The 144,179-nt window shown below is 36.5% G+C and overlaps 4 protein-coding genes and 1 non-coding gene across 12 annotated transcripts; 2 read left to right on the top strand and 3 right to left on the bottom strand.

Moving 5' to 3' along the window:
- Positions 1-50,111: 50,111 nt before the first annotated feature.
- Positions 50,112-53,512, top strand: LOC131159588 (F-box protein FBW2). Of its 3 annotated transcripts, none has more exons than XM_058114617.1 (3): positions 50,112-50,554; positions 51,438-51,757; positions 52,595-53,512. In XM_058114617.1, the coding sequence occupies exons 1-3, from the start codon at positions 50,438-50,440 to the stop codon at positions 53,244-53,246; spliced, it is 1,089 nt and encodes a 362-aa protein (XP_057970600.1). In that variant the 5' UTR covers positions 50,112-50,437; the 3' UTR covers positions 53,247-53,512. The 3 variants fall into 3 exon arrangements, with proteins under 3 accessions (XP_057970600.1, XP_057970601.1, XP_057970602.1); XM_058114618.1 differs by having other exon boundaries at positions 50,112-50,966; XM_058114619.1 differs by having other exon boundaries at positions 50,419-50,550.
- A 7,277-nt stretch (positions 53,513-60,789) lies between these two features.
- LOC131160089 (uncharacterized) lies at positions 60,790-61,825 on the top strand. Its single transcript, XM_058115417.1, has 3 exons — positions 60,790-60,873; positions 60,935-61,495; positions 61,553-61,825. The coding sequence occupies exons 1-3, from the start codon at positions 60,790-60,792 to the stop codon at positions 61,823-61,825; spliced, it is 918 nt and encodes a 305-aa protein (XP_057971400.1).
- A 2,454-nt stretch (positions 61,826-64,279) lies between these two features.
- LOC131161145 (small nucleolar RNA R71) lies at positions 64,280-64,387 on the bottom strand. Its single transcript, XR_009138302.1, has one exon. It is a non-coding gene; the product is annotated as a small nucleolar RNA R71 (small nucleolar RNA).
- Positions 64,388-75,017: 10,630 nt separating this feature from the next.
- On the bottom strand, positions 75,018-109,977 carry LOC131159587 (uncharacterized). 5 transcript variants are annotated; one of them, XR_009137828.1, is made up of 14 exons: positions 109,688-109,977; positions 108,108-108,173; positions 107,976-108,024; positions 107,095-107,240; positions 105,982-106,083; positions 105,325-105,399; positions 105,137-105,240; positions 104,890-104,971; positions 84,763-84,855; positions 82,171-82,235; positions 76,498-76,531; positions 75,460-75,568; positions 75,202-75,376; positions 75,018-75,047 (listed from the first exon to the last, which is right to left on the bottom strand). XR_009137828.1 is itself a non-coding variant. In XM_058114612.1 (13 exons), the coding sequence occupies exons 1-13, from the start codon at positions 109,817-109,819 to the stop codon at positions 75,261-75,263; spliced, it is 1,173 nt and encodes a 390-aa protein (XP_057970595.1). In that variant the 5' UTR covers positions 109,820-109,977; the 3' UTR covers positions 75,018-75,260. The 5 variants fall into 5 exon arrangements, 4 of the variants coding, with proteins under 4 accessions (XP_057970595.1, XP_057970598.1, XP_057970599.1 ...); XM_058114612.1 differs by having other exon boundaries at positions 75,018-75,376; XM_058114615.1 differs by lacking the exons at positions 75,018-75,047; positions 75,202-75,376; positions 75,460-75,568 and adding an exon at positions 76,669-76,728 and having other exon boundaries at positions 76,505-76,578.
- A 1,001-nt stretch (positions 109,978-110,978) lies between these two features.
- On the bottom strand, positions 110,979-134,800 carry LOC131159586 (uncharacterized). Of its 2 annotated transcripts, none has more exons than XM_058114610.1 (3): positions 133,899-134,800; positions 112,531-112,641; positions 110,979-111,439 (listed from the first exon to the last, which is right to left on the bottom strand). In XM_058114610.1, exons 1-3 carry the CDS (start codon positions 134,568-134,570, stop codon positions 111,245-111,247), a joined length of 978 nt encoding a protein of 325 aa, XP_057970593.1. In that variant the 5' UTR covers positions 134,571-134,800; the 3' UTR covers positions 110,979-111,244. The 2 variants fall into 2 exon arrangements, with proteins under 2 accessions (XP_057970593.1, XP_057970594.1); XM_058114611.1 differs by lacking the exon at positions 133,899-134,800 and adding an exon at positions 126,584-127,350.
- Between the last annotated feature and the right edge of the window lie 9,379 nt (positions 134,801-144,179).

The raw sequence follows: 144,179 nt of genomic DNA, 5'->3' as shown, positions 1-144,179 counted from the left end.
CGTACTCCATGTTTCCTTGCTGAGGAAATACGTCGCAGACCCCTCCCACGTAATTAGCTATGAGGAAATAGAACTTAGAGATACTCTTGCATATGAAGAAATATCAATGCAGATTTTAGATAGAAAATAACAGGAGTTGCGCACCAAGAAAATTCCACTAGTAAAAGTCCTATGGAGGAATCAAGTAGTGGAGGAGGCCTCGCGGGAGCTAAAGGAGGAAATATGACATAAATACGCACACCTGTTCAGTGGGGACCAGTATTAGGCAAAAAAAGAACTGGTAATAATTCAAGTAAAGTAAGTATACTTTGGTTTTATTTTTATACAAGGCAGAATAATGTATGTATAATTGTGTTTTGGTTTATAGGGTAAACTGATTTGTGGGAGAATTTTGGTTAGTTTTTGTAATCTCTCAAAACCATATATGTAACCACAGTATTCCTCTGCCATAAGTGAGGGTAATTAATAAAGAAGTAGCAAATTTTTCCTCAAAAAATTTCGAGGACGAAATTTTTAAAAGGAGGAGAGAATGTAGAGACTCATAAAATATAATAATAAAATAAAATGGGAAAATTGGAATTTTGGCTAGAGGAGGAGAAAATCGGCAACGATTTTCTAAAGGAGGAAGAAAACCGGCGATGATTTTGGGATTTAACCGCAGGACAGTAAATGGTAAATGGTAAATTTTGGGCTGGTTAATAGAAAATCGGTGACGGTTTTCTGAGAATAAGAGAAATCCGACGACGGTTTTTGTTAGCAGTGCTGAAGATATATAAGAACTAAGAGCTCATTTGAAAATTTAAAAATTTAAACACACACACACACACACACACTCTCTCTCTCTCTCTCTCTCTCTCTCTCTCTCTCTCTCTCTCTCTCTCTCTCTCTCCTCCCAAACCCTACGAACACTCTTCCTCGATTCCAGCTCCGTTAAAGCCCGAATTGACAATCGGGAACCACCATGGGGTTCCTAGAAAGATTCTTTACAACGTACGTGGAGCAGAATTTCGGTTTGGGGTTCTGGGGCACCATCCCAAAGTTGAGGTAAGGAGGTAATTTGAGTGTTTTTGGGTTGTTTATCTGAATTATTGGATGTATAGGCCTAGAAATGTGAATATGAATATAGTTTTGGGGTTGAACTAAGGAATTGGAATTCTGTGAAATACAGGGTTCTGGTGTAAAAGCTGTAGGCATGAGTTAGAGTTTCGGCGGGTATTTTCCCAGGAAATAAGGAAAAAATGATCATATTTGTCTGGTTGATATTCAGTAAATAAACTAGGAATATGCAGGTTCGGGAAAATGTGAATACGATAATTCTGGAAAATTGAGTTGATTGATTGGGGAATATATGTGTAATTTCAGGGCGTTGAAATTGCGAACGCTGCAAGTGGGAAACAGCAAAAATAATAAATAGTCCTCAAAAAGTCAAGTAAGGGAAATATGTTATGCTAGTTAAATTAGAAATTTCTCTAGTAAAGCATAGTATTTGATTATGAGTTACAGAGTATGATTTTTTAACAAATCAGAGTATGGAAATTATACGGTTTTACAAATTATATTCAATAAGTTTTATGTAATTGTGTGGCATGAGAAATACTAGAATATTTCAAAAGTTTATGCCGATATAGTTTTGTTTACAGAGTTATGGCTATATAGTATTTTACAAAATTATAGTTTACACGTTTATACAGAATTATGACATATAGTTTGCACATAACCATGAAATTCAAATTACAGGATCATGAATATACAGTATTTTGCAGAATTATGAATAAACAGTGTTTTACAATACCATGATTATACAGAGTTTTACAAAACCATGATTATACAAAGTTTTACTAAACCATGATATATACAGAGCTTAGAACCATGACATATAGAATTACAAATGATATAGATATATAGTTATTATCGCGTCATGGTTAATACAAAGAATTACAACATCATGGTAAATACAGTTGATATAAAATCATGGTAAAACAGATTGATATTATATAGAAATAGTATTATATAGTATTAGACCATGATGGAACAGAGCAGTTTACGGAGCACGGTACCATAGCTATATAGTATAGACAGTGCAACCATACATCTCAGATAAAGTATGGTGTTGAATACCGATTGTGCCACAAGTAGAATAGAGGGCCTAGCATTCGGACTAGGTGAAGCAGGCCTTTCGTGCTACAGACATATACATGAATACAGTTAGACTAGCACTGGTAGGCCAACTAGTATTTAGTCCCGCCTACGAGCCGCACAACCCTGTTATGAGGGTTTAAATCATGACATACGACCATCTAGGGAAGTTTTCAGAACTATATACATATATGATATACCCATAAAATAGAGATTATATATTATAGATAGAAGTATGTTTGAATAATTAACTCACAATTACTGTATTTTAAATGACATAGATGTGGATTATAATACAAATACTTTTACATAATATCTCATTTATAGTTTTAATAAAAGATTATGTTTTGCGTATAAACTTATATGCCACACACTGGTATAACATGTTTCTCCTTACTGAGAGGTGTCTCATCCCAGCATTATAAACATTTCAGGTAACACAAATAGACGTGCAGGGTTGGCTCAGAGATAGAGGAGATGATTGAGTCGACATAGTTATGGGGTGAGTCTTGGGCTGAGTTGTAGATCCCTCAGCATTTTGGGATTTTTGGGAAAAGTGTACATATATGTATATGGTGGATCTGTTGTACTCTGGTATTGTGTATTTTGGGTTATGGTTTGGATATTTATGTTTTTCCGCTGCATAGGTATTACATACAAAATGCACAGTTTACGACAACACCCACTCTGGGCCGTGATGATGATATGTATATGTATATAGGGTGTTAGGGTTATGAAATATAGCTTGACAGTGTAATATATATGTGGTTTGAATTTTTGGGTCGTTACAGGATTATCACTAGAGAATAACATGCGAACAATATTGTGCGAGGACAATGCAGTATGTATTGCATAAATCAAAGGTGGGTACATAAAAGGTGATAGAATTAAACATATTTCACCAAAGTTTTTTTACACTAATGAACTTCTGAAGAAAGGATAGTGACATTTGCAAAATTCGTTCAAGTAACAAGGCAGCAGATCTATTCACAAAAGCATTGCCAATTTTAATTTTTAAAAAACATATACATAACATTGGAATTTGTCAACTTAAAGACATTTCTTAATTGATTGTATATTTTAGATATTTTAGGGGAAGTTTGAATACTATACTCTTTTTCCTTCGTTAAGGTTTTGTCCCATAGGGTTTTCCTTAGTGAAGGTTTTAACGAGGCATATTCATAGTGTATAGTCATCTAAGGGGAAATGTTGTAAAACATGTATATTTATGTGGATGACTATCTAGATAATAGGATACAACCTTTGGTATGCCACATAATGGTTCATTATGTGGTTAACCTTTGGGATGTCAATGTATTTGCCTATATAAGGACATGTTTTACAACAAAATGATATAATAAGATGATAAGCAACATCTAGTTCATGAAGAACTAGATTGTTGAATTTCTATAGCTCCAAATTTTTTTTCCTCTTTTTATTTCATTTACAACAATTATAATATTTTTACTTAATAAAAATATTTAAATATTAATTAAAAATAATAGTTAATATAATTAATAATATATTATTATTTTTGTGCATTATAAATCATTAATTGTTATAAAATATAATTAAATTCTAGAATGAATACAAATAACCATCTATAAAATTAAATTAACATAAATTTATGTGCTAATCATATGTTATAAATATAAATTAATACAAGATTATTGTTAATTAATAAATAATATTATATTATTTTATTTAATAAAAAATTTAAATTATAGAATTAATATAATGATCATTTAAAATTTTAATTATACAACTTTTAGTATTTTTATTTTAAAAACATTTAAAAATTATGTATTAGTTATCATAATTCAATTCTAGATTGAACAAGAACTATTTATTTATTTAAATTAACATTAAATAAATTAAATTTTAAAGTTTAATTAATAATATTATTTTTATTATAATTTAATATGATAGTAATATGTTATAAATATACATTAATAACAAGATTATTATTAATTAAAAATAATAATTTTATATTATTATTTTATCACAAATATCTAAATTCTTGAAAAGCACTTCTACATAAGTGATTCCAAATGATCCTTAAAAAGGATTGACCTTGGAACCCTAAGTTTGATGAAAACATGATGATGATAATGGTGATAGATAGATGAAGAAAACAGTTGGTTTGAAAACGTTAGACTTGTATAACTGATTTAAAAAACCAATTTTTTAAGAAAAATGGCACCAAACTTATATTATCAGCTTTTGAAAACTGATGATGTGAAAATAATGAATGTAGAAAATGGAGTTCAAGTTTGAGAAATGCAATGAAATGCATGTGTAAGGACCGGGGAAATTAAATAATAAAAGAAATGGGAAAAAGAAGTTTCTAAGCCGGTTAAGGAGAAAACCGGCAATGGTTTTTTGAAGAAGGAAGAAAACCGGCGACGATTTTGGCTTTTCAGCGCGGAACAGTAACGGGTAAATGGTAAATCTGGGCTGGTTAAATAGAAAACCGGCAACGGTTTTCTAAGGGTCAAAGAAAACGGGTGACGATTTTCTCTGCAGTGCTGAATATATGAAAGTCTCGCCAGCCATTTCCTTTTATCAATTAAAATTCTCTCCTCTCCCTCATGCAAACCCACGACCCTCCAACCTTCCACCATCGATTCCAACTCTGTTAAGCCTCATTTCAACGATCAGGAACCACCACAGGATTCATAGGAAGATTCTCTGCATCTTAGGTAGAGCAAATTTTTAGTTTAGGGTTCCAGGGCACTATCTCAAAACTGAGGTAAGGGTATTAAATATTGGTTTAATGGTTAATATGAAGTATGTAGGGCCTAGGAAATGATAAATAGCGTTTTATTGAGATTTTGGTTAATAAATTCGGGTTTTGAATTAGGGTTCGGGTGAGTGCCGTAGGCATCATTTCGAGGTTTTCGTGGGCGTAATTTAGGAAATCAGGTAAGGGGAATTAATTATAGTAGGTTTTTATTAAATTTTAAACTGGTTAATTTGGTTATACAAAATATATATATTTAGGTATGATTTATTTGAATAGTTGGGCCTTTGAAAAATATTGACCTTTGATATAATTTTTATATATATATATATATATATATATATATATGAAAAAGAAATTGTGACAGGAATACAACATTCACAATTTAATTAGCTGATGTGAGTACAAAATAATGAAATATACTGTTGGATTGTGATCATTGGTTAGTCGTGAGTACAGTTATTGGTGAATAATGATCGTTTGAGAATATTGCTGCTTGAGATTACTGTGTGACAAATAATGTGATGTGTGTATATGGGTCATTTTGTGTAGATATTCGTGTGTATCACAATATAACATTAGCAGGCCTAAGGAGTTCGTTATATTGCCTAGATGTAATCATGATATACATTGGCAGATTTGAGGAGTTTGTATATTGTCATTATATATTGGGGTAGAGCATTGGCAGGCCTGAGGAGGTTGTCCTACTGATATACTATGGGTAGGTCATGAGGATTAGTATTGGTGGTTAGTGGTGCCTGTGTTGACCACGATATATTTTTGTGTGATGCTAGTCCCATGTGGATTAGTCCTATGTGGACCGTGTGTTCTAGTAATGTTAGTCCTGTGTGGACCAGTCATGTGTGGACCATGTAATCTGTGTAATGTTAGTCTTGTAAGGACTAGTCCTGTGTGAACCGTGTATTTTGTGAAGATGTTTGTCCCGTGTGGACCGTGTATCCTGTGAGAGTGTGAGTCCTGTGTGGACTGTGTATTTTGTATGAATGAGAGTTCTGTGTGGACAGTGTTATCCTGTGTGGATAGTTTGTATGAAATGTGGTATGATAAGATAAATGGTATGTTAATTTAATTATATGTATATTTATGGCAAGGTAGAACTTTCTTCCAAGAGCTTGGTGAGAAAGGCGAGTGCCCTGGTATTTATAGTCTGATACCGGAGCAAAGGAAAACTACTTGTATGGGCGGGTAACCTTCCCTATTCTTGGAGACTTTGCCTATATACATAGCCCGAGAGCTTGCTAAGTAAGGTGAGTGCCTTGATATTAGTATTAGAGCAGAGGAAAGCTACTTGTATGAATGGGTAATCTTCCCTATTCTCAGGTATTATTATTAAAAATATTTATGAATGCGTGTATGATATCAGATAACAATATTGTTGTTAATAATGCGTTTTCTCAGCTGCTATGGTTAGTGAAACATAAATGAATATATGTTCTATATTTATTTAAACTCTCTGCCACACACTGCTATGATTTGTTCTTCCTTACTTAGATGTGTCTCACCCTAGTGGATGATTATATTTTCACGTTCATCAGGAGATCGAGCTTAGGGCTCTGGCAGGGTAGCGTTTTGGTAATTTTGGGGAGTTTGTTAAAACAACTTATGTATAGTTTATGTTTTTAAATACTGGTATGTAATATAAACAAATGGTGGTAGTTGTTTATGGGATATATATATGTAGAATCTGGTATTTAATTTGAGGTTGATTATCTTATTTTCGTTGCATGATTGTGGTGTTTGGTATTAGAAACAGGTGATTGAAACACGTATCCTTCGGGCCCCACTTGGAGGGTTCGGGGCGTTACAGCATGAATTTTGGAAAATATTACGGTTTTATCATTGATCTTTTAAAATCAAGAAAAACATTGGAAAACACGACTATTTTTTGATTTTTTTGAAACATTTCTCAAAAAATAAAACTCTAACACTAAACAAATAAACTTGATTCGTTTAGTTTAATTCTGTTGGTCCGAACCATAATCCTTTTGAATCATACTCAAAAATTTAAAATGCCTGTCATGCCTAAAGATAAGGAGAAGAAAACATTATGTAGTAAAATTCTTCCCTTATAGCTCATCATACGTTAGAAACAAACTTTAGGACCAAGTGACAAAAGCTTATATTTTTTATATATGTAATAATTACAAAATAAAACACACTAAAAATCCACAAACAAACGTATATGCACTTATACCTAAATCCATACATACATGTGCTCATCACATAAAAGCATGCATGCATATATATCCCACAAACACACATATACATATAAACTCATATATAGACATATATACTAAATACATGCATGCGCGCACTCAAAAACACCCATATACATATATTATATACATGTATATACACACATACACATATAATACTATACACAAATATATATATATATATATATATATATTCATCTTAATGTACACAATATCTATATAGAAACATGCATATACATATAATATATATATATATACACACATATATACATACTAGTATACATATAATATATATATATATACACATATATATACATACTAGTATACATACATATATATATATATATATATATTTAACACTTCAAACATATATTAAATCGACAAATATATATTGTTGTGATAATGGTCGGATCGAATAATGAAGATGCACAGCAGAAATAAAAACAACAAGTGAATAAAAATACACAATCAGAATGACAACACAAAGATTTAACGTGATTCAGTAAAGCCTACATCCACGGAAGCAATGACACATAAATTTTTCACTAAGAAATCAAGATGTACACAATACACTTCTCAAAATGATCAACTCTCAACTCATATATGCCCAGAATAACATATATAAAAGTTTCTCGGAGGTTTCCCCCCGTTTGCCCAACCACCCAATATTCAAAATTCAAAAATTCTAAAAAACTACTCGCAACCTAGGCGTCCCTCGTCAACGAACACAGGGCTTCGTCGACTAGACCAAGAAGACACTTTGTTGATGAACACAGGGCTTTCGTCGACGAATCTAGAAATCTGAAATCACCTGCTCTCGGTAATTACTCGTCGACGAAATTTAGGGCCTTCGTTGGCGAGCCTTTGTTGTCTCCTCGTTGACGAATATAGCTCCTTGTCAACGAGTCTGCTGTGCTGCCTCCTTCATGTTTTTCCTTCTTCATTCTTTTCTTAAAGTATAAGAGTCACAAATAACATATATATAGACACGCACACTACATATATATAACATTCACATACACATATATAAAGATACCTATACATGACATTTATATACATGTGTACTGATATATATACTTATCTATATATTTACGTACATGTATATACTAAATAAGTAAGTACACATACTATATATATTTATATATATAGAAAAATTTAGAAATGATAGAATTTTACCTTAATTTGAAACATGACTAAAAATGTAAATCATACTTCATGTTGTGTCAATATAAGTCTAAAATATTTATATGCAATTTAATTAAATAAGAAAAATCAACATTTTAACTTATTCAAATTTCCCCCAAATCCTACTTTAAAATTTATGCAATTTAATCAAATAAGTTCAAGTTATTTTGGCAATGGTATGAATAATAGTGTAGAATTAAAAACAATCAGGAAAGGAATTTGTTTGTGCAAACGTTTGCATTATTTTAATGTGATTATTGAAAGTGACTCGCAAATTGTAGTTGATTGGTTTCGGAAAGGTAGATGTACTTTATGGTATCTTTGGGATTTTTGGGAGGAGCTCGTGGTGGAATTAGAAGGAGTGAACGTCATGGTGATGCATCAATATAGGGAAGGCAATAATGCGGCTGATTTTCTTGCTAAAGAAGGAGAAATGGGAAACAATGTAATCTATGAAGAAAAACACTTTCTACCACGTTATCTGAAAGGTATTCTTAGGATGGATAGGTGGGGTCTCGTTTCCGTTCGTCGTTAGTTCAATTCTAGAGTTTCGTTTGGTGTATTTTGATTTGATTTTGGCTGTGTTTATATATTTATTTTCTTTGTTAGTTATGTTTAGTTTTGTTGTCCTAATTTGGTTGATTGCTGGTGTTGTTTTCTTTGGGAGGGCTTTTTTGTAATCTCCTTTTTTGCTTATCTTGTAACCACGGTATTCCTCTGCCAAAAGTGAGGGTATATTAATAAATAATTGGACGTGTCGCTCTCTTTTAGTAAAAAAAACAAAAAACAAAAAAAAACAAAAAAAAAAAGAGGAAAACTATCAATTTAAACCCATGCCAAACTTACATAATACGAATAAGTAAATATAATAAAAAATAAGTAAATATAATAAGTGCTTTATGTGACAATAGTATATGTTTATGGATGGTTTATGGATTACAAGTATTGGGTTTCTATCTTATTAACTACATCAATAAAAGCATTTAATACAAAAACACATCTCGTCTTAAATGAAAAAAAAAACTACCATTAGTTTAAACTCACTCCAAACTTAATGCAAATAAATAAATATAATAAGTGCATCATGTGACAACATTAAAATTCAAATTATATATATATATATATATATATATATATATATATAAATGTCCGTCCAATCCTACATCGTCTCTATGAGTAGTTCCAAAACCAGTATAAGATGCTCTTAGCTCTCTCTCCTTAACACATAGGTTTTGAGGATGAGCTCTCTAACATGATATCAGAGTAGGGCCTTGGGCTGCTTAGCTCCTCCGTGGGTTGGACTTCTCCTCGTCTCATTTCCCCCCATGGGCTCTTGTCACCTCATTTCCCCGGTGGGCTCGAGGGGAAGTATTAATGTCCGTCCAGTCTCACATCGTCTCTGTGAGCAGTTCCAAAGTCAGTATAAAATCCTCTTAACTCTCTCTCTTTAACACCTAGGTTTTGAGGATGAGCTCTCTAACAATAAATATATATATATATATATATATATATGTGTGTGTGTGTGTGTGTGTGTGTGTGTGTGTGTGTGCGTGCGCGCGCGCGTGTGTGTGTGCGTGCGCGCGCGCGCGCGTGTGTGTGGTTTATGGATTACAGGTATTGAACTTATGTCTTATTAACTCCATCAATAGAAGCATTCAATACAAAAACACATCCCATCTTAAATGAAGATAAAAAAAAAAAACTACCATCAATTTAAACCCACCCCAAACTTAATACAAATAAATAAATATAATAAGTGCATCAAGTGACAACATTAAAATCCAAATTTAATATATATATATATATATATATATATATGTGTGTGTGTGTGTGTGTGTGTGTGTGTGTGTGTGTGTGTGTGTGTGTGTGGTTTATGGATTACAAGTATTGAGCTTATATCTTATTAACTCCATTAATAGAAGCATTCATACAAAAACACATCCCATCTTAAATGAAGAAAAAAAATAAAAATAAAACTCCCATCAATTTAAACTCATTCCAAACTTAATACAAATAAATAAATATAATAAGTGCACCATGTGACAACATTGAAATTCAACTTTAATATATATATATATATATAGATGGTTTATGGATGGCAAGTATTGAGCTTGTGTCTTTTTAACTCCATAAATAAAAGCATTTAATACAAAAACAAAAGAAAAAAAAAACGACCCATTTTTATGGATGGGCCAACTTGACCATAAGGCCATTGAACATTTTGCCTAGGGTTCCAAAAATTTTGGGGCCCCCAATTTTTTTTTAATGTTAACATTATTTATGATGTTATCTCTTCCCATACTCTTTTCTCTCACTGACGATTGACTTTCCCACTATTTCAAAAGTAAATAAAATTGTATTTTGAGAAGTAAAGTAAATGCAATTTAATTATTTCTTTTTCAAGTCCCAATGTCTCATGACAGTTTGACACAACTCTTGAAAGTTAAAATTGACTACATCTATTATGTCTTTAAATATTCTATTGACTATTACACTGTCCCTCCCTCGCACGGTCTCTGGCGCTTTCTCTCAGTACTCATTCTCGTCTCTAACTCTCTATTACTCTCGTCTCTTTCTCTCTGTCTCTCTCACTCATTGTGATATTTTCTTTGCACTTCAACATTTTCGATTCTCTGATTTTCTGTGATTTTGCATCTCAAAAAATTAGAAAAATTAATTTTAAATAAAAATAAAAATTAAACTAAGTATAAAGAGGTTCTAATTAAAACATTCGCCTAGGGCCCCATATTGTGAAGAGCCGAACCTGATGAGTTGAGGGCTACATTGGTATTTGGCTTGCAAAATCTGCATTGAACCCCAAACGACATCATTTTGATTCCAAATCCCATGATATGACGTTTTTTTTTACTCTACATTTTTTTTTTTCGTTTTTTTTTATTTACATAGGAACTCTAGCCATCAATGAGCCCTTCGGACCATCAAGTGCGAGACCAAACCTACGGATCAGCGTCTTCCGCCCCTAGGTCTTGTTGATTAGGGTAAAGTCCAGGACTCTACATATCTTTTTACATAGGCTGATTGATTTTACTTATTAATCTATTTAGGATAGGTAGATTAGGATAGGCAGCACGAAAACCTTGAAAGACATTTGATTAAGAATTAAAAAGGAATTTTTTTTGTGTGATCTGTTTTCTTTCTTTGATATTATTTGCTAACAAAATTATTTATAAGCAACTATGATGAGAATAAGCATGATTTTAAAAGTTGGATCAACCAATTAATTTGACTAACCTAATTGTATTGAATTGGGTCACTTTACCAATTCAAGCAAGGCAACAAAACAAAAATCATACGAATCAAATTACCTAACCAAACTTGGGGAATAATTCCATGACTACTAATTAATTACTCACCCCCTAATATCAATGATTTGACTACTAAAATATTAAATTATGTTTTATTTGTTTTATGATGTGTTAGTTATTAAAATTATATGAAAATTACATGTAACAAACATTTTGTTGTATTATAATAACTAGGTATTTTCAGCGATTTATTAGTAATTTTAATTTTTCTTATATTTTTTAAAAAAATTCAAAACAATAATTTTTTTCTTTGTTATAATGATGTCAATGGATTGATTTAAAGCATTTAGACTGGATAGATCAATTAATTTGAGAATCAATTAGGTCTTCGAGTCGCTTAGTTTGTTCTCAATATATTATATATGTTGACAATTTTTTTCAATTTAATTTATTAATTGGTTTCATTTTGAAAATATTATAACTAAAATTAATTTTTCTTTTCACATACACATAATGGTTAACAAGTGGTCAACTAATGGAAGGTTCATTTTTCCAATAAAATTAAACTTAAGAGGTTCTTTGATAGTTTTTGAAAACACAAGGGATGGAGCGTCATTATATACATCATTGGATTTTATCCTTAATTTTATTTATTAAAGTTATCATCTAAATCAATTTAATGATTGTGAGTTGGTGAGTAAAAATTAACATAAAGTGTCATGCCCTGAACCTGTCAGGTGGGGCTCAGGGTGTGATGAGACCAACCACCGTCTCTGATTCCATTCACGCAGCGGAAAATAATGAACAACCTTATATGAAATACCAGAGTACTATATACAACCCAAAAAATAGTATCCTTCCACATATATTACATAACCAAAAATTCTAAAACATAATTATACATATTTCAGTTCTTACTACCACTCATAAGTTACAAAAATTCTAAACCCTACCCCTGGAGCTTTCTAAGTTTGATCACCTGAAGGCCTTGAAAAGATAATAATTCGCCGGAGTGAGACACCCCTCAGTAAGAAAGAAATAAACTATAGCAGTGTGTGGTAGAAGAATTTATATATATATATATATATATATATATATATATATAGACACACACACACACAAAATAAACTCTTCAATTAATCAACAACTGGCAAGACATATACAAATTGCAGTCACACAAACAAAACCAATATTTATAGAGAAATTTCACAAGGATTGGAGAGTTTACACGCCCATACATGTAATGCCCCTTTCCTCTAATACCATTTGCAACCTTACCCTTTAATCTAGGTGCGGCTACAACTAATTCTTATTAAGGCACTCACCTAAGGTAAGCCCTCGGATAGAGAGTTTTACTTTGCCATAAATATTTATGCATTTAAGTTCACATACTAGTATACACACACATTCACATCAATCATCTCACATAGTCAACAAACATATACACCACAGTTCATTCACACAGGATACAATATAATCCATTGAACTCGGTACGTGGCCCACATAGGGCTACTGCGTACAATCCAGTACGTGGCCCACATAGGAAAGCTGCATACTACACTATAAGTGGCCCACGTAGGGCAGCTACTTATTTCACTGTACTTGACCCTTGTAGGGCAGCTACATACTTCACTTCACTATACGTGGCCCACGTAGGGCAGCTACATACTTTACTCTATGTGGCCCAAGTAGGGCAGCTACGTACTTCACTCTATGTGGCCCAAGTAGGGCAGCTACATACTTTATTGTACGTTTATGTTCACACACAGACAATATTCACCCAAACATGCAGTATTCACAACCAAATAGTATTCACAACTAGGCAACACTCACAACCAAAAGCACTGACAAGCAGACAATATTCACAACCGATCAGTATTTACAAGCAGACAGTATTCTCAACCAACAATATTCACAAGCAAACAATATTCTTAACCAGTTAATTATAAAGATTTATTCTCATGCCACACAGTTTTTACCAAATATATATATTATAACCAAAATCTTTATTTTCAATAACCTAAATCGTTTAGAAAATCATACTATAGATATACGACTTTTTATTCTCCGAGGTAACCAGTTCAAATAAAAATAAAGTCTGGTAGAATTTATTTCCCCTTACCTGTTCCTTGAAGCCCTGCCAAAAATGAACAGGATACGGAACCCTGTATTCCACAAATCCTAATTTAATCAATTCAACCCCAGAATATTTATCATTTAACATTTCCTAGGTCCACATACTCCCAATAATTAATTTAATATTAAAAAATATTCTACTTACCCTAATTTTGGAGTGGTGCCCAAAAACTCCAAATCAAGTTTCTGCTCCGACTAACTTGGTAAGAATCACGCCAAGAACCTCGTGGTGGTTCCCGATTGTTGAATTGGGCTAAATCTAGGCCAGAATCGAAGAGAGAACGTAGGAGAATCGAAACCCTAGAGAGAGAGAGTGAGAGAGGAGAGAGATTTTTGCGAAGAAATGATCCAAGGCTTATTTATAAATTGCCCTTCGTAGACAAATTTAAAAGGTTCGTCGACGCATCCAAGAAGGACACTCGTCAACGAGAACAATGGGTTTGTCGACAAAGCCTTGCTGTGATGCCCTCTTAAAATTTTCTTTTTTTTTTTAAATTTTTTTCCCTTTTTGTTTTATTTATTTTTATTTTATTTTTTGGATTCAGGTTATTACATTCTCCCCCCCCCCTTATAAAATTTTGTCCTCAAAAATTTTCTTTTCTACACCTCTAGTAGTGTTTATCCTAGCAAGGCAAGTGTGTAAACATGCGCTGGCTAGCTGCATGGCAGCAGATTATTCCCCCGACTCTGATATGGAGCTAGTGAGTTGCTCAACGGTCCCTGGTTTTGACCCAACGGCTCATGACAATCTCGAGTTATATGGACGTACTTGCCACACCGGTAACACATAGGACCCCTACCCTGGCATTCTCCCCAATGCCTTCGATTACATCTCGCACAGTATGAGGATGTTGAATTACCCCGATGACATTGATCACTCCTAAATGGCCTCTAACCCCTAGTATCTCTCTCTCCCTTCAATGAACCCTATTTGACATTAGCATGGGAGCTGGGAGACATGGGTTGCCTTCTCTGCTCTGACATCCCTACAGGCTCGACTTTGCAACGGTGACTTTATCCACCAGTTCTGAAAAGTTATGTATCTGTAAGCATGCCACATGCTTGAGGATTCTCTATTTCAAGACCCTATCAAACCACCTCACCTTTTGATATTCATCTAGGACCATGAAAGGAGCAAAGCGAGAAAGCTCCACGAACTTAGTAGCATACTGCTGCACAGTGAGATACCCCTGTGTCAAATTGAAGAATTCCTCCACCTTCATATTCCTAGTGGTGGCAAGAAAATACCGGTCGTAGAAGACTTCCTTGAAATGCCTCCATGTCATAACAATAGGTACTACCTGCTGCTCTTCCAACAGTTTCACTGCCAGCCACCACCGCTCGGCCTCTTCTATCAGTTTGAAAGTGGCAAAGAGAACCTTTTATTTCTTAGTGCAATCCAACACTGTCAGTATCTTCTCCATCTCTTACATCCAATTCTCAGCTATGATTACGTCGACACCTGCTGCAAAAGAAGATGGTTTCAAGCGAGTGAACTGATCGATTGAACAGGCTTGGTTCACAGGTGGGCAGCTCGATCCCTCGAGGTCCTGTCTCATCTCTTCCCTAACCTGTTGAGTTATACCTCACAGTAGTCAGGAGGTTTCAATCTCATATCCACTAGAAGCCCCCAACTCGTTCTGCCCTCCAGCATCCATGCCTTTACCTCTGCGATCCATCCTAAAGATAGGATAAAGGCAAGTTTGAAATCTCCATATCTTAATATAACTGGCACAGTTATAAAACAAAAACTAGATTAATATTCAAATCCTCAATTAAACATCCAACACCCGATTAACCATAATCATATTAAACTTCAAGTTCTAATTTCAAGTTTCAGTCTCCCTGCTTTGAAACATCACCGTCGATGGATTTACTGTGGTTTTCTAAAACTGTCGAATGATTTAGAAAATCATAGAAGTCCATCAAGAGATTTCCGCCTCCAAGCTATGAAACAATACTCAAATTCCTATTGATACCTTAATCTACCCATTTTTACCCTCATCTTAACTCGAACCTATACTCTAGTATTAATCCTCCTAAAGTCTGTAGAATCTATAACCTGAAGCTCTGATACCACTTTATCACACCCTGAACCCACTAGGTGGGGCCCGGGGTGTGATGAGACCAATCACCGTCTCTGATACCATTCACGCAACAAAAAATAATGAATAACCTCAAATAAAATACCATAGTACTATATACAACCCAAAAAAGAGTATCCATCCACATATATTACATAACCAGATATTCTAAAACATAATTATACATATTTCAATTCTTACTACCACTCACAAGTTACCAAAATTCTAAACCCTACCCCTGGAGCTTTCTAAGTTCGATCACCTGAAGGTCCTAAAAAGATAATAATTTGCCAGGGTGAGACACCTCTCAGCAAGGAAGAAATAAATTATAGCAGTGTGTGGAAGAAGAGTTTTAATATATATATATATATACACAAACACAAAATAAACTCATCAATTAATCAACAACTGGCAAGGCGCATACAAACTGTAGTCACACAAACAAAACCAATATTTATAGTGAAGTACCCAAGGATTGGGGAGTTTACACACCCATACATGTAAAGTCTCTTTGCTCTAATACCATTTGTAGCCTTACCCTTTAATCTGGGCGCTGCTACAACTGATATTTATTAGGGCACTCACCTAAGGTAAGCCCTCGGGTGGAAAGTTTTACTTTGGCATAAATATTTATGCATTTAAGTTCACATACTAGTATACACACACACGCACATTCACATCAATCATCTCAGATAGTCAACAAACATATACACCACAGTTTATTCACACAAGATATAATATAATCCATTGAATTCAGTACGTGGCCCACCTAGGGCAGCTGCATACCTTGCAGTACGTGGCCCACATAAAGTTACTGTGTACAACCCAATATGTGGCCCACATAGGACAACTACGTACTACACTATACGTGGCCCACGTAGGGCAGCTACTTATTTCACTGTACGTGGCCCACGTAGCGCAATTACGTACTTCACTGTAACCTAAAAATTGAAAGAGAAACAAAAAAAAGAGTAAGAGATCGGAGTGAGAGAATGAGAATAAAAGGCTGAGAAATAGAGTGATAAATAGAAGGGGGTGAGTACTAAAGAAATCCGAGAGAGACATAGACAAGGATTGAGGAGAGAGAGAGAGAGAGAGAGAACAGAAATGAGAGAAAAAGATATTTACCTTAGAGTGGCTCCGCTATAGGCGGCGACCATGGGGACTAAGGGGTTAAGCAGAGAAAAGGGAGAGGAAAGTGAAACAGAGAGAGAGAGAGAGAGAGAGAGAGTTTGAGAGAGAGGTAGAGAGAAGAGATAGGAATCGATAGAGTTTAGAGAAATGGGGGAAAAAGGAAAGAAATGAAAAGAAAAAAAGTCTATATATATATATATATATATATAGTTTAAAAAAAACAAGTTTGTGGTGGGACATGTGTCACCACTCAAATGGGTGACATGTGGCTTGACCACGCTCACCTATTTTGAATGATCATGTCCGCTTGTTTTGGATTACATCACCAGGCGACGTGGAGTGATCCTAGCCATCCGTTTTGTATTTTATCTCGATAGCTGTATCGCTGCCACATTAGCAATCTATGCCAATTTCCTCGAGCCAGTTGCCTAGTACCATGTGACGGGTGACGTTGTGCTGACATCACTTGCCACATGTCACGATTGATTTTCTAAAAAAAAATTCGCCTATTTTTTCTCATGTGTCACCATGGATGGCTGACACATGGCAGCCTTATGTATGTTCTTGCTTATTCTCTCCCCTTGAACCGAGTCAATCCAGTTTGACTCGGGTCAACTCAAAGCTAACCTATTGACATGGTCTAAATCGGTTGAATCAGTTTGATCCAGCTTAGCTTCCTTGAATCGCCCTTTTTTTTATTTATTAATAATTCATTTTTAATTCAAAAAAATTGGGAAAATAGAAAAAAAAATCAGAAAAACTAGAGAAAAAAATCAAGAAAAATAATAAAAAATTTGTGAGTCATTTTTTTACTCAAGGAACCAAGACTAAAAAATTAAAAAATTGAAAATCAAAAAAATAAAGGAAAATTGAAAAAAGTCTTTAAAAATCTTTAAAATTTGTAGAAAACTTTTGAAAAAAATAAAGAAAAATTTTGCAAGAAAAATTGGGCCATTTTTGCTCATTTTTAATAATTTTTCAGTGATTTCTCTTATGTGGTTTGCTTATTGTGTGCTCTGTTTGCTGCATGAGTACATGTTTTGTCCTTTTTTTTTTTTTTTTTTGCGTGCGTGTGTCTACATACTTGTGTTTGTGTATGCACAACCCCTATAAGGAATATTTAATTAATTGGGATTCTTTAGTCCTTGATTATCTCTTGAGGGGTGGAGATTCTAACAGAATAACTTTAAATCTTTCATTAATGACTCTATTAGAATCTCCAAATTATGGTGCACAACTTGCATGTAATTTTTCATGAATTGTGATATATATTAATTGCATGTTGATGGTTTGTTAAATGGTTTTATTCTCCTTGCCTATCTCAGTGTGCAATTGGATGAAAACCTTAAAAAATTTTCCTTCAAATCTCAATCTCAAAGGCTATATCTTTGCATGCCTTTGAGGTTTGAAGATAGGAGGTCTTTGTCTTATGTAAATCTTTCTAGCAATTAAAGGTTAGGTAAGAAGCACTTTTAAAATAAAGAGAGATTTTAAGTAAATAATTCTCGAAAGGATAACCAAGTGTTCTTAGCATGCTTTTAGGAGTCTGGAGGTGAGGATATTCTTTGGTCTTTGCAGGGCTATCCAATATTTAAAAGTCAAGTAAATAAATAAGTTGAAAAATTAAGATCTTGATTGGTCAATTTTGAAAGTAATCCTAAGTTAATCAGGTACCGCCCGCTGGATGAGTTTAAAGGGGTCCTAATACCTTCTTTTTGTATAACCTTACTCTCAAATCCAAACATAGTGATACAGACCATTGATTGCTAGCTTCCTTAGACTTAGGTGACCCATGAACTAGTGGTATGTTAAACAGATATTCTGACTGCACCTTAAATAAATAGGTTAGTGGTGACTCCGTTATTTTTTTTAAAGTAACCCATTTCTCAATCCCATATATTGCACTAAGCTTCATATCCCATTATCGAGTTCGTCACTCAATCGAAGTGATTTGGAGATTCGATCTTGCTCGTTTCCTTGAGTCAGCCCTCTGAGACGTTGCGACAATAAGGATTAGTTTTGAACTAATTTTTTTTAACTATTATATTTCTTTAATTAATTTTAAACAATAATTAAAAGATTTATAAAATTTTAAACCCCTAGCATGAATAATATCAAATCTTATACTTCCATAAATAATTTATCCCAGTTGGCCATTGGAATTGATTAAAATCATAAAGCACGCCCAAATAAGATATTTTAAGTTCTTATAAATCACCCCATTAACGATATGAATGATGATTTCAAACTATTATTACTCAGACATATTGATTAGATGCGATAAAAGAGGTCAATGTGATAGGATTTGGCTTATATCATTAGTGGGTTTGAGTTAAATGGGTTAGGTTCGAATATACCCATTTACAAATGGATCTATAAAATATAAACTCAAACTCACTTCATTAACTAATAGGTTATAAATGGATACATGTAAATAAATATATAATATTGTCATTTTAATTTTTTAATATTTCAACAAATAAGAGTTAAAAAGGTGTCTATTTTATTTATTTTCTCTCTCTCTCTCTCTCTCTCTCTCTCTCTCTCTCTCTCTCTCTCTCTCTCTCTCTCTCTCTCTTTCTCTTTAATATTTCAAAAAATGGGAGTTAAAATTTGAAAAATAGTGCTTACTTGGGCTATTTATTATTTTTCTCTTTGACATTTGTAATAAATATGAGTTAAAATTTAAAAAACACCACATATGGGTTAAACAAGTAACCGTTGGGTACCCAACCCAAACTGACTTAACCTGTTAAATAAATGGATTAGATTTGGGTTGACCTAATTATAAACAAGCCATTATAGCTTAAATCTTGTTAAAAGAGAAACTCTCAGTATTTCTTATTAACACTATACAAGGTTTTCTAGCTAAAGGAGGCAGGGTATACAAGGGTAACCTAGGAAATAGACAAGGGTACAAGGGACAAGGGTACGAGGGTAACTTAGGAAGTATGCTAACATCCCCCCTCAAACTCAAGGTGGTATTGAAGATGTCAACTAGAGTTTGCATACTAAAGCACGATGGCGACCCGGTGGATAAGCCTTTGTGAAGATATCAACCAATTGATCAGTTGAAGGAACTGACAGGAGGCGAAGTGTCCCTTCCTGAAGATGATGACGCACGAAATGACAATCGATCTCGATGTGTTTGGTGCGTTCATGAAAAACATTGTTGTGAGCGATCTGATCAACACTATGATTGTCATAGTAAAGCGAAGTGCGCGAAGGCTGAGGAACACCCATATCGTGGAGAAGCCAACGAAGCCAAAGAAGCTCAGAAGTTGTATCAGCAAGAGCCCGACACTCAGCCTCAGTACTAGAGCGAGCAACAACAGTCTGCTTTTTGCTTCGCTAAGAGATAAGAGAGTCACCAAGTAGAAGAAGAAAATCAGTGGTAGACCGACGATCAGTAGGGTCCCCTGCCCAATCAGCATCTCAATAAACCTGCAACGTCAGGGATGAGTGAGAGGAAAAGAAAAGCCCATGAAATAAGGTTCCCTTCACATATCGTAAGATGCGAAGAACAACTGCATAGTGAATGGAACGAGGAGCCGACATAAACTGGCTAACAAGGTGCACTGCATAGGCAATGTATGGTCTAGTGACAGTGAGATAAATCAAGCACCCAACAAGTTGTCGGTAACGAGTGGCATCAGGAAGAAGCTCCCCATCAATAGGACAAAGTTTGATGTTGGGCTCCAGCAGACTATCAGTGATCTTACAATCTGTGATACCGGCACATGTCAAAAGATCAGAAGCATATTTAGCTTGAGTCAAAGAGTAGCCATTAGAGGTAGGAGACACTTCTAAGCCGAGGAAGTAGTGAAGAGAACCGAGGTCTTTCATCTCAAACTACTGACACAAAAATTGCTTAAGCTCATGAATACTAGAAGTATCATCACCAGTAATGATCATATCATCAACATAAAGTAATAAAATAGTGATGCCAGTAGCTGTGTGACGGGTAAAAATGGCTGAATCATAAGGGCTAGAGGCAAAACCAAGCTATGCAATAGTGGAGCTGAACTTGGCAAACCAAGCACGAGGAGCTTGCTTAAGCCCATATAAAGCACAACGGAGACGACAAAACTTACCAGAAGGATAAGGATATCCCAGAGGGGGTTGCATATATACCTCCTCAGCCAAATCACCATGTAAGAAGGCACTCTTGACATACATCTGAAATAAAGGCCATTGGCGAGCAGAGGCAATAGCCAAAAGTGAATGAACAGAGGTAATACGAGCAACAGAGGCAAATGTCTCCTCATAATCAATGCCATATTCCTGAGTAAAGCCCTTTGCCACTAAACGAGCTTTATATCTTACTTTAAAACCGTCGGAGTTCGTTTTCCATTTATACACCCTTTTGTTCCCAACTACAGTCTTTCCCGGAGGCAGGTCAACCAGGTCCCAAGTATGAGTTTTGTGAAGGGCGTCAAGTTCTTCAGACATAGCTTGCTGCCAAACAGGAACAGAACAAGTTTCACGATAATCGCGAGGCTCGTGAAGGGAGTCAAGAGTAGAAAAACAGTGATAATCACTAAGATAGGTAGGAGGTGCCCTTACCCGACTAGAATGATGGACATCCAAATCAGAGGACTCAGGCGGAGTGGATGCGATAGCATGATACTCAGATGGGCCAGGTTCGGGAGAGGTAGACACGGAGTGATCACCTGATGAGCTGTCATGATCTGCACTAGAGGAAAAATCGGGAAAGAGATCGATGGCAAGGTCAGTGAAAATGGGAGAGTATGAGGGACAATTAAAAGAAAATGGAGAGATACTAGTGAACACTTTGTGTTCCAAAAGCTGAACATGTCGAGAGACTCGAAGACGCTTGGCTATGGGGTCGTAGCACTGATAACCCTTGTGTTCAATGCCATAACCAAGAAAGCAACAGAGACGAGAGCGAGGTTCAAGCTTTATATGTTCATGAGGTGGGAGCAAAACAAAGTAAGCACAACCAAATACTTTGAGAAAATAATAATCAGGTACCTTTCCATAGAGAGCCTCATATGGGGATTTATTAGAAAGAGTAGGGGTTGGAACCCGATTAATAGTGTAAACAGCGGTAAGAGCAACGTCTCCCCAAAAGGATTCTAAGAGGGATGCGGAGAAGAGTTGAGAGAGAATAGTGTCAAGGATGTGGCGATGCTTACGTTTAGCACGACCATTCTATTGGGAGGTGAATGGACAGGATCGATGGGATAAGGTGCCGGCCTCGTGAAGTTCTGCAATGAAAGGAGTAGAAGTATATTCTAGGCCATTGTTGGACCGAAAGACTTTAATGGTGCGATTAAACTGAGTTTTAATCATTTGCTTAAAGTCACGAAAAACAGTAAGTAACCCAGTGCGATCATGCAAAAGATAAATCCATGTAAACCGAGAGTAATCATCGATAAAAATAACAAAGTAACGAGACCCACCCTTAGTAGGGACAGGAGTAGGTCCCCAAATATCAGAATGAACCAAATCAAAAGGTGAAGAAGACAAAGAATTACTTTCATTAAAAGGTAAAGCTTTCTATTTCCTAAGTTGACAAGACATACAATCAAAAGGTTCAAACTTATCATTTCCCAAGCAACCACTAGAAGCTAAAGACTGAACACGAGATAATGAGGTATGACCGAGACGAGAATGCCAAACACAAGAAGATATTGCAACAGAAAGAGATGGGGGAGAATACGAATGAGGCAAATGTAGAGACGTGAGATCGAAAAGGCAACCAACTTTACGCCCGGTCCTAACAAGCTGGCCCGTCTTCGAATCCTGCACATCACAACCTTTGTGAGAAAAGGTTAAAATCAAACCACTTTCAACAAGTTGACCAACAGAAAGGAGATTGAGAGACAAGTTAGGCACACCATATGTGTTAGGGACAGAAAAAGCAGGAGTAGAAACATGACCAAGATTACTAACAGACATATGCAAACCATCAACAGTATAAATCAAGGGAACAGGTGTTAGAGATTGCTTATGCGTCACTAAAGAGGAATATTGCAACAGGAAGAATCAATAAACCAAGGTGTAGAGGTACCTGTGGAGACTGATAAGGCAGTAGAAGTGCGGGAGAGAACCTAGGTGATAATTGCCTCAAGGTCAGCTGCAGAAAGAGACGACAAAGGAGGTGCGAAAGATGGAGTAGAAACTAAGGAGCTGGTGGAGACAGCAGCAACATGCCTGGAAGAGGAAGATGCCTTAGCCTTGAGAGCATCCCTAGCATCCTTGGCCTTCTTCTTAGGACAATCATAAATACGGTGACCATCAGTGGCACTGGCCATTGAAACGTCGCGGCCTAGAAGAAGCAACAACCGCAGCAGGAGTAAAGGAGCTAGATGGAACAATAGCCAAAATCATATCGGTAGAATGAACCCGACGATTCTGTTGTCGTGTCTCCTCAGAAATGAGCTCTGCAAGAGCAACCTCAAGTGTAGGAAGAGGAGATTGATGTAACAAAGAAGCTCGAGTAGTCTTAAATTCATCCCGGATATGCATTATAAAGTATAGGAACTGACGACGATCCCGATATACCGCAAAAAGCCTAATTGACTGCTCATCAAAAAAAGCAGGGTCAGTATGAGAAAGCTGATCCCAAATGCCACTAACCTGAGCATGAAACTCGGCAATAGACTGTCCAGGTGCCTGATGCATCTGAGAAAGCCTAGTTTCCAACTGAAACTCGAGAGCAGCATCACTACCATAGTTGTATCGTTTGGCCAAAAAATCCCAAGCAAGTTTGGCATTACGAAACTTAGGAAGAAGACTCTGAATAGTACGAACTGAGGTATTAATAAATCTAGAAAGAATCTTACAGTGAGTACTTTCTCATTCATCAAGAGCCTCATCAAACTCCTCTGTGGATTGCGTGGTAGTTTTGGTAGGTTTAAGTTTGTTGCAATGACAAAACACCACAATCGCCGACCAATAATAAAAAACTGACATTTGTTGAGCCCACGCATTGTAGTTGGAACCATTCAAAACAATCTCGATAGGACGAGCAACATCAGTGAAAGACACCATTTAAAAAAAAAATGCAAGGACAATTTTGGAAAATTTGAAGCACAGTAAGAACTCAGCAGCTTTTTTTTTTTGGGTGTTTAGTAGTGTGCTTCTATTGGAGAGTAGGAATTAAAAAAAAATGATTGGAAATTGGAATCACAGTAAAGAGAGAAGGGGCGCTTCTCTGGTGTTAGGAGAGTTGCAGTGGAGCACAGTCGGCTGTGCGGAGGGACCACCAGAAGGCGCAGCAGTGGAACTGATGCTGTTGCTGCCAGAGGGACAAAGTCGATGAGACGACGCTGATAAGAAAGATCGTCGGAGAATCAAGAACGCCAGAGAATCAAGAAGGACACGAGACCAAGATGGCTGAGAACGGAGAGTGGCAGCAGCAGAGTCCACGAGACCACTACCACGACGAGTGCAGAGATGACGAACAGAGACGACACCGGAGAAATAGAGACGACGCCGAAGAAGGAGACGACGAACCAAGAGTCCACGAACAGAACACGACCACGATGAGTGCAGATACGACACTGGAGAAGGAGACACAAGACGGTGGAGAACTGAGACGACGCCGGAGAACACCGAGAGGGAGCCACGAACAGACCACGACGTGCATGAGAGAGTGGTGACAATAAGATAGCATCGAGAAGCTAAGGGAACACCGAGAGGGAGCCATAGGATTGACGAGGGGTGCCGAAAACCAGAAGGAGAGCAAGAGCGGACGGTGGCGGGGAAAAAAAAACAAAATTAAAGAACCCTAGGCTCTGATACCATGTTAAAAGAGAAACTCTCAGTATTTCTTATTAACACTGTACAAGGCTTTATAGCTAAAGGAGGCAAGGTATACAAGGGTAACTTAGGAAATAGACAAGGGTACAAGGGTAACTTAGGAAGTATACTAACAAATTTAAACTCAATTTAAATCAACAGGTTACAAACTATCTATGTTGTTGCTGTGATAACCCAAAAATATATATACGATTAAAGCATAATAATAATAATAAAATAATAAAAAATGGTCATTAAGTTAATATCAATACAGAAGTGCTTTTCCGTAGGATCCTTGATTCCATGTTTGATGCCTAAGAAAAACCATGTCTTAGCGAGTGCTCAGAGACCATTGTAGCTCAGTCGCTCCCGAGAGGTCGGCCTGGTCAAAATGGAATTTCATAGGATGAATAAGATAAATACTATTTGTATATGTAAATAAGTACATATACATAAAATAGTGTTTTGACAGACATAATTTTTAGAAATAAATGGTATAATAATAATAATAATAATATAAGTATCCTATGTGGGGCCCACAAGACAGTGTGGGGCCCACATAAGTTCCAAAGTCATGTGGGGTCCACATGAGTCTCGAAACTATGTAGGGCTCATAAAATTGTGTGAGAACTATTGGAGTTACGTAGGACCCACTAAGGTCTCGAAATTGTGTGGGGCCCATATGAGTTTTTGAAATTCGAACTTAATTCTTTTTCAAAAAAAAAAAATTAAAACATAACTTAAAAGTAATAATAATAATAATAATAATAATTTAAAAAAATAAAAAAATAATTAATTAATTAAGTAATTAATTAAAAAATAATTAAATGGGAGTGTCGGCAAGCACTCCCATTTCTCCCACATGACCTTCATCCCCATCCCATACCCAACCCATATCTAATCCATTCATACTCATTCCTTAATTTTAAAAAATTATAATTTCACCACTCTCCCTACACTTTTACAAATTTAATTTTCTTCCTCAAAATTTTCCTATAAATAGGAAGCTCTTAACATTCATTTTTCACAAAAATATTCTCAAAGGAAGAGAATGATTAATGAGTGAAAGAATTAGTGGTTGAGGGATAATTTTTACTATAATTAAAATTCTCACTCACCCACTCTTTCCGATCTCATTTTTTTTAAAGATATTCATTGTGATCGTAGCACAAGGTTAAGTAAAAAGTAAGTAAATTTGATTATGTTATATTTTTATTTAAAATTCATACCCGAGTTTATTTGTAAGTAAATTTCGATTATGTTAGTTAGTTTCATAAAATTCTCTTGAATTTATTTTTACGCATATTTAATTATACTAGTTTTATTTTTAATATACTTGCATTTATTTTTGAATTAAGAAAATATTCTAAACCCCTCGAGTATTTTACATCATTACTTTCTATTCAAGAAAATATTTTTAACACGAGAATTGTGCAGCATAAGTTTATTTATACGTTGCATATTTCACGAAAATATGAGTAAAGATTACATGAGTTGATTTTTTTTTTATGTTGCGTATTTCACGAAAATATGAGTAAAAATGAGATTTTCATGATATTATTTTAATTGTAGAAATTATATAATAAAAATATTTTTAAAACCCTTTATGACTCAAATGATACAGAAAATTACGAATGTTTGGTATCACAACTTAAGGTTTAAACGGATTAAAATGCACCCACACTATTTATAGAGTGATTTTATATGATAGTGGATTTCTTCTGAATGCACACCTGTGTCAGACCAGGGTTTAATAGGGAAAATTTCATTCAATAATGATGTACGTTGATTTAATTTGACCGGCCAACTAACTAAGTCCAGTCTTCGGACCACACAACCTAGTTATGGGGGTAAACATGACTTACGATTAATAGACCTAAGGGTGATTTTTTTACAGTATATGTATATACATATTTAATTACGCATACAGAACTATTGATGAATTGAAGGAAAAATATATGTTTATGTGAACGGGGGCATTTTTGTGCCTAGATAATGATTTAATAAAGAAAAAAATATATGCATGATTGAGTATTATAGATATAGTTTTAAAGGTTAAAAAGTTTAGTTTAACAGTTATAATATATGATTATAAAATTTTACTGCTATAAATGATAGTAAAAGTTTTATATAGAAATTTTTAAATTTTATATTTATTTTTAAAGCAGTTTTGAAGTTATAGTATTAAATATTATTTTTAGAAATTAAAATATTATAAAAGCTCATTTTGAGCACACACTAATAATAATCTTATTTACTTACTGAGCATCATCTCACCCCAATCATTATTTTACATTTTAGATCATTTTGAAGAGTGTACTAGAAACCTGGCGTAGTAAGTGCATGAGCGATAATAGAAAGAGTAGAGTAGAATAAAAAAAATTAGCATAATACAATTTAGAATATATTTGTATATTCAAGAATTTTAGAAATTTGCATTTTAATAGTTGAGACATATATTTGTAATAAAGCTCATTAGTACTCTAGTAATAAAAATAATTTAGATTTATTTGCGTTAGCTTAAAAATTTATATGTAGGAATCCACCTGGGTTTGAGTCTTTACAATTGGTATCAGAGAATAGGATATAAGTTCTACATACTCTAACATATAGATTTTACTAGAGTTTAGGCGTAAAACATGATTTGGGTAGGATTGGGTAGTTTAGAATATTTATTTTAGTTTGTTATATTATTATACGTTAATAATATATTTATGATTTTAAAATAACATTTTATCATTTAATAGATCCTAAAAATAGTAACATTTGAGAAAATGAGATTAACATGAAGGCTCTCAAGAATAGGTAACAATCTTATATTCACTAAAAAAAATGGTAATATTATTGAAGACACATTAATTAAGTTAAATATGTTATTTATATTTGTAGAAACACGTACCCATATTGATGACTCATAATTAATTGATAGACCATATGCAATAATAATTTAAATTTTTCATATATATAAATATAATAATATAATAATATCTGAGATTTATTTATTTTCGCTGTTATTATTTTCACTAAAAATATAAGAAGTAACACATTAGACCCTACTGGGTTTGAAGGTACTACACATACAAATAGATATGAACAAATGGTTTATTCTGAAATCTGAATTTATCCAAAATTTCTTTACATGTGCAAGTTGGATATGAATATATATTTTTACATTGCATATTTAGTTATCATCAAAACATTCAAGCTTAATTTAGGAATATATATTTTGACAAAATCTTTAATTTTAAATTTTGTATTTGTTTATAAGGAATTAAATACAATTTAAATGTTACTATATTATATTTAAATTCAAAAAAAAAAATATTTTAGCATGTGCAAGTTAAATATGAATATATATATATACACACACACATTGCATATTCAATTCCCATCAAGTATCCAAGTTTGATTTAGGAGTACAAATTTTGATGGAATCTTTAATTTTTATTTTGTATAAATTTATAAAAGTTAATACAACTTAAATTTTACTATATTATAAATTTTTTAAAAAAAAAACTAAAAATTTTCATTAATTAAAGCAATATAAAAATTAACTAATCTTCTTCAAATAACTAATCAATGTCAAATCATCGATCGATCAAATATACCCAACATATATTTGATCTAATAATAATAATACTAATAATATTAGAATATAAATATATATATATATATATATATATATATATAAGGGTACTCTCGCAGTAAAAAAAAAAAAAAAAAGCCTCACGGGTGGAAATCATCGGCTACAGCTCACTTACCCTCGAAGTAAGGCCACAACATAAGACCACTTGGGCATAGTGGGGATTTGAACCCGCAATCACATGGATGCACGGCCGGTTCCGTACCACTAGGCCACCCACCCAAGTGGTGACCTAAGGATGAGATTAATTATAGTTAAAAACAATAATAAAGATGTAGAAACATGAATAGAACCTTGAGTCCGCAAATTTTGCAATACGTGTCGTTCGCTCAATTTTCGCAGTACGCGTCACTCTCTTTTGATTTTCGCGACACATATCGCTCTTCCTCGATTTTTGAAAAATGCGTCACTCGAGGCACGCATCGCTCTCTCTCAATTTTCGTGACACACATCGTTCTCCCTCAAGTTTTGCAAAACACGTCGCTTGATATCGGTGACACACATCACTCTCTCTCGATTCTTGCGGCACGCATCACTCTCTCTCGATTTTTGAAAAACGTGTCGCTCGATATCTGTGACACGCGTCGCTCTCTCTTGATTCTTGCAGCATATGTCGCTCTCCTTTGATTTTTACAAAACGCATCGCTCGATATCCGTGACATACGTTGCTTTCTCTCATTCTCGCGGCACACATCGCTCTCCCTCGATTTTTGCAAAACGCGTTGCTCGATGTCCATGACACGCGTCGCTCTCTCTCGATACTTGTAGCACACGTTGCTCTCTCTCGATTTCCACACCATGTGGTCATTCCCCTAAAAAAAGGGTCTGCCGTCCTCGAACTCTAAGCATCACAACTTTCTACCATCTTGAAAAACCACATTTCGGTTTGCAGAGATTAGCTTTTCCCAATTTTTCTCTTGGTTGTCTCATTACTCGAAAATGTTGCCAAATCATCCAACTCCCCAAGTTGCTGAGAGCAGCACTAGATCACCAATCCAAAGATGGAAACCCAGTAAGACACAACTGGAGATTTTAGAGGAGGCCTTCCGCAGCAGTCAAGAGGAACTCCCTTCTGTGGAGCGGGCCATCTTGATTGTTGCACGACTCCAATGGTATGGTCCAATCGAGCCGAGAAATGTATGCTTTTGGTTTAAGAACTGTAGACGTAAGCGGGGATCAGTTGAAGAAGTCACTATTTCAATTATTGCCCCACCAATTATCCATCTTACCTCCTCCGCCACTACTGCCCCGAGCAGTGCCCCTACCATTTTTCCAACCACTTGTACCCTCATTCCTATCGACAATATTCCGTCTATGAAACTTACAACAAACATCACCCCAATGAGCCATACCCCTTACAATGGTAGCATAGCAGTCACAACACTAAGGGTTTGTGATAATGCTGGCCCACTCCACCATTGCCAAGAGATCCAAAACGCGTTGAGACTCATGTACGGGCCACCGATGGCTCATTATAAGCATTCCCACCCCACCAAAGGCCACAAGGGGAAGAGGGCAGCTCTTCCTCCTTTGCCGAAGAAACGGGCGTTCTCTCCCTTTTTTTGACTCAAGCCGACGATATTACAAGAGGTCAACTCCGCCAAGAAAGAACTCAGGCAGTTAGCAGTGACACCGCTAGCACTTTGATAGATGTTGACATTGAGCTAAGGCTCTAAAGACCAGATTTCGTTTTATTTTATTTTATATATATATATATATTTTATTTATAAGACATGTAAATTATATATATATATATATATATAAAATTATCATTTTTCACATTTTCTGAATTTCTTTTCCATTTCAACCCCTATTAGACCAACAATTCACACTTCAGCTCCCAAAATAAAATATTTCGCCAAATTGACCATCAATCTATTATAAGACTTAGTTAAATCGTTCATCAATTTACTCTTTCAAATAGCGCAACCAATTATACAGTACTCATTTTAAATTAGTAAATTTCGAGGACGAAATTTTTATAAAGAGGGGAGAATGTGATGACCTAAAAATATATATACGATTAAAGCATAATAATAATAATAATAATAATAATAATAATAATAATAATAATAATAAATGGTTATTAAGTTAATATCAATACAGAAGTGCTTTTTTGTAGGATCATTGATTCCATATTTGATGCCTAAGAAAGATCTTATCTTAGTGAGTACTCAAAGACCATTACGACTCAGTCGCTCCGTAGAGGTCGGCCTAATCAAAATGGAATTTCATAGGATAAACAATATAGATACTGTTTATACACGTAAATAAGTACATATACATAAAATAGTGTTTTGACAGACATAATTTTTAGAAATAAATAATAATAATAATAATAATAATAATAATAATAATAATAATAATAATAATAATAAAGGTATCCTATGTGGGGCCCACAAGACTGTGTGGGGCCTACATGAGTCTCGAAGTCATGTGGTGTCCACATGAGTCTTGAAGTTATGTAAAGCTCATAAAATCGTGTGAGGACTATTGGAGTTTACGTAAGACCCACTTAGGTCTCGAAGTTTTGTGGGGCCCACATGAGTTTTTGAAATTCAAACTTAATTCTTTAAAAAAAAAAAAAACTAAAACATAGCTTAAAAGTAATAACAATGATAATAATAATAATGATTTAAAAAAAATTAATTAATTAAGTAAGTAATTAATTAACAATTAATTAAATGGAAGTATCGGCAAACACTTTCATTTCTCCCACATGACTTTCATCCTCATCCCATACCTAGCCCATACCTAACTCATCCATGCTCATTCCTTAATTTTAAAAAATTATAATTTCACCAATCTCCCTATACTTTTACAAATTCAATTTTCTTTCCCACAATTTTCCTATAAATAGGAAGCTCTTAACATTCATTTTTCACAAAAAAAATTTCCAAAAGAAGAGAAGGATTAGTGAGTGAAAGAATTAGTGGTGGAGGGAGAATTTTTATTATAATTAAAATTCTCACTCACCCACTCTTTCCAATCTCATTTTTTTTAAAGATATTCGTTGTGATTGTAGCACAAGGTTAAGTAAGAAGTAAGTAAATTTGATTATGTTAAATTTTTATTTAAAATTCATATCTGAGTTTATTTGTAAGTAAATTTCGATTATGTTAGTTAGTTTCATAAAATTCTCTTGAGTTTATTTTTACGCGTATTTAATTATACTAGTTTTATCTTTAAAATACTTGCATTTATTTTTGAGTTAAGAAATATTCTAAACCCTTCGAGTATTTTACATCATTAATTTCTATTCAAGAAAATATTTTTAACACGAATATCATGTGGCATGAGTTTATTTATACATTGCATATTTTACGAAAATATGAATAAAGATTACATGAGTTGATTTTTTTTTTATGTTACGTATTTCACGAAAATATGAGTAAAAATGAGATTTTCATAATATTGTTTTAATTATAGAAATTATATAATAAAAATATTTTTAAAACCCCTTATAGCTCAAACAATACAGAAAATTACGAATGCTCAGTTCTGCAGCTTAAAATTTAAACAAATCAGAGTGCACCCACACTGTTTACAGAGTGGTTTTATATGATAGTGGATTTCTCCTGAGTGCACACCTGAGTCGGATCAGGGTTTAATAGGGAAAATCTCACTCAATAATGATGTACGTTGATTTAGTTTGACCAGCCAACTAGCTAAGTCTAATTTTCGGACCGCACAACTCAGTCATGGGGATAAACATGACTTATGATTAACAAATCTAAGGGTGATTTTTTTACAGTACGTGTATATACATATTTAATTACGTATACAGAACTATTAATGAATTGAATGAAAAGTATATGTTTATGTGAACGGGGGCATTTTTGTGCCTAAATAATGATTTAATAAGGAAAAATATATATGCATGATTGAGTATTATAATTATAGCTTTAAAGGTTAAAAAGTTCAGTTTAATAATTATAATATATGATTATAAAATTTTCCTACTATAGATGATAATAAAAGTTTTATATAGAAAATTTTAAATTTATATTTATTTTTAAAGCAGTTTTGAAGTTATAGTATTAAATATTATTTTTAGAAATTAAAATATTATGAAAACTCATTTTGGTCACACACTAATAATAATCTTATTTACTTCTGAGCATCGTCTCACCCCAATCATTAATTTACATTTCAGATCATTTTGAAGAGTGTACTAGAAATCTAGCGTAGTAAGTACATGGGTGGGAATTGAAAGAGTAGGGTAAAATAAAAAAAAATTAACATAATACAATTTAGAATATGTTTGCATATTTTAGAATTTTAGAAATTTACATTTTAATAGTTGAGACATATATTTGTAATAAAACTAATTAACACTCTGGTAATAAAAATAATTTAGATTTATTTACATCAGCTTAAAAATTTATATGTAGGAACTCACTCGGATTTGGGTCCTTACAGTTGCCCCTAATATTGACATTTATGACATGTATTTTGATCAAGATGCAAAAGGCAACTAAGAGTAAGTCTCACAAATTTATATGTTAGAATAGAAAAAAGGTCTAAGACACATCACCACGTTCACGACTTGACATGTCGATTTTCGACAGACCATCCAAAATTGTCTTTGAGCACAATTTATATCCCTAGCAGGAATGACATCAAGTCTTATGCTTCCATCAATTATTGATCCCATTTGGTTATTGATATTGGTTAAAATCATAAAGCACGTCCACATAAGAAATTTTTTAAGTGGTCATAGATCACTTTAATGACAAGAATGGTGATCTCACATTGTTATTGCGCTAATATATTGATTAAAGGCGACAAAACAGGTCAACTGGGCCGGAGTTGGCTTATATCAATAATGGATATGGGAGCTAAATGAGTTCGGTTTGGATTGACCCATTTTCAAATGGATGTATAAACTATAAATCCACATTCGCTTCATTAATTAATAGATTTTAAATGGATACACATTAATAAATATATAATATCATTATTTTTATTTTTTTAAATATTTCGACTATAAGAGTTAAAAAGGTGCCTATTCCTTTTTTTTCTCTCCCTCTCTCTCTTTAATATTTCAAAAAATACAAGTTAAATTTTTTTTTAAAATAGTACTTATTTGTGCTATTTATTATTTTTCTTTTTAATATTTCAATAAATATGAATTAAAACTTAAAAAATACCACCTATGGGTTAATTATGTAACCATTGGGTACCCAATCCAAACCGGCTTAACCTATTAAACAAATGGGTTAGATTTGGATTGATCTGATTATAAATACGTCAATATAGCTTAAATCTAAACTCAATTTAAACAGGCAGGTCACAAATTACCTGTGTTGCTGCGCATAATTAATATTGACATTTGGGGTATGTATTTTGACTAAGATACAAAAGGTAACTAAAAGTGGGTCCCACATATTTATATGTCGGAATTGAAGAAGTTCAAGACACATCACTCATATTGACGACTTCACGTGTCGGTTTTCGACCAAACCATCGTGAATTGTCTTTTGAGTGCAACTTTATATCTTTGGCTTGAATGCATCAAGTCTCATGCCTTCATCAATAATTGATCCCATTCGGCCATTGGGATTGGTTAAAATCATAAAGCACGCCCAAACGAGAAATTTTAAGCAGTCATAAATAACTTCGTTAACGACAAGAATGGTGATCTCAAATTATTATTGCTTTCACATATTAATTAGAGGCGACAAAAGATGTTTACAGGATCAAATTTGGCTTATATTATTAATTAATGAATTGTAGTTTGATAGACAAAAGGAAGAACAGGAGAAACAACAGCGAAGAAGAAGATAAACCAAAATAGTATTGTATTATTTTTCCATGCATGAACAGTCATCGCACACCTGTATATATACAAGGCAGCAAAGCAGAAATATTCCCCGGCAACAAACTAATAGAAAAAGAGAATAAAAAGGAATCAAAAAAATATTCTTTTGAAAACAGAAAATAATATTCTCAAGCAGGAGATTGTTGGGTATTGCTGATATGCCCTGGCGAGCCAAGTAGGTCTGGAAGAATAGCGAGGCTCGATCTGAGAGAAGCAAATCTGGAAGATGATAAAGGCTTTGCGAAAATATCAGCTAGTTGATCCTTACTTAAGAGAAATGAAACCTGAAGAGCTTTGGCCTGAATCCAATCACGGCCAAAGTGATAGTCAACATCCACATGTTTGGTGCGAGAATGCATCACAGGATTCATAGAGAGGTAAGCCGCACCCAAGTTATCACAATAGAGTATTGGAGGTAAGGATGAGAAAATACCCAATTCAGATAAGAGAGATTGTAACCACAGTAATTCACAAGTTCCATGAGCAAGAGCCTTGTATTCTGCCTCTATACTGGACCTAGTGATAGTAGATTACTTCTTGGAGCTCCATGATACTAAGTTGCGTCCATAAAATACACAATAACCACATGTGGACTTTATGTCGTCGGGACACCCTGCCTAGTCGGCATTGGAGTAGGCAGCTAGAGATGAGGGTGTAGAAGATTGCAGAAATAAGCCATAATGAAGAGTATGCTTTAAGTAGCGTAAAATGTGCTTAACACTCTATCAATGTGAAACACATGGAGCATGCATGTATTGACAAACACGATTGATAGAAAATGCGAGGTCTGGCCTGGTGAAGAGTACGTGTTGTAGACTCCCCACCACACTACGAGATAATGTGGAATTAGGTACATGAGTGGGGTCAAAAGCAGATAATTTTGTGGATGAAGACATAGGGGTGTTGACCGGCTTGCAGTTAAGCATGTTCGTATTTTTAAGAAAATATAAAATATATTTGCGTTGAGAAAGCATGAGACCAGCAGAGTTATGATGACATTCAAGACCTAGAAAATAATGTAAGTCCCCCAGATCCTTCAATGGAAAATCAGTGCTCAGAACAGAGATGAAGTGAGAAATCACACTCTAATTGCAGCTAGTAATCACAATATCATCAACACAGACTAGGAAGTACACAGTGAGTGGTTGATGACGATAAATAAATAAAGAGGCATCTGATTTTGAAATAGTAAACCCCAATTCCAGCAAACGAGAGCTGAGTCATGCATACCAGGCACGGGGAGCTTGTTTGAGACCATATAGAGCCTAATTGAGTTTACAGACATAGTGAGGGAATTGAGGATGTATGAACCCAGGTGATTGAGTCATAAAGACATGCTCATCAAGAGTACCATGTAAAAAGGCATTTTGAACGTCCAACTGATGAATCGGCCAACAAGAAGAAACAACGATTGAGAGAACCAACTTGATAGTAGTAGGCTTGACTACAGGACTAAATGTTTTAGTGTAATCAAAACCTACAAGATGACTGTAACCTTTAGCAACCAGGCGTGCCTTACGACGCTCGATGGAATCATTGGACAGATGCTCGGTCTTAAAGATCCATCGACATCCAACAAAATTCTAATTGGAGGAAGGAGGAACCAGCGACCAGGTATTGGTGGACATGAGTGCATCAAACTCTAGCTACATCGCTTGCCGCCATTCAGGAAACCGGGAGGCTTGAGTAACAGAGGTTGGCTCCTCTGGAACAACAACCAAAGAGGTATGGGCGCAAGGCGGAGGCCATAAAACGGTGCCATCAGTTTGGAGTTTAGGGCAAGACTTGTTGGCTTTGGCTCTGGTTTGGATAGGAAGGATCAAAGAGGAGGGGATTGGAGGGTAGGAAAGAGAAGGAGGTGGCGAAGAGGATGAAGAAGAAAGGGGATCGAGGGAGGCCCTAGAAACTGGAGTGGATAGGCTAGGGTGAGGAGAGGGGTTGGGTGTAGCAGAGGTAATTAGGGCCTGGGAGCCAAGAGGGGGGGAGCGGGTTGGAGGCCAAGTTGCAATAGAGGATATAGGTGGGCTGGGCCGAGAGAATGAGTAGGCAGAGGACAAAGGGTTAATGGGCCGAAGCAAAGAAGCAAGGGGAAAGAAAATGGTAGATGGATTGGGTTGGGTCGTGGATGGCGGAAAGTCACTTGAGCGGGAAGCAGAGAATGGGAAAATAGTTTCATCAAATAGAACATCCCGAGAGATGTACATGCAGGCAGTAGGAACATGAAAACACAGATCCCCGAGAGATGTACATGCAGGCAGTAGGAACATGAAAACACAGAAGAGCTATATCCAAGAAAGACACATGGAAGAGATCTGAAGGTCATTTTGTGATGATTATATGGCCTCAGATTAGGCCAGCATAGACAAAACTTTTAAAAACGTGTAGTCAAGTTTGTGATGAAATAATGCCTCAAATAGGGATTTGTTATGTAAGATGAGAGTGGGTAGGCGATTAATTTAAAAGACAAAAGTAACAAATGCATCAGACCAATAAGAGTGAGGTAGGGATGAATGAGCAAGAAGAGCAAGACCGATTTCCACAATGTGTCTATGTTTCCATTCAACTGAACCATTTTGTGAGTGAGCATAAGGACATGGAATGCGATGTGAAATGCCAAATGATTTTAACACAGTATTAAACATTCAAAATTCACCACCCCAATCAGATTGTAATGAACGAATTTTTGTATTAAAGAGGGTCTCTACATGGCGTTTTAAAAATAGAAAAGTTGAAACGACATCAGAATTACATTTTAACGAAAAAAATCCAAGTAAATCGGCTGTAGTCATCAACAAATGACACATAATAACGAAAACCACCACGAAAGAGTAACGGTGCAGGGCCCCAAACATTGGAGAAAATAAGAGAAAGAGGAGCAGGTGAGCGATGAGTCGATCGGCCACATGGAAGCTCATGTAGTTTGGCCTTGTGGCATGAAGGACATAAACCCAAGGATGACGAGGAAGTGGTAGGCAGAGACATTTGAGAGATTATTCGATGGACTAGTTGCATGGAAGGGTGGCCTAGCTAAGCATGCCATTGAGAGGGAGAGACACGCTCACCAACATGAGCTTGAGGTGAAGATGAGGGAAACACAAACATGCCATCCTTAGTAGGACCGCAAAGGAGAACTTTTTGGGTATGGGAATCCTTCACACAGAAAAAGGAAGAGTAAAACTCAAAATAGACAGAGTTATCTTCACATAATTTTTGAACAGAAATTAAATTTTTAGAAATTAAAGGAACATGATAGATTTTGGAGAGATGTATACTACCATTTGAAGATGAGATGGTGGAGCTGCCAACATGGTGAATCGGAAGAGAAGAGCCATCATCGACACGAACCTGTTCATCCCCTTTGTATTTAGATGAGTTAAGGGATAGATTGGAGAAGTTATGGGTGAAGTGATGGGTAGCCAGAGAGTTGGGATACCAGTTGGGATCAGCAGGAGGGGGAGTAGGTTGTTGAAGATGTGGGCCAGAAGTAAGATGTGCCAAGAGAGAGGGTGGACTGGTAGTTAAAGTTAAATCTGTGGTAGCAAGTGAGAGTAGTACGGCCATTCTTATGACACACCTGACATGTAGGACGATTGGATGAGTGAGGGATAGGGGAGGAGGAGAAGTGATGACCACCACGCTTGCCACGACCACCACGACCTCTAAAGTTGCCCTAGACATGTGGAAGCCACAACCACGAGAGAAGCTAGACTTAGATTTTGTCTGAGTGGAGTTAGCAGAGAACTCAGGGGAGGGTGTAAGGGTGGAGCTCTGATGATTTAATCTGGATAGGATCCACACGAGTGGAGATGGACGTAACTAGAGAGTCATAATCCGAGCCCAAACTAGCCAGGAGAAAGGTGATGAAGTCAGACGATGAAATAATTTTATTAGCCATGGCAAGGGAGTCCTGAAGTAGTTTTGCACGACGGTAGTATTCAGCGATGGAATCTAAGCCCTTCTTGAGAGTGGTGAGCTATAACTAAACTAGCATGATACTAGCTGTGACAACCCGAATAAAAATGGAATTTGAATAATTAAGAGGGAGAGAAATAGAAACAGAAACAAAAGGAGGCTGTAGACTTCGTCGATGACATTGCATTTGGGGGATAAAAATGATTTCAAAAGATTGCCTAGATTCATCAATGAATACAGGGGTTCGTCGACGAGTGCAGAAGAAAATTCATTGATGAATATAGGGATTTGTCGACGAGAAAATACCGAGTGGGGTTTTGGCTGCTTTGAATTTCGTCGACTAATACAGGGTCTCGTCGACGAAATTAATGAAGGACTCGTCGACGAGGTGACGTGTTTCGTCTACGAATCTGACCCTACATATATATATATATATATATATATATATATCAAAATTTCAATTTTTATCTTCATTCTTAAGCAATCTTCGCCCTCTCTCTCTCCCCTTCGACCCTTTCTCTCTCTCTCTCTCTCTCTCATCATTTTTAGGCCAAATATACGTCGGATCGACAATCCGAAGTCACCACGACGCTCCTGGCGAAGTTCTCTACGAGTTTTCGGGAGCGGATCGTTGGAAAAACGAAGTTGGAAATCATCCCTAAGTTGAGGTAAGACTTTTTAAGCTAAATTTGGTATTGCGATAGTTATAGGAAATGATGTACGCATGAAAATACTGAGGTTTAATACTGAGAATTTTCAGTTTCAGGGTATTGATCAGGAAATCCTACGGGGGTCAGGTTAGGATATTTTAGGGGTTTTCTCAGTAGCCAGGTAAGGGAATAAACTAAAGCAGTTATTTTATATGCAAATATTTTAGGGGCTTTCTCAGTAATTATGATATATTCGGCACGAGACTGTAATTATGTTATGTTCGGCATGAGGCCGTAATTTAAGTTATGTTCGGCACGAGGTCGTAATTATGATATATTCGGAACGAGACCGTAATGATGTTATATATGATTATGTATTATATGTTATCATAACCAGGATGTTAGTTTAGTTCAGTTCAGTGGCTCAGTACCGTAGCTTATAGATCAGATGTTTATGATCAGAATAGTGCTAACCACCCCACAAGGGGGTGGGAGATGGATAGTCGATATGGCTTTCAGTAGAGTGTGAACGTCCACCTAGAAGTCCGGACCAGGATGTGGCGGGCCCATCGTACTTACAGACATATTAAATAAGAAAAAATAACTTTTTTTTTTATTTAAATTCATCCCAAATTGTACATATAAATTGAGGTTTTTTTTTTTTTTTTTTTAAAGAAAAGAGGGCCACACCTCCATTTATTTATTAATATACCCTCACTTTTGGCGGAGGAATACCATGGTTACAAGATAAAACAAAAGGGAGAGTATAGAAAAACCCTCCCAAAAAAACCAACACCAGCAACCAACCAAACTAGGTCAACAAAATTAAACATAACAAACAAAGAAGATAAGAACATAAACACTCTAGAGATGAACTACAGACGAACAGAAACAAGATCCCACCTATCCATCCAAAGAATACTTTTCAAATAACGTGGTATAAATTGAGGTCTTGATCGGTCAATTTTGAAAGTAATCCAAAGCTAATGAGGTACCATCTGCTAGATGGGTTTGAAGGGGTACTAATACCTTCCTTTTGTATAACCTTACTCTTAAATCCAAACCTAGTGACCCAGACTATTGACTGATAGCTTCCTTGGACTTAGATGACCAATAAACTAGTGGTATATTAAATAAGTATTCTAACCGCACCTTTAATAAATAAGTTAGTGGTGACTCCTATATTTTTTTAAAGTAACCCATTTCGCAATCCTATATATTTCACCAAGCTTCATATCCCAATATCGAGTTCACCACTCAATCGAAGTGATTTAGAGATTCGATCTTACCCATTTCCTAGGGTCAGCCCTCCGAGATGCTACGACAGTATGGATTAGTTTTAAACTAAATTCTTTTTTAACTATTCTATTTCTTTAATGAATTTTAAACAATAATAAAAATATTTGAAAAATTTTAAACCCCTAGCATGGATAATATCAAGTCTTATGCTTCTATCAATAAATTATCCCATTTGAATTTTTTTTTACTAAAAGAGGGCGGTACCTCCATTTATTTATTAATATACCCTCACTTTTGGCGGAGGAATACCGTGGTTACATAATAAGCAAAAGGAAGATTACAGAAAAACCCTAAAAAAAAAAAAAAAAACAACACCAGCAACCAACCAAATTAGGACAACAAAACTAAACATAACTAACAAAGAAGATAAAAACACAAACACAACCAAAATCAAATCAAAATACACCAAACGAAACTCTGGAGTTGAACTAACGACGAACGGAAACGAGACCCTACCAATCCATCCGAAGAATACCTTTCAGATAACGTGGTAGAAGGTGTTGTTATTCGTAGATTACACTGTTTCCCATTTCTCCTTCTTTAGTAAGAAAATCAGCCGCACTATTGCCTTCCTTACATTGATGCATCACCATGACATTCACTCCTTCTAGCTCCACCATGAGCTCCTCCCAAAAATCCCAAAGATACCACAAAGTACATCTACCTTTTCAAAGCCAATCAACTACATTTTGCGACTCACTTTCAATAATGACATTAAAATAATGCAAACATTTGCACAAACGAACTCCTTCCCTGATTGCTTTTAATTCCGCACTATTATTCGTACTATTTCCAAAATAACTTGAAAAAACTACTTTTACCATGCCATGGCAATTCCGAATAATTCCTCCACCTCCCGAAATACCCGAATTGTCCCTACAACTTCCATCACAATTAAGTTTTATCCACCCTATCAGGCCTGTCGCAAACTCCCTGATGCTTAATTTGAAACTCATTCAAAATCTTAATGTTCGACTTCTTCAATTTTTGAAAAGAATTGGTGCTCTCAGCAATAAAACTAAGCCAGGATCGAACACTTCTCCACATTTAATCTGCACTTTGATAAAGTCCTTCCATTCTCGCTTTACTTCTTCGATTCTAGAGGCACCACATAATTAAACACGAAATCAGCCCGATTAAAATACCTTTAATAGATGATTTTTGAGCATAGTGGAACCAATTTGCCATTTTGTTTTTCTAGGGAAGGGATCATTGGAAAGGAATCCCCAACGCCACACTAGCCCGATGCCAAACCTCTAGAGCCACCTCACCTAAATAAAGAATATGATCAATGTTTTCCTGACTTCTCTGAACGCAGCAATCACAAGCCGAAGCCATCGATATTCCTTTGGTCTGAATTCTATTATCTATAGCTAGGTATCTAAATTAGGCTCTCCATAAACACATTGAGGTTCTTCTGGGAAATAAAGAATGCCAAAACCAGTCATTCCACACAAAATTATCACTTCTACTCCTCACTGCCTCCCAAGCCATTTTTGTAGAAAAATTACCTTCCGGGGCAGGCTTCTAGAAAAAAATATCCTGCCCACTTTTACCAACCGGCACCTAGTGCAAAATTTCCATTGTTTTATCCGCACCAACCAATTCCAGTACTAAATCAGAGTTCCAATTATTATTCAGCCAGCAAATCCTTAATACACTGTTTCTTGTTCAAAATATCCTCAGTGCTCACAGATAATAGACTTGATGACAGCCATCTATCGAATAAAAAAGAAGAGTTCCCACCTCTTACCAAAATTTTAACATTATCCATAACTTCTGGAATGGTGGTCATAATTGATTTCCAGAACTGAGTCATTTGGTCTCCCCTTCCTTATTAATAAATGATCATTTCTGAAATATTTAGCCCTGAAAAAACCTGCCCACAGATTGTTAGAGGTGAGCAATTTGAAGGCAAATTTCATGAGAAGAGATTTTTGAACTTCCTTAAGATCTCTTAGGCCCAGACCCCCTTTCGAGGTAGGTTTACAATTTTTCCCCCAAAAGTGCCAATGAATATTCCTTTTATCTTTCACCTCTACCCATAAAAAAAATAGAAAGAAGAGAGTTAATGCGAGAATATGTGACCTACGAAACCTTAATAACAGACATCAAATGAATAGACATGCTAGACAACTCATGTCTTAATAAAATCGATCTTCCACTTTGCGAGAGCAACTTAGATTTCCATCCTACAATTTTCTATCTAATCTTCTCCATAAGAGGCTCCAATGTCTTGGAAGACAATTTTCCAAACACCAAAGGCGCACCCAAATATGTAACTGGAAATTTACCTTCTATGAAACCCATGATTCTCAATAAACTACGCTTTCGAGCAGGAGTGATGTATTTCGAAAGGAATAACGCTGACTTTATCTTACTGATTTTTTGACCCGACCACTTCTCATACATTTCTAGAGCGTAAACTAAATTTCTAATAGACCTCTTCCCACCATTCGCAAAAATAAGAATATCATCCACATATAGCAAATGCAAAACCAATGGGGCCCCAATCGGATGATTAAATTGACCAATCCGATCAGTCTCATGGCTTTTCTTAAGCAACATTGTCAAAACCTCCTCCATTATGATGAATAAATAAGGAGAGAGTGGATCCCATTGCCGCAAGCCTCTCATAGATTGAAAAAAACCCTTTAGAGGTTCCGTTCATCAAGACAGAAAACCATGGGGACTCCACACATTTTTTTATGAGCTTACAGAACTTCTCAAAGAAACCAAAAGCCTTAAGAACCTCTAGAAGAAAATTCCAATTCACTTTGTCATAAGCCTTAGCCATATCGAGTTTTACCATCACATTGCCGTCAGCCATTTTTTTGTGCAAAGACTGAACCATTTCTTAAGCAAGTGTAATATTTTCAAAAATACTACACCCAGGAATAAAAATGCCTTGTTCATGCGAGACCAACTTATCAACAACCTTGGTTAGTCTAAAAACAATAATCTTGGAAAGAATTTTATAAGCCACAGAGCATAAACTAATAGACCAGAATTTATCAAAGTTAGAAGGATTATCCACCTTTGGAAGGAGTAGTGCCTTGAAAAAAATCCATTGCCACATCCAAGAAATCTTTCTTTACAATGTCCCAGCAAGATTTATAAAATTTAGAGCCAAATCCATCCGATCCCGGACTGCTTTCTTTAGGAATAGAGAACACCGCTCTTTTAACTTCTTCTTCTATCGGTTCAGCGTAGAGAAAATTATTATCAACATCTGAAATTTGCGTTTGAATTAACTTGGAGAGATCGCATGGTTCAACCGCTGAAGACTCTGAAAGAAAATTCTGGAAAAAAATAACTGCTTTATTATAAATTGCTTCCGCACCCTCCAATATCCTCCCGTCATTCAGAACCATACATTTGACTCTTATTCCACTTCGATTGATAACTGAATGGAAGAATTTAGAGTTTTGATCCCCCTCAATCAATCATTTTTTTTTCTCAATTTGTCCTAGGCGAGATGCTTCCATATTCTCCCACACTTGAATCTCCAACTTAGTAGTCAAGTAATCAGCTTCGACGTCCTTAGAAAAACCTGCTTGCAGCTGATTTTTTAGATATTCCATCCTTTCTTCAAGAGCTTTTAAATTTTCTCCCACTCTCCCAAAGACATTTTTATTCCATTCACGTAATGCAACTTTAGTTCTCTTAAAGAGAATAGCAAGTTTCAAAAGACCCGAGGCCGAGTCATACATGATCTAGGCATCTTTAACGCGCGACAAAAGTATATCATGCGAGCACCACATATTCAAGAACCGAAATAGGGTAGGGTCATACCGAGAGAAAGACATATTTGTATACACCACCATAGGGCTATGATCTGAGGATTTTCGGCTCAGATATTTGAATTGAGCCAAACCATATAGGTTGGAAAAAACATTATTAATAAGAACATGATCAAGCTTAACCCAACTACGAGCTACTCATTCATGGCCATTGCACCACGACATTCGTGAGCCTGTGTTTGATAAATCAAAGAGACCACAATGACGTAAGCTGTCATTAAACTCCATCATAGGTAACAGTGGTCTTGGATTTCCACCAATTCTTTCGGTATCCATTCAAATAACATTAAAATCACCCAGGACCAACCAAGGAAAATCTGTTTGGCACTCCTCCAGTTGCCGCCATAACTCTCTTCTTTTAACATAAGAACATTTGGCAAACACAAAACTCACCAAAATTCTTTGTTCGTCCTTAAAAAATCACCCAAAAATCTTCTGAGTCATGATTGAAATCACCTCAAAGGCATTTATATCCTTCCAAAACAGCCACAATTTACCGCGCTGATTTTCATTAGATACATAATGGTGATAATTCAGAAAATTACCCAACATTACCATCTGCTCCTCAGCCGCGAAAGGTTCTGAAATAGCAAACAACCCAACATTAAACTTTTTAATTAACTTCTTTAACCAGCCTCTAGACTTGCCCAACCCCCTAATATTCCAGAAAAGAATTGTATCAGTCATAAATTTAATTTATGTTGTTAGATGAGAACCCGCTGAGATTTTCTCACATAATTTTTCACGAAAATCCATCCCTACCCTGTATCAGACTCATACATTTTTTCTTTTCCCTTTAAAAATGATATTTCACCTTTCTCCCTCTCGTACGAATAACCGCGAGTCAATTCCTCTTGATGCAAACCTTGGTCCCCACCTTTAGTCAGTTTAAAACTATCCATATGATCCACTTCCTCTTGAGATATAGGTTCATCATTTGAAACTCGAGGATTATCATCACACTCGACTTCCTTACACTCCCCTTCATTACTCTCTGTTGAACCTTCATTCCCATTTTTTTCCAATCCTCTCTGCTGTATATCAGAGTTTTGCCTTGCATGATCCCCTTTTCCTTGAACCACAAGAATTTCCGCTATTTCAGGGCCTCTATCATTGATTTGCTTCGTCATATGCACATTACTGGGTCTTACTTCTTGCACCACCTTCTTTGCCCCTTTATCCACGTCGGTATCAGTTTCTATTACACCGTCATTAGTTTTTGGTTTCCACATCTTTTTTTCTTTATATTTTTCATCCTCCTTTCACTTCTCTCCCACCCTACAAACAATCAAGGTATGTCCTTGCCTGCAACAATTAGAGCAGAAAAAACTCATCTTTCCATATTTGGCCTCTTGCCAAATACATTGTTTCAGAGATAAAACAAGAGAAAATTCCTTTATCGGCTCCATTGTTAGGTAAACTTCCACACAAATATGTGCCCCCTATGCTCTCGTACGATTGATCGTTGCATTATCAGTTCCAAGATAATGACCAAAATGAGTCACTATTATTTGAAGAAAATCCGTTCGGTAAAGATGCATTGATAACCTCAGTAAGAAAATCCATTGAGGAGCCAATGAAGATTCTTTTTTGGTATCAAAATCCTTTGTCCACTTGAACAGCAAAAAAGAATTGCCTTCCATAGTTCTACCTTCCCTTGCCTAACCATGCAGAAAGTCACGTTCGTTTTTCATGTGAATTAACACGTGATAACCATCCATAACACTGATCGTTGGAATTTCCGTCAAACCCCACATTTTTACAATCGATAGCCGAATTTTATCAATAGATGGCCGATTCCTCAAAATTTTCATTACTAATGCAAAACGAAATTCTTCCTCAGCCTTAACCATCTCTGCTTCTGAGAAAATAAATCTCAATTCCCTATTGATATAAACGAGCAATATCATAGGAATTTTGAACGTAGGCATCTCCACTTTTTTACTCACAACTTGTGCATATGACTACACCCCGGAACTAACCTGGACGGCATTCCTCGCCAATGGTGCGGCCATCGGCGGGGGAGGACACTGGATTGCAATATATTGAGATTAAAGTTAAACTTTTCTAATTGGAAAAGAGGCTGACCTGCATTGTTTGGAGACTCCTTGAGTAGTGACGGCGTGCAATTTCCGTGATCTGTCCTCGACGACGACGGCTTATAGTTTTGTCACAAATAGTTGTTCTATGCTACCCCTCATGCGTCTCCTCGGAAACCAAAAACCTTGAGTCTGGGCGTTCGCTTACCAGGGAAAAGCGGTGACGGAGAGGGGAGAACGCAGTGGTGGCACTGGGAGGCACAACGACTTTGAGGGGGCAGAGTGTCTGAGGGGCAACGAGTTTCAATTTGAAGAGTTGGTTTGGGATGCTTTGCTTAAGCTAGGGCACATTTTGCCAGAGGCTGTCTCTGTTCGAGTCCGGCAACGTAGGCTCTCAATCACTCATGAACGCCGCACCATCCTATAAGATGCTCTGTTGGAGAAGGGGATTCTGACGTTCAGAGACAAAGAGGGGCTCAAGATATAGTCCTACTATCGCTCCCACGTCGTCCGAACCCACGTCAGGACGATCGCTGCCACCTATTCCGAAGCCATGCGGCTAGAGCGCCTGATCCGGCGCTAGGAGACCATCGACACTATCTGTGGTGACGATCACGAGAGATTGAGGATCAATGAGTCGCCGATGGCCCTGCTCCTGAGGCTCGACTCAGTGCCGGGGGACGATTCGGCGGTGCGAGACCTTCGGCTGACCGTGGGCTGTTGGATTGTGGGGCTACAGGAAATCGTGGATGCGATCTGCTTTTTTTTTTTTTTACCTATTAGGGCAATACTTTTAAGAATAACTTATTGTGAGGGTTATGACCATCCCGTTTGACTATTGGAATTGATTAAAATCATAAAGCATGCCCAAATAAGATATTTTAAATTCTCATACATCACTCCATTAACGATATGAACGATGATTTCAAACTATTATTACTCTGACATATTGATTAGAGGCGACAAAAGAGGTCAATATGATAGGATTTGGCTTATATCATTACTGAGTTAAATGAGTTAGGTTCAAATATACCCATTTACAAATGGATCTATAGAATATAAAGTCAAACTCGCTTCATTAATTAATAGGTTATAAATGGATACACGTAAATAAATATATAATATTGTTATTTTATGTTTTTAATATTTCAATTAAAAAGGTGTCTATTTTATTTCTCTCTCTCTCTCTCTTTAATATTTCAAAAAAATGGGACTTAAAATTTTAAAAATAGTACTTTTTTGGGCTATTCATTATTTTTCTCTTTGACATTTTTAATAAATATGAGTTAAAATTTAAAAAAACAGCACCAATAAGCTAAACAAGTAACCGTTGGGTACCTAACCCAAACTGACTTAACCTATTAAATAAATGAATTAGATTTGGGTAGACCTGATTATAAACAAGTCACTATAGCTTAAATCTAAACTTAATTTAAATCAATAGGTTACAAACTATCTATGTTATTGCCCCTAATATTGACATTTAGGAGATGTATTTTGATCAAGATGCAAAAGGTAACTAAGAGTAAGTCTCACATAATTATATGTTAGAATAGAAAAAAGTCTAAGACACTTCACCGCATTCATGACTTGACATGTCAATTTTGACCAGACCATCTCAGAATTATCTTTGAGCACAATTTTATATCCCTAGTAGGAATGACATCAAGTCTTATGCTTCCATCAATAATTGATCCCATCTGGTTATTGTGATTGGTTAGAATCATAAAGCACGCCCAAATAAGAAATTTTAAGTGGTCATAGATCACTTTAATGACACAAATGGTGATCTCACATTGTTATTAGTCTAATATATTGATTAAAGGCGACAAAATAGGCCAATAGGTTCAGATTTGGCTTATATCATTAATGGATATGTGAGTTAAATGAGTTAGGTTCGGATTGATCCATTTACAAATGGATGTATAAACTATAAATCCACATTTGCTTCATTTATTAATAGATTTTAAATGGATACACATTCATAAATATATAATATCATTATTTTAATTTTTTAAAATATTTCGACAATAAGAGTTAAAAAGGTGCCTATTCTTTTTTTTTTTTTTTTCTCTTTAATACTTCAAAAAATTCAAGTTAAATTTTTTAAAAAATAGTATTTATTTGGGCTATTTATTATTTTTCTTTTAAATATATCAACAAATATGAATTAAAACTTAAAAAACACCACCATTAAACAAGTAACCATTGGGTAACCCAATCCAAACCGGCTTAACCCATTAAATGAATGGGTTAGGTTTGGGTTGACCTAATTATAAATACGTCAATATAGCTTAAATGTAAACTCAATTTAAACGGGAAGGTCACAAACTACTTGTGTTGCCGCAACCAATATTGACATTTGGGGTATGCATTTTGACTAAGATACAAAACGTAACCAAGAGTGGGTCCCACATATTTATATGTCGGAATAGAAGAAGTTCAAGACACACCACCCACATTGACGACTTGACGTGTCGGTTTTCAACCAAACCATCTAGAATTGTCTTTTGAGTGGCTTGAATGCATCAAGTCTCACACCTCCATCAATAATTGATCCCATTCGGCCATTGGGATTGGTTAAAATCGTAAAGCACACCCAAACAAGAAATTTTAAGCAGTCATAAATAACTCCGGTAACGACAAGAATGGTGATCTCAAATTATTATTGCTTTGACATATTGATTAGAAGCGACAAAAGACGTTTACAAGATCAGATTTGACTTCTATTATTAATGAATTATAGTTAAACAACTTGGGTTTGAATTGACCCATTTACAAATGGGTGTATAAAATATAAACCTACACTCATCTTCATTAATATTTCAAAATATCAGTTAAAATTTTAAAAATAATACTTTTTTGGGCTATTTATTATTTTTCTCTTTAATATTTCAATAAATATGAGTTAAAACTTAAAAAATACCACCTATAATTTAAAGAGGTAACCCATTAGGTACCCAACTCAAACCCGCTTAACCCATTAAATAAATAGATTGGATTTGAATTGACCTAATCATAAACATATCATGAACTATCTGTTTTGTCGCCCCCAATATTGACAACTGGTACATGTATTTTGACTAAGACGGAAAAGGCAATCAAGAGTGAGTCCTACATATATATATATGTCGGAGCAAAGGAAGTCTAAGACACATCACCCCCGTTGACGATTTAATGTGTTAGTTTTCGACTAGATATCTAGAATTGTCAAAGTCCAAGACACATCACCCCCGTTGATGATTTAATGTGTTAGTTTTTGGCTAAATAAATGGATTGGACTTGGGTTGACTTAATTATAAACATATCATTGTAGCTTAGATTTAAATTCAATTTAAATCGGCAAGTCATGAACTATCTGTTTTGTCGCTCCCAATATTGACAATTGGTACATGTAGTTTGACTGAGACACAAAAGGTAATTAAGAGAGAGTCTCATATATTTATATGTCGGAGTAGAGGAAGTCCAAGACACCACCCTCGTTGACGATTTAATGTGTTAATTTTCGACTAGATATCTAGAATTTTCATTGAGTGTATCCAAATATCTAGAATTGTCATTGGGTCCAAGACACATCACCCCCGTTGACGATTTAATGTGTTAGTTTTCGGCTACATAAAAACATATCAGTGTAGCTTAGATTTAAATCGGCAAGTCATGAACTATCAATTTTGTCGCCTTCAATATTGACAATTGGTACATGTATTTTGACCGAGAAGCAAAAAGTAATTAAGATGACTCGCACATATTGATATGTCGGAGTAGAGGAAGTCCAAGACACGTCACTCTCCTTGACGATTTAATATGTTAGTTTTCGACTAGATATCTAGAATTTGTAACATATCATATTTCGTGCCCTATTAATTTAAGTCAAAAAATATATGTGCAATTTAATTAAATGAAAACAAATTAATTTTTTTTATTTAAATTCGTCCCAAATTGTACGTATAAAATACATACAATTTGATCAAATAAATTAAAGAGAGAGAGAGAGAGAGATCTCATCACTCCACCCAACCCCATTCAAAGTACATTCACATGATACAAGCGATTCAATATAAGGAGATTGTGTGACCTTATTTGAAAGAAGCAAAATTCAATTTTAATATAAATTATTGTGAATGAAGTCTGGATTACAGGTATTGGGCTTCTGTCTCATTAACTGCATCTTTAAAAGCATTGAAGACAAAAACCTGCAGGTTAGCTGGTAGAAGATGCCATTCAGAACTCCAAACGAGGTCGTTTCCATTCCAAACACCATGATACGACGTCGTTTGTTGGTTTTGCATTTCTCAAAAATCACTTCAAACCCCAAAAGAGAAAAGTGCATACATACAATTCCCAAGCTGTCTGAGCTATTGAACAGCACATGGGGGGTGTGCAGTGAGTTTATTTTCCGCAGTAAAACTCCCACTGTATAATTTTCTTCTGAGCTTTTTCGACTCCAATTACTATTTTACTTGTCTTCTACGTTTCACTTTTTAACATCTTCCCTCGGTGGCTATTGCGGTGTCTTGTTGCTTCTCTCGTCTTTTCTTTTGTTTTCTCTGTACTCTACTAGGATAAATGTAGACCCATGCCCCTCTCTCCCTCTCACAGCCTCCTCTCTCTCTCTCTCTCTCTCTCTCTCTATGCCCCTTCATCTCAGGCGGAGAAACCGGCGTCTTTGCAGATCCAAGAACACCCAGAGTCGGTAATCCTTTTCCTTTCTTTTCTTTTCTTTTCTGTTAATTCTCTGTACTTCCCCTCCTACATTTGAGTGGTACTGGTGAACTGAGAAGAAGGTGCCTGTTTTCACAATCTTTTCGCGCAAAATGATTGTCTTATGATTTTATTGATGATTGCTTGTTCTGGGCATTTTTCTTCTCTGCCCTTTGTGTAATAAAATTCTCAACTTTTCTCTTCTGCTTCTCCTCTTTTCCTCGAAGAAGAGCTTTCTTTGAGCATTTTCCTCATCTGGGTATGGCTGATCCCAGCAGTTTCATTTACCAGTGTGTTTGCTCTTTGAGTTATTGACTCCTTATCAGCATCGCTGGTGTGCTTGGGCACTAGTTCTCTTACTGTTCTTTCTCATGGAGGCTTCGGCTTGTTTGGTCTGAGGAATGGTGAGAAATGTTTGGTCTTTAAAGTTGCCTCCTTTTCCTGGGTATTATTTTTGTAAGCTGCAGATTGTGTTCAATTGATTCCTTTATCTGTTTCTGTTTTCGTTAACTTTTTTATTCTTTTATTTAGCTTGTTGCTTCTTTTAATTTTGTTGAGCTCTAATACTTGGTTGCAGTCAGATCTCCGTCTCAGTCCAGTGTCTTTCTACCCTTGTTTAGCGATTGCAATACATGGATTTGCCTCTTTTTGTTTTTTCTCTGTTCCTAATTTTCTTGTAATGATTAGAATGAAGGTAAGAATGGGTTCTCAAATTGCTCAACCGATCTCCATTTAAAGTTGAATTTATGGAGAAGAGGGACCATTGTTACCTCGAATTCCAGCTTCCAGCTTCTTGGGATCTATCTTGGCTCTGCTTTATGTTTTGCTCTTTATCTTTAATGATTGTTTTCTTTCCTTTTTGTTTTTATGAGCAGGTACGAAAATTAATGGAGGAGGGGTGCGAGCTCCGGCGTTGGGACGAACTGATTCCAGATGCACTTGGGCTGATATTCAGAAATCTTTCCCTCCAGGAGACGCTAACTGTAATCCCTATAGTTTGCAAATCCTGGGAGAAGGTAGTGAAGGGACCTTACTGCTGGCAGGAGATTGACATTGAGGAATGGAGCCGATACTGCCAGCCTGAGAATCGTGACAAAATGCTTCAAATCCTGATTGGAAGAAGCTGTGGTTCGCTTCGCAAGCTCTGCGTTTCAGGCCTCCTTAATGATCAGAGTTTTTCCTTCATTGCAGACCAGTATGTCAAATAATACTGCTTCCTAATTGCTCTATCAATTGACTCTCATTCGCCCTTTTACCGAAAGGTTTCAAGTCTCCTAACAATTCACCCCATTAGGAATCCGAATATCACAACAGGCTGAATTGCTTATCTGCTTCCATTTCAAAGCATTTAATTGATTTCTAGGTTTTTGGATTTAGTGATTTGAGTCTTGCCTTTCCTTGAATGGATGCAGATTAATATGACTAGATACATTTTATGAAGCAAATTGTTGGTCAGCCAGGGAGTTCCACAATAATTAATTTTTTGCAACTAAGGTGGAGGTTTAGTGGACCCACATTCAACCGTGCCACTGCTGGAATTTTAGAAAAATCCTAAGGTTTAATAGTAATTTAGCATTGTTTTTTTAAAACAATTGCATTATTCTTCTATGCCTCCACTGAAATTTCAGAAAAATTTTGAGTTCTATATTTTATTGTACAAAATATTCAATTACTCAACGCACAATCCCGGGTTTTTCTAACAAACCCAGTATATTTATTTTTTCATAAATCTTTTTATGCCACATTGTCATTCTCTCCCTGGAGGAAAATTTATGTGTCTGTTACTGTGAAGATTTTTCAAATTTTAATCTGTATAAATCTTTAAAAAGTTCATTGAGCCCCATTCATTATATCCACTTGAGTATTCAAGGCTAAAGCCCGAATTTATTTCTTTATTATTTAAGTTGCTAGCTGCTTATGTAGTAGCATTTTGAATGGACCTATCTGATCGTTTGTTATATTGTATTGGTAATATTGCTTAACTATGAATTTGGGAATATGGGTTTTATCTTCTACTGCTTTTGGTTGCAAGTGCCAAATCTCTTCAGACTTTGCGGTTGCCAAGAAGTGAAATAAGCGATTCAATAGTGGAAGAGGTTGCTGGGAGGTTCTCAAGCATAACATTCCTGGATGTGAGCAATTGTAGAAATATTGGAGCTCGTGCTCTCGAAGCAATTGGAAAACAATGTAAGTTTCTCACAGGCTTGCGGAGACTCATGCACCCATTAGAGGTAATTGACAAGGTTTGTCAAGATGACGAGGCCCTTGCCATTGCATCCACAATGCTGAAGCTTAAGTACCTTGAGATGGCTTACCTTCTCATCAGCACCGAGGGTGTGCTTAACATACTCACAAACTGCAAAGAGCTGGAGCTGTTGGATGTGCGAGGGTGTTGGAATGTTAAACTGGATGACAAGTTCATCAAGAGATTTCCTCGGTTGAAGGTGGTAGGTCCCCTTGTTGTGGATTGCTATGAGACGAATGGCTGGGACAATTGCTCTGATTACTCTGGTTCTTCTGGCTACTTGGCCTGGGACTTTGTGGCTGGTGACATGGATGACTATGATGATGATCTCTCCGACGGTGTTTGGGATGATAACCAAAGCATGGAGGATGTAGAACTGAGGTTCTATGATGGTTTGGATTTTGATAACGCTGGATTTGATTGGCCTCAATCTCCTTGAGCTTCTTCTGATGCATGCAGAAGTGTTTGTCGAGTTTCAGAGTTTTCAAGTTGCTGTTCTCTATCCTGCTACTGCTAGAATTGCTGCTTTTTATTGCTGCCCAGGTGCTTCTTCTTCTGTGCCGAATGAAACTTGTCTGTCGTTTTAAAAATGTATATAGTTTTCCAACATAGGGAAGCTTTATGAAGTTTTATGAAGTGTTGTGGCTTGTCTCCTGCATTTTATGCTTTCATAATGATATATGTTTCTGCTTTTTCGCCTGCTAAGCCTTAAGTAATCATTTCTCCATTTATCATTTTATTAGCATTTCATGTGTTGTGCCTCCATTTAATGCCTTTGAGAGCAGAACTTTGTTCTTTTTTCCTTTAAAATCAAGGAAAGAAGCTTCCCTAGTGCTTCAAAACAATGGTAAAGCCCCCCTAGCTCGATTAAAAGCCTCTGGGAGCCTAAATGGCCCAAAGATTCAAAGTCCGTTTACAGCAGATACAAATTACTTCCAATGCCTATCATCATTTTTTATGCTACTGAAGTAGGAATTTTTTGAGAGCATTGCACTGGAGAAGCCCAGTGAGGACATTGATATTTTAGTTCCCTCTGATTTGTAAAATGAGATTTCAGATGTGTTGAGATGTTGATTGTATGCTGGTTTTGCTAGCACCCATTAGTTTACCTTGAGGTTTAATAGAGTTCTCATGGAATTTATTATGTCACATTTGATTCAATTAGAAAGAATAAAAGAATAGAGTAGTTTACGAAAGCAAATGTTTTGTCGTCTTTTATTAATCTATAATGTAATCACTGGCGGATTGTTTATTCCTACTCTGTTTCATATGGGATAGAACAACACAAATTGCATTACAAAACTGTACTATGTTCTGACCAAGTTCACATAAAAGGCCTGAAATCTGTGCTCCCTAACACAATCTAGGGTTTTTCACGGAGTGCACCCCTAAAAGGTGTAGAGAGAGCGAGAGGTGACCAGAAAAGATGAAAATGACAAACATGACGAAAAGAACTTCACTGGAAATAGAAAGAGCTGGGTTATCAAACATGAAATGACAATTGTGCAGTCCTGATTGGTAGTTTGATATTTTACTGGTAGGTTTCTTGAGCTGTCCAGGGAAAGTTGATCAAAGGATGACACATAAAGTAAAATAAAGTAAATGATTGTTACCAAAAGTTCTAATCTCCTGTTTAATTTGGTGTTCGAGTTTGATTTATGTTCAGCACAGAGCCATGCTTTATCAAGTTCTAGTCCTACTGATGTCTCCTTACTATTATTGCATTAGGCAAGATGCCAACACAAAAAAGTGGTTGGTATTTGGTGCAATGGAGCTATCCTTTGGAGGGTACCCTTCTTTATGCTTAACTATGCCTTTGTGCTTTTTTGTGATATGCAGGAACTACCCTGGCTGGCAGCACCAATGTTTAGGGTCCACTGCTTGATGGAAATCTTTTGTTGCCCTTTGTGCTTGCTTTCTATTTGGTAGAAGGATGCTAGTCATATTTAACTCACTATATAGGTCTCATGTCATCTCTTACCTCTAGGGTTGCGGTTGATTGTGTGAAAAATGGATATTATTTTATCAACAATATCACAAAAAGTTCCTTGAAAGTAGTACAGCAAGTCGAACATCAAATGACTACGACTCTTAGTTCAAGAGGGTCACCAAATACTTGCCCAATGTTTGGTAGGCTGGAACGGAATAAGAGCTAAATGAAATGAAAATTTATGTAGCGGGTGTATAAAATCATAAGATCAATTCCATTGCAGCCCATTCTGACATACCAAACAAATCATGAGATCTGTAGAAATCTTAAGTTACATTTTTGTTTATGCAAGAGTGCACAAGAAGGAAAAGAAGAAGAAGAAGAAGAAAGAAAGAAAGGAGGCATAGGTACCCCATTTAGGATTTAGAAGGAAAAAGTGTAAGCATGACCATTTTAAAGGGGTGAGACAGCTTGAAGAGATGCCAAGCGAACCTGCAACTCATCATCCACCTTTGGAAAAGTAGAATATGATCTTCAGGGAGGGTTGCGGTTGGTATATGTTATGCTCTGGAAAAAGCTGGGGAAGATGCCTTTGGCTTTGGTGAATTATAGTATCACATCAACCATCAGCCACGCCAAAAGGTACAAAGTATCTCATCTTTAAGCCTCCCGCTCTGTCAGAAAAGTGTGCTTTCTCTGTTTTCTCTGTGAGGAGAATCACATAATTATTATCTTCGGGGATGTTAACACTGCACTTGCATCTCTTGTATTTTTTATTTTTCATATTTTACAATTTTAATGTTAATTTGGGAAGCGCAAATACTAATATTCGATATTGATATGATACGGTATAGACAGAGTTACGACATTTATGATATGATACGAATAGGATATGTTAAATTTGTTAATTTAATTAATATATATTTATACGTAAAATAATAGCATATATTATCAAAATAAAAACAACGCAGATTAATGAATGTGACATATCTTATACAAGCTATGTATTACCATGTTACAATATAAAAAATGACGATTGTCGTGTACAAATATTTAATAGGATAAATGGCCTATAAATTTTAATCGTATCATGCAAAATTGCGTTTTAAAAAAAATAGAAAATGGAAAAAGTAACATTATTAATTTCATTATTGTCATCACCATCATCAAGAAAATACATAGCTTAATTTTTGCAAATTGAAGAACACGAGACTTTTAAGGACTTGATTTTTGGATTCATGTTGTGCTCTGGTATATATATATTTTATTGATTTATTTGCTAAAATTGAGCGCTAGGCACCGACCCACTTAGTACAAAAATTTTAAGTAAAAATAATCAAGTGTGACTTGATTTGCCTACCAATTAACTAGAAAATCGTGATTCATGATATATATATATATATATATATATATATATATATAAAATAAAATAAATTCAAAACCTTAAAAGGTAGCTTTTTATTGGGCATGTCATAACTATAATAATTAGGGCTTTTATTTGGAAGATAGTTTTACTATTATTTTATTTTTTTTAGATTACGCACCGAGTATCCACGTGTCCGTTTTACGGTCTACGTGACTAATCTTGCGCCTCTTGAAGTTGACCCCACAACTCCAAAGGAAGGGTAAATTTAGGAGTCCAGGGACGGAAACGAACCCGAAAAGATTTGAACACCTGACCTCATGATAGGCACTCCCGCAGCCCGCACTACCACCTGAACCACACCCTGAGGGTATAGTTATACTATTATTGGAAGAATCATGCATGAAAGAACATGCTAAAAAAAGAAAAGAAAAAGAAAAAGAAAACAGGCATGAACCCATGATTTAGCATGTTCAATCAAAAAAACAACAAAGAGAAAATACGAGAATATCAAATTTTGAATTCAACCTACCTTTAACGATTCTCTTTTGATAGTTGCATTAGTGTCACTGTCGACCTCTAGGAATATCTGTCTTGGGCAAATCGCTAATGTAATGAAGAAGCTCTCATGAGCACACACCTCTTATAATTTGTGTGTGTGTGTGTATATGTGTGTGAGAGTGAGAGAGAGAGAGAGAGAGAGAGCAGTGCTAGCGATGTCTTCCTCTCAGTCTAGGTCTTATATAGACAGGAGACTAATAGAGTCTGCTGTCCCCTTCGTGTCCAAAACGACGCTAATACTCGATTAGGTTTTAATTCCAACGTTGCATCTTTATATGCATTCAACATTTCCTTTATTGTACCTTTTCCCCTTTTGTGTGTTGACTCCTTAAGTTGATGCTGGTATGATAATGAATATAATGACGTCAATATTCATTAGTAATATCTTAATTAGAACTCCTCCTAATTAATTTAAATTAAAAAAAATCTTCTTATCCTAATGATAATTTATCATCTATGTATGATAGATAATAGCATGTTATGGCAATATAAAAACATGTGAAAACCTATTCATTGAAATAAATATGTGATCTGTCCCAATATATGCGGGAGGTTTGTGTACTGGACTACCGTTTTTTTTGAAATAAAAAAAAAAAAAAAAAAAAAAACTTCTAGAGTATAGAATTATCACTAGAATGACACGTCTTTTTAATACTAGCATGACTTTGAAATAAGATTATAAACTGTCTTAATCATCATTTCACTTGGGTCAAGGATTTCTATTGTAGTGACATCCTCTTTCTTTATGAGAGCAGCATATCCCATCTGCCTCTATATTCAAACCACTCCTCTAAATTCATTTCTGTTTCAAGTTTTTTTTTTTTTTTTTGTATAAATATAAAAACACCGCTATATTTATTTTACCACCCCTATTGACTTAAAGTTAACCATCCTATAAAGCACACTTAGATTCCGTCAAAATTTAGAAAATATTGGAGAAGGGAAAGGAAAGTATCAAGGAATCCATATTTTCATATTTGATTATCGAGGAAAGTTAGAAATACACACACACATATATATATATATATATATATATATATATATATATATATATATGCCAAATCCATAAATTTTTTTTTTTGATTTTACACATAATTAATATTTAGTTTTTCTTGATTTTAGTATTAAAACAAATTTTCATCTTTGATAATATTTAACAGAGAAGGAAAATGTAAGGAAAAATGAGTTTCCTTCTTATTTTTCTTTTCTTTTCCCAAGTAAAATCCTTGATTCAGACCCTTAATGTCAACTAACTAGTTTTTCTAGATTATCAAAGCTCAATTTACAATCATATTAACCAAAAATAATTATTAATTTAGAGTTAATTATAACTTTAGTGTTAACCATATCAAAAAAGGGAAAGAAAGAGATGCTCAAATATTCATTACATTCATTGCAAATTACATTGTGCCTCTTGACAGAATATATAAAGGCATGAGATACAGCAAGGCTAACAGGAAACACATGAAAAAGAATATTGTTGGTTACAAAGGGAATAATATTGGTTACAACTGAGGTGGTTTGTGCTACTTCTTGATTTGCAGAGTGGCATCAGCTCCTCTTCTTTTAAACTTCATAATCGGTATAGATTCGAACTAGGAAAATAAGGAAATCAATTAAGAAATGAAAAAGGGGATTTTCAGCAACCTAGGTCGACGAACTCCATGTTCTTGTCGATGAAGGCCCTTTTGAGGTTCGTTGCAGAAATTCTGAGCTTCGTCAACGGAGAAATTCGGAACGTCCAAAAAATATCAAACTTAGGGTTCGTCGACGAGGCCCTTCTTTCCTCGACGAACGACCTTATGTGGTTCGTCGACGAAGGCGTCATTTTGTTGACGAATTTGATTGGATCAAGGGGTTTATAAATAGATTTTCAATTACTTCATGGTTAAGAAATCAAAATATCTCTCCCTCTCTCTTTAGAACCTGCGCCCACACTCTCTCTCTTTGTCTTTGATCCTTCGTCGTTCATTGCCCGTTTCAACGATCGGAAGTTACCACGAGGATCAGGGAGTGAGTATCTACAAGTCTAGCGGAGTGAATTCTTGATTTCAGGAAAAAGCTAGGGTTCGATTTTTAAGCGTCTCGAGTGTTTTTCAGGAAATAGGTAAGGGGATTATATTATGTCAGTTATGTTTATGAGTTCTAACGGAATGAAATGTTAAAATGAATTTTAGATAAATAGTTACGACTTTTCTAGGGTTTCTAGACCTAGGGTTCGGTTAACCGATTTTATTTTCAAAACTAATCGTTTAAATTTAAGTATGATATTTTTAAAATATAGTATTGGTCTTTCTGAACATTTTCATCGGTTGGAAAGTTGTTATTTCAAACTACAATCTTGTTTTAAAATCAACCAAAGACGATAGGGTTGATTATTTCCATTTTCTCGTATTTAGCTATATATCTATATTTAGTAAAGTAACAATCTGGAGATATTCATACCCCAGTTTTAGCAGCAGTATTTATGTTATCGAGTAGCTGAGTTATGTATGAGTTACCAAATGAAAATTGTGTAGCATGAGTATAATTTTTACTTGGCATTAAATGAGCAGGTTTTGTGTAATACTGAACTGTAACGGCTATATGCCAAGAGATGAGATGAGATGAGATGTGGCGACTAAATGTCGAGTTTATGATACGCCAATTTTTATTGAGTCAGTATCTGATAGATATATTTTACAGAGATATGTACAGAGTATGTTATATTACGTTTTTATGAAATGAATGATGATTACAGTTTTATATGATGTAAATTGTCATATATGATAGTAGAGCCATGTTATGATGTTCTTATGCTCAGTGAGAGTGTGGATGGGAAAGGTGACTGGTGGCCTAGGTAAAGTACTCCCCGAAAGAGTGATTCCGAGGCGCTATCCGAAGGAGTATTCCAAATGACTCAGCCTTCGGGTGGCCTTCGGGCACACAGAGAGAGAGAGAGAGAGAGAGAGAGAGAGAGAGAGAGAGAGAAAGAGAGAGAGAGAGAGAGAGAGAGAGAGAGAGAGAGAGAGTAGGCACCATCGTACTACTTTATATTTGACTTAGCATTAGTCGGCCGACTATTTGCTAGGTCCAACCTTCAGGCCGTATAACCTGTCAGGGGGGGAAGCATGTCGCAAGTGTATATGATGGTGTGACGACGCTAGTCCTACAGACCAGGTTGTATCTTCTAGGCATATATGGACATATTTACTATAGAAAGGGCTATATTGAGCCAGCAGTATGTATTTTCAGATTATAGAGCAGCAATACAGATTTTAAAATATCAATTAAATGTATTTAAATGTTAACAGTATGTGTATACACGAAATCTCATGCTAGCCACACACTGATAACACTATAATCCGTCTTACTGAGAGATGTCTCACCCTAACATACAAATGTGGTTTCAGGTTCTCCGAGGGATCGAGCCTAACGTGTTGCCAGGCAGAGTTAGATAGTAAACAGTCCTTGTTAGAGCTGGTGAGATTTTATGCAGTGTCTATATTTTGGGGATTGTATATATAACAGATTATGTTATCAATTATGTATAGATGTATATGAGAAATAATTAGAAACTCTGGTAAGTTTTATTAGAAGATGTATGTTTTCCGCTGTGTATGTTTATGTAGTTCAGTATGGAACACCAGATTTCCCTTATTTGGGGGGGTTGTTTATGTATGATATCAGAGAGATGTATGTATGTATGTTTAGTGGCACTTCGGGCCCATCGAGAGGGTCGGGGCGCTATAGTTGGTATCAGAGCTAACCAGGTTGTTAGGTCATGTAAACTTGGTTAGACGAGGTTAAGAGACCTCACCAAAGTATAGGAGTCAGAGTAAGACAATGATAGGAATGGGTATGATAGGACTTTCAAGTTTAGTTTCGTAATCCTGGAGACAGAAATCCATTGGCGGACTTCTGTGTTTTTCTGGATCAGTCGACAGATTCAGAAAATCATGGCAATCCATTGACAGTTTTGTTTCTGAGTGGAGGGGCGAAACTTGAGTTAGAATGAGAGTATCAAGTTAGTAGAGTATGTCGTTATTAGGAATGTTAAGTTATTAAAATGAGTCTTATAGTATTGTAGTAGTGGTAGATATGTAGGGTACCAAGATTCTAAACAATTTTCTCAATTGTCTCTTCAAGATGGAGTCCAGGGATAATACTACGAACGTTGGTGGCAGTAGTAGTGAGGGGGCTGGCCATAAGGCTGGCAGTGATACTATGGTGGTACTTCGTGACTTTGCCCAATAGTTTATGGTGGAGGTCATGCGGAGTTCTAGGGGGGCAGGACCGTCCCACAGCTGAGCTGGGAGGTTCCATTGATCAGTTCACTACACTGAAGCCTCCTACCTTCGTGGGGAGTACAAACTTGATCCGAGCAGAGAATTGGATTCAGGAGATTGAGAAGATCTTAGTTGTTCTACGTTGCATAGATGAGCAAAAGGTGCTCTATGCGACGTTTAAGTTGACTGGCGAAGCCGAGAGGTGGTGGGAATCAGTGAGGATGTTGGAGGAACAGAGGCCGATACAGGTGACGATGACATGGGGTTGTTTCAGAGAGGTGTTCTTTGAACGGTACTTTCCAACCACTGTCAAGAATGTGAAGATGGAGGAGTTCATGGTTTTGACTCAAGGGCAGCTGATGGTGCAGCAATACGCTGCCAGATTTATGGAGCTGTCTCGCTTTGCTTCGTTTATGGTACTAGATGAGGTGAGGAAAGTTTGGAAGTTTGAGAGGTTTCTGAAGAAAGAGATCTGGAAGCAAACAACGATCGTGCAAATTCAGGACTTTACTACGCTGGTGGATAAGGTCACCATGGCAAAGGAGAGTCTGCAGGGGGATTCAGAGGTATAGATTCCGAAGAAGAGGCTAACACCTTCCAGTTCTTATTCAGGTGCGAAGCAGGGCACTTGGAAGAAATATGGTGGTGGCGGGGGCCTGTGGCGAGAGACTGGGGGTGGTATATCTCAGGGTACCACACCTTCCTTTGCTTGTCCTACATGTGGCAAGCAGCATGTGGGGAAGTGCATATGGGGATTAGGTGTTTGCTATCGATGTGGCAGATCAGGGCATATGGCGCGTGAATGCTGCACACCGGGGAGTAATGCACCTCCACAACAGCCATCTCGGGGAGGTGCTCAGGCACCACATGGCGGCTATCAGAGGGGTGCAGCCTAGGTGAGAGTGTATTTGATTACGCGCTTAAATTGCGTAATTAGGTGGTTTAATTCATGCATTGAAGCTTATATTTTTTATTAAATATCTAATTACTCTCAATATTGTAGCACGATGTCCTATTTATAGTGTTTGAGTTTTATTGAGTAATTTATGAATTTTTGGTTTTTTCTTTATCGCATGACAATTATCGGGAGCTAAAACCGGCACCGCTTTGTAATTTGTGCATAATTTTTTTGTCCAAACTCCGATAGAGACAATTTAAAATTCTAGAGAAAGATGAGAAAATTATCTACAACTTTAGTGTTTTAAGTTTCAAGTGATATAGACTCTAAGATGGTCAAAATCACCCTTATTTGCTGGAAAACAAAGAGAAGAAATAAGGAAAACAAAAAGAATATATATATATACCCATTGATTTGATCTGACCATGCAGCTCCTTCGCTAGGCGTAGGGCAGCTCCCCTCTCTCCCTATATATTTTCTTTTTTTCCCTTACACAGCAATCCGACCCCCTCTCTTCCTTTCTCTCTTCTCCTTCCTTTCTCTCTAACCCTCTCAACTGTCTCTCTCCCTCTTCTCCCCTTCTCTTCCTTCTCCCTTCCCATGCTTGTTGCTACTCCACGGCCACTCCTCCCTATTGCTCCCAACTGATATGTGAGGCTGCTGCAACCAGCCGCCCCAACTCCTCTTCTCTCTCGGTCCTTCTCTCCCTTCTCCTTTCTCTCTTCCCTCTTCCCTCTTCTCTCCATTTCTCTTCCTCTTCCTTGCTGCCCTGAACCAATAACCCAAGCTTCCCTTGCTGCTACAACTCCTTCAACTTGAACCACCATCGCCGCTGCTGCGTCGTCCTCTGTTTCCGGCTACTGTCACGAGCCCCTCTTGCTGTGTACTGCTCGTTCTGCTGCTAGCCCCGCAAAGCCGAAGCCTCCCAAGCTGCTGCTTCTCCATACCTACTGCTGGTGCTTCATTCTTCTGGTTCTTGCCACATCCAGAATCCTCCATAGCTGCTGCGTGTTGCCGAGCCTCCCCTGTTTCCCTGCTCCCTGCTGTAACCAACCACCTAAAGCCCCTGCTGGCCCTTTGCTGTTGATGTGTTATTGAAGAAGACCAACCCTCTCTGCTCACGACCAGCTGTAGTCCCCTACATACGGCCAACTACACTTCTCTCTCTCTCTTTTATTCTTTCTTTTAAATAGTGAGTGATTATTGTTAATTATTATTACAATTTCAATGAAAGTTTTAACTTTTAAGTCTTATTTGAGCATTATTACTAAAGTTAATTTATTTTCTCTCTTCGAATTTAGTATTATTATTAGAGTTAGTTTTTGGTTGAGTTATTTTTATTATTGTTAAAGTTCTGTTTGATCTCTTAGAAAAAAAGAAAAAAAAAATATCATCCTTAGGATTTAAATTTATTGTCTTCTTTAGAATTTAACTTTTGTTGAGTTCAATTTAATTTAAGTTTAGTTTTATTAAAGTCCATTTTTTTTCCGTGCTTAATTATTGTTTAGTGGTTAAAGTTCTAATTTTGGGTTGAGTGCTTGAATGCGTTAGAAATCTGGTATTTATTGAATTTGTGTTTGAATGAGTTTATTTTAATTGCAAGTCTTAATTACGTATTAAAATTATCTCTTTTAATCTTTTTCCTGAAATTCAACTCATGTTTCAATTCTTGCTCGGGTATTAGACGTAGGATTTCCGTTTCTCAATGTTGAATTTAGTTCGTGTTAGGATTAATAGTTTAAATTGCACGCTACTTTAATTCGTAAAAAGAAAATATCAAACAAACCAGAAACTTGAATCTAAACTGTGTTCAGTGCCCTTTTGTTTCTTATTTTCTGATTAAAATTACATAAAATTTGGAGTTAAATTGCATTCCTTAAGGAGACGATCTAACCCTTAGGATAATTATTATACTACTGAACTCCTATACTTGTGATAGCTTCCGAACTGTTCATTTTTTGAGTGAGTCAAGTTTTTGACGCCGTGTACGGGGAATGTCAGTCTTAGTTTCAAATTAGCGTTTTTCTTGTCATTTTAATTTTTATCATGAAAAAAAAAGAAAAAAAAAAGAATTAAACTTTAAAGAAAATATGGCTGCACCTGCACCACGCACACTTAGTTCTTATACACCACTACACCATCTTATACTGTCTTACCTAATGACGAACTTAACTTCATGATGCAGTGCGGGAGGACGTCATTGATATCTTAGTTCTATGAGACGGAATCTAAGTGTCCTTATCGGAACCTAACGGAGTTTGAGTTGACATGCAATATTTTTTTTTTTTTCTCGTGCTAGAACTGATGAATTTACTAAACTTCATTTATTTCTTGCCTCTTTGATGGATAGGACAAAGATGTGGTTTAATTCTTTGAGACCTTACTCTATCTCTAATTGGGCTGATATGAAGCGTGAATTTCTGCATAAGTTTTGTCCCTCAAAGAGAACTCAATTTTTGCAAGAACAGATCATTCAATTTATGCAGAAGGGTGACGAAACTTTTCGGGCTTGTTGGGAGAGGTTCAAGGATCTGCTAAGTACTTGTCCACATCACGAGTTTGAATCATGGAGGTTAGTTAATTATTTCTATACACCTCTTACTCTTGATTGCAAACACTTTGTCCAGACCATGTGCAATGGAGAACTCTTCAGTAAGGAACTAGATCATGCACTATCATTCTTTGATTACTTAGCTGAAAGTGTCTAACAATGAAATACACAATACGATCAAGCACCCATGGTAGTACAACCTATCAGCGCAATCAGTGGTGAAGATAAATATGAGCCAACATATTATTCAGACACTCTTCTGCCTCAGTATTAGCAGCAACAGATCCCTCAGAGCTGTACTTCGTCAGGATTTCAATTTAATGCAGCACCTACTCCACCGAAAAAGTGTAATGCCCCGAACCCTTAAACCCGGGTCCAGCGCGTTACACTTGATAAAATTCTTAATAATCCATAATCCATGATATACGCAGCGAAAAACATAAACATAATCTCTTTATAATATAAAAACCATAATCAATAATACCAGAATTTACTACCCCTTTATTATCCATCCAACACCTGCATTACCATAAATACATACCTCTCCGCACATTCTAGTATTTTTCACAATCATTCTTTTTATAACTGACTTAAAACATAAAGATATAAAACATAAATATTTACATTCCCCAAAGTATTATCAGTATATACCCTTTCTTTTAATACTTCTCAAAAAATACTACAAAACCTCGAGCTCTTTAAGCTCGATTTTGAAGAGGTCCTGAAAAAGATAAATTCATATTCGGGTGAGACACATCTCCGTAAGGGAAGAAACAATATATTAAAACAGTGTGTGGCTAACATGAGTTTATATAACAATATAATATTTAATATTTGAAAATCGTTAACACCATTTCTAAAATCATTCTATGATCCTAATCAAACACATGTAAAAGACTTAACCCACGAGATTACCCGAGGATAGGGGTGATTACCCGCCCATACAATTTGCACCCCTCTGCTCTGATACCTGGGCAACCCAAAGGTCACAACTCAAGCATACCAAGGCACTCACTTTACTCAGTAAGCCCTCAAGTGATAAATTGATCTCGTACTCACACAATTCATACAAAAGTTTACCAGTGAAGGCTCCCAAGAATAAGGAAATCTATCCGCCCATATAAGTAGTCTCCCTCTGTCCTAACACGTTATGCAGCCTACTGCTACACCTGATACTACCAGGACACTCGCCTTTCTTAGCAAGGTCTCGGGCGAAGAGTTTGCCTTGCCCAAACATAACATGTTCTTCTAGCATAAATACTGCTTATACCATAATACATTATTTTGTTTGCCATTATTCTGCGTCTCTCAACTGTTCATGTTTTCATCTTTTACTTTTCATTTCATTTCACTTTACGTGGCTCTTTCCCATTTTACATTGTTCACATTTCACATTTTATTTCTATTTCATTCATTTCCATTTTCAATTCATTTCATTTCATACCCAGCATCTTTCAACTGTTTTATCCAACATTTTTCAGCTGTTATACATTTATCCAATATCTTTTAGCTGTTTTACCCAGCATTTTTTAGCTGTCATACGTTTACCCAACATCTTTCAGCTGTTTAACCCAGCATATTTCAGCTGTTTACATGATTGCATTAACACACACAAACAGCATTGTTCATATCATATTTCATTCTCAATGTATTACTTACTTAACCTGCATCTTATACATTTAACATATATTTCAACACAACATTCATATTTACTCATGTCACACAATTTAGTAATAAAACTCATACATTGCCTGTAAAATAAGCCAACTAACATTTAATATTTATATACTGAAAATATCTTCATTTCTTACATAATTATCCTGAAAATTGTTTTCCACTTTCATCAGTTCATTTTCGCATATACGTATCTATTAATTAAACAACCCTAAACTCGAAAAACATAATTTAAACAATTGGCATTTTAAACTTATACCGAAACATATACATGTACATATAACACAATTTATTTTTCATTAAATTCATAAAAATTCTGATTTAATATATATTTTTTCCCTTATCTGGTTTCTTGAACTACGCCAATAGGGACCCCAAAAAATATCTGCAGTGCTTACCTGAACCCTGATTCAAAAATTCTAATTCCATTAACTTAGTCATAAATAAAATATTATTTTAATATTTCCTAAGCTCTTAAATATCAAATAAACAATTATACCCTCAAGTATAACCAATTTACCAAATTTCCCAAATCTCACTCTCGCTTTGGAGTGGGGCCTAGAAAATCCTATTTGGAAATTTACTCAAGTCAAAATGACGACGATCACGATTAGCACCCCGTGGTGATATCTGATCGTCGATTTAATGACAGATTTAACAAGAAATTGAGAAATTATAAAAAAATTGTCTTACCTTAAGAATAGTGCCTACGCCGCTCCTACGACAAATCCACTCTAATAGAAATGTCGGTGGTGGAGTTAGGAATCCAATGACACCTTCCGTTTCTCAATCGTTCGAATATCTATCGAGAAATGAGGGGAGAGAGAGAGAGAAGACGAAGGAGTGGACGACGAGAGTGAGCACAGGTGCTTCCTTATCTTTTTTTTTTTTTCTTTTTCTTTTTCTTTTTACTTACTTTAACTTAACTTTATATATATATATATATATATATATCTTTACTCCAATTTTTTTACTATTTTTTTATTTAATTAACTAACTTAATAATATTTAATTAATTCATTAGTTAATTAATAATTACTATTTTTTTCATACTATTTATTTTTATTTGTTTATTTAATACATCAATTTAATAATGTTTAACTAACTAATTGATTAATAATTTTAATTAATTAATAAATTTTTTTTATTTAATAACTTTTTTTTTTCGAGTTATTACATTCTTCCATCTTTTAAGAAAATTTGTCCTCGACTTCATTATCAAATCTTTCATTTCCATAATTTTACAATTTACTATACCTCATACCATTCAGTAAATATATCTCTCAAATAAATTTTTGCATCATCAATAATTAAATAAAATCATTATCATCTTCAACATAAATTCATATCTGCCCCCTTGGCTTTATTTGCCTCCTCCAAGACCATCGTATATCCACGTGCTCGTCCACCTCTGCCTAGTGGTTTTTGCTGATTTTCCCTGACACCATAACCTCTAAAATCAACTAACCAACCTCATACCACATATTTCCATATACTCCAATTTAAATATCAAACACCCAGCTTAACCACAGACCATTTAATCACATCACCTAAATTATTTTCCTTCAAAGATTTTTCTTCTACAAATCAATCAACCTAACCTTCGAGTTTAAATCCCAAGTTTGAATTTCTCTACTCGGAAACATCACCATTGATGAATTTACCATGATTTTCCGAAGCTAGCTACTTCTTCATAAAAACATAGAAGACCATCAAGAGATTTCTGCCCCCAAACTTAGGAAACACAACTCATAATTTTTATCGGTATCTTAATCTACCCATTTCTATCCTCATCGCAACTCAATCCTATACTCTAATATAAATCATTCCTAACATAATACTCTAACATTTCCATATCTTGGCGATGTGAATCTAATCACACTTCCGGCTGAACATTGCTCTGATATCATAATGTAATGCCCCGAACCCTTAAACCCGGGTCCGACGCGTTATACCTAATAAATTTCCTAACAATCCATAATCCATGATATACGCAGTGGAAAACATGAACATAATCTCCTTATAATATAAAAACCATAATCAATAATATCAGAGTTTACTACCCCTATATAACATCCTTACTATCCATCCAACACCTGCACTACCATCAATACATACCTCTCCACACATTCCAGTATTTTCACAATCATTCATTTCATAACTGACTTAAAACATAAAGACATAAAACATAAATATTTACATTCCCCAAAGTATTATCAGTATATATCCTTTCTCTTAATACTTCTCAAAAAATGCTACAAAACCTCGAGCTCTCTAAGCTCGATTTTGAAGAGGTCCTGAAAAAGATGAATTCATACTCGAGTGAGATACATCTTAGTAAGGAAAGAAACAATATATTAAAACAGTGTGTGACTAACATGAGTTTATATAACAACATAATATTTAACATTTGAAAATCATTAACACCATTTCTAAAATCATTCCTTGATCTTAATCAAACACATGCAAAAGATTTAACCCACGAGATTACCCGAGGATAGGGGTGATTACCCGCCCATACAAGTAGCACCCCTCTGTTCTGATACCTAGACAACCCAAAGGTCACAACTCAAGCATACTAGGGCACTCACCTTACTCAGTAAGCTCTCAAGTGATAAATTGATCTCGTACTCACACAATTCATACAAAAGTTTACTGGCGAAGGCTCCCAAGAATAGAGAAATCTACCCGCCCATACAAGTAGTCTCCCTCTGTCCTAACACGTTATGCAGCCTACTGCTACACCTGATACCAGGGCACTCGCCTTTCTCAGCAAGCCCTTGGGTGAAGAGTTTACCTTGCCCAAACGTAACATGTTCTACTAGCATAAATACTGCTAATAGCATAATACATTATTTTGTTTGCCATTATTCTGCATCTCTCAACTGTTCATGTTTTCATCTTTTATTTTTCATTTCATTTCACTTTACATGGCTCTTTCCCATTTTACATTGTTCACATTTCACATTTCATTTCTCTTTCATTCATTTCCATTTTCATTTCATTTCATTTCATACCCAGCATCTTTCAGCTATTTTACCCAGCATCTTTCAACTGTTTTACCCAACATTTTTCAGTTGTCATATATTTACCCAACATCTTTCAACTGTTTTAACCAGCATTTTTCAGCTGTCATACGTTTACCCAACATCTTTCAACTGTTTTACCCAACATATTTCAGCTGTTTACATGGTTGCATTAATACACACAAGCAGCATAATTCATATCATATTTTATTCTCAATGTATTACTTACTTAACCTGCATCTTATACATTTAACATATATTTCCACACAACATTCCTATTTAGTCACACCACACAATTTAGTAATAAAACTCATACACTGCCTGTAAAATAAATCAACTAATATTTAATGTTTATATACTGAAAATACATTTCATTTCTTACATAATTACCCTGAAAATAGTTTTTCACTTTCATCAGTTCATTTTCGCATATACGCATATAATAAACAGCCTTAAACTCGAAAAACACAATTTAAACAGTTGGCATTTTAAACTCATACCGAAACATATACACGTACATATAACACAATTTATTTTTCATTAAATTCATAAAAATTCTCATTTAATATATATTTTTCCTCTTACTTGGTTTCTTGAATTACGCTAACAAGGACCCCAAAAAATACCTGCAGTGCTCACCCGGACCTTGAATAAAAATTCCTAATTTCATTAAATTAATCCTAAATAAAATACTATTTTAATATTTCCTAAGCCCTTAAATATCAAATAAACAGTTATACCCTCAAGTAAAACCAATTTTCCAAATTTTCCAAATTACACTCTCGCTTTGGAGTGAGGCCTAGAAAACCCTAATTGGAAATTTACTCATGTAAAAATGACGATGATCACGATTAAGACCCCGTGGTGGTGCCTGATCATCGATTTAATGACAGATTTAACAAGAAGTTGAGAAATTAGGGGAAAGTTTTCTTACCCCAAGAATAGTGCCTACGTCACTCCCATGACAAATCCACTCTAATAGAAATGTCGGTGGCAGAGTTAGAAATCCAATGATACCTTCCATTTTTCAATTGGTCGAATATCCATCGAGAAATGAGGGGGGAGGGGAGAGAGAGAGAGAGAGAGGACAGAGGAGTGGACAACGAGAGAGAGCGCAGGAGCTCTCTCTCTCTCTCTCTGTAATTTTCATAGGAAGCCTTTTGGCTTCCTTCCCTCTGTTTTTTTTTTTTTTTTTACTTACTTTAACTTAACTTATATATATATATACACACACACACACATTACACTTATACTTTAACTTTTCTATATATATCTTTATTCCAATTTTTTTTACTATTTATTTATTTAATTAATTAATTAATTTAATAATTTCTCTTTTTTTTTCATACTATTTATTTTTATTTGTTTATTTAATACATTAATTTAATAATGTTTAATTAATTAATTAATTAATAATTTTTTTTATTTAATAACTTTTTTTTTTAGTTATTACAAGAAGTCTCTTGAGGATGCTTTCCAGTAGTTCATGCAGATTCAAATCACAACTAACAATCAGTACACTCAAGCCATTAATAAATTGCGGCACACCATTAATGCGATGAGCACGTAGTTGGATATCTTAGAAAAAGGAGAATTTTTGGTAGAACCTCAGCCTAGTCCTCAAGAATACCGACAGCAATAGCAACAAACATATAATATTTCTCTTGAGACAGCGGAAGCCGTTATTACTTCGAGAAGTGAGAAATAAGTTTCCCAACCTGAGATGTTCATCGACAGACAACCAGTTGTCTCGGAGCCTAAAGTTACGGCTGATGCAGATGAAGTCAAAGAAAAATCAGAGGAAACGGGCCTAGAAGTGAAGAAGTAAGGTAATGAGAAGGCTGAGATTAATAAGGAGTACGAACCTGTGGTATCCTATCCTCAAAGCTTGGCAGCCGTGGAACCGTCACTCTCGATTGGAATAAATGTCAAGGAGTCCAATGCTGAAGCAAATCCCCGCAGTGGTAAGATGATTGGTACACCCGATAAAGAGGGTGAGTAGAATGGTGAGAATTTAACTTTCAAGGAACTAGGTAAAACTTTTAATGCTAATGCTTCTGGCGAACCAAAGGTAACTATTCTGACACCTGTACCTCAAAGATCGATTCTTAAAGAAGTGAAATCCTTGGAAAATATATTGAATAACGATCCCTTCTTGTTAAAACAAGGAAGGCAATTTGTGGGTTTTGTGTAATACTGAACTGTAAAGACTATAAATCGAGATGAGAGATATAATGGCTATATACCAAGAGAAGAGATGAGATTAAATGAGATATGGTGGCTAAATGTCGAGTTTATGATATGCTGGTTTTTACCAAGTCAGTATCTGATAGATATATTTTACAGAGATATGTACAAAGTATGTTATATTACGTTTTTATGAAATGAATGAGGATTATAGTTTTATATGATGTAAATTGTCATATATGATAGTAGAACCCTGTTATGATGTTCTCATGATTAAGTATGGTACCGTAGCTATATGTATGTAGGCGTGCAACCACACTGCTTAATTAGAGTGTGGATGGGAAAGGTGACTGGCGGCCTACGTAAACTACTCCCCAAAGGAGTGATTCCGGGGCCCCATTTGACAGAGTATTCCAGATGACTTAGCCTTCGGGCGGCCTTCAAGAACAGTGAGAGAGTAGGCACCATCGTACCACTTTATGTTTGACTAAACATTAGTCGGTCGGCTATTTGCTAGGTCCAGCTCTCGGGCAGCACAACCTGTCATGGGGGGAAGCATGTTGCACATATATGTGATGGTGTGACGACGCTAGTCCTACAGATCAAGTTGTATCTTTTAGGCATATATGGACATATTTACAATAGAAAGGGCTATATTGAGCCAATAGTATGTATTTTCAGATTACAGAGCAGCAGTACATATTTGAGAATGTCAATTAAATGTATTTAAATGTTAGTAGTATATGTACACACGGTATCTCATGCTAGCCACACATTGATAATAATATAATTCGTCTTATTGAGAGGTGTCTCACCCTAGCATACAAATGTTGTTTTAGGTCCTTCGAGGGATTAAGCCTAGCATGTTGCCAGGCAGTGTTAGATAGTAGACAATCCTTGTTACAACTGGTGAGATTTTATGCAGTGTCTGTCTTTTGGGGATTGTATGTATAGCAGATTATGTTTTCAATTATATATGGATGTATATGAGAAACAGTTAGAAACTCAGGTAAGTGTTATTAGAAGATGGATGTTTTCCATTGTATATGTTTATGCAGTTCAGTATGGAACACCCGATTTCTCTTATTTGGACGGATTGTTTATGCATGGTATCAGAGAGATGTATGTATGTATGTTTAGTGGCACTTTGGGCCTACCGAAAGAGTCGGGGCACTACATAATCTCTTTCATGTACCCTCTATCACCAAAAACTTGATTTCTGTCTTATAATTCTACACTTACAATTCTTGTTTCCTTGAATTTCATGATACACATTTCTTTGTGAAAGACAAGCTAACATTGAGGCTCCTCATTAGTGGACCAACCCATAATGGCCTCTACAAGTTTCCTTCCTCTTCGCCGTTGTCTTCTCCTTCAATCCATCTTGGTGAAAAGACGTCCTTAAGCTGCTAGCAACGAAGACTTGGTCAGCTAGCCCTTCTAGTCATCTCTAATGTTTTGCACCAAAATTGTCTGTCTTATGTTCCCAGTAAATCTTCCTTTGTATGTCCTGAATATCCTATTGCAAAGGCCCATCAATTGCTTTTTCCTTCATTTAGTAATAAGCAATCTATCAAGCCATTGGAATTGTTATGGGTTGATGTATGGGCCCCAACTCCTTATGTTTTAAGAGCTTGTTGCAAATACTATCTTTCTATTGTTGATCATTTCACAAGATTTATATGGTTTTTTCCCTTAAAAAATAAGTCTGATGTCCATTCAGTTTTTATTTCATTTATTAAATTTGTTGAGAGCTACTTTAATACAAAAATCATTTCCATGAGAGAATCTACCACGACCTCGACCATTTTGTCCTCCACTAGAGTAACCACGGCCTTGTTGGTCTCTTGAGTTGGTGGTGTTAAGGTTCACTAATGGCTCAAACAGAGAAGATGTGGGGATATGGAAGGCATGATTTAATCTACTCTCATGGATGAGAAGAAGATGAAAAAGTTCATTGGAGGATATGGGCTCTGCTCGAGTTGTAGCAGAGGTGATGAAGCACTCATAGGTTGGATTGAGGCCATTTAGCAAGTAAGTGACATATTCTTTGTCCAAAAGAGTTGTTGCAGCAAGAGTATCAGCAAGCATCTTCGCCTTGCTAAAATAATCAGTGATTGATTGATCACCTCTCGACAGGTTTGTGAGTTGAAACCTGATCTAAAACTCCTTAGCTTGAGAATGTGAGCTATACATAGATTCCAGAGCTGTCCAAAGTTGGCGAGAGGTACCTGCAGAAATCACATGGGCAATAATCAACTCTGTTCGAGAGGAAAACATAATACTCAAGATGAGTTGATCGGATCTTTGCCAAGTGAGATAAGCTAGATTTATTTTGGGGTTTGCAGTGCTCTCGAAATGAAGCATTTTGGGTGGAGGTGTTTGCGTGCCATCGTGAGATAAGCTGGATTCATTTTGGGGTCTGCAATGCTCTCGAAATGAAGCATTTTGGGTGGAGGTGTTTGTGTGCCATCCACGAAAGAGAACAGGTCCTATCCTTTGAGATAAGCTGTGATTTGAACTTTGCACAGGATGTAGTTTTCAGAGTTTAGTTTAGTAATCACTAAGTGAGAAAAGAAAGAACGAAGAGAGGAAGAAGGTAACGATGGGTCTGCCATGGCAGGGGATCAAAGAGACTGCCTATGATACCATATCAAAAAAGGACAAGAGGGGGCTGCTCAAATATTCATTACATTCATTGCAAATTACATTGTGCATCTTGACAAAATAAAGGCATGATATACAGCTAGGCTAACAGAAAGCACGTGAAAACGAATATTATTGGTTACAAAGGGAATAATATTGGTTACAGCTGAGGTGGCTTGTGTAGTTTCTTGTTTTGCAAGAGTGGCATCATCCTAACTAATGCTAATAATCCATAAAATCATATTTACTAGAATTATTTAGTAATTGTGTGCTAATTATTCATCACCCTATGTTCCAACAAGTAGCATATGATGAACAGACAAGAATTAGAGCTCACTTTAAAGGATGGGGAGCGTATGCATGGAAAAGAAACACACAATCCAAGACTGCGTGATTTTTGGACAATTGCAACTAAAGGTAAAGTAGCAATTTGGAGGAAAATTCAAGATCATAAATTCAACCCACTTTCATCTTGGCACCAAAAAATATGGCGCTGATTTCGTGAAGCCACACCCATTTCCATAATCACTTACGACACATTTGTTTTGGTTAAATTTATAGAAAACACTGTTCTTCAAAAGCTCCCAAAACATGCAATACTCGTTTCATTGTCCCCCCAAAAGCCAAGAATTATAAAAAGCATATTCGTTGCAAACCTCCACACCATAAAATCTGCCCAACTTCATTTGGACCAATGGTTGGAAAATAAATAAATAGAACCCTGTATGCTAAGATTTCAATCCTGATGTATGCTATGTAAACTCACATGCAAGATTTTAACAGTCGCCAAAAATATTTTCTAAAGAAGAAACAGTTCTTTTTGCCATATATGTAGAGGTGCCATTTTTTACTAGTAACATTTTTGTGATTTGTAAATTTCAAATTATACGTGGAATAGCAGTGAAGGCAATACAGAGAGCTAGGGCATAGGACAGCAGATCAGCCACCGACTGTGTGACCACAAACACCCAGCCCAGCAGAAAGGCAGTAGAAAACAGGGTAGACAGGAAGTTATGGGTAGAAACGGGTCCACCAGCGACGTGATGAGTGCACCACCCTGTCCCCCCTCTCTTGTCCTTTTTGGCAACTTGTGAGGCATGACAACAGGGGAAGAAGGATATACAATTCATTTCACTCTGTATGATTGTTTGCAAAAGTTAATTCTTGCACAAATCTAGAGAAATAACAAACTGCTCAAATTACATCTACATGTGTGAATATCTTCTTCGAGCGACATGAACATAATTGTGCGAAAATGAGGGTGGAAAAACAGGACGAATCATATCACACCTTGACTCTGTTGGACTGACTTTGTGTGAGGATTCGCGGGCAGCAAGTCTTGAGCATGTTCAATCGGGAGATGCTGTGGATAATTTAGAGTTTAACTTGGACCGATATAGCTCCTCATCTTCGATCACACGAGGCATGCTCCATGTTCCGAGAGCATGCCCAGATGTCTTTCCGCCTGAAATTCCAAGTCAGTCGCACAATGTTCAACTCTTCAGTGACTTCTAATCATGATATCTGAATTATAAGTCATGAACTTACCTTCTTTGGTGGCTTCTTCACATCTTCTCTGGTATTCCTGGGACAGTTCGGAATCTAAAGTTTTCAGTAAATGGTCGTACTTCTCTTCAGCCTCTGTAATGCATTTTGCCTGCAAAATTTAAATCAATTTCAAAGCCACTAAGATTTCCTGATGAGTACTGCGATATCAGTTACCCAAATCAACGTCAAAGAATGCATAGTAAAGTTGTCTATGGAAGGGGGGATGGGGGCGAATGAGATTTGGTAAATAGATTAGTTTACTCTAGGCAGCTGACGATATCATCATTGGCATTATTACATATTCCAATCTTCACTGTGAAGCTGGAATTTCTATTATCCAAGAAAATCATGCTCTGGAAGCAAGACAACTCCACACATCTTTACAAAACAACTCAAATCTTTGCATGCAACATTATATCTATAATCCATGGTTGTTTTGTCTTTTTGGAATTTCATGCTTTCTTTTGTCTCTGATGAGTCACCATTTCAAGCAGGTATTTCTTTAAAGATCAGCATAAAAAATTGTGTGACAATGAGTGTGCTGCACATACAAAAGGAATGGCGCTCCCCCTTTTTCCCTTTGGAAAATGTACACAAGTGCATTTTATTAAAAAGTAGTCTTCTTTTACTTTTTTAAATCTTGTTTATACCGTTCAAAGAATAAGCCAACAAAAAACTACGAGACAATTTTTTTGGCATAGATTCACTTGATCATACATTTTAAAGATGACTGCAACCACAGCTATAGCAAATCCTAATTACCTAAGAACAAATAGCTATTGCTGTAAAGTCACATATGCCGAAGATATTGATCCACCACTGTTAAAACATTAATTTCAAAATTCTAAACATTGAGAAAGGAAAGAGCAGCTAACAACTAATAAAAAATTTTCAATTTCTCATGGATTTTAGAATAATACTGGATCTATCCATATGAAAAAGAATATGACAAAACCAATTCGTTGAACTTATGCTCCAAGCAGCAATTTCATTTAACTGAAGATACCAAGACAATGATTAGCAAACATAGATACTCACAAGCATGGTTGGTGCTTTCGAAGCTCCATATATTCTGACAAACATGCGCAAAATATTAAAATTATTCTCTAAGACATCATCCTACACAGGAAACCAAGACTTTTTCACCAAAGAATTCATCAAAGGAAATAGATGTACAAAATTAGAAACCCCATTAATAAATGAACTCACCTCATAGTCAAACCTGCAGGACATCAAGTCATCCTGTTGATGATCAAAACTCCCAGCATGCTTGCCACATGAGTTATATGAGTGACAAATGGAAGCATTAGCTATTTAGGAATCAACAAAACAAGTAAACAATAGCATAGAAGGAATGCACCAATGTGCCTTAACAAATCTGCATCACTTGGCCAACTCAAGTGAGAGAGAAATAATGCACATGGATGTGCCTAAAGTCTTAATGCACAAAAGCCTACACTCATGCTGATGCCACACTCCAAGATAGGAACAGGATCTTGAAGAAAGAAAGAAAGAAAGAAACTGTGGAGAGAAATTCTGTATATTTTTGTATATATAAACTGTACAATAGAGGGCTTATTTATATGCAAATGAAGCCAAACAATGATAAAAAAATAATAAATACAAAAAATCAAATCAGAATAAAATAAGCATAAAATCAGAATATTCTAACAACCCCCCCTCAAACTCAAGATGATGAAGTCAACTTGAGTTTGGAAACAAGATCACGCAGCCGACCAGGGGAATGAGACTTCATGAAAATATCAACAAGTTGAACTTCAGAGGAGACAGATCGAAGATGTTGGATGCCCTGCTAAAGGTGGTGCCGAATGAAGTGACAATCAATTTCAATATGCTTGATACGCTCATGAAAGACATCATTGGATGGCACTCTGATTATCACAATAAAGAGGGGAACTAGTTGTCTGAGGAGCACCCATGTCTGTCAAAAGCCATCGTAACCACAAAAGTTCAGTTGTAGTATCAACAAGGGCACAGTACTCAGCCTCAATACTGGATCGGGCAACAACAGTCTGCTTCTTACTACGCCAAGAAATGAGAGAGGTGTCAAGTAAGAAACAATAACCTGTGGGGGTGTGACAATCGGTAGGGTCACCGGCCTAGTTAGCATCAGAATAAGAGCGGAGCTCAAGAGATGAGTGCGAAGAAAAGTGAAGGCCATGAAACAAAGTGCCCTTGACATAGCGTAAAATATGAAGAACGACAGCATAGTGACTAGAGTGAGGTGCACTCATAAATTGGCTAACCAAGTGAACCGCATAGGAAATGTTTGGGCGGGTAACAGTGAGATAGATGAGACTACCGACCAATTGTTTATACAGCATAGCATCTAGAAGAGATTCACCATCAGTAGTAAGAAGCCTAATACTAGGCTCAAGTGGAGAAGTACATGTTTTGCTGTCAGTCAAGCCTGCTTTGGAAAGCAAGTAGGATGCATACTTAGCCTGAGAGAGATAATAACCATCTGGACTGGAAGTAACCTCAAGACCAAGAAAGTAGTTAAGCTGCCCTAAGTCCTTCATCTCAAAATTCTGACTCAAAAAGTGCTGAAGATCGTGAATACCAGAGAGATCATTCCCTGTAATGATCATGTAATCAACATAAAGAAGGATAAGAATCATACTAGCACCAATGGTCCGAAAAAAAGTGTAGGCACTAGGGACAAAGCCTTGCTAAGCAACAACACAACTAAATTTAGCAAACCAAGCTCGAGGAGCTTGTTTAAGGCCGTAGAGAGCACGGAGAAGACGGTAAACTGTGTGAGGAGGATGATCATAGCCAAGTGGAGGATGCATATAAACTTTCTCAGCAATTTCACCATTCAAGTTTTTGACATCCATCTGAAACAGTTGCCAATGATGCACAGCAGCTACTGCAAGCAAAGATCGAACAGAGGTAAGACGAGCAATAGGAGCAAAAGTCTCCTCATAATCAATACCATACTCCTGAGAGAAACCTTTTGCAACAAGGCGAGCTTTGTATCGTTCCACTGATCCATCTAATTATGTCTTGATTTTGTAGACCCATTTACATCCAACTGTAGACTTCCCAGAAGGCAAATCCATCAGGTCCCAAGTATGAGTTTTAGTGAGAGCATCTAGTTCATCAGACATAGCTTTCTACCAAAGAGGGTCAGCACTAGCCTCACGATAACTATAAGGTTCGTGAAGAATAGCAAGGGCATAATAACAATGATAATCTTGAAGATGAGAGGGAGGGGCTCTTACTCTAGTGGATTGACGGCATGCAGGTACCTGGACGGGCTTGGGTGCAATTGATGTATCAAGAGTATCAACAGACGTGTCAGATGACTCAGGAACAGTCGAAAAAGGAACATCTAAGGAGCTTAGCATCTCTACAGGAGTCAGGGACTAAAGCAATAGATGGGTTAGTAAAAATAGGAGCATAACTGGACGAGGACAGCAGAAAAGGAGAAATACTCGTAAACATCTTATGTTCCCAAAACTCCACATGACGAGAAATACGAAGACGCTTGGCCATGGGATCATAGCAACGACAACCTTTTTGAGTGAGACCATAACCAAGAAGACAACAAAGTTCGGATTGTGGTTCAAGTTTGGTGCGTTCGTGTGTAGGAAGAGTAACAAAACAAACACAACCAAAAACTCGAGGTAATGAATAGTTAGGAACCTTACCATGAAGAAGCTCAAACGGAGTTTTATTGTGTATAGTGGGTGAGGGAACACGATTGATGGTGTAAACAGCAGTAAGAGTAGCTTCACCCCAAAAACACTCTGGAATAGAAGCAGAGATGAGACGTGCTCTTACTGTATCCAAAATGTGACGATGTTTACGTTTTGCTTGACCATTTTGTTGTGAGGTGTATGGACAAGAATTGTGAGAGACTATCCCATTTTGCTGTAAGAGGGTAAGAAACGACTTATCCTTGTATTCCATGGCATTATCTGAACGAAAAGTTTTGATGGTACAAGAAAATTGAGTTTGCACCATTTTGTGGAAATTTTGGTAAACATTTGTGAGTTCAAACCGATGCTGTAAAAGATAAATCCAAGTATAATGACTGTAATCGTCCACAAAGATAACAAAATAACGAGATCCCCCCTCAGTCGGAGTTGGGGCGGGACCCCAAATATCAAAATGGACTAAGTCAAAAGGTGCAGAGGAAAAAGATTCACTTTTATTAAAAGACAAATGCGTCTGTTTTCCAAGACGACATGAAACACAATCAAAATACTGAAAATTAACTGAACCTAAATGACCTTGAGAAGCCAAGAACTGGACACATGGAAGTAAAGCATGACCCAACCAGGAGTGCTACAAACTGGAAGTGACTGTGATAGCAGCCATGGAGGTTGTTGTTAAGGAAGGAATCTACAGAGATGAAAGCTCGAACATACGTCCAGGTTTACAGCCTGTCCCAAGCAGCTGACCTATCTGTGAATCCTATACATCAACACCCTTGTTAGAGAATTTCAGGTCAAGACCTCACTCACAAAGCTATCCAACGGAAAGAAGATTTAAGGATAACTTAGGCACAGGGTAAGTATCACTAACAGATAAATTAGAGGTAGAAATAGACCCTACGTGACAAACAGGCATATGGGAACCATCGGCAGTATATATGGCGGGATTGGGAGAAAGAGCAGTTTTATGAGAGAATGGTGGAATCAGATGTCATATGATTACAGCAGGCAGAGTCTATAAACCACTGAAATTTACCTGGGGTGACAGACAAAGCAATGGAGGATTGGGACGAAACCTGGTGAATTAAGTCCTTCACGCTAGCTGCAGTGAGAGAAGTGAACTGAGATGGAGTCTCGGGTGCAAAGGAAGTAGATGAAGCGACCGCAGTTGTCTGTTGGGAAACTTGTTGCTGCTTAGAATACTGGAACTTGCGACATTCATTGATGGTATGACCATTGCATTTATACCACTTACAAAAACCAGTCTTGGAGGTGGATTGGGATGATGAACGGCCAATAGAAGACTGTGGAGTACCACGAGAAGCAGTGGCAAAGACCATATCAGACGATTGCTTCTTCATAGTGGAACAACGAGTTTCTTCATAGATGAGTTCAAAAACTGCAGCATCTAAAGTCGGAAGTGGTTGATGATGAAGAAGAGAAGCTCGAGTAGATTCAAAATCATCCTGAAGAGCAATCATAAAGTGGATAAACTTCCGTTGATCAAGCCAAGTAGCAAACGTTTGAATGTATTTAGAACATTCCAACTTCAGATCTGCGGCAGATAATTGTTCCCAAATATGATTATTCCGAGAATAAAAATCAGCAATAGAGTGACCTGGTTCTTGACGCATCTGATAAAGTTTAGCTTCCAGTTGAAACGCCAAGGAAGCATCATAGGTACAGTTGTATCTTTTGGCCAGAAAATCCCAAGCCCCCTTAGCATTCCCAAGTCTTGGAAGAAGACTATTGATGGACAAAATGGAAGTATTGATGAACCAGGAAAGAATCTTGTAGTGAATACTGTCTCATTCTTCCAGACAAGATGCAAATGTCTCTTCCTTCTCACTGTCCTTCTGCACTGGTTTAGGAACTGCTCTAGTCACATAACGCCACAATCGGTGTCCTTCAAGAAAACCTCCATATTCTGAGCCCATATACTATAATTGGATCCATCCAATATCACATCACTAGGACAGACAATCGAAACAAAGATTCGATGCAAATTGAGACATATTGAAGTTTCAAATGCAAAAACAGTCCGCAAAAATGAAAGCAAGACGAAAAATTGAGTAGAAAACACTTGAATCCCAAAAGTCAACGCAGGTCAACGGTCTAAGTCAACGGTCAATTTGGTAAAAGTCAACGGTCAACTATCAATGCTGGTAGAAGTCAACAACCACGATCCGCCGGGCAACTGTCGGTGCTGACGTGTCGCGTATGGAATGAGACACGTGGCAACGTGTGAAGGCCTGGGTGCGTGCAATAACAGGTCGGCGCATGAGCACGTGAGCAGCACACCAAAATCTTCAGGCGGCGCATGGGGGAGCATGTGGCGTTGGATGGCTCCGACTTCGGCGGCGTTGAACTCCTCTCTGAATGGGCGTTCCAACGGTGGTGGCTCCTCGGTGGAATAGTGACCGGAACAGTGCAAAGTCGAGGAAGGCAGAGAGAAGCGGTGACACGTGGTAGCACGTGAGGCAGGTAACTACGGAGCTTCCTTTACGGGAGGGAAGTCCCGAACCTTGTGAATCTGTTTCTGGACTTATTGTTCCAGATTGGACTGCAAAAAAAAAGGTTGAAAAGAACTCCAAACAATGGCTACCATCACAAGAAAGAGCACTGGAAATTTGCCAGAAGAACGCTAGAAAAATCCTACAGGCCACAAATCTGTAGCTCTGATACCATGAAGAAAGAAAGAAAGAAACTGTGGAGAGAAATTTTGTATATTTCTATATATATAAACTATACAATAGAGGGTCTATTTATATGCAAATGAAGCCAAACAATAATAGAAAGATAATAAATTCAAAGAATCAAATCAGAATAAAATAAGCATAAAATCAGAATATTCTAAGATATATTCTAACAGATCTAATACACGCTAACCCACACAGAAGTAGAGACATGAGGCATAAAATTCCAAATCCATATCAACGATTACTTATGATACAATTATCAAATAAAACAACAATCTTTATTTGAAATCCAAGCAGTGAAGAATCACTAAAGGGAGGTAGCTTACAAATCATCAGATATCTCCACGAGAAATTCTGAAATTGATAGAAACTCCATGTGCAACTCATTAACCTTCAAACAATTTCAAAGAAAATGCATTAACGTAATGACACATGTGAACCAAAAGAATTGAGAAAAGACAATAGCAGCTAAATTCAGCACCAAGTTACAGGTCGTAATTACGTTATTACAGCTACTGTTCAACCAACATTTTTTCAACTGATTTTCTTGCATACGAGCAAATACGTAATCATGTCAAGCTAAATATTAAATTCTAGTAATGTGAAATGTCATGAAACAAAAATTGTTGCAAATGTGATTTCAAATGATGTCATACAAATATTGGCAACAAATCTATACCACCTGTTGTCAATTGCAATAGCATGATATCAGGAAATGAAACTGTAAGAACCCGAATTTGTATTGTACAGGTTAAGTATGTAAAAGAGGGGTAAAATGGGAAATTTGCAAACTTCATTGACGAGGCCATAATTCGTCGACAAAGGTAGTGGATTTCTCGTCGACGAAATTCAGAGCCTCGTCGACGAGAAAAAGCCAAGAGGCGGTAAAAATTGGAAATATCAAGGTTCGTCGACGAGACCACCGGTTCATTGACGAATTTTGTGAAGACTTCGTCGACGAGAAGACCAATTCGTCGACGAAATCCCTCAGGTCAAAGGCCTATAAAAGATATTTTTGGGTTTTCTTCATTGCTAAGTTAAGGTTTCTCTCTCTCTCTCTCTCTAGGATTTCGAAGCTCTCTCTCTCTCCCTTCGATTCCTTCACCGTTTGTCGCCGGGTTCACAAATCGAGGTAAGGCTCGGTTTTCATTTCTGATTTGGTATATGTATAGTAGTACGAATTGTAAGTATGTTTAGTATTGTGGTTTGTAGACTTCGGAGTCTCGGTTCATAGTTTTGAGGACCGTAGAGTTCGTAGTGGATTTCGGGTTAAGGTAGGGGGATTCTGTTTATATTAGTCCATTTTTGAAATCAGGATCGGTAAGCTTGTAGGCTACGATCGTATGTATGTTTTGACTACTTATTTGGGGAAATCTATCGGGTAAAAATGTAAGATTTTCGGGTTGCAGTTTTTCAAAAAATTAGGGATTTCGGGTATCATCTCTACTTTGGTTGAAAAACCGCTTGTCTTGTTTAAAACTGTATTATTGAGGTGACCGTAATTCATATTTGCATAAATTGTATACTTGGAATTGTAAACGATATAATTTGCCGTAAACCAAATAAGTGTGGTATGTAAGAATGTATGTATGTTGTTCCAGATATTTGTGAAACAACTATGTGGCAGTTTATTACTGTTCGCTGAAATGTATAGGGACGTGAGTTCCCAAAATGATTCCAGGTTTTGTGAAATTGGCTAGTGTCGGCTAATTACCGTACGCCAAGAGTGACTGGCTCTATATCCAGGGTGTGAAATATCACCATTATGGCTCAGCTGGTCACCGAAGGTGTGATCTACACCGTTTGTAGCAATGGATTCACAGTGGGCCTGGGTCGTCGCAACGTAGTTGTCACATGGCAATGTAATCGGGGTGAGACTGGGTGACCTTGTGTAGTTGCGTATGTAGCAATGGATTCACTATTGGGCCTGAGTTGTAGATCTTCGTAGTTGCATGTATAGAAACGTAACCGCTGTGAGACTGGGTGACCTTGTGTAGTTGCGTATGATGCAATGGATTCACCATTGGGCCTTGATCGTCGCGGTGTAGTTGCGTATGTAGTAATGTAATCGCTGTGAGACGAGGTGACCTGGTGTAGTTGCGAACTAGTGTGACGACACTGACCGTATGTATGTATGTTGGGTATCGTATGAACTGGAATGATTTTTGTGAAAATACTAGAACTGTATGGAAAAGTATGAAACTGTATGAATTGTTTCAAATTGCATCGTATGTATAGTGTTATGACATATGTAAAATAACACTGGTATGCCACACACTGATATAAACTGTTTTCTTCCTTACTGAGAGGTGTCTCACCCCGAATGTACGTACAATATTTTTCAGGGCCTTCAGGTAGCAGTAAGTAGCATCCTAGCGGGTGGAAGCAAGGGTGTTGTAACTACTGCTAGTACCTTCTAGGTACGAGTTTTGGTATCCAGGTTATCGGGATAGTTGTAGACACCTGGGGTATGTTTTGTATTATGGGAATGTATGTCCTAGTTGTATAGACTCTGCCATGATGCTATTATTGTATAAAAGACAGTATTCCGCTGCGTATTCTGGATAGTATGGATGATTGTATGTATGTATATAGGGCAACCGTGTACCCTACGGGGTCGGACCCTCATTGTATGTTGTATCAAGTATGTTTTGATTGATACAGAGACAGGTTAGGTTCCTAAATTCACCTCCGGGTCCCATTTCCGGGTTCAGGGCGTGACAGAAACTATATGAAGAGGAAGTACCAAATTATCAAATCTTGGCAACACATGGCTCTCAATCTGTCCTAAAATAGTAATAATAAAAGCAACCTCAATGTTAAAATGATTCAAGGAGGAGGATGCTACAACCATCATTTAGTTCATTAAGCCAAGCACATGCAAAACATAAGTGTATGAACACATCAAAAGAAATTACCTTTTCGCTTCTCAACTGATATAGAAGAAGATTCAGTACTCGGTAATCAAAGGATTTCAGATGAATTGCCCTCATAGCATCTTCAATTGAAATCTGAGGATAATATCTTAGGTCAGCTTCTACACAGCAACAAAACATTTAGAACTGAAAAAATCCAAATTACTACAATTGAGGATGGGAGGCCATGCACAAAATGGGATCTGCTATTAACAATATCAAGTATAAACAAAGTGTCTGAGATCTGCACACACTTAATTCAAACACATGTGCTCTTTCAGTTCGCAAAGAAGGCCAAAGAATCTTGATTTGTTCCTTGTGAAGTTTTTCTGGATAACTCCCATTATAATTTCTCCAATCATCAAAACAAAAAACTAAGAATATTCTGAACTGCAGACATATTGTTTGCCTTAATAAAATTTATTGAGAAAAGCATTCTCTCTTCCTCTTGTCATTCCAAGTCAAGCTCCAATTGTTTAACAGGCCTTGGGCAAAGGAAATAATGCTTACTAAAAAGTATATTCTAAATTTAATCAGCAGCTGATTCTGTAGCAGTCTGGAGCCTTTTAGCTTCTTCCGCAGAAAATTGATAATGTTTTTGCTCAAGTTATGCAAATCAAATCATGCAAAATCATACTCGAACAACATTATATCATTAAATCAACCTGTACGTTTATTAAATAATACAATATTAAAACCACGAAAGTTTTTTTTTTTTTTTCACATTGCTCACACTACTCTGCTGTCTCTAGCCTTGTATGTGCAACTACAATGTGGTTTCCACTGTCTCCTCCAACATAACTGCACACATCATGTCTGTAATTTCTCATTGTCGAATGTTGAAAAAATAGAGCCAGCAGCTAGAAGCAAATTGTCTTATGATCATGGATATATAATATCTGCTAGAAATTCAATGCAAAATCTAATGAGACTTGTGTGCTTAACTGTACATCAACATTATATTTCATAGCCTACCCACATCAACTCATTGATTATTATGATCGGCAATAGAAATTGTCAATCGCTAGAGCGTTCAAGTTTCATTTCATAACACTTCTCTCTGCATAAATTTTTTCTTTGTCCTCTTTATCGCTTATTTTTTTGGTTTCTACCAAATTGTCAGCTCTATTTATGTCAAGTCCAATTGTTTCACCTGCAGTAGTCCTAGTGCTCTCATTTCCCTCAGATGCAAACTCTATGTAGAGAGTCAGTGTAGAGACCCGGAAAATAGAAATGATAAGAAAAATAGAAGAAAAGAGGAAAGTGGTTTGGAGGGGATAAAATCGGCGACAGTTTTCTGGAGTGCTAGGAAAACCGTTGACAGTTATATGGTTACCGCAGCCAGGTAAAAGGGTAAACAGTGAAACCGGTTTGGCTAAAGAAAAAATCGGCGACGGTTTTCTAGGAGCCTAAGAAAACCGCCGACGGTTTTTCTTTGGGACAGAATAGTATATATGGGCTGCATGTCATTTTCTTTTAGAATTACAAAAACTCTCTCTCTCTCTAGAAGCTGCAAACTCTCTCCCTCTCTCTCCTCATTTTCTCACTCTAAACTCGCCCAATCAACGATTAGACTCCGTATTTAAGGCCTAACGGCGATCCTCGTCAATAACAGAGCAGAATTATGTTTTGAGGATCCCAGACATCACCCCAAAGTTGAGGTAAGGGTGTTAAATGTTTGTATTTGATTTATTAAATGAAAAATATGAGTTTAGAGATATTTAAATGATTATAATTGTGGGGTTAAAGTTGATTGAACTGGGAAAAATATAAATTTCAGGATTTTGGTGCAAACGCCGCAGGCACGGGTTTAGGGTCCCTGCAGGCATTTCCTCAGGGAATGAGGTAAGAGTAATAAATAGTTGGTTATTTGATGTTTCATTGATAAAATAGAGTATGCAGGTCCATGAAAATGTGAATGTGATATTATTCTGGGGAATGCATAATTTTAGGATTTTTGAGTTCCGAATGCCGCGGGCGTGAGTATAGAATTTTAACAGGCCTCTTAATAATCAGGTAAAGGGAATAAGTTAAGCCAGATAAATTCAGGAATTTTATCAATTAAAATATAACATGTGTTTATGAGATTTTATATGAAATGTAATTTTAGTTATAATAGGAGAAATATTGGAAACAAAGTTAAACTTGATGATGAAGAAATAAAAAGCACTTGTAGATTTCGATACCTTGGATCTATTATGCAAGTTGGAGGAGAAATTGATGATGATGTAATGCATAGAGTTAAAGCAGATTGGGTAAAATGAAGAACTGCTTCAAGTGTGCTATGTAATCGTAGAATACCCTTAAAATTGAAAGGGAAGTTTTATAGGACAGCTATAAGACCAGCTATGCTATATGGATTGAAATGTTGGGCGACGAAGAAACATAATATCCAAAAAGTAAAAGTTGCCAAGATGAGAATGCTTAGATGGATGAATGGTATAACATTGAAAGATAAATTAAGGAATGAACATATTCGTGGTAAGTTAGGTGTAACTCCTATAGAAGATAAGATAAGGGAGGGACAACTCAAATGGTATGGACACTTGTAACATAGGCCTTATAGTGCACCTGTCAGGAAGAGTGACTTAATTACTGTGGGGGGCAGTAGAAGGGGTAGGGGTAGACCTAAAATAATAGGAGAGGAGATAGTGAGTAAGGATTTAATATCCTTGAATCTATCAAAAGAAATGGTCCATGATCGCATAAATTGGTCGAAAATGATTCATATAACCGACCCCACTTAGAGGGACTAAGGCTTGGTTTGTTGTTGTTTTGTTGTTGTTGTTGTATGTGTTTATGAGATTTTAGTATTTGATTTACTGAATATTACAGAATATAAATTTAGTGTACGAAATTTGAATTTTACATCTGTTGTATATTTGTGAAAATTCAGAAATTTGGGTTACAAGAAAGTTTTACAAATGATATGTACTATTTTTATATAGTAGGAAAATACAGTTTTACCCGTACAGATTATAGTATAAGAGTTTCATTTAAAATTGTGTGGCATGAGAAATATCATATATACTACAGAGATTTAATACATAGTTTTATACAGCTGTTATCAAACCATGATTTACAGAACCATGATTTACAATTATACAGAGCCATGATATACAATTATTACAGAGATATGATTTACAGTTATTATACAAAATCATGGTTATTTCAGTTTATACAAAATCATGGTAAAATAGTAATATACAGACATAGTATTATATAGTATCGAAACCCTGATGGACAAGAGCATATCATAGACCACGGTACCGTAGCTATACAGTATAGATAGTGCAACCACACATCTCAGATAGAGTGTGGAATTGACAGTCGATTGTACCTAGAGGAGAGACGAAGGCTCTTTGACAATTAGGTCTAGGTTGAGGAGGCTAATCATACTACAGAGGTTTATAGTTTGACTTAACCTGATAGGCTAGCCAGTGTTAAGTTCAACCCACGGGCCACACAACTCGAGCATGCGGGGTTAATTCATCCATACAGTTATCCATCTAGGGAAGCTTTCACAGTTATATAAATAAATGTATATAGTTTTACAGAGAACAGGAACTATCTATTATAGTTAAAAGTATGTTCAAATAGAAAGTTTATTTTAAAAGGCATAGGTGTAAGTTATGATATGTTTTACATTGAAATATTATCATAGTTATAGTTGATTTAATTTATGTTATTTAAGTAAAACTCATTTGTCACATACTGGATGTAACTTATTCCGTCTTACTGAGATGTGTCTCATTCCAGAATTCCAAACATTTCAGGTGTTCCAGATAGATGTGCGGAGCTTGCTTCTAGATAGAGGGGACTTTAGTACTGCCCTACCTATAGGGTAAGTTTTTGAGTTGGGAGTTGTACTTTTTGGTATGCCCCTAGGACATTGTGATTCTTTTGGAAGATGTATATGTATATTTTGGCAAATACTAAAACTTTGGTATTGTAAATAAGGTTAAAATACTTTTATATTTTCCGCTGCATAGATGGTATGTTTTATAACAGGTATCCTCGGTGCCACTTTGGGTCTGAGACGTTATGGTAAAAAGTATTATGGGTATCAGAGTAATAGTATATTAAAAAAGAAAAAGAAAAAAGGTAATAATTTTGGGGTCGTGACAAGTTTCGTATCAGAGCCTAGGTTGCTAGGTTCTGTAGACTTTAGTGTACAGCGAAAAATAATACCAAAGTATAGGAATGGATTTTGATGAGGATAGGTAGAGGATGGACTGGGATTTTGGTAAAGTTAATGTGAGGGATTAATTTGAGAATTTAGGGTTTGGTCTCGTAGTTTGGAGTCAGGAACTTCGGGGTGTTTTCTGTGATTTTCCTGGGATGACGATTTCAGGAAAGCCATGGTAAACTATCATTGGTTTTGTTTCTGAATGGTAAGATTGAGCCTTAAATTAGTGGATTGGTGGTATGAAGATATGTTATGATTCTTAGTTAGATTAATGTAAGAATTGTATTATGAAGTTAGGATTCTCAGAGTTTTCTTGTGTTATGCAGGATGGGGATTCTCAGAGTTTTCTCGTGTTATGCAGGATGGACCCCTAAAATAGTAATGCACATGTCGATGGAAGTAGTGATGCAGGGCCTTCCAATATGGATGGCAGTAACTCTGACCAGCAGCTGCCCAGTGTAGCACAGTAAGTTATGAAGAAATTGCCCGAAACAGCAGAGATTTGGGCTGCCCACTAGCTGATCAGGGCTGTAAGATCCAGCATTTCATTGACATGAATCCTCCAACGTTCACGGGTGGAGCCGACTCTACAGTTTTCGAAAACTAGATGTAGGAAATTGAGAAAACACTGATGGTGCTGCACTGTACTGATGATCATAGGATCCTCTACGCCACATATAAGTTGACGGGTGAGGCCGAGAGGTGGTGGACAGTTGTGAAGTTGTTAGAGGTACAGAGACCCTTACCAGTAGCCATGACTTGGAGCCAGTTCGAGGAGGTGTTTTTCGATCGATATTTCCTTGCTACTGTTAGAGAAGCTAAGGTAGAGGAATTCTTGAATTTGACACGGGGACATCTGATGGTCCCGCAATACGCGGAGAAATTTATTGAGCTGTCGCATTTTACCCCATATGTTGTCCCAAACGAAGCTAGGAAGGCGAGGAAGTTCGAGAGGGGTTTAAGGCAAGAAATCTATGAATAGGTAGTAGTTCTGAAGGAGTAGGACTTTTCAGAATTGGTCGATGGAGCCGCTGTAGCAGAGGTGAGCAGGCAGAGGGGTACTGGGACACAGAACGAGAGAAAGAGGTCCATGCCTCCTGGGTTTCAGGTAAGTACTAGCTAGGGCCCATGGAGGGGAGACCAGTACGGCGGAGGTCAGAGGCAAGTGACAGAAAACCGTGGATATTAGGGCGAGCAGACATGTCCTATCTGCGTTAGATGTGGCAACAGGCATATGGGAGAATGCCGTGTGGGAAAGAATATCTGTTATCAGTGTGGACGACCCGAACACATTGCGAGAAACTGCCAAACACAGCCAACTAATTTACCATCTCTTAGACCATTCCGGGGAAATAATCAGTCACCCCGAGAAGGCCAACAGAGGAACACAGCCCCGGTGAGGGTCTATGCATTAACGCTAGGAGACGCTGAGGCTGCGGACGATGTCGTGACAGGTACTATTACTGTTATATCATATAAAGTTGTTTTATTTAACTCAGGGGTCACACTTTCTTTCGTGCCTATGGGGTACGTCAAATTATGTGGGGTAGAAACTCAGCTGTTGACATCGAGTTGCTAGTAGCTACACCGACAGGGTCAGTGGAGAGGTGTAGAAAGATGCTTAAAAGTTATCCAGTAGGTATTCAAGAAAGAATATTACCGGTTGATCTTGTGGTATTAGATATGTAGGGGTTTGACTTGATATTGGATATGGACTAACTAGCAGCTAACTATGCCAGTATTGATTGTCATCATAAAGAGGTGATATTTAGGCCTCTTGGAGAGTAGAAGTTCAGATTCGTGGGGTCTTGTGTGCGCGCCTCACCACAGTTGGTGTTAGCTATTCAAGTAAGGAGACTACTTCGGGACGGTTTCCAGGGGTACATAATTTGTATAAAGGAAATGCCAGAGGGAGAACTGAAACTTACTGATATTCCAATAGTCAGGGAATTTTCAGATATTTTTCCAAAGGAGTTACCTGACTTACCACCGAATCATGAAATTGAGTTTGCTGTTGATTTATTTCCAGGGTCGGCACTGATTTCTAAAACACCCTTACAGAATGGCTCCAGCCGAATTGAAAGAACTGAAATATCAGTTGCAATAATTATTAGACAAAGAGTTTATCAAGCCTAAAGTGTCGCCCTGGGGAGCGCCAGTTTTGTTAGTAAAGAAAAAAAGGGGACAATGAGGATGTGTATCGACTACAAAGAGATAAATAAAGTGACAGTTAAGAACAAGTATCCTCTTCCTCGTATTGATGACTTATTTGATCAGCTCTAGGGAACAATTATCCTCTTCGGTCAAGATATCATCAGGTAAAAATTAAAGCAAAAGATGTTCTGAAGACAGCCTTTCGAATCAGGTATGGCCACTACGAGTTTTGGTTATGCTCTTCGGATTGACCAATGCACCGGCAGCATTTATGGACCTAATGAACAAGGTATTCCACCAGCATTTGGACCAGTTTGTTATTATTTTCATTGATGATATTCTGGTTTATTCAAAGAGTTCTAAGGAGCACGAAGATCATCTAAGGATGGTGCTGCAGGTGTTGAGAGAAAAAGAAGTTGTACGCTAAGTTTAAGAAATGTGAATTCTGGCTGAGGGAAGTTATGTTCCTTGGACATGTGATCTCCGGGGATGGTATTTCGATAGATCCGAGCAAGATATAAGCAGTGGTGAATTGGACGAGACCGAGAATGTTTAGGAGATCTGAAGTTTCTTGGGTCTGGCAGGATACTGTGGTGGTTTGTAGAGGGTTTTTCCAAATTATCAGGTTCTCTAACACGACTCACAAGGAAAAGTGTGAAGTTCGAGTGGACCGACGAATGTGAGCAAAGCTTTCAGGAGTTGAAGCATCGACTCGTCACCGCACCAGTTTTGACCATCCCATCAGGGGATGGAGATTATGTAATCTACAGTGACGCGTCTCTAAGAGGACTTGGGTGTGTATTGATGTAGCAAGGAAAAGTTGTGGCATACGCTTCTCGGCAACTCAAGGAATATGAAAAGAATTATCCAACGCATGATTTAGAGTTGGCTGCAGTGGTGTATGCCTTAAAGATTTGGATGCATTATCTATATGGTGGGAAATGTGTGATCTTTACAGATCATAAGAGCTTCACACAGAAAGAGTTGAATATTAGGCAAAGAAGACGGTTGGAGTTAATTAAAGATTACGACTATACCATCAATTACCACCTAAGGAGCAAATGTGGTAGTTGATGCCTTGAGTCGAAAATCAGGGAATGCCTCTATGTCAGCAATGGTGATGCAGCATCAAATTGGAATGGATTTGAAAAGGCTTGGAGTAGAGCTGGTAGAGGGAGATTACCAGATATTTATTGCTAGCATGGTATTTCATCCAACTTTACTAGAGAAAATTAAGATCGCTCAGATACAAGATACAGAGTTAGTAAAAATCAGAGATAAAATACAGAGTGGACAGGAAACCGATTTTACTATTTCAGATGATGGTGCTCTGAGGTTTGGTACCAGACTGTACATACTAGCAGATACTGAAATTAAAAGAACCATCTTGGAGGAGACGCATCAATCTTTGTATACAGTGCACCTAGGAAGCACTAAAATGTACAAGGATCTTCAGGAATCCTTTTGGTGGAGCAATATGAACAAAGAGATAACTGAGTACGTAGAGCAGTGTTTGACTTGCCAGCAGGTAAAAGCTGAGCACCAGAGACCGGCAGGACAATTACAGCCACTCCACATTCCTGAGTGGAAAGGGGAACATATTTCTATGGATTTTGTTACAAGATTGCGGTCAGCACCTCATGGTCAGGATGCTATCTAGGTAGTCGTAGACTGGTTAACAAAGACTGCCCACTTTCTTCCCATTAGAATTGGCTACTTCATGAGTAGGTTGGTAGAGATATATATGCAGAAGATAGTGAGACTACATGGAGTGCCTGTGTTCATCGTCTCTGACTGAGACCCACGGTTCACATCGCAGTTTTGGAAAAGTTTGCAAAGAGCCACGGGTACACAGCTGACATTCAATACGGCCTTTCATCCTCAGACCGATGGACAGACAGAGAGAACGATTCAAATACTGGAGGATATGTTACGAGTCTATGTATTAGATTTTGGTGGTAACTAGATCCAGTACATGCCACTAGTCGAATTTTCTTATAACAACAGCTACCAGGCCACCATTGGGATGACACCATATAAGGCGTTATATGGCAGGAGATGCCCATCCCCATTATATTGGGACAAAATTGGTGAGAGACATATTTTGAGGCAAAAAATGGTTCAGCGAACTTCAAAGAAAATTAAACTCATCAAAGATAAAATCCGAACAGCTCAGAGTCAGCAGAAAAGTTATGCAGATACTCGCCGGCGAGAGTTGGAATTTGGTGCAGGAGATCATGTGCTTTTGAAAATTGCACCCATGAAAGGGGTGATGAGGTTCGGAATGAAGGGTAAGCTGAGCCCTAAATACATTGGACCATTTGAGATACTTGAGAGAGTGGGTCCAGTTGCCTACAGGTTAACCTTACCACCAGTTCTATCCAAAATTCATGACGTATTCCATGTATCAATGTGGAGGAAATACGTCCATGATCACTCTCGTGTGATTAGTTATGAGGCACTGGAGCTTGGTGATGTCTTATCTTATGAAGAAGTGCATGTGCAGATTCTAAATCGAAAAGAACAGGAGTTACGCACAAAGAGAATTCCACTAGTAAAAGTATTATGATACAACCATGCAATCAAGGAGGCTTCGTAGGAATTAGAGGAATAGATGCCCCAATGTTATCCACATCTATTCAGTGGAGATCAGAGATGAGAAATTAAGAGTAGAAAAATAACTAATAGTGTGTGTATTCTGACTTGTATAGTGTAAGATAGGATAGTTAGTATTTTTTATTTTAGGTTATAAATGGTTTTGAGAGAGTTTTCTTTTCTTTAAATGATTATAATCTCTCAGAACTCTTTCTTGTAACCACGGTATTCCTCCGCCATAAGTGAGGGTAATTAATAAAATTGAATTATTTTCTTTAAAGTTGGAAATGTGATAGATAGCAAATTTCGAGGACAAAATTTTTATAAGAAGGAGAGAATGTAGAGATCCGGAAAATAGAAATGATAAGAAAAATAGAAGAAAAGATGAAAGTGGTTTGGAGGGGATAAAACCGGAGATGGTTTTCTGGAGTGCTAGGAAAACCGTCAACGGTTATATAGTTACTGCAGTCAAATAAAAGAGTAAACAGTGAAATCGATTTGGTTAAAGACAAAACCATCGACGGTTTTTTAGGAGCCTAAGAAAACAACAGGCCGCACAACCCGAGCATGCAAGGTTAATTCATGCATACAGTTATCCATCCAGGGAAGCTTTCATAGTTATATAAATAAATGTATATAGTTTTACAGAGAACAGGAACTATCTATTACAGTTAAAAGTATGTTCAAATAGAAAGCTTATTTTAAAAGGCATAAGTGTGAGTTATGATATGTTTTACATTGATATATTATCACAGTTATAGTTGATTTAATAATTATGTTATTTAAGTAAAACTCATTTGCCACACACTGGATGTAACTTATTCCGTCAAACTGAGAGGTGTCTCACCCCAGAATTCCAAACATTTCAAGTGTTCCAAATAGATGTGCGGAGCGAGCTCCGAGATAGAGGGGACTTTAGTACTGCCCAAGCTACAGGGTAAGGTTTTGAGTTGGGAGTTGTATTTTTTGGTATGCCCCTAGGACATTGTGGTTCTTTTGGGAGATGTACATGTATACTTTGGGAAATACTAAAACTCTGGTATTGTAAATAAGGTTAAAGTGTTTTTATGTTTTTCGCTGCATAGATGGTATGTTTTATAACAGGTATCCTCGGTATCACTTTGGGTTCAGGACGTTATAGTGAATAGTATTATGGGTATTAGAGTAATAGTATATTTAAAAAAAAAAAAAGGTAATAATTTGGGGGTCATGACAAGTTTGGTATCAGAACCTAGGTTGCTAGGTTCTTTAAACTTTAGTGTACAACGGAAAACAATACCAGAGTATAGGAATGAATTTTGATGAGAATAGGCAGAGGATGGACTGGGATTTTGGTAAAGTCGACAATGTGAGGGATTAATAGGAGAATTTAGGGTTTGGTCTCGCAATTTGGAGAAAAGAACTTCGGGGTGGTTTCTGTGATTTTCCTGGGGTGACGATTTCAGGAAAGTCATGGTAACCTATTGTTGGTTTTGTTTCCGAATGGTAAGATTGAGCCTTAAATTAGTAGATTGGTGGTATGAAGATATGTTATGATTCTTAGTTAGATTAATGTAAGAATTGTATTATGAAGTTTGGATTCTCAGAGTATTCTCGTGTTATGCAGGATGGACCTCAGAAATAGTAATGCACACGTCGGTGGTAGTAGTGATGCAGGGCCTTCCAGTATAGGTGGCAGTAACTCTGACCAGCTGCTGCGCAATGTAGCACAGGAAGTTATGGCAGAAATTGCCCAAAACAATAAAGATCAAGGCTACCCACTAGCTGATCAGGGCTATAAGATCCAGTAGTTCACTGACATGAATCCTCCAGCGTTATCAAGGGAAGCCGACCCTACAATTGCTGAAAACTGGATGCAGGAAATTGAGAAAACACTGACGGTGCTGCACTGTACTGATGATCAGAGGGTCCTCTATGCCACATATAAGTTGAAGGGTGAGGCCGAGAGGTGGTGGACAGCTATGAAGTTGTTAGAGGAATAGAGACCCGTACCAGTAGCCATGACTTGGAGCTGGTTCAAGGAGGTTTTTTTTTACTGATATTTCCCTACCATTGTTAGAGAAGTTAAGGTAGAGGAATTCTTGAATTTGATGCAGGGACATCTGACGGTCCAGCAATACACGGCGAAATTTATTGAGCTGTCGCGTTTTGCCCCATATGTTGTCCTAGACGAGGCTAGGAAGGCGAGGAAGTTCGAGAGGGGTTTAAAGCAAGAAATCTATGAATAGGTGGCAGTTCTGAAGGAGCAAGACTTTTCAAAATTGGTCGACAGAGCCACAATAGCAGAGGCGAGCAGGCAAAGGAGTACAGGGATACAGAACCAGAGAAAGAGGCCCATGCCTCCTGGGTTTCAGGTAGGTACTAGCCGGGGCCCATTAAGGGGAGACCAGTACGGCGGAGGTTAGAGGCAAGTGACGGGAAACCGTGGGTATCAGGGCGAGCAGACATGTCCTATCTATCCTATATGTGGCAGGAGGCATATGGGAGAATGTCGTGTGGAAGAGAATATTTGTTATCAGTGTGGACGGCCCGAACACATTGCGAAAAACTGCTGAACACAACTAGCTAATTTACTAGCTCTTAGACTCCGGGAAAATAATCAGGCACTCCGAGGAGGCCAGTAGAGGAACACGGCCCTAGCAAGGGTCTATGTGTCGACGTCGGGAGATGTTGAGGCTGCGGGCGATGTCATGATAGGTACTATTATTGTTTTATCATATAAAATTGTTGTTTTATTTGATTCAGGGATCACACATTCTTTTGTGCCTATGGGGTACGTCAAATTATGTGGGGTAGAAACTCAGCTATTAGACAACGAGTTGTTAGTAGCTACACCGACAGGTTTAGTAGAGAGATGTAGAAGGATCCTTAATAGTTATCCAGTGGGTATTCAGGAAAGAATATTACTGGTTGATCTTGTGGTATTAGATATGCAGGGGTTTGACATGATATTGGGTATGGACTGGCTAGCAGCTAACTATGCCAGTATTGATTGTCATCATAAAGAGATGATACTTAGGCCTCCTGGAGAGCAGGAGTTTAGATTTGTAGGGTCTTGTGTTCGCGTCCGACCACAGTTGGTGTCAACTATTCAAGCAAGGAAACTACTCCGAGACGGTTGCCAAGGGTACATAGTTTGTATAAAGGAAATGCCAGAGGGAGAATTAAAACTTACCGATATTCCAGTAGTCAGGGAATTTTCATATGTTTTTCCAGAGGAGTTACCTGGCTTACCACCAGATCATGAAATTGAGTTTGCTGTTGATTTATTTCCAAGGTCGGCACCGATTTCTAAAACACCCTATAGAATGGCTCCAACCGAATTGAAAGAACTGAAAGATCAATTGCAAGAATTATTAGACAAAGGGTTTATCAAGGCTAGTGTGTCACCCTAGGGAGTGTCAGTTTTATTTGTAAAGAAGAAAGACGGGACAATGAGGATGTGTATCGACTACAGAAAGATAAATAAAGCGACAATTAAGAACAAATATCCTCTTCCCTGTATTGATGACTTATTTGATCAACTCCAGGGAACAAGTATCCTCTTCAGTCATGATAACATCAGGTAAAAATTAAAGCAAAAGATGTTCTGAAGACAGCCTTCCGAATCAGGTTTGGCCACTATGAGTTTTTGGTTATGCCCTTCGGATTGGCCAATGCACCGGCAGCGTTTATGGACCTAATGAATAGGGTATTCCACCAGTATTTGGAACAGTTTGTTGTTGTTTTCATTGATGATGTCAAAGAGTTTTGAGGAGCACGAAGATCATTTGACGATGGTGCTACAGGTGTTGAGAGAAAAGAAGTTGCATGTTACGTTCAAGAAATGTGAATTCTGGCTGAGGGAAGTTACGTTCCTTGGACATGTGATCTTTGGGAATAGTATTTTGGTAGATCCAAGCAAAATAGGTGGTGAATTGGACGAGACCCAGGAATGTTCAGGAGATCTAAAGTTTCTTGGGTCTGACAAGATACTACTGGAGATAGTGAGACTACATGGAGAACCTGTGTCCATCGTCTCTGACCGAGACCCACGGTTTACATCGCAGTTTTGGAAAAGTTTGCAAAGAGCCATGGGTACACAGCTAACATTCAATACGGCCTTTCATCCTCAGACCGATGGACAGACGGAGAGAACGATTCAAATACTGGAGGATATGTTACAAGTCTATGTATTAGATTTTGGTGGTAGCTAGATCCAGTACATGCCACTAGTCGAATTTTCTTATAATAACAACTACTAGGCCACCATTGGGATGACACCATATAAGGCGTTATATGGCAGGAGGTGCCCATCCCTATTATATTGGGACGAAATTGGTGAGAGACATATTTTGAGGCCAGAAATGGTTCAACGAACTTCAAAGAAAATTAAACTCATCAAAGATAGAATCCGAACAGCTCAGAGTTAGCAGAAAAGTTATGCAGATACTCGCCGACGAGAGTTGGAATTTGGTGCAGGAGATCATGTGCTTTTGAAAATTGCACCAATGAAAGGGGTGATGAGGTTTGGGAGGAATGGTGAGCTAAGCCCTAGGTACGTTGGACCATTTGAGATACTTGAGAGAGTGGGTCCGGTTGCCTACAGGTTAGCCTTACCACCAGTTCTATCCAGAGTTTATGACGTATTCCACATATAGATATTGAGAAAATACGTCCTAGATCCCTCTTATGTGATTAGTTATGAAGCACTGGAGCTTGGTGATACCTTATCTTATGAAGAAGTGCTTGTGCAGATTCTAGACCGAAAGGAACAGAAGTTACACACAAAGAGAATTTCACTAGTAAAAGTATTATGGCGCAACCACGCAGTCGAGGAGGGTTCGTGGGAATTAGAGGAACAGATGCGCCAACATTATCCACATTTATTCAGTGGAGATGAGAGATGAGAGATTAAGAGTAGAAAAATAACTAACAGTGTGTGTATTCTGAATTGTATAGTGTAAGGTAGGACAGTTAGTATTTTTTATTTTAGGTTATAAATGGTTTTTGGAGAGTTTTCTTTTCTTTAAATGATTGTAATCTCCCAGAACTCTTTCTTGTAACCACGGTATTCCTCCGCCATAAGTGAGGGTAATTAATAAAATTGCAATGTTTTCTTTAAGGTTGGAAATGTGATAGATAACAAATTTTGAAGACGAAATTTTTATAAAGAAAGGAGAACCTGGAAAAAATAGAAATGATAAGAAAAATATAAGAAAAGAGGTAAGTGGTTTGGAGGGGATAAAACCGGGGACGGTTTTCTGGAGTGCTAGGAAAACTGTTGATGGTTATATAGTTACCGCAATCGGGTAAAAAGGTAAACAGTGAAACCAGTTTAGTTAAAGACAAAACCGATGATGATTTTCTAGAAGCCTAAGAAAATCATTGACTGTTTTTCTCTAGGACAGAATAGTATATATGGGCTGCATGTCATTTTCTTTTAGAATTACAAAAACTCTCTCTCTCCTCTAGAAGCTGCGAACTCTCTCCCTCTCTCTCCTCATTTGCTCACTCTAAACTCGCTCCATCGATGACCAGACTCCATATTTAAGGCCTAACGGCGATCCACTTCAATTTGACTGGAGCAGAATTATGTTTTGAGGATCCCAGACATCACCGCAAAGTTGAGGTAAGGGTGTTAAATGTTGGTATTTGATTTATTAAATGAAGAATATGGGTTTAGAGATATTTAAATGATTATAATTGTGAGGTTAAAGTTGATTGAACTGAGAAAAATGTAAATTTCAGGGTATTGGTGTGAATGCCACAGGCATGGGTCTAGGGTCCCTGGAGGCATTTCCTTAGGGAATGAGGTAAAAGTAATAAATAGTTGGTTATTTAATATTTCATTGATAAAATAGAGTATGTGGGTCTACGAAAATGTGAATGTGATATTATTTTAGAGAAATCATGATTTCAGGATTTTTGAGTTCTGAACGCCACGGGCGTGAGTATAGAATTTTAGCATGCCTCTTAAAAATTAGGTAAGAGGAATAAGTTAAGCCAGCTAAATTCAAGAATTTTATCAATTTAAGTATAACATGTGTTTATGAGATTTTAGCATTTGATTTACTGAATATTACAGAATATAAATTTAGAGTATGGAATTTGGATTTTAAATCTGGTTGTATATTTGTGAAAATTCAGAAATTTGGGATACAGGAAAGTTTTGCAAATGATATGTATTATTTTTATATAGCAAGAAAATACAGTTTTATCCGTACAAATTATAGTATAAGAGTTTCATGTAAAATTGTGTGGCATGAGAAATATCAGATATAGTACAGAGATTTAATACAGAGTTTTATACAACTGTTATCAAACCATGATATTATAACTTTTTAAGAACCATGATTATATACACCTTTTATAGAACCATGATTCACAGTTATATAGAACCATATAAAATTATTACAGAGTTATGATTTAAAGTTATTTTATAGAATCGTGGTTATTTCAGTTTATACAGAATCATGGTAAAACAATAATATGCAGACATAGTATTATATAGTATCAGAACCCTGATAGACCAGAGCAGATCACAGAGCACGGTGCCGTAGCTATACAGTATAGATAGTGCAACCACACATCTCAGATAGAATGTGGAATTGACAGTCGATTGTGCCTATAGGAGAGATGAAGGCTCCCTGGCAGTCAGGTCTAGGTTGAAGAGGCTAATCATACTACAGAGGTTTATAATTTGACTTAACCTGGTAAGCCAATCAGTGTTAAGTCCAGCCTACGGGCCGCACAACCCAAGCATGCAGGGTTAATTCATGCCTACAGTTATCCATCTAGGGAAGCTTTCACAGTTATATAAATAAATGTATATGTATATAGTTTTACAAAGAACAGGAACTATCTATTACAGTTAAAAGTATGTTCAAATAGAAAGTTTATTTTAAAAGGCATAGGTGTGAGTTATGACATGTTTTACATTTAAATATTATCACAATTATAGTTGATTTAATAATTATGTTATTTAAGTAAAACTCATTTGTCACACACTGGATGTAACTTATTTCGTCAAACTGAGAGGTGTCTCACCCCAGAATTCCAAACATTTTAGGTGTTCCAGATAGACGTGCGGAGCAAGCTCTGAGATAGAAGGGACTTTAGTACTGCCCTAGCTACAGGGTAAGTTTTTGAGTTGGGAGTTGTATTTTTTGGTATGCCCCAAGGACATTGTGGTTCTTTTGGGAGATGTACATGTATATTTTGGGAAATACTGAAACTCTAGTATTGTAAATAAGGTTAAAGTGTTTTTATGTTTTCCGCTGCATAGATGGTATGTTTTATAACAGGTATCCTCGGTACCACTTTGGGTCCAGGACGTTGTAGTAAATAGTATTATGGGTATCAGAGTAATAGTATATAAAAAAAAAAAATGGTAATAATTTTGGGGTCGTGTGTAACAACCCAAAAAAAAAAAATTAATTCATTAATTAAAAAATTTTATTATTATTATTTAATTAATTATTATTAATAAAATTAATTAAATTAAGAAATTTGAGGATTGTGGATATATATATATATATATATATATATATAAGTATATAATAAAGTAAAGAAAGGATAAAGTAAAGTAGGATAAAGGAAAGAAAAAAAAAAAACTTAAAGGCTAAGTTTTCTGGAGTAGCAGGAAGAGGACAAGGAAAGAAGAAGAAAAAAACTCCTTCTCATGCGTAGATAAGAAAGGAAAGAAAGAGAGAGAAAGGAAAAAAAATTAAATATATTCTCTCACGCTCTCCACTCCTCTTCTTTCTACGATTTTGCGGCAGATTCTCGCCCAATTGGAAATCTAAGAATACCACTGAACCCCATTCTCCGCCACCGACATATCTACCGAAGTGTATTTGTCGTAGGAGTAGCGTAGGCATATCTCCTGGAGTAAGCCAAATTCTCATTCTTGTCTCAAATTTTCCTAAATTTTAAGCCAAATGGACGATCAGATACCACCATGAGAATCTAGGGATGATTTTGTACAAATCTAGCAGAGCGAAATTCTCGTGGGATCATTGTAGAAATAGCCCAAAATTAGGATAAATGGGTTATTTAGAAATTAATTATTATTTAATTATTGTAAATTAGGAAATGTTAAAATAATATTTTATTGGGGTTGATATGATTGAATTAGGGTTCGGGTGAGTGCTGCGGGTATAATTTTGGGAGCCCTGCAGGCGTGATTCAGGGAATCAGGTAAGGGGGAATAAAATTATATCAATATTTTAGTATGGTTAACCGGTTATTTACGAGCGTATGAAATTTATTATTTATTTATATGATTTTTTTAGAACAGCTTGAGTATTGAAAAATGATGATTTTGTTGAAGATTTATATTAGGGATAATTGCATATGATATTAAATTCATGTGACATGGGAACAATTTTCCTAATAAATTGAATATGAATTACTGTGGTATTTGGGTTTACATGTGGGGATGTTTGAAATGATTATGACATGATGAATAAATTGTTATGTTTGACTCCTGTGTGGAAATATATTGATCTGTTAGGACACTGTGTGGGAATGTGTCGATCTGTGGGATACCTGTGTGGTAATGCATTGATGCGTCTGTGTGAACTAACTGGTGTGGTTATTCGTATGCATCTCAATATAATGTTGGCATGAGGAGGTTGTTATATTGCCTAGATGTAAATCATGATGTGACGTTGGCAAATCGAGGAGCTCGTCATATTGTCATTTATATGGGGTAAGACATTGGCAGGTCGAGGAGCTTGTTCTACTGATGTACGACGGGTAAGTCATGGGGATTGGATACTGGTGAATAATGGCGCCTGTGTGGGCCATGTTATATATCCTGTGTGGATAGTGGAGTCTGTGTAGGCCACGTTATATCCTATGTGGATAATGGCGCCTGTGTATGCCATGTTATGTACCCTGTGTGGATAGTGGTGCCTGTGTGAGCCACGTTATATCCTGTGTGGATAATGGCGCCTGTGTGGACCATGTTATGTACCCTGTGTGGGTAGTGGTGCCTGTGTGGGCCACGTGTAGATAAGAAGTACGTAGATGCCTGTGTGGATCACGTACTGACATGTACGCAGTTGCTTTGTGTGGGCCACATACTGAGGACATTGGAAAATGAAGTATGAGATGCATGATTCCTATGTGGATGTGTTGTGCGCATGTGAATTTAATTATAGCATAAAAATAATGGTATAGCATATTGTGAATGCATGTGTGTGCATGCGGCGAGGTAAACATACCACTAGGGGCTTGCTGAGAAAGGCGAGTGCTCTTTTAGGTAGTTTCTTGGTATCAGTGCAAAGGGATGCTATTTGTATGGGCGGGTAGACATCCCGATCCTCGGAAACCTTCACCTTTAAAATGATAAAGATGTGTATACTGGCGGCGAGGTAATTCTTCACCTGAGGGCTTACTGAGTAAGGTGAGTGCCCTGGTAGGTAGTTTTAGTACCAAAGCAGAGAAAAGCTACTTGTATGGGCGGGTAATCTTCCCTATCCTTGGGAACTTTCGCCTGCATAAAAATTATGTACTTGTGCATATTGGATGTGTGTATGATATTAGATGTCAAGGATGTTATTAATGGTACATTTTCTCAGTTGTTATTGATATTATGTGAGAAGCAATTTATTTTGATATGTAGATATTAAAAATCATGTGTCACACACTGTTATAATTTATTCTACCTTTACTGAAAAGTGTCTCACCCTAGTGGATTAACAATTTTTCAGGTTCTTCTGGAGACCGGGTTTGAAGGCCTAGGCTGGGACTGTTTTTGCTGGTTTCTTTTTGGGGTATTGTGAGATACTGATATATGTATAGATTTATTTGTACGGGATTATGTTTTAAATACTAGTTGTAGAGATAGATATTTGGATGTTGTAGTATTCGTTTTTGGGTTGTTATATAGAACTCTGGTATTTATTTATGTTCCGTTGCGTGCATGTTAATTATGGTATCAGATACAGGTGATTGGAACACGTGGCACCCGGGTCCCACTTGGCGGGTTTCGGGGCGTCACATCGTGACAGTCAGAGTATCCGAAAAAATCACAATGAATGCGAGAAAGAAATAAGATGATAGTGCAAACTAAAAGTTATCAGCAAAGTTTCCTCCAAACCCCCACCTTGTGTTGCATAATCTAAAAGTCCATTCACATGGAAAGACTCTCAATGCCATTGTGCTAACAAAAGAAACATACATTGAACCTCATACGAATTTAAGTTACCTACTAGTTCTATTGAACTTTGTTCACTGTTAAATAAGTAATAATAAAGAATTCACAATCCCATGCCATCACAATGTTTATTCGCATACCACTCTTTAAGGTTCAATAATGTTTTCACTTTTTCAATGGCCTTTTTTGCTCAATCAGGCATCATTGTGCCTACACTGTCCCTTCCCCTTCCCAAACTTTGGGATCGGCAACATGGTTCTCCCATGCTCAAACCACTGGATTACACCCTATGGAATGTTTCACTTTGTTTCATTTAAAATTGTACCATGATATCCCTGACCACTTGGAATAGACTTTAACATACTCTAAAAAGGATCAACAACTATGCAATCAAATATCAATTACATTCAGTTCTAGAAGTAGGTTCAACAACTTAGAATCCTTCGTTTTTAAATAGCACACATTTTTTTTTATAGCACACGTATATGAAGATAGAAGTGTAAATTGACGGTGCTACTGAAATAAAATGAAGTTAAGTCATTAAATTCAATCATCCAATGGTCAAGGAACCTCTCGCATCAGCTGCCAAAAAAAAAAAACGAAAAATTACATCATTGAAGTTTCCTAATTTTCTACACGCAAGGATCCAGTCAGATAGTATGAATTACGACACTATGAAGGTTCATGGCACTCGGGTGATATCCAGCATTTGGTTGGCCTAACCAGAAATCATGTTATCTATATAAGTTAATATGTGCACAAAGAACTGTCAGCCTGAGATGCTCAATAGGAATGCAGTTAATTATACCAAATTATTTTAAGTTTTAACATATATAATTATATAAGATTAAAATAGCTTTACCCATTATATGCCGAAGTACGCAAATCTAACAAACTATCGCAACCCCCCCCCCCCCCCCCACTTTATTCAAAGAACTAGACATTTTTAGTCCCACAAATACTGCAGCCATTAAAAATAAAATTATGAGCCTGCATAATTTCTGCAAATCAATTAACATATAAAAGATCCTTAAAATATATGTACCTCTTTTTTGCTCATCAGTGCACTACATAGCTTTCTTTCTAGACCCCAGTACTCTTCTCCAAACCTAAATTCTTCTCTTATCCTGAATTAAATGAGCAAAGAAAGAACAAGATTCATAATTCTTTGCAGACATTATTACTCAATTTTCCCTTCCTTTCATAAGAAAATTTTGTGTGTGTGTGTGTGTGTGTGTGTGTGTGAGAGAGAGAGAGAGAGAGAGAGAGAGGGAGAGAGAGAGAGATTGGACCTCTCAGAACAGAGTCCGTGATGCTCAAGTAGAAGAATAAGAGGACTGAATGGATACGTTCTGAATGTTCCCAGTAAATTATTATTCCAGTGCTGGTTTGCTTCCTACATCTCATGATTGGCCATTTAAGAATTTATTAACCAGTTGCACAATTTGGTTGTGAGTACATCCAAAGTTCTTAGCATTACCGCTTCAGATCTTCTTTCCAGCAAAGTAACTTCATCAGCTGGTATCTGCACCATTTTCTCATTCAAACTATCCAGCTGTATCACAATACAATGAGGCTACTGAGAAAGAGGAATCAATGGAAATAGAAGCTCAACATTTGGTGTTTTTAAAGTTTTGTCCAATGCCTAGGAGAAATATACTGGTTAAAGCTTGAGATTCCCACGTTGGCAGTCTCAGGGTCAAGCTCTGGGAGGGGTGGGAAGAAGTATGGGATCGGCTAACTCAAATTGTGTAGCCCAGGCCTAGTGGTGGGCCTCCCATCGACCAAGTTTTGTCCAATGCCTGATACATATTTGAGAGGGATATGGCTCACTTTTATAGAATAATCAATTATCCATTACACAAAATTTTCTCACTCAATTAGATATAGCCCTTGCTCTCTTTCCTTTTGTCTAGGAAGATATGAAATGGGATGCTTAGGTTGGGCCAGGGTCATTTTCTTGGCACAAATGTTCCATGTTCGCATTTGAAAGCACAGATGGATGCTTAGACAGTACTAACATCAAGAATTGCAGTGTCACTGCTTTTGAAGCTACAATGCCACTTCAAAAAGGTGACTAAAATTTTTTCAATGATTTTCCTTGTAGCCTAAATAATATTCTTACCTACATTATTACCTGATATATATAACTTTCAGTAAATGAAAGTACAGGTAGGTATCTGAATATTGATTGTGGCCTGCTTACATCCATTTCATGAAACATGAAATAAGATCTGCACTGTAAGATATATACAATCATCACACCACCTCATGAAATCATTAGATACATAAAAAGTTATGCAACAAGGCATGCATGTAGATTCATCACACACATACCCAGTGTTGGAAGTGAAAAAAAAATAAATAAATGTGATGTAAAAGAAGCAATGATTGATACGGGGCATCCTAACTGCAAGCTTCCTGTTGAGGAATGCAATGAATGCTGCAATTAATAAGGCTCATCATTAAAATAATCTGGTGCAATTTAATGTGCTGACGAATAGAAAATATATTTGCTACACAATTGGCAGCACTAAAAATGTATCAGCAAGAGATGTACCATGCAATGCTATAAAAAACAGAGTCTACTTTTCTAGATCTTACATAAAAAAGAACAGGCTATTTGATTCCACAGAACATCCGCACACACTTGCAAATACCAATTATTTAAAATTAGTAAAAGGCCATTTCCCAGTGGTTTCCCACCGAGTTGAGCTCTTGAAGGGTGATCTAGCACAATCATAAACTTCTTGGCTCATTGCACAAAAAGGTCTCACTCAAGACTAACTGCATGCATGCACTTTCCAGAGTGAGCCCAGACTATGGTCTATGGGTTAGCTACTGAACATTAATTATTGGGGCAGGGGTGGGGATGTGGAATTCTAGTAGTTTGACCTCTAAATAAATCTTACCCAAATTCAAATTGGTGGCATGAATAACTAAGCAAGAAAAGTTCCAAACTTGACAATATTGAAGCAGCTGATGACTAAACAGTAACACAACTTCAGAAACTTGTGATTGGCTGGCTAAATAATCCCCTGGAAACCTTCAACTCAGCAAAGTACTAGCATTATATACAAAAATGAATTATATGACCAGTTCAGTTTTTATTTTGATATAGAAATATGTAATACTTCATTACTTAAACTTGAACCAGATATCTTTCATGCATTTTCACATCATTCAACCCAACAGCATGGTAAATCTTAGTTCTTAAAAATTCACTATTCGAGAAGGAACATATGCTTACAAAATCTTCAAGGGTAGAATTCGCTCGCTGCATTGCATCCAACCCAACCATAGCTATGTCTTCAAAATCAGTTTGCAGTGGATCATAGTCAATCTTATCCTCATGATTGGGAATTACATGTTTTCTAATTAAATGCTGCTGACAGCCTGTCAGAAAGTAAAAGTTTCATGCATAAGTTTAAAACATTATGTTAATCCATTCCATCATGAAGGAGATGAAAACAACTTAATCAGGGCATTATAAATTTCTTTCAACTACACTAGTTAATATTCCAAGTTGAAGGAATATAACAAACAGTGAAAATTTTAATTTAAATGGTAAATATTATTTTGCATCAAATCAAATGTAAAACATTATATGTTTTTTTCTCCTGGAGAAGCTTCTTTTAAAAGAAAGAAATAAAGAAAAGGCATACAATTACTCTATCAAGATTTCTTCTCATATTCCAAACGTTGGTACCAGGACAGAATGAATGGTAGGTAAATTTGAATTAGCTGCAGTAAACAGCAAAGAATTTTGCAGCTAAATGTCATAGTTGCATAATGTTAAGACATTCTCATTTCATTTTATCTTCTTTTTTTTTTTCAATTTTAATTCAAAATAAAGAAAAATTATGCTTCAAAGATGCATGAATTCTTCAGAAAAAATCTTCTGTTTTTCCCCAGACAGGATAAAATATCTTAAACTACTCTCCAAGAATACAGTGAAAAATATTGGAAATACATGTGGCAAGCAAGAGGAAATTCAAATAAAGAATCCCTACTGTATTTTATCCTAAATAAGTAGCATTACAGTACTTTGGAAGAGAGAGAGAGATAGAGAGTTATCATGGTCATTAACGTGTATCATTCTTGGTACGTTTGTTTTATGTTTGCATATACCTTCCCCATGAAGCCAGAGTGATGCTTCCTCAAGAAATGAAGCCGACATCTGTCGAGTAAATTAGAGAATCACATCAGTTGCTTCCTATGAGTGCAGAAATAATAAAAATAAAATTGATCACCTATGCTCACCTTTGGCATGCTTTGAGAAATCAAATGGCACTTCTTGTCCATGTCAAGCTCACCACATGGTTGTATCTTTAGCACATCATTTGCTCAGAATAAAAAAAGAAAATCAGAGAACAAGTTTTTTTTTCTTCTCTTAGAAATGAGTCCACACACATGAGATGAATGCAAAAGCTATAAAATAAAAATAAAATATTAAAGGAGTAGGTTTCATTTACAATGCATATATCTGCAGCCTTTTTTAATCATAAGTGTGCATATATCTGCAATTTATTGCACTACAACAAGTTTCATGTGCAATGGATAAATATGCAGTTTTTTTTTTTCTTTTTTTTTTTTGAAGAAAAGCATTATTCACTAAGCATGGGAAGATGCATAATTTGAAGCAATTAAAGACAGAAAATGAAAGCAATGTCTGCACAAAACACCCAAGCTGATGGTGGTTCTCAGATTATCTGTTCTTTCAAGGTTATATAGTATCAATACTACATTATTTGGAAATGAGTAAAATCCTAGCAAGCATTTCTAATGAAGTCAGAACTTGATGCATTGCAACTCAATTAGTGTCTTTGGGCAGGTACTAATAATTTTCTTTTTAGTGCATTTAAATACCAAAGATAAAGAACATGCATCATTGATGATCCAATGTTTCATGCATATTACATGCATTCATGGAAATCCTAGGTTCCTATAAATATACGCATCTTTCTTTTATTCTCCATTTGCATGCATGCTTAGTTCTTCACTCAGAGACAACATAAGATGATAAGAGAAGTTACTATTCTAAATCTTAGATTAAATCTTCAAAGAAAGGTGCTTCCATTGTAGAGAGTTGGCCTCTTCTATTTGGGCATAATTGGTTTGAACCATGTTGTATCCTAGAGGGAATAAGTCAAAAAGTATTTATGCTGGCTCAGTTCATAAGCTTTATCAAGTTGAGAAGTGCTCTAATATTCTAAAAATAACAAGATACTTGCTTTTCGTCTGGTTGGTTTCTTTTTTTAACTAAAATTTATATTTTCTTTTGTTTTCCTAAACAAAAAAAATTATTTTTACTTTTGCTTCATATTTTAACAATGTCACTAACAATTTTAAGGGGATAGTCCAATAAATTTAAGATGAGATTTCAACATTTTTAAGAGATTTTAGTAATTTTGAGGAGATTTTCTAACAATTCTCACCCTTGAAACAAAAGATTCCGGGCGCTTGGTTTCCTAACAGCAGAAGATGGGTACAGAACCAATGCATCAGCATATATAATGAAGAGAAACTACAAACCCACAGAAGACCTTCTTTCTCATTAACCATTAAAAAAAATTTATTAGTTCTTCAAATTGGAAGACACCCGAAAGCAATAGAGGAACTAACTTCAGTAAATCAATCAAATGAAAGTAGCAATGGTACATTAGGAAAGGAACAAAAAGAATGCATCATTTTCCAAATACATAGTAGGAATACGTGAGAAGGTCCGAAGCAAGACAACCAATATTGAAAGGGAAAGAGAGACACTGGCAGAGTGATAACTATAGGAGTAGGCATGGTTGGAAGAGGGCAGCCAAAGGTTGAGTGATGAGCGGATGCCATACCAGGAACAGGAGGAATTGAGCAAGGAACCGATCAGAGTCGCAATGACTGTTTATGGAAGAGGTTGTGAAGCCGCGCGACTGCATCAGTAGCAGCATCTTCTGCTCTTCTTCCAGCTTCCTCAGAGCTTCCATTCCTCTCTCTCCCTCTCTCTCTCTCTCTCTCTCTCTCTGCTCCTACGTATGCCGCCCCTGGGTTTCAGAAAGAACGGGAATGGCGTGAGCAGCCCAGTCCCAACTTCCAAATGGGTCAAGACGACGTCGGTCTGAGCTAAACCGGCAAAGCAACCGAACCAAGCACTTTGGCTCCGTAAAATATTATTTTTGGGATAAAATATATAAGTAAGTCGATTATAGGATTCAATTTTGTATTTGAATTTAGATTTGGAAAATTCTTAACATCAACTTTTTTTTTTTTTTTTTTAGAAAAAATTCACATAAAATTAAATAAAAAATACTTGAATTTCATGCTCTAAATATGATGATAAAAAAATTTAAGAATTGAAGTAATGCTTTTTTTTTTGCTATGAAACATGAAAAGAATAGACATTTGCACTGTAAAATTTAAAAATATTCTTTAATTCATAAAAAATTTAAATTATCATATTTTATGATAATAATTTTTTAAAAAAAAATTTGAATAACTAGATTCTTCTATTATAACTATCTCCATTCTTAAGAATAGACGAGCAAACATATAACATAAATTAACACATTTTTTATAATTTATTATTTTCATATTTGGAAATATACTTTTGATATTTTTTAAAAGTATACTTAGGATTATAATGTCTCAAATTAATTTGATGAGATATCATTTTTCCTTTTTGGGTGTGCTTTGCCTCGAGCTATATTTTTAGTTTTTTTTTAGGACGCATAATTTAATTAGACATCTACTTAAAAACCTAAACCTTTAACCCAAGCCAACTGAAACAGTTGTGTGAGTTTGGTGGATCACAATTTAGTCCATTGTCTGTTAAATTTTGGTCTGTCACTCCTGTCAATTGCTAATTGCCGATGATCCTAGATATCGACCATTGTTGATTACTGTTGCAGCTCGCACCCCCAATTTTTTTTGGGTCAAATTTTTATACAAAATTGAAGCCCCAACTCAGAAAGCCTTAAGAACACATCATATGACATTTGATCAAGGAATAAAAAAAAAATTAAAAAAAAAAATTCATTTCATTCCATTCTATAAATTATTGTATTAGTTAGGAAAAATAAGTCTTTCCTATGGTGCATGTAATAGAGAGAGAGAGAGAGAGAGAGAGAGAGAGAGAGAGAGAGCAAATGCCGCATAAGAGTTTCTCTACAATTTATTACAACAGAAGCATACAGGGTACATGTATTATTCGCACAATATCTCCAGTATTTCTCACCTCATCAATTTTCCTACTTTCCTGGAACGACAAATTTGAGAAATACAGACTGACTACTTTCTCAACCTGAGGATAGGACTCTTACAAATATGGCTTCTGCGGCTCAGTCTGAAGATCCTGAACAGGATGGGCAGCGGACCAGATATGCAAGTTCCATTTTATTTGCTGCTTAAAAATGTCAGGCTATATCATTGTTGGCTCCCTTGTGCCCAGAAGCAGGCCGAATTCTGTTGTTTTCCACCCCTTTCGTCCCCTCGGTAAAATTATACCGTTCAACTGCATCTCGTTCTTGAGTAGGTACCTGCCTGCTTTCCAACAGCTTCCCAGCCTTGCAGATTGCAAGAATCAGCTCAAGTTGTTTTTGCTGCTGTTCCTGCAGAAACAATAGATACGAGATTGAAGCAACTTATAACACTTTGGCAGGTCGAAATTATAATTACATTCAACCTATGTTTGGAAGCATGGTTTCCCATTTTGGATTTGGATTTGTGTGACTTTGGACAAAACGTAATATAAAATTATAGAGTTTCTTCCAAATCTACATCCAAGGTCCAAAATTGTACTCTCGAACACTGCCCAGAGAAAACTACGAGGAATCTATGAGGCGAAGCCACTGATTAAACTGCTGCTGATATGACACATGATCCGAAAATCAAATATGTATGGACATTTCTTAACAAATTTTCAATGCAACCCTTGAACTAGTGGTTAAGCATAAGTTGATATATGTGAGAAACAAAGCAGCATGGTAAGATAACTCATTGTGCTTCCAGAGATGGATGAAAAGGAGGGCAGGAGTTTCTGAAACGCATGGTATGTCATCACATCTAATAACATTTAAACATAACAAAAGAATGGCTTTAGACCAGCCAACACAAATACCCACTTTCATAAATCTCAAACATGCCATAGAAAACGTTCATCAAGATTGAGGGTTTCTCTGGCACTTTGACACAGAACGAAGACATTTGAAATATGACTAGTAATTCTAACTGTACTGCAGAAGTGGCTTGAAAGGTGGAGAGCAATCAATGAAGAACCGCCATGGGACAAGACCCAAAATCACTATTAAGGTGATGAAATTAACAAAAAAGAAGCCTGTGCATCCAAATTGACAAGGTAAGAAATCAAAATCACAGTATCTGTCAAATAACAGACTTGAGGCAAACCACACAGAAAAGAAAAGTCTAAAGTCTAAGGTCTCAGGTACTACCTGTTAGTACATAAGCTAAAGACTAGCTAAAATTATCAATATAATGCTTCAACAACCAAAAGCCACCAAAAATATAATAATCTTGACTCTGATATTAATTGTGGTTGGAACTGTAAATATATAATGGAAAGTAATTCTAGTTGAAGAATTCTATCAATTGAAGAATTCTACTGCCCCAGCATCTAACAATCTTCATCATTGCTCAAACGATTAGAACATACTTACGAGGTTTTAACAACTGTATCACTCACCTGCATTGCCAGCAAAACCTTTTGAATTTCACCAAGCTCTTTTTCAAGAATATCTTCTCTCTGTGCTAATGCTCGAGTGGTCACAGAATTCTTCTGAGCCAAAGTTGCAGTCTTTAGAGTACAGACAAAAAAAAAGTTAGCTATAATAAACAAGAATTGCATAACAAGCAGGTTTTTTCTCAAGATACTTTCGTGCAAAGGGGAAAATACCATATGCTATCTTTACAAGAAGGCAGAGGAGACAGTAGATCATCTCATTTTGCATTACTCAGTTAATGTGGGAGTTCCATATTACAAGGATGCAGTCTTGGTTGGTCCTCAATGAACTAAGGTAGCGTTTAGGAGCATGGAATCCAGGCTTTGGAGTTTGGATATGGGCTTGTGTGGATTTGAAAGAAAATGCAATTTTATACTACGTTTTGCTAAAATCCAAACTCAAAGGCTTCAATTCAATGCTCCCAAAAGCAGGGTAAGTTCACAGAGAGGAAGTAGAGCAGTAAGAGAGCGTTGAGATCAAGTCAATACACACTACCTGGTGGGGCATTTGGAGGGAGAGGAATCATTGGTCTTTTGATGTTGGCCTTCATCCAGGAAATTTGAGGGATGGCTTACAACTTTTTTATTTGAGTTCTCCTGGGGATTTTTTTTTTTTTGGTTAGATAATTTTCCTCGTTCTTCATTTTCTTTTTCCTCATTAATTCTGTATGCATCACATGTACATGTGTTGCACCCACCGTCATCTTATAAATAGATATTTACACTCTTCATTATCAACAACAACAACAAAAAGAAAGTGAAAAAGAACACATAATAAGAAAACTAACATGGGCTACTGACAGAAGGAAAAAAGAACTTCACATAATAAGAAAATTAACATGGGCTACTGACAGGAAGGATGCAGTGGATTTTTATAATAAACCACAACACCTAACACCAAGACAGATATCTAACGCTCCAGCAAGTGGGAAAGTCATTTCTAATTTAAGCATCAGCTTAGATGACCTCTCACTAACCTATCCATTTCCTTTTCAACTAATAGCTTTGACATTTGCAACTAATGGTATGCAATTTAAACCACCACTGGAATACATTTAACTTCCTGCACAATGCTATGCATGTAAAACAGCAAATGTATGCATCCAGAATACAAATTGTATACTCGCAAAAAAATAAATATTGAACGCTCTCATTTCCAAAATTAATTGTGTTACATATTCCACTCTACAGTTAACATTGTTATCTCTTTTGTTCTAACCAATCTTCCAAACCAGAAAAAGCTTTTGATCTCAGAATGTTTTTATAAAATTGTCCCAGTAATCTGACCAAGTGCAAGAATGAAGAAAAATTCCAAGTGACCAAACCTCCCCAACCCCTAATTCAACCACTCATCCATAACATTATGGTACAGCACCCTTGTCAATCTCTCCTTTTTATGGATGATGAACCAGAATGCCAAAAATCATGAATATCTGTCCCTAAACACAAACAGTAAGCCAGTTCCCATTTCTTTCCATTTACTAAAAATGCATGCAACGCATCCTACTCCATACCATGTATCCTGAAAGTCATAAATAGAATATCATTTCAATACCAACATCATGTTATGCTGCCTTTGAATTCATTAAACAAAAGAAAGTCATTCAAATTTTTGAATCATCATGTAGACAAACACACATTGCTAGTGTTGCTCAGGGCTATAAACCTAGTAATGTTAATTATGTTATTTCTACTTTTTCTAGAACCTCAAAAATACTTTTCTTTTTACAATATTGCTCCATCATCAAGTTTTCAGATTTTCGTTATTAAAGGAAGTTTGAGGACATCAAAACCCTCTCTCGATTCTGCTGCTAGTCCATGGCATTGATGTTAAAATTTTCATTATATTGAACAAAGACTAATGTTAAAAAGGAAAAAAATAAAAAAACAGAGAAGTTTCAGAAAATGAAATTTGTTTTATGCCCAAAAGACAACCACATAGGATATGCATCTATTAAGAAAATTAAAGAAAAAGTTCAAGAAAAAGAAGAGGAATTTATAATTGATTTTTATTGTCCTAGAGATGGTCTATGATACTATACTTAGTCTCATGGGCCGAATACTTCACACGTGAAGGGCTCTGCTGCACTAGCTATAGCACACTAGCTTAACTAGTCAGCCAAAAGTATAGTGCAATTTCACCATATGAACAAATTCACAACAATCCAGTGCAAAGAAAGCCAAAGCAATAAATAACCATGAAAGAAAATGAGTCGCACAGTAAATTGTAAGGCATCACAATTGTTCACACCTTCATAGTCAACAAGTGTTTAGCAGAGGCAAGTGCACTAAACACGTTTATAATAGATAGTAAGTTTGTGAACACTGGCCCTCCCCTAAAAGACTTTCTATGCTATTCTCACTCTCACTAGGAAATGTCGAAGTGACTGAAGAATGATACTATTTTCATAAAGCGTTATCCTACTTAAAGAATAAAGTCTATACTAGTATTTACATGATGGTCATCCATCTCATGTACACAAGACAAGCAATCACAAGTAAGCGTAATGCCTAGAATAAGCTTGGCTCATGACATTCCCCCACACGAGTGATAGACATCTTCATAGTCTTTGATGCTAACTACTCTTCAACTTTGTCTACGAACGGTGCCATGTCTTCCATTGATATCCAAATGATTTCTTCATCTCCGAGGGCCTTCCCACTTAACTAAGAATTCATGCTGCTCCTTGCTTGATGATGTGAACAATTTGTCTTCAATGATAACTTCAATTTCTCATTCCAATGTCTTCCACGTCGGCAAGGCAGCCAAACCAAAATTCATTAGAAACTGATCATTGAACCAGCCGAACAAGTTGGTTCAACAATGATGAAAATCGAACCAACCGAAATTTATGTTGCTCTTTTTTTCTTTCTTTTTTCCTTCAAAAAATTTCCTATTATAAAATAATTACAACTACAAGAATTCTATATTAATATGGAAACTATACAACTACGAACAACAACAACAACAAACCAAGCCTTAAGTCTCACTGGATGGGGTCGGCTACATGAATCCTTTTTCCGCCAATTTATGCGATCATGGACAATTTCCTTCGACAAATTCAAGGCTATTAAATCCTTACTCACTATCTCATTCCAAGATATTTTAGGTCTACCCCTTCCTCTTCTACTGCCCCTCACAATAACTAATTCACTCTTCCTCACTAGCGCATTATGCAGCCTAAAACTAAAACCAAACATGTTAGAATTCGTACAAAAATTTAGTCCATATATAATCCTTTTTTAAGTTTTTTTATTGATTTTTTTTTTTTTTTTAACAAAAATTTTGGTTTTCGGTCGGATTGGTATTTGGACCAACACAATAAAAAAATAAACCGAACCGAATTCAGTTCCAAAAACTAAAATCCAAACTAAATCGTTTTAATTGCAAAACCAAACCTTTTAGACCGAAATGGTTCAGTTCAATCGATTAAATTGGTTTAAACTAAACACTGCACAGCCTTACATGTCAGTGAATAATGGCTTGAGATAGCTAACGTGAAACACAATATGCATATTCATCCAAGCCGTAGAAACAACCTTGTAAAAGGCCTTCCTGACTTTGGCCAAGATAGGGCTTGGTCCTTCATTTGTGAAGCAATCTCTCATCTAGACCTTGAAGTAATCTGATCTGTTCTGTGGATGGAATTTAACAAGAACCAAGTCAACCACACTTTAAGTGTCTTTTCCCTTGATCTCCCCACTTTTTCATCTTCTTGGAAGCTTCTCCAAGTAAGCTCAAGCAATCTCCATGTTTTATCTCCATTCTTTAGTCAAGATGAGCGCTCTCAAGCTCTTTCCTCTATACGACTTGTCTACTATAAGAAGTAACAGCATCAACTATCATGTTACAATCTCAAAAGTATAATTGTCGGTTGTCGAGCTCTTTTGGGCATTGAAACAGAGCTGAGCCATGTCAAATAATTGCACCCAATTCTTCTAGTTATTGGAGACAAAATGACATAAGTACTCCTCTAGTATCCCAATCTTTCCAACTATCTACGGGGGTAGCTCAAAGAGATATCAAGTAATGATCGAGGATTCTAAAAAATTCTATCCAAAAATTTCCTATGGATCTTGTGTCTCGATCAATGACAATGTCTGGCGGAACACCCCAATACTTCACAATATGTTTAAAAAACAAAAGTGTTGTCTCCTCGACCAGGTAGTACTTTGCTGCTAGTATGAAAGTACTATCCTTCGAAAACATGTCCATGACCATAGTTGTCAAATCAAGATTCGAATCATGAATCAAGAATCGAATCATAAGATCTGGTACAAAATTTGAAAAATTGATTCCAAATGGCATGCACTTATGTACAACCAAATAAAATATCAAATGGATTGAAATTTCAAACAATATGGATAAATCATGTTGTTAACTGTTGAAGACCTAAAGCAAGTTTTGTAGGTTTGAACCCCACCGTGATCTATTCAACTCGACATATATTTATATAAAGGAAAACTAGTCATTTACAAAAATGATATTCCATGATTTATCCATCCCATCTCTATCAAGTATCAAGTTATGGTAATTTGCCACAAAATTGTACATCCAACACCGTAACATGTGCGATGTAGAAGCCCACATCTCATATTCATAAAACAAAACAAACTAAACATTAAACCATCTATGATAGAATATAGAAAACTAATGTGCGATGTAGTGCATCACCATTCATCATCTCATTCCCCTAATGCAATGTCATCATCATAATCGCCATCATCATCATCATCTTCATTGTGTACCACAATTATCTCTTCTTGTTCCTTCCTTCTTCATCTCCTTCCTCTTCATCAATCAACTCAATGTTATCTTTTACAATATTTTTTCCTTTTCCTCTACAATCAAATCTCAGGTTCCTTGGTCCTATATTATCATATGACATTATAAAATTATTAAAACATGTCAATTATTTTTAATGCTCTATCGGTCTATCCTCCATTCATAAACTAAGTACTTATAGAGCAACAAATATAAAGTCATACAACTCATACCTCTCTCTCTTTTCTTGTTATTTCCAACTCCTCCATTATCTTCAAAGCACTCATTGACATTCATCCATGAAATGTCTTCTAGTAGACAAAGGCCTTCCTTCTCTATAATCCATTCATCATCTAATTCCATGTTCAATAAACAAATTGGATCATATGTCTCACCACTTTGTTGCCTCCTTGTTTGCCTTAGCTTTAGTTGAATATTGTACTAAACAAAGACGAGCATTTAGTCTTTGTTGTTCCAATCGGTTCCTTTTTCTAGAGTGGACGTGATCAAATGTGCTCCAATTTCTCTCACATCCTATGGCACTACATATGAGGCTAAGGACTCGTATTGCAAGTCTTTGAAGCTCCTTGCATTCCTCTCCCTAACTCTCCCACCATAAAGCTATAAATATGATAAAAAAAATGAATAAAAATCATATTGTATTTTTGGTTATAAACCAAAAACAAAAGACTAAACAATGAAAAAATTATCATAAAGACAAGTAGGCAACTGATTGATATAATACCGGGTTGTTTCTTGTCTCTTGTTAGAGTAGCCATGCTTAAGCCAAATATACCTTTAGCTTTTTTGAACTTTTCCAAATGTTGATCAATCTTGATCCTGGTTTCAACATCCAGATACATTTTTTCAACAGTGTTACATAGACTAATTTTGACTTCCATGTCTGCATTAAAGCCATCACTATATTGGAACCTACAAATAAAAGAAGTGATAAAAATAAATGCAAAGGTAATAGGCTTACCACTCACATAACAAGTTATAAATTGATTTAGTTTTTGGACAATGCAACTTACCTCGGATTAAGGAAATACCATGTTGCATGAAGGGGCCTATGGAGTTGCAAGTCCCATCTCTTATCAATGATGCTCCAAATACGATCATACTTGGTCTTTTGATGATTAAAGTTTTGGGCAATTTGTTCTTTTGCTCTATCCATGGCTTCATACATATACCCCATTGCTAGTTTCACATCACCATCAACAAGCCTTATAACTTCCACAAGTGGGCTCACACATTTCAAGCAATGCTTTATTGCTTTCCAAAACTTATCAGCACACAATAATATGGCCTCCACTTCCTTAGCTTCCAATCTAGAAGCATATTGACTCATGGCCCACTGCTCTGATGTAAACATGGCTCAAAGAGCGAGTTTGTTTTCATCAAAACTCTTCAATGTGAGAAAAGATGTTGCAAACCTTGTAACCCCAGCTCTCTTCAATTCCTTTTTTCTAGAAGACTCTCTAAACATGTTAAGCACCCATATGTGTCAGTAAATGAAGACACACACCTCCTCAACCTCTTGAATTACATTATGAAAGAAAGGAAAATCTCCAATGTCATGCACAATTAAGTCAATGCAATGGGCTGCACATGGAGACCAAAATATATGTTTCCTCTTCTCCATTAGCAACTCATCAGCACCCACATAAGTTTAGGCACTATCCGTCACCACTTGAACCACATTTTCCCCTCCAATCTCTTCCACTAATGAGTCAAGCAATTCAAACAATTTATAAGCATCCTTCACCGCAGTTGAAGTGCCTATTGATTTGAGAAAAACCATGCCACTAGGACTACTAACAAGAAAATTTTTGAGATGCCTTTGTTTTGTGTTGGTCCATCCATCTGACATCAAAGTACATTCGGTCTTCACCCATTCTTTCTTGTATGTTTCCATAATTTGTTTGACACTATCAACTTCTTTCTTCAAAAATGTGACTAGCCTCATGATAACTTGGGAGCTTCAATCCCTTTCCATATTCCCCAACCATCTTCATCACTTATGCAAATAATGGACTCTTCACCAAGTTGAATGGTAAAGCATGTCCATATAAAAACCAGCAAATGCTTTGAACCACCAGCTCCCTATTTTTCACCAATGCATTCAAGGCTTGTTGCTTAAACCCTTTCCATTTTACTCCTTTGCCCTTACAAAGGGATCCATGATGCCTCGTCTTTGTCCTCTTACAATACGAACTTCTTGTTCTTGTTCTCCGAATTCTTCTTGAAAAATTTCTTTTTCATTGTCAATATTCTGTAGTTTTACTCCTTCCAAAAGATTATCAAATTTTTCCCTCCCCTCTTCTAGACACTTCTTACAAGGAGCAACATTATCATGACCCCCTACAAAATGATGCTTCATTCTAATTATGCCACCCCATCTTTAAAGCCCACAATAGTTGCACTTCAAGTGCATTCTATTATCATTGATTCGGGAACAATGATCCCATGTATGATTTTCACTCTGTGTTGGAAGTCTTTTTTTCTAGGCTTAGCACTTGAACTAGAAGCCATCTTCCCACACTCTTAACACTTAAAATCTCAAATAAGCATAAACTTTTCAGGTCAAATTTCAATTTTCAACCTACTAATAAACAATGAATAACATATTCAAAGAGTAAGAAACAACTAAATAATATAATTATATAAATATATAATACTATAACTATATTACTTAATACTTAGTTACTAATTTATTATAACTTATAAGTTTGTAACTCTATATTTTGTATATTAGTATATGAGTATAACACTATAAAGTATACTAATTAATGAATAATTGAATATTATAAAAATATAAAATATGACAAAGTTCAATAGTGAATAGTCCTTTATATTTAACATTTAAGTATTTCACAAGTGTTTGCATTCTTTTAAAAAAAAAAATAGGAGAATGATTCAATCAATCAAGACAAGAAAATATTAATAAAAAATTAAACTTTGGGATTTTTAAGACTATATTTTAAGGGAATGTGTCGTAAAAAACAATAAAGATTTTAGCTTTATTGTGCAAGAAAAAAATATCATTTTTTTTAATGTATAGGCTTTCTTTAAAACTTTAAAAACTAAAATAAGTAGAAAAAGACAAAATTAAATTAAAAGTATACAGAAAAATGCTTAAAATATAAAAAATGAATAAAAATTTGAAGGAAACCAAATAAAGTTACTACTTATTAGTTACCTATCACTCAGTCAGCAGATTCAACATTGAGTCTTCTCGTTCTGAGCTTCTCCCCTGTCACGAGAAAAACAACTACTGAGTGGCGACTAGTTCTTCAATTGTACAAATAACAACCAGCCCCTATTCTGGTTCTCTTGTCTTTCTTTTATGTGGTAGAAAAGGAACAATAAAGGAGAAGACTGGTACTAGTAGTCCTTCGAAGCTCAACCTCAATCGCAGAAGTAGAGCACAGAGGAATGGTTGAAGAGAGAACAAATGGGTGCTGAAGGGAAGGCTGTAGGTTTTGTTTCTTCTCTCCTTTGGGACCAAAGCTACGTAAAGGGCACAACGAACAAAATTGTGCAAAAAAATAGGGGTAAATTTGGGTTTTTATTGGCCTTTAAACTAGTCGGACATGTACGTGCCACTAGAGACCATAATCGATCGAATCGCACGATTCAATTCGATTCATCAATTCACAACCTGAATTGCTCACTTTTGCTCCACGATCAATTCCCCTAACGATTTAACTCAATTTACAGCCTATTCGATTCAAATCGTATGATTCAAATCGTATGATTCAAATCGAGAATCGTACGATTTTAAGAACTATGTCCATGACCATAAGTATACAACTTAAATCCTCGACTCTTAACATGTTGGTGATGAAGTAAAATGAGACACCCTTCCATGGCCTTATTGGTACATGAAGAAGAATATCAACTCTCCCACTTGACCTTGTATTCTTGGTAGGTGAGACATGTTTGGGTATACTCAACCAACTCATCAGCATGTGTGGCTAGTAATATGTTTGCAACAACAATGACAAAGTTCAATGCCATCTTGAGTGGCCTGCCCATATGGTGTCATGACAAACTCACAATAGTGTGTTCTTCACTTCACTAGCTCAAGACACAACAAGTTGGTTACCATGCGTCAACGGCAATCCATTCTCTAACTAGAATTGGCACCTTTGCCCTCTTCCACAAACTTTATGAGGTTTGGGACAATTAAATCTTTGACAAGGTTTTCTTTAATACACTTTTGCATTGCCATAGTAACCTTACCATCAAGTGCATTACCAGTTGTAGAGCCACAAGCTCAACCTTCCTCCTCAGTGCATTTGCGATTGATTCATCAACCCCACCTCATGCTCCAAAGATAAATCAAACTCCGCCAGGAATTCTTGCCAATAGAGCCTACTTAAGGGAGAATTTAGGTTGTGTAAAGAAATGATTGACAACCTAGTTATTTGTCTTTACCAACAACTTAAACTCAAGTAGATAATGCCACCACATGCATAAACAATGGATCACCACTAACACCTTTTTTTGAGTTGTGTACTTCTGCTCATACGAAATTGGATGCCCATCCTATAACAAGAATCCACCAAGGCTGTCAAAGATCTTCACGATGTTTGGAGGAGCAAGTACTAGATCCCACATCATGACTTCCTTCAAGTTGTCAAACGCTCCCTGGCACTCTACTAACTAGTTCCACCATAACCTTTCTTCAATAGTTTTGTTAATGAGGTAGTTCTCCTTGAGTACCCCCTCCATGAATTTGAAATAGTAATTGACAAGTCGTGGAAATGAATGCTTTCCTTGAATATTATTGGATCTTCCAATCTTGGATTGCTCTTACATTTTCCCTATCCATACTATACAACCTTGTTCAACCACATGACCAAGGAATTTCATACTTCTTTTACTGAAATACCACTTCTCTTTCTTCACATAAAGATTGTTCTCCTTCAATATGTCAAACACCTTCTAATGCTCTTCATGTTCTTCCATATTAGAATTGTGGACAACATTGTCGTCCAAGCATACCACGACAAACTTGTTGAGGTAGTCATGAACACTTGATTCATGACTGTGCAAAAAGTCATTGGTGCATTTGTCAACCCAAAAGGCATCACTAAGAATTCATATGTATCGTACCATGCCAGCAAGTCATCTTCAGCTCTTCACTTTTTGCTATCCTAACTTGATAGTAGCCTGATTGCAAGTCAAGTTTGGTGAAGTACTTGGCATGAACAACAATTAGTGAAATGAGATAGCTGTGTAGAGTCACTTTATTAAGCACATAATAGTCCACACATCTGCATGCTTCCCATCATGTTTTCTATGAAAGAACACTAGTGCTCTGAATAGGGCTTGGGAAAGATGTATATAACCCACTTCCAATAACCCTTCAAGTTGCTTCCTCAACTTTGTTAACTCTGGAAGCACTATTCGTTATAGCCCTTTAGCCAAGGGCTTCACCCCTCGTAACAACTTCATCTCATGCTCTACACCCCGTGAAGGCAAGCTATGTTGCAGCTTATCCAACATCACAACTTTGTACTCCTCACATTTTGGATAGCAGTAGACACCCGCTCTTGTCGTACTACTTCATCCACCACCAATGAGGCAAGATATGTCACTACACCCCTTTTCAATTCCTTCTTGAGTTGCATAGCTAAAAGGAACCTCTTATAGCCCCCTTTCTTCCCAACTACTTGCACCATGCAAGAGTGATCTCCATTCCAAGTATCACTTGGAAATCATCCATCGAAACGGTTATGAAATTCACATGTCCTGCCCATTGTCCAAGCTTCACTGTCACTTACTTGGCTACTACCAGAGTAGGTTGAGCTATGGAGTTAACTAGTTTAATGCATCCTAAATCCTTCTCCAAGTTTAGGTTGAAACTCTACGCTTCCCCCAAGACAAAGTTGCGGGTAGACATTATATCTACCATAACACGACACTCTTCCTATTGATCTGCAAATCCAAAAACATTAATACTTTAGCTTGGGTAACCTTAGTTCTTCTACCTGCCTCTCCAATGCATTGAGTAATTGGATTGCACCCATCCTTGGGCTTTCATCCTCATCCTTATCCTATCCTCGTGTCCCCTCCACAATGGAAGCTTGCAAGGCATTGAGCAATAAGTTGCAAGGGTAATCAGCAACTTTGTAATGGCCTCGATATAAGAAGCATACCAACTTACCCTTACCAGTAGATATATTGAATGATCGAGATGATGAAACATCCTTTAAAGTTGACCTCTTGGTTTCCGCTCCCTCACTTTTGAGTTTGCCTCAAAGACTTTCCATTCCTTCCACTTGACATGTCACTCTTTTTGGACATGATGGAACTCTCTCCAACATAATTAGACAAGCGTTTCACAGCAACCTGTATAGTAAGCAAGTCTTGAACTCTTTGTCGATGAAGTTCAACTTTTGTCAATGATTCAATTCTTCAAGGAAATAAAACAATTTGTTGTTCTCTTACATGTCCTGAAGTTCCAACAACAAAGTAGAGAATTGTCTCACATACTCCCTCACTGTGCTAGTGTGCTTAAGATCTCCTAATTTGCCCCAAGCATTATACTCAACATTTTCAAGAAAGAATTGGGTCTTGAGCTTTCTCTTCAAGTCGCCCACCTACCGTACATCTTGAATCTCATCATACTTTGTACACCCCTACAACTTTGCGTCCACACTCAAGTATATAGTCACAATGGAAACTTTTGCCTTCTCTAAGTTGGTCCTCACTCCAAAAAAGTATTGGTCCATGTCATATAAGAAGTTCTCCAACTCCTCAGCATTGTGATCACCCCATACACTCTGAGATGGCACCCTTGATTATCCATGATATACCACTATAGAATTAGAATTCATGATAGCACCAACGGTTCATCTTCACAATATGCTCACCCATCTTGATTTGTAGCACTTCTACCATAGCACATAACTCTTCTAACAACTTTGATTTGTAGCACTTCTACCATCTTCACAACCACATTGTTGGTTGTCTTCGCTTGCGCCTCTAGCGCATCAATTCTCTTGGTATTAGTGTGCAACATGGTTCTATTATCAATGTTTCACACAATCCCACAATACGAAGGCAATCAAAGAATAAAACAATTAATCAAACCCTAATACCAACTATCACAGGTCAAATACTTCACAGCTTGTGAAGGATCAAAAGGATCATGCAGACTAATTATAGCACACTAGCTTAACTAGTCAACCGGATGTATACTGTGCTAAACTAGTCTACCGGATGTATACTTTGGTTTCATAACCATCCTACGCAAAGTAAGCGGAAGTAGTAAACAACCATGAAAGCAAATGAGAGTCACACGAAAAACTGCAAAGTAATGCAATTCAACATTTGCAATAGCTAGTGAGTTTTACAATGATTGATGATCACTTACCTTTCCTTAAAGAGCATTCTATGCTATTCTCACTTTGCCACTAGGAAACATTAAAGTGATCGAGGAGTCGTACTCACTATTTCACTAAGACATTATCCTACTCAAACAAAAAAACTTACATTAATATTTACATGACGGACAAACATCCCATGTACACAAGACAAGCAGTCATAGGCAAGCACAATGCCCATAACAAGCTTGGCTCATGACATCTAGTGAAGTTGTATAGTAGGTTGTAGGTAGAGCAATGTCATTAAGGAGATGAATGATAAGATAATGACTAATGACTAGCATTAAGACTACATAAGGAGAATGAAAGGTTTGCCTCAAGTCTTTTTTTTCCTTTTCTTAGTTATGGATGGATGAACTTACTACTAAATACAAAAATGAGGTTTCTTATGTCATCTGCAGATAATATCTTCCTTGATCAAAGTAAAGGTGGGGTGCCTAGACAAAAAAAAAAAAAAAATAGAGGTGGAATTGATTCTCAGTTTGAAGTACGAAGACAAGCTTTAGGATCTAGATGTTTTAAGATAAGTAAAAACAAGATAGACTGCATGAAATACATTTTTAGGCATTCTAATAGCAATAATGGGGAAAATATTGAACTTGGCGGGCAAGGAATTCTTGATACCCAATAGATTTTATAGTACCTTGGTCCTATTATACAAGTTTTAGGAAAAATTAGAGATGTAATACATGAGTTAAAGCAGATTACGTAAGATGGAGAAGTGCTTCTTTTGTGTTGTATGGTAGTGGAGTACCTTTAAATTTTTTTTATTTTTGGAAGTTCAATAGGACAGCAATAGGAATAACTATGCTATATAGATCAAAACATTGGGCAGTAACAAGCATATGCATATCCAAGAAGTACGTGTTGCAAAACTAAGAATGTGATGGACTAGAAATCAAACTCTAAAATAAAATAAGGACCAAACATGTGTGAAAGGCAAGGCGGGGTAGAAGATAAGGAAAGAGGTTAAGAAGGTTAGGGCAAATGCAATGCAAACCAAATCATGCATCCATACAGAGGAATGATTTAGCTGTTGTTAAAGGCAGTAAGGGGAAGGGAGGAACTAGAATAACTTGGAGTGATATATTAAGGACTTGGCATTTTTTAAAATATTGCCCTACACTGTGCAAAAGGCAGAAAAGGATCCATAAAGCTTATCCCACCTAATGAGACATAAAGCCAGGTTGATATTCTTGTTGTTTACTTGATTATAATTTTGAATTTTGATTCGCATAATGATGAATAGCTTTTGCAATATCATAATATAACAATTTCTCCTAAATGATTTAGGAATGTTACTGTGTGACTGAGATATTTCAAAAAGGACTAATTAAAGTATTGTTATATTAAACAACTTAATAATTCATACTACAGAAACAAGCACTTCTTAAACAAAAAAACATTGTCTTCAAATTTTGATCTTCAGTGTGGGTGATTTCTATTGGATTAAGTGAAGAATGTTTTTTCACGTAATAAAACTAAACAGTGCCCTACAAGTACCAATCAAAAGGACTGTACCAATGGTGTATCCTTGACAGACAAAGACAGGTTCCATTTTTCTCAGATTGGTAAAAACTATGAAATCATAAATACACCAAGTCACCAATAATAACTAATAAAGGAATTACTCATTATTAAGATGATGAATCCCAAACGGGTAAAATATTTCTGCCCACATAATTCCATCAATGAAACACAAAATAAATAAATATTCTTATATACCATTGTAAGAGAATAATTTATCTTTTCATGTAATTTTTAGCATTAAATTTGGATACTTTCATCATATGCTATAATAGGATATACACAACCATTAATCAAACTAGTAGAAAAGTTAACATCATTATACCTCAGCAATGGACCCTCTCGAAACCTTCCTCATAACCCTATACCTAATCCCCAACTTCTCCACCTGCCTTGACAAAAAACTTACTATTGTAATGAAGCTCCGAAAATCCTCCTCAAGCGTCTCAACCCGCTCCACCAAATTAACCTCTGAAACGCTCATCTTGGACTTGCTACAAACTCTCCCTCGTTGCCTCCTCCGAATCCACGCCCCAATCACCACTGCAGTCACCAACATCAAGAGCTGCCACGTCAAAATTCCATCCACCAATAACCCTGCAAACCCCTTCTGCCACCTCGACAATGCCCAATTCACAGCCAACCCAATTGAAAGAATGGCAGATGAAGCCAGACATAACAGTTCAGCAATTGAAAAGAATGTATCCAAATTGTGATTGCTTATGTGAAGTTTCCCAGCGTGAATCCTGCCTTCAAACTCAGAAACTCCAAGGTGAGGCCGACGTGCCCTGAAGGGTTTGAAATGTTTGCGGTTTGGAGATTTGGTGCTTAGGTATTTGAAATAGTGAGGACTTGCCAATGATTTGGAGGAGACGAAAAGGAAGATGGGGTTTTTGGGAATGGCGTTTCGGGAGTAAAAGATGATACAAGAGGTGCGATTTGTGCAGAGGTGTTGAGAGGAGAGTGACGAGGTCAAAGACATGGCTGGGGCTTAGAGCGTTAAAGGTCCAAATTGTTGCAGGGGAGAAGACATTGCTAGGGCACTTTTTAAGGGAAAAAATGTGACTGAGATTTTTGAAAAAAGGATTAATTAAATTACTATATTAAACAATTTAATAATTAATACTACAGCAAAGGGCACTTTTTAAGGAAAAAGACCTTGTCTGCAATTTTTTATCTTCGGTGTTGTTAATTTCTATTGTAATAGGTGAAGAAAATTTCCTCAAGTAATAGAACAAAATAGTGCCCTTAGAGCACCAATCAAAAGGACCATACTAATGGTGTATCCTTCGCAGACAAAGACAGGTTTCATTTTTCACAGATTGGTAAAATCTAAAAAATAATAAATATACCAAGTCGCTAGTAATAACTAATAAAGTAATTTCTAATTATTAAGATGACTAATCCCAAAATGGGCAAAATATTTCTGCCCGCATAATTCCGTTGGTTATATACATAATAAATAAATAACCTTATGTTGTCATCTTAAGAGAATAATTTTCTTTTCCATGTGCTCTTACCATTAAATATGAATATTTTCATTATATGCTATAATAGGATATACCCAACCATTAATCAAAATAGTAGAAAGGCCAACTAATCATTATAACTCCGCAATGGGCCCCATAACCCTAAACCTAATCCCCAACTTCTCAAGCTGCCTTGACAAAACCCTTACTATCATTATAGAGCTCCACAAATCTTCCTTAAGCTTCTCAACCTACTCCACCAAATTAACCTCTAAAACCCCCATGTTGGACGAATTGCTACAAGTTCTCCCCCATTGCCTCCTCCGAACACGCCCCAATCACCACTGCAGCCACCAACAACACAACCAGCCACACCAACATTTCATTCAACATGAACCCCACAAATCCCTTTTGCCACCTTGACAATGCCCAATTCATGGACAACCCAATCGAAAGAATGGCAAACAAAGCTAGACATAAGAATTCGACAATCAAAAAGAATGTGTCCAAGTTGTGATCATCTGATCACTAACGCAAAGTTTCTCGGCTTGAATCATGCCTTTGGGCTCGAAAACTCCGAGGTGAGGCCAACGTGCCCTAAAGGCTCGTGGTTTGGAGATTCGGTGCTTAGGTATTTGAAATGCTAAGGACTAGCTAATAATTTGGAGGAGATGCAAGGAAGATGAGGTTTTTGGAAATGGCATCTTAGGAGTAAAGGATGATACAATAAGTGCTAAGAGGAGAGTGACATGGTCAAAGACAATGTTGAGGCTTAGAGCGTTAAAGGTATGAATTGTCATGGGGGAGAAGACATTGCTAGGGCACTTTTAAAAGGAAAAAAGTGTGACTGAGATCTTTAAAAAAAGACTAATTAAAGTACTATTATATTAAACAACATTATAATTAATACTACAGGAAAGGGCACATTTTAAGGGAAAAAACATTACAACAACAACAAACCATAAGTCCCACTAGGTGGGGTGGGCTACATGAATCCTTTTCTGCAAATTCACCCGATTAAGTACACTTACCTTCCACTAACTTAAGAGCTATTAAGTCTTTCCTCACAACCACATTCCAAGTTATCTTAGGCCTACCCCTAAACCTTTTAATACCAACGACAAATAACTAACTCACTCCTCCTCATAGGAGTGCTACTAGGCCTACATTTCAGATGCCCAAACTATATAAGCCGCCCCTCCCTTAACATGTCTTTGACCGGTGCTATACCCAAACCCTCATCTTCGTTCCTTAATTTATCTTTTAATGTTATACCCCTCATACACATTTATTTTTTAATAACAAAAGAAGAAATTTCATTGAAAAAGGAGAATTTACAAAAAGGAGAAAAGGGCTTCTCCCATCAAACTTATGGATTAATCCAAAAAAAAAATGGAAAAAAAAATAATATTCAGAGAAGAAGATTCCTCCATTCTCGTTGAACATTTGAAAAACTAACTCCCTTAAAGCAACCAAAACCAAGACACCATATAGATGCCAGGTAATGAACCTTCTCCCATATTGGCTGCCAATTCAATTTTCTCCCTAAAAAAATCCGTGCATTATGCTCCAACCATAATCCCCAAAACATTGTGAAAATATTGCATTTCCAAAGTGCAACCCTCTACTTCCTTCTACCAAACCCGTTAAAAGAAATAGGCAATTCTTCCATGGAAGTCAGGCAAACCCAAGATTCTCCCACATGCATCCGAGCAAAATCATAGCATAAAAATAGGTGAGGTGTCCATAATTCAAGTAACATAGCATGCAAACATCTAAGATAAAGCCTTCAAAGGCCTCCTGATCCGCAACAGGTTATTCGTATTGATTTTATGAAGCACAATTAGCCATATGAAAGCCTTAACTTTTGGGGGAGGTTTGGCCATCCAAATAAATTAATATAGGAGAAAACAAATTGGGATGAGTCAAAAGCCCAAAAAAAGACTAAAATGAATACACCCCCAAATGATGCAAAACCATGACCAAGTATCCCCAGCTAAAGAAAGATGACAATTGTTCAATAATGACAACAACGATGAAAGTTCCAACAGCTCTCTACCATTAAGGGATCTTCTGAAATGAAAGTTCCAAGAAGCCAGCGGACTGCCCGAATCAACCACAAAGAAGGAAATCATGCTATCTTGCCTTGAGCTCAAAAAAAAGAAGGACAAGGAAAAGATGTAGCTAGAATATCATTCTCCAACCAAGGATCTTTTCAAAATCAAACCCGAGAACCCATCCTACCCCACCCATTCCCACCTAATCCCTACTTACTTCTAATTACACTATGCCAAAGGGAGTGATCTTCTAAGGGAAAACACCATAACCACGTAGCTAAAAGGGCAGTATTTTTAGACACCAAATTTCAAAGACCCGAACCTCCTTCCAATTTAGACCTACAAACCTCATCTCACCTCACTAAATGATACCTAAAACCCCCAACTCCAAACCACAAGAAATCCCTCATGATTTTCTCAATCTTCTTAGCAATCCAAATTGGAATCCTAAAAGCAGACAAATAGTATAACGGGTTACTAGAGAAGCAAGCCTAGATAAGGGTGATTCTACCCCCAAGGAAAAAAGTGCCCCCTTCCAACCATCAAGCCTCTTAGCTAATCTCTCCACCACGGGATTCCAAAACTTCGCACATCTAGGATCACCTCCCAAAGGGACCCCAAAATAAGTCATAGACCATCCATAGACAACAACAGAAGACCGTTCCCTAACTCAATCAATCGGTACATTAATATTTGCTAAACCGCTCTTCCATATATTCATTTTAAGCACTGAAATTCTCTTAGAGACTTTGAGGATACCCAAAACACAACTAAAAGAAGGGTTGCAATCCTCTAAAAAGAAAATAGTATCATCAACATATTGAAGAAAAGAGACCACCACTCCCTTTCTCCCCACTTCCAACCCTTTCACCATCCCCCTATCCACAGCCATATCCACCATTCTACTCAACAAACTGGCCACTAAAACAAACAAAAATGGGGAAAGTGGATCACCTTGCCTAATACCACTCATCCACCTTAATATTTTCATTTTAGCAACTTTTACTTTTTTGTACATGTTTCTTAGTTACCCAACATTTTGATCCATAAAGCATGGTCGGCCTTATAGTCATTTTATAGAATTTTCCTTTTAATTTTAAGGGTATTCTACAATTACACAACATGCATAATGCACCCCTCCATATTACCTGTCTTGCTTTAACTTTATGTATCACATCCTCATCAATTTCTCCTTCCGCTTGCATAATAGATCCAAAATAACAACCTACTAGTGCTAATAATTTCTTGATTATCAAGTTTAGCCTTATCTCCAATACTCCTCCTTATGTTACTAAAATTACATTTCATATATTTTGTATTATGTCTACTTATCCTAAAACCTTTGGACTCTAAACCGGTTCTACAAAGTTTTAACAAAGATATCAATCACGACAATATCATCAGCAAACAACACACACCAAAAAATCTCGTTTTGGATATAGTGAGGTCATCAATCACTAAAGCAAAAAGATAAGGGCTCAAGGTAGAACTTTGATGTACACCTGTTGTGATAGAAAATTCTCTAAACCCCCCTCCAACAGTCCTAACACTAGTCATTACTCTATCATACATATCTTTAATGATCTCAGTATATCTACTACATACTTTCTTCTTTTCTACAACCCACAGAAAACTTCCCTAGATACTCTATCATAGGCTTTCTCTAGGTTAATAAAAACCTATGCAAGACCCTCTTCTTTTCTCTGAACTTTTTCATTAATCTTCTTAAAAGATAAATAGTTTATGTTGTCAATCTTCCAAGCATAAAACCAAATTGAATCTTTAAAACTCCCATTTCTAATTTTATTCCTTACTCAGTCACCCTTTCCCACAGTTTCATCGTATGACTCATAATCTTAATTCCTTGATAGTTTTTTTTCTTTTCTCTTTTTTCTTTTTTATAAAGGAAACTATATTGAAAAGGCATCAAGCGGATGTCAGCCCGTGGAAACAGTAAGTCAAGCACACCAAAGGGTGTCACACAAATCAATTACATCATAGTCATTTGCAAGAGTCCTTCTATGCCAGATATTGACCGCAGTAAACCAATGCTTTTTACTTATATGGATTTCTAGGTTGAATTTTTAAACACTCACCTATTCCTTTCTTTCCAAATGCACTAGAAAATTGCAAAGGGAATGAGGGACATAGCCTTTCTCTTCTCCTTTGTTGCCCCAATCCCTTTCAAGGCCCAGAGTTCCCCTCCTACAAAGTTAGCGAAAAACCATCATTGTCCAATCAGAGACAATTTCATATTCCAGAGATTCTTGGTCCAAGTGCAATAAAGGAGGATGTGCTCTACAGACTCTGCATCAGCCATGCAAAGGGGACAGATTTGGCAACTGACAGACCCCTTCTTTGCAAATTATCCAAAGTCAAAATCTTACCACATGTTGCCTCCCATGCAAGGAAGCAAGTTTGCATGAAGGTATTAACACACTTTTCCTCCATTGTCTTTTTTTTTTATCTTCAGTGTCAATAATTTCCATTGGACTAAGTGAAGAATAATTCCTCAAGTAATAAAACTAAACTGTGCCCTTAGAACACCAATCAAAAGGATTGTACAAATGGTGTATCCTTGGCAGACAAAGATATGATCCATTTTTTGGAAAATTAATAAAAACTAAGAAATAATTTGTCTTTGTAAGATAATAATTTGCCTTTTCACATGCTCTTACCATTAAATTTGAATATTTTTTCATTATATGCTATAATAGGATATACACAACAATTTATCATACTAGTAGAAAAGTTTACTAATTACCTCGACAATGAGCCCTTTCCAAGCCTTCCTCCTAACCCTAAACCTAATCCCCAACTTCTCAAGCTGCCTTGACAAAACCCTTACTATTGTTATAGAGCTCCTCAAATCCTCCTCAACATTCTCAACCCGCGCCACCAAATTAACCTCTGAAACCCCCATCTTGAAAAGATTGCTACAAATTCTCCTCCATTGCCTCCTCTGAATCCACGCCCCAATTACCACTGCAGCCAGCAACATCACAACCTGCCACGCCAAAATTCCATCCACCATTAACTCCACAACCCCCTTCTACCACCGTGACAATGCCCAATTCACAGCCAACCCAATCGAAAGGATGGCATATTAAGCTAGACATAAACAATTTGGCAATCAAAAAGAATGCGTCTAGATTGTGATTGCTAACCCAAAGTTTCTCAGCTTGAATCGTGCCTTCAAACTCAAAAACTCCGAGGCAAGACCAATGTGCCTTGAAGGCTTTGAAATGCTTGTGACTTAAAGATTTGGTGCTTAGGTATTTGAAATGTTGGGGACTGGCCAATAAGTTGGAGGAGATGGAAAGAAAGATGGGGATTTTGCGAAGAGTACAGAGATTAGCATTTCAAGAGTCAAGGATGGTACAAAAGGTGCAGCTTGCAGAGAGATGATGAGAGGAGAGTGACATGGTCAAAGACATGGTTGGGGCTTATTATGTTAAAGGTTAGATTTGTCGTGAGGGAGAAGACATTGCTAGGGCACTTTTTATGAAAAACAAATGTGACTAAGATCTTAAAAAAAGGGCTAATTAAAGTATTGTTATATTAAACAACTTAATAAAACAGCAAAGGGGACCTTATAAAGAGAGAAAAAAAATTTATTATCTACAATTTTTTATCTTCAGTGTTGGTGATTTCTATTGGACTAAGTGGAGAATATTTCCTCAATTAACAAAACTAAACAGTGCCCTTAGAGCACCAATCGAAAGGGCCATACCAATGGTGTTTTTCGGCAGACAAAGACAGGTTCCGTTTTCCACAATTTGGCGAAAACTAAGAAATCATATATATATATATATATATATATATATGTATATATATATATATATATATGTATACATTCCAAGTCACTAGTAATAACTAATAAAGTAATTACTATTTATTAAGATTACAATTCCCAAAATGAGCAAAATATTTCTGCCCACATAATTCCATATGTCAAATAGAAAATAAATAAATATCCTTTTATACCATTGTAAGAGATTATGCCTTTCCATGTGCTCTTATCGTTAAATTTGAATATTTTCATCAATATGCTATAATAGGATATACACAACCATTATTCAAACTAGTAGAAAATGTTAACTAATCATTATACCTCGGCAATGGGCCCTTTCAAAGCCTTCCTCGTAACCCTAAACCTAATGCCCAACTTCTCAAGCTGCCTTGACAAAACCCTTACTATCGTTACACAGCTTCGCAAATCCTCATCGAGCTTCTCAACCCGCTCCACCAAATTAACCTCTGAAACCCCCGCCATTTTGGATGAATTGATACAAGTTCTCCTCCATTGCCTCCTCCGAATCCATGCCCCAAATGCCATTGCAGCCACCGACATCACGACCTGCCACGCCAAAATTCCGTCCACCAATAGCCCCGCAAACCCCTTCTGGCACCTCGACAATGCGCAATTCACAGCCAATCCAATCGAAAGAACGGCAGACGAAGCCAGACATAGCAATTCGGCAATCGAAAGGAATGCCTCCAAATAGTGATCGCTGACGCGAAGTTTCTCAGCTTGAACGTTGCCCTCGGGGAAAGCTCCGAGTTGAGACCGACGTGCCCTGAATGGTTCGAGATGCTCGTGGTTTGGAGATTTAGTACCTAGGTATTTGAAATGCAGAGGACTTGCCAATAATTTGGAGGAGACGGAGAGGAAGATGGGGTTTTTGGAAGGAGTATAGAGATTGGCGTTTCGGGAGTTAAGGATGTTACGAGAGGTGCGGTTTGCAGAGAGGTGCTGAGAGCAGAGTGACATGGTCAAAGACATGGCTGGGCTTAGAGTGCTAAAGGTCTGATTCGCCGCAGGGGAGAAGACATTGCTAGGGTTTTTGAGTTAGTTCAGGAGAGTGACAGGTCTCTGGCCGACTCACCCAACACTTTTCGCGCGGGGAAGAGCTCTCTCGGCGCACGTCAGGTTTTCACGTAGAACGAAGAAGATGCTCCGTGCGTTGTCGAGTGTCGGGCCTTCTACATGTTCCTGATGCGGTGAGAAAATTTTCGGCAGCTACAACTCTACGTGCCACGTTGTGTGGTCTTCCACTAAAACGATGACACGTAATTCTTGCTTTATTTAAATAATAATATCTAAATTTTAAGTTTTACTTTTAAAAAAAATTTTAAATGATGATTGTAACCATAAATTTTAGATTTTAGATTTAAATTTGAATATATTTAAACAAATTTATACAATTTTATATTACATTATATTCAAATTCACTATAAAATTAAATTCAAAACTTCTACAAACATAAATTTATAATAATTGCGTCATTAAAACTACTTTTATACTTGTCCGAGTTGTAAACATTTAAAAGATCAAAGAATTCATGAATAATAATAATAATAATAATAATAATAATATCATTGGAAATTAAAAGGTTTGGGAGACATTGAAGATATGATATTATTAGATACTAGTAAATTGACAACCTCGTGGCTCACGCTATGTATAAGATATATATATTTTTTAAATTAAATATGAATTATATAAGTTATGTCAATTTTATTGAAAATAAAAACTCTTTCACTAAATGTCATAACCCATAATTGGAAGATTTATGGATCATAGTTTGATTAGGAGGTTCATAATCTATTGACACTATTTTTAATGTGAGTGTCAATTCACCAAAAACATTGGACAAATCTTAGTTTTTCCCTATCTCTCCATTTCTTTTACTGTTTTGAGGAATTTCTATTCATTTTTATGATCTTGACTGATCTAAAGCAATCTAAAATAGTTAAGAATAGTACGGGTGTTCATAACACCCTGAAATAACACAATTTTGTAAATTTTTTGTTCAAAAAAAGCCTCGTAGTTAAGATTGTGTGGTGGAAAGGTTATGATAAATGTTGCGAAAAATAAACATTAGTGGCAATTAATTATGGCAATTATATTTATCACCAAAAGGATCCTACAAGACTTGTTGGAGACCTTCTACTATCAGTTTAAGTCATTGCCAGAAACCATTGTAGGATGCTTTAGCCGAAATTACAATTGTCACTAAAGATTATTAGTGTTTTAGCAACAATTACAATCAATAATGTTAGCCTTAGTGATTATATAATCATGTTTAATGTATTTTGATGATATCAACTTAATTGTAGTTCCAAGTTTAACCTATCTTTGCAGATCAAGTTAGTACATGTACAAGTGACAAATACGTGAAAGTACTGGACCAAATGCAAAGATCGGATTGAGTGAACATTCGAGTAGGAAAGATCAAGGTGGACACTCACTCGGAAGAACTCAAGCACATCCAACAAAGTCATAGTATAAAAGGGAGTGTTTGAGGTAAAAACTATTGTAACTTTTGCAATTTTATTTCACGCATGTTTATTGAGTAAGAGTTAGACAAAGTGCATGTGCATACTAGTTCCTAAGAGTACATAGGATATCACCAAGTCATAAGTTTAGTACTTATGAGTTTTCAAAATCAAAACAAAGAGTTTTATTAAAATATTTCCTAAGAGTACATAGGATATTACCGAGTCATAAGTTTAGTACTTATGAGTTTTCAAAATCAAAACAAAGAGTTTTATTAAAATATCCTTTACTCAAATTTATTTTTATATCGGACAAGTTTTAAATCATATCAGTGTTATAATCTTTTAAAGACCTTGTCCTAGTTGGGTTTAAAACTTCTTTAATGCTCCTTAATACCAAGATATTGAAGAAATAGGGCAAACCGTCAATGGTTTTGGCTAGATGCATCGACAATTTCAGGCAAAGATTTAAATAGATTTTTGCTTGAGGAAACTGTCGATGGTTCGGGAAAAACCGTGGATGGTTTGCATCAAGATTCTACAACCAACGGCTATAAATGATTAGTTTTCAAAGTAAACAAATAATTTATTAGCACAATGGCCATAAAACGGCTAGTAGCCCAATTTGCCTATAAATATAAGTCCAAAGACTTGTTTAATGCAGTGATTTAGTAATTCACATTTTATTCCTGAGCACACCACATCTAAGTCCATCATTATTGTGCTCAAAATCTCTCTTGTTCTTTAATCTAGTTGTGAATAATTACTTGGAGAGATTTGTGTGAGGTTTTGATTGTATCAAATATCAGCTCATTCAAGGAGCATATCTATTTGTAAATCATCTATATCCTTTTGTTGTATTAAGGTTCTTGGTGAACCTAGTTCAAAGGTTCTTGATGAACCAAAGTGTGAGGGTTCTTGGTGAATCGATTTGAAAGGGTTCTTGGTGAACCTTGCTGAAAGGCTCTTGGTGAGCGAAAAGGATTTGTTCCTGTGGTGTTAAGGTTTCTCCGCTGATGAAGGAGTTGTGTTAGTGGATTGTGGAAACTGTTAGGGATTTATACTAAAAGACATGTTTTATGTAATCAGTTTTAGTACTTATTAATAACTTTAGTTATTCCATTTTAATGAGAATCTTTGTGAGCAATGTTTACCTGACATTATTTATTTAATGATTGTACATGTGTGTCTTTTATTCTATATAGTACGTGATCTAGTGTGTAGAGTATGACTTATACACAAAAGATTAGATCATCAGTTCTTATAGAATATAAGTTTATTATTCACAGTCTTAAATGAAATTGGACACATCATTGGTAGGACTGTAGCACAAGGTTTTAATAAGTCTGTCTTGACTATTGGGAATGGTACAGTTCCAACTCTTCGTGTTAGAACACTTTATGTGTATTGAATAGGACCGTCTTAGGGTAATTGTTTTTATACTAACTATATAAAACAATTAATGCCTCATGTTTATTATGAGTGCTTATGCTCTTAATCCTAATATGATTATTGGACACGTGCATATAGTGTTTATTACTTTGATTCATAAAAGAGTGAGATTCTTTATGGGTCAATAAATTCAATGAGTTTGGTGATGACGTTATATGTATGGTGAACATTAATTATTAATGGAATCTATGTCTCGGTATCGGGATTGATAATACCCCTTGAGGAAGCTTATAAGTTTTGATTGTATCAAACTCTGCAGGTGGATTTTGAATCCGGCACATCAAATAAGTTAAGTTGAAGGTCTCAGATAATTAATATGTCAATTAATTAAATTATCAGTAATTTAATTTAATAGATAGGTATCTATAATCTTTACGTGAGGAGATAAATAAGCATTTAATAATAGGAGCTCGAAATTTAATTTCGAATATGGCAGGGAGGGCAATTATAATTCTTTAGTGGTATGAATTATAATTAATGTAATTAAGAATGAATTTGGGTCGGATTAGGATTTCTTAATAACGTGGGAAGCCCTAGTCATATTTGCCTAGAGGTCCCTATTGTAGCCTATATACACGTGCTCCATTTAGCAGCTAGGTGAGACGAAAAAACTCTCACGGAGGCAAACATTTTCATGAGAGAAGAAAACCCAAGCAGCTGCTTATGAGACCACTCTCTCAGGAGCAAGGAGTGTTCAAGGAATACAGTAGAAGATTCTTAGTCATCTTCAAGAGCTCGTTTTCGTACTTGAAGATTCAGAATCAAATCAGACAGATCTCGCAGGTATAATCCTAATCATGTAGTTAGGGATTGCATGATATGATTATATTTTTTTCGTTATCCGTATGCACTACATAAAATCTTAGGGCTATTCCACAAGTCCTTTCAGAAACCTCAGGTGTGACTCAAGGCGTGGACGTAGGCAAGGGGTCGAATATATCAATGTTAAGCTTTTCTTCCCTCCTTTTTAATTTATGTCTTGTGCATGATTTACTTTGTTTATATTGTGATATAATTGCTTGCATCTTTCCAAGATTTTTATTTGTAGAGAATAGAAAAAATACGCAAAAGAGTCTATTCACTCTCCCTCTAAACTCGACTCTAGGGCCAACAAATACTAAAGGTTGCTCTCAACCACCTGTCTTGCTACTATTATATGACTTTTTGCCACCACAGACATAACGTTTACACCTGGAATAGTTGCTACCAATATATTTGTCATCTTCTTCTTAAAATAAATAAATATATATAAGCATATGATTCATCAAACATAATTGTGACTAATCATATTCAAAACCTAAAATAGTTCATAATTTTCTTACAACACTACTTTCAAAAAAAAAATTACATAAGAGAAGAACTCCAAGTCCAAACTTTGTCTCATACATTCATAAGTCTAAAAAAAAAAGTAATTTCCAACTCATGTACCACACATACATACACACACACACATATATATATATATATACATATATATATATATATATGCAATATTATATATATATATATATATATATATTATCATTGAGGCCAAAATATTGCATGGTAAGCCAACTATGACATGGAAAAAAAAGAAAATAGAAACACTTAAAGTAAATGAGCCAAATGTTGACAAAAAAAAAAAAAAAAAACCCTTTTGAAGTAATGTGCAAAAATGAAACCAAATAAAATAAACTAAATCACTTAGCATTTATCCCATTTCACTATAATCTAATACATTGATGTTGTTATTAATAAATCATCACGAAGAACCATGCAAATTTAATTACATTTTCATTTCATTTTATTATTCAAAAACACAAAAAAAATTAAAATTAAAATACTTTCAAAAGGTAGCGAAGTTAATTGCAAGCATAGTTTGGGAGTATGTTGTTAGTTTGGGACGATGGTGTCTGTTTGGGATTATATTAATATCAGAGATGTAAAAGATGGGTTTGTGGTTGAACTTACAAAATAACAGAGAATGGGATTAGTGTCAATGGTTATAGTGGGTCTAGAATGGTGTTATTGGGGCTTTGAGTGTTTAAATATGGGCATGTACAAATGAGTAATAGGGTATGGCATCCATGCATGGGAGTGTAGGCTTGGGAATGCATGCATGTAGAAGAGTGTCTAGATGAGTGATGTAGAGGTGTGTCTTGCATGTGTGCATATGTCCATGTGCGTTTGTGTATGTTGCATTATATAATGTGTACCTATAAACATGCACATGTATGGCTTTGCATAAATAAATGACTATTAAATTATATGCATATGTGAAGTGTGTGAACATATGTGAATGCATGTATGCATTCATGTTACACATACATGGCTATTAAATTTAGATTATTTCAAGTATGCATGCATAAAAGTGAGAGTATGGGTCATGGTAGTTCACATATATATAGGTACAATGCAGGGGGAATAAATCATATGGTGCATGCATATTATATTTGTTTGCATATGTTCATTAATATATGTCTGAGTGCATGCATATGATCATAAGTGTTTACACACACACGTGTGTGTTTAATCCTATGTAGCCATGCATGGAAACAACAAATTCCTCCACATGCATATATAGGAGGGTTGCAAAGGCAGACTTTTACTTGGACTCTCAGGAACTTATTATTGCAACATTTTTATTTGCAAGAGTAAACACTCGACAAGATCTTATGAAAGTGTGTCCCTCAGTTTGGGGAGTGACGTGGATAACTTATGCAAACCATAGGTATGAATAACTTATCCTCCACAATCTTTTGAAGGTTTTATTGTAGGTTTAGATAGATGTTTTTTGCGCGTATTAGAATTGTTAGTGAGTAGGTCAACATTGACTTTATTTTGTACATTTTACTTGTATTAGGAATGAAACACTAATAATCTATAATAACTTTTTTCTATGGATTTATTTCTTCTATTAGTTGGGGATTTTTCACTATCATGAAATATAGAAATTTGCAAGACAAGCACAGAACAATACAACTCTTCATCAATCCAAATGCTGTTCAGTGCTTGTCTTTCAAATTCATATATTTCATGACAATGGAAAATCCCATAATAAAAGAAATAAAGTTGTGGAAAAAAATTATTATAGATTATTATTATTTCATTCCTAATACAAGTAAAAAAGAATAAAGCGTGAATGCGCACACACACACACACACACACACACATATATATATATATATCTGTATATTTGTATCTTTAACCCTATGTGTATATATGTTCACATAAAAACTATTACAATGTGTATATGTATCACTAAATCCCACATGGTTGCGGTCTCTTTTGTCTTTGCGGCTGTTGAAGTTGTTTTTACGGTTGTTGACGTTGTCGTCTCCCGTGTCCATCTGTACCCTCTGCACCGTCATTAACTTCTGCTATTTGTGGGATCTGTTACTGCAATCCAACATCATACGAGCCCTAATCACCGAACAAATTGAATGGGATCGATGATGAACTCAGGAATTACTAGTATTTCTACTATTCCTGGTAGATTCGGGGTGGGTAGGATGGAATAGACTGCGGTGCCTCAGGCACATATGGTGTACTACTGGACACCCCGAACTGATCTTGATACGCCCCATATGCCATCTGGGAAGAAGAAGCCCCATATGGCATATGGGAAGAAGAAGCCCCAATGTGCCAGGTGGAGGTCTGTGCAGGTGTGAACTGCGGTGTCGATGCTCCCCAATCACCTTGAGTCCACTGGGATGGTTGGGTAGGTGCTCCCCCCTCAACTCGAGCACGACCCCCTTACGGCTCTAGTGAGGTCTAGCACAATGTCTCCTATGTGATATCTGCTCAGCAGTTGCAGCGTCATCATCCGATTTGGCACCATCCACATCAACAAAGGGAGACCTATGAATTGATTGACGAGCTTCATCAGCCATAAAACTACATATAGGCCTCCACAATCGATCTAGCCAGACATGTCAGGAGGCAGTCAAATAACTGGATGGTCCCCATCAGATGCTCCTACAACAGAATGTTGTGAAACTATTTATAAGTTATTGAAAATACCTATATTTGTTCACTACATCCGTTGAATAATTTATTCACTCACCACTGTCATATGCATATTGGCAGTTCTGCTTACGCAGCGAATAGTGATGGAGTGGTACTAGTTATTATATCCATCTTCCACCCGTAGAGGTGTATGCCTATGGAGTGGAAGCTCCCTCAGTATCTAGGCAGCATGGTCCAATCGTCGTTGCCACCTCTAGAGGGTATGCTCGTACTTAGTGCGCCAATCAGTTTGATAATTCCTATGCTTGTCACATTCGTGCAGATCTTGATAATAACTGTCAGGGTCGTAACCTGTCTGAGATGGATGAGGGATCGGCTACCTTAGCCCAAACTACTACAGTACACGGTCTGACAAGTTCCTTTACATGATATGAAAGTAGACCAGGGGAGTGCGAATAAGCCAAACTTGTACTCCAGTAAGGCATAGAGGCGACAGATTAACGTACACATCCACTGTGTATGACATTCATATAAACTAGTAACAAACAATTTATGTAAGAAAAATACTAAGAATACTAAACATTACACAACCACATTTTACAATTCCAATGAAAATAAAATTGTATTACCTAGTTCTCACGCATCATATCAATATCATATTGATATGACTGCAGAGTATGCTGAGGGATGTGCGAGGCATGAAATGAAACTCGCCATCTGTAATATTTTATATTCATATAATGTTACAATTAAATATTTTAAATTTATTAAAACTAAAACAAATACTAACCTGACTGAAAGTGGGAATGGGTCATCGCCGACATCAGTAGGAAGATGTGGAAGGTTAACTCTAATTGGAGCAAGAAAGGGCATGCACTCCTATGCCCAAACCTGAAGGAGGAATAGTGAACCTCCAACTGATTGCACCCCACACGACCAATCTGACGCCCTCTCCACATCGCTCGGTATATGTAAGAATCAACGATGTATAGTATTGTGATTTGTTCACGAACAACAAGCCGCACTTGAGACGTAGTATGTACGCTCGAGCGTACTGCAATATGTCCTCTTCCGAAATTTCATCAGCAATGTTGGGATGTTCCTTGCGTGGAGCGAGGCGAATTGAAAAAGGTGTAAAAGGCAGATTTTAAAAATGATTTTCTTGGAAAACAATGGTATAATGGAATCGCCACTAACCTTTTGGAGTGTGGTTAGAACACTTGATTACTGCCTAATTAAGGGTAAAATTGGTGTGAGCTGCCAGAGCCGGGATCGGGAGTTCGGTTACGCGAGGGGAAGGTATGAGCACCCCCTACACGTCTGCTCTTACAAACGGTACCCAATTAATCGAGAATTATCCCAAAATAAATTTAATAAGCCTTTGAAAATTACTCCCTTTCAACAATTAAAGAAAAAGCACAAAATAAAATACTATATAGGTACTCCCTCAAAGACAGGGCATATCGTGCTCCAAAAAGCTCATGCCTCCCTTTGAAATCATCAGGATCAGAGAATCAAGAAAATAGTTTGAGAAATACACTCTCGGTATTTTTGAAATTTTTATAGAACTTTTTAAATATGAAAAATAATATTTTGAGAGGTTTGATACTTCAAATGAGTGTCAAAAATTATCTTTAACCTCGAAAATATTTTTCTTGATTTTTATTCCATTTTTTTGAATTTTTTTATAATTTTCTTGAATTTTGAAATAACAAAAAGACAATTAAAGCAAAATCATGAAAATCAAGTCTAAAAATATTTTTAGATTTTTCTCATGAGTTTTCTGAATTTTTGTGTTTTTAGCCTCAAAAATATTTTGGTGAATTTTCCTAAATTTTTCAAGTGCAAAAACAAATTTTTAACTTCAAATCTATTCTTGAGAATTTTTGTAAATTTTCTGCTGAGCTTCTTCAAGTGCAAAACGATTTTTGGGTTACAAAAATATTTTTTGTGAGTTTTTGGTATTTTCTTGTTTTTTATGATTTTTTAACATTTTTTGAATTTTAAATCAAGCTCATAATATGAAAATAAGCAAGAAAACACATCAAAAGTATTCTCATTTTTCTGAAGTTTGCCCCTAATTTTTTTTATTTTTCTACAATTTTTATTAAATTTTTGTGAATTTGAAATGAATTATTTAAGTATTAAAAATAAAAGAAAGAGAAAAACTAATAAAAACCGGTTCAATTGGGGTAAGACCGATCAAACTTTGACTGGTACGAAGGAGACCAGTTTAAGGTCTGGGTCAGGACCAAGCGCCACGCGGCATCCTCCGAGTAGCTGAGAGTAAACGGGCTGGATGGGCGACGTGGCTCGATCTTGCACGTCCATTGAGCAATGGGAATCCAATAGCTAGTAGAGAGTCACTTGAGACTGGGTGCATGGGGGACAAGTCTGCCACATGGCAATGAGCGGACGGGGGAAGCAGGCGTGCATGATGGACTATGACAGGGAGCGATCCTAGACGTCGTTGGGATGCCAGATCCAACGATGGAGATGAGGCCCGCACAGACTGATGAGGTAGATGAATATGGACCGTTGATGCGAGCGAGGATCTAACGATGGGAGACGAGGCTATTTTTTACATTAAATGTGAGGGAGCCAAGGGTGCGAGGTGTTGGTGGACGCGTGAATGGGAACGAATATCGAGGGGACTCCTAACGCGGCTTAATCGCAGCCATTGTTGTGGAAAATTGATCCGACGGCGGAGAGT

This window comes from Malania oleifera, chromosome 7 (assembly GCF_029873635.1).
Source record: "Malania oleifera isolate guangnan ecotype guangnan chromosome 7, ASM2987363v1, whole genome shotgun sequence".
In the NCBI taxonomy this organism is placed as follows: Eukaryota; Viridiplantae; Streptophyta; class Magnoliopsida; order Santalales; family Ximeniaceae; genus Malania; species Malania oleifera.
Note: the sequence above shows the minus strand (reverse complement) of the source record. Positions and strands in the feature narration are given on the sequence as shown.

What these genes read in the sequence shown, in the direction of transcription:
- LOC131160089 (XM_058115417.1), top strand. Translation starts at nt 60,790, where the DNA reads ATGGAGTCCAGGGATAATACTACGAACGTTGGTGGCAGTAGTAGTGAG. An exon ending in CTGGCAGTGATACTATGGTG is followed by an intron (nt 60,874 to 60,934) that starts GTACTTCGTGAC and finishes CTAGGGGGGCAG; the next exon opens with GACCGTCCCACAGCTGAGCT. An exon ending in GTCTGCAGGGGGATTCAGAG is followed by an intron (nt 61,496 to 61,552) that starts GTATAGATTCCG and finishes GGTGCGAAGCAG; the next exon opens with GGCACTTGGAAGAAATATGG.
- LOC131159587 (XM_058114612.1), bottom strand. Translation starts at nt 109,819, where the DNA reads ATGGAAGCTCTGAGGAAGCTGGAAGAAGAGCAGAAGATGCTGCTACTG. An exon ending in TGGAAAGAAGATCTGAAGCG is followed by an intron (nt 105,241 to 105,324) that starts GTAATGCTAAGA and finishes CATGAGATGTAG; the next exon opens with GAAGCAAACCAGCACTGGAA. An exon ending in GTGGAGATATCTGATGATTT is followed by an intron (nt 76,532 to 82,170) that starts GTAAGCTACCTC and finishes CATGTTTGTCAG; the next exon opens with AATATATGGAGCTTCGAAAG.
- LOC131159586 (XM_058114610.1), bottom strand. Translation starts at nt 134,570, where the DNA reads ATGTCTTTGACCATGTCACTCTGCTCTCAGCACCTCTCTGCAAACCGC. An exon ending in TGAAAGGGCCCATTGCCGAG is followed by an intron (nt 112,642 to 133,898) that starts GTATAATGATTA and finishes TGTACTCTAAAG; the next exon opens with ACTGCAACTTTGGCTCAGAA. An exon ending in AGGTTTTGCTGGCAATGCAG is followed by an intron (nt 111,440 to 112,530) that starts GTGAGTGATACA and finishes TTGTTTCTGCAG; the next exon opens with GAACAGCAGCAAAAACAACT.
- LOC131159588 (XM_058114617.1), top strand. Translation starts at nt 50,438, where the DNA reads ATGCCCCTCTCTCCCTCTCACAGCCTCCTCTCTCTCTCTCTCTCTCTC. An exon ending in TCCAAGAACACCCAGAGTCG is followed by an intron (nt 50,555 to 51,437) that starts GTAATCCTTTTC and finishes TTTTATGAGCAG; the next exon opens with GTACGAAAATTAATGGAGGA. An exon ending in TTTTCCTTCATTGCAGACCA is followed by an intron (nt 51,758 to 52,594) that starts GTATGTCAAATA and finishes TTTGGTTGCAAG; the next exon opens with TGCCAAATCTCTTCAGACTT.